The 144179-nt window shown below is 39.6% G+C and overlaps 6 protein-coding genes and 1 pseudogene across 11 annotated transcripts in view; 2 read left to right on the top strand and 5 right to left on the bottom strand.

Moving 5' to 3' along the window:
- Positions 1-20165, bottom strand: part of LOC132121643 (protein quaking-B-like) — a 42946-nt gene extending 22781 nt beyond the window's left edge. For 2 of the 5 annotated variants that reach the window (XM_059531254.1, XM_059531256.1), the window contains exons 1-3: positions 19810-20161; positions 19453-19660; positions 121-263 (exon numbers count right to left, since the gene is read on the bottom strand). In XM_059531254.1, coding sequence (XP_059387237.1) covers positions 121-263; positions 19453-19594 — 285 coding nt within the window. In that variant the 5' untranslated portion in view covers positions 19595-19660; positions 19810-20161. Of the gene's footprint in view, positions 1-120; positions 264-19452; positions 19661-19809 lie in introns of all 5 variants that reach the window. The other 3 variants (XM_059531255.1, XM_059531257.1, XM_059531253.1) reach the window with 3 other exon arrangements.
- Positions 20166-50279: 30114 nt separating this feature from the next.
- On the bottom strand, positions 50280-54023 carry LOC132121642 (peripherin-2-like). The gene is made up of 3 exons (XM_059531252.1): positions 53029-54023; positions 52028-52274; positions 50280-50762 (listed from the first exon to the last, which is right to left on the bottom strand). The coding sequence occupies exons 1-3, from the start codon at positions 53607-53609 to the stop codon at positions 50553-50555; spliced, it is 1038 nt and encodes a 345-aa protein (XP_059387235.1). The 5' UTR covers positions 53610-54023; the 3' UTR covers positions 50280-50552.
- A 1302-nt stretch (positions 54024-55325) lies between these two features.
- Positions 55326-56722, bottom strand: LOC132121641 (tubulin-specific chaperone C-like). The gene has a single exon (XM_059531251.1). It carries the CDS (start codon positions 56559-56561, stop codon positions 55503-55505), a length of 1059 nt encoding a protein of 352 aa, XP_059387234.1. The 5' UTR covers positions 56562-56722; the 3' UTR covers positions 55326-55502.
- Positions 56723-57633: 911 nt separating this feature from the next.
- Positions 57634-64656, top strand: LOC132121640 (BRD4-interacting chromatin-remodeling complex-associated protein-like). 2 transcript variants are annotated; one of them, XM_059531249.1, is made up of 11 exons: positions 57634-57917; positions 60420-60465; positions 60572-60620; positions 60702-60767; positions 61047-62414; positions 62528-62588; positions 62704-62788; positions 62897-63042; positions 63142-63236; positions 63358-63460; positions 63864-64656. In XM_059531249.1, exons 2-11 carry the CDS (start codon positions 60425-60427, stop codon positions 64322-64324), a joined length of 2475 nt encoding a protein of 824 aa, XP_059387232.1. In that variant the 5' UTR covers positions 57634-57917; positions 60420-60424; the 3' UTR covers positions 64325-64656. The 2 variants fall into 2 exon arrangements, with proteins under 2 accessions (XP_059387232.1, XP_059387233.1); XM_059531250.1 differs by lacking the exon at positions 57634-57917 and adding an exon at positions 57952-58180.
- Positions 64657-79636: 14980 nt separating this feature from the next.
- On the top strand, positions 79637-83013 carry LOC132121639 (protein FAM104A-like). The gene is made up of 4 exons (XM_059531247.1): positions 79637-79742; positions 80253-80375; positions 80849-80960; positions 81297-83013. Exons 2-4 carry the CDS (start codon positions 80344-80346, stop codon positions 81546-81548), a joined length of 396 nt encoding a protein of 131 aa, XP_059387230.1. The 5' UTR covers positions 79637-79742; positions 80253-80343; the 3' UTR covers positions 81549-83013.
- Positions 83014-84294: 1281 nt separating this feature from the next.
- LOC132120993 (AP-4 complex accessory subunit Tepsin-like) lies at positions 84295-88073 on the bottom strand (annotated as a pseudogene).
- A 6511-nt stretch (positions 88074-94584) lies between these two features.
- LOC132120992 (putative sodium-coupled neutral amino acid transporter 10) lies at positions 94585-120108 on the bottom strand. Its single transcript, XM_059530196.1, has 17 exons — positions 119883-120108; positions 119459-119576; positions 119116-119161; positions 118924-119017; positions 118174-118317; positions 115516-115640; positions 110809-110911; positions 109154-109336; positions 108045-108156; positions 106746-106852; positions 104880-105042; positions 103038-103211; positions 102484-102939; positions 102170-102250; positions 101392-101412; positions 97132-97409; positions 94585-96967 (listed from the first exon to the last, which is right to left on the bottom strand). Exons 1-17 carry the CDS (start codon positions 119970-119972, stop codon positions 95903-95905), a joined length of 3360 nt encoding a protein of 1119 aa, XP_059386179.1. The 5' UTR covers positions 119973-120108; the 3' UTR covers positions 94585-95902.
- Between the last annotated feature and the right edge of the window lie 24071 nt (positions 120109-144179).

Raw genomic sequence — 144179 nt, 5'->3', positions numbered from 1 at the left:
GCATCTGAATACATTTCGGAACACTTGATTGAAGTCTACACAATAATCTTAGTAACTGACCAACAAAGGACTTAACTCATGTGAATTTAATATTTTAAAAAGCGTTGAGTTAATACTTACATCTGGGTATTCTTTGACGGGCACATAGAGTTTCTCTTGGAGTTGAGCAATGGGCCCCTCAGCATCCGGGAGCTCGGAAGTCCTTTTATCTGTGCTGCCGTTCATAGTGTCATTGTACATGTCCTTCCGTACCCGTCCAATTTCTGTCAAACAGACACATTTAGAACTCAATTATATTAAGACACTCTGAATTAAGACTTGGATAGAGGTTATAAGCCAAACAGGCTTTAATGGATAGATTATCTAAATATTAACATTTTGCCACTATTTACTCACCCTCTTGTCATTCCAATCCTGTATGGCTTACTTTCAATTATGGATCACAAAAGAAGATATTTAGAAAAATATCTCTGTGTTTTAGTCCATAAACTGTTTGGTTGCAAACATCCTTCAAAATATGCTTGCAGGTTTGAAATGGCACAAGGGTGAGTAAATGATGACAGAATTTTTATGTTTGCTTAAACTATTGGGTTTAACATCTGATATTGGAAAACTTGTATCATGCCAATTTTTTTACTTTTCAAAAATTCTTCAAAAACAGTTCTCCACATGGATTTTTTTTTCCCCATACAAGTTGCTTAATTTTTCTTTGAGAACAAACACTTTCTGTTATAAATGGCTGGCTGAAGTATTGATTAATTTATACAACTATTTAATTCAAAAACAACTCCTAAAGGGCATGAAAGCCCGGCCAGCCATGGAGGAACTAGCACGCCATGATGTGCATTCACAAAGAGCGAATCAGACACCAGCCTTTTGAATGCTCGCCGGTCCAAAGAGGAATTCCAAAGAGACCAGCTTAAAAGACTGAAGCAATAATTACTATTTAACAAAAGCTCTTTAGAGGATATTGGTAAAAAGCGGCAGTATATTAGAATGGATTTACACTGATGTACAATATGGTTCAAAATGACAACATCAAAGCATGGCCCAGGCCTGCAGATTAAAATGACCTAAATATAACACTGAGCTGAGCTAGCCTTAGCCTGCCGGGCTCCCTTAGGATCCTCCCAGAGCACAGCAGAGAACCTCAACAAGATCTCATAAGCAATAACTCAACAGTACTCAACAGGTCCTCTGAACTTCACTGATAACACCACTCATATTGGATCACTCAGAACACCACATGATTGTTTCCATTGTCTCTCTTATGCCTTAAATTAGTGAACACAAGCATGTAAGAGCATTTACACTCAATTACATGCAATGCATGCTCTTGGCACGAGTCCATCTAACCATGTGTCCGATTCCTAAAACAGTGTTTTCTTATTTACAATGCTTTAAATGAATCCCAACTGGTTACATTAGGATTGGTTTTATCTGCCCATATGCTATCATTCTGAATAAAGTTGATCAAATGAACCCTCTGAGTAAAATCAGCCATGCGAGGTCCCACAATGAAGTATAAATCCGAACATCAGCTCAAATTGCTCAAAGCTGATTAATTTACACATTCTGGCACTTATACATGAAATTGGTATAATTGTTCAATTTACATTGAGTGCTGAAAGGAGATTAAACAGTCAGTCAGAAGTTTATACTGGGTTTTGTGTGACTCAAAGTGATCAAGGCTTAACATTCCAACAGTCTCAAAACTTTGGACTAAGCATGACCTATCCCATGAGTCACAAGGGCTGGGCGAAATATATAATATTCACAATGATTCTGCTGGCAATATTAAACAAGCAACACCGTGAATATCACAAGTTTCATGGTTTTTATTCTTCTGTTAAGTTAAAAAAGGATAGTTCACCCCAAAATATAAATTCTGCCAACATTTACTTACCCTTCCATTCATCTTCAGAACATTTTTTTTTTATATCTTACCAAATATGGCAAACCATGCCTGTTTGATGAACAAGAACAAAACTCATGAGTGTGAATAGTAGCAGTAGTTATTTATTTTTATTGCAATGTCAGAGTTAATGAGGGTGAATAAATAATGAGAAAATTTTCATTTTTGTGTGAATCATTCCTTTCAGACAGTGTCATTACATACCAACAATTTTGTCTGTGTGCTATTCACATAAATTATTACTATTATATTAATACAAATTATTCATTTCCATATTTGGTGCAAATAAAATGAATAATACTGATATTAAAGGCGCAATATGTAATTTTTCTGCTTTAAAAATAGCAGATATCACTATATCTATGTTATATATATTTTTTTGTTGTGTACTTACATTATCCCGACAGTTTCCACGAACTTTAAAATCCGGAGAAAATTATAGTTTAATTAGAAGACACGGCACGTTTCTTTATTTCCGTTTTGTCGCCCGTCTATGGCGTCATATAAACTTTGACCCCTCTAGTTTATCTAACTTCCTGCGGAACCGCCAAATACAAAGGTGAACAGAAGCAAAGACGAGACGAAGAAGAAAAAGTAGTAGCTAGCCTTTATCGAGACTATTATATTTTATATTTATATTCGTATTTATACCTCAATCAATAACTTAGTTATGGATCATGATTATGCTTTGCCTGCACGTTCTGTGAAGCGCAAACATACGGGTGAAATAAATGACCTGAGAAGGTTTTGGGACGAAGAAGAAACGAGACACGGATAAATATTGGAGTTGCATTTGAAACTACAGAGAGATGCTTGCATTCTAATAAACAGGTATGCATCCATTCAGCTAACTATATCTATCCGTATATTTTGTGAAACGATGATGTCTTGTGTAAAACGCAGACGGACTAGCCCTCATGTAGAGTATAATGTAAATCTAAATGTGTTCTATATCTAGCTGGATAAAGTAGCTTCAAATGCAGTTCACTATTTTGTTCGATATCATAGTATAAACGTAGCCTAATTATAATTATTAACGAAAGGCAACCGTGTTTTTGTTAACATATATTACTACTAGCTAGATGGAATATTGATTTGATAGGGGTCTGATAATTCATATATCTCGGCAAAATAGACTTATGTTTGACAGGTGCAATATTTGAAAATCGATAATTATTTATTTATTTTTTAAATTACATTTGTATCTGAATTTATGTCAACCTATAGACTTTCAAACATCAAAATGTCATGAATTAATATGTATTTGTGTACAAAATTACATATAAACATATTTTACTATTATATTTTGCCTGGAAACGCTTCCAACACGCGTGCGTGTCGCGTGAAAAATAGGCGTCAGTTCAATTTCTAGCATGCACACGTTTTCCGGCCGGCTCGAGCCGCGCCTGAGACACGCGTCTCACGCAGGCAGTCTGCAAGCTTTAACCTATTAACATGGGAGCCGAATTAAAAACTGACACGCCACGCAGCTGAGACGCCGGCCTCAGTTAAAATGAGTGAGGAATCGTACTCGGTTACTAAACGTAACCTCGGTTCTCTCTAGAAGAGCGAACGAGTACTGCGTCTTAGCTAAGACGCTACGGGAAAAGTCTCTTTTCACGAAATACTGAAGCAAAAAATTATCCTTAATTTTGTATTTTTGTAAAGCGCATTTGCAGCAGTACACAGCCATAGGCGAGACGGCTCGTTCGCTCATTGGCTTGTTCTGCGGCAACTGCACAGCCTATCGAGCGCGGGCTGATGCAACATCAGACCAATAAGGGCGCTTCGCGCCCTTCTTGCCACTTCCCGCCGAAACGGGTGTGGCCCAACCTATAAAAGGAGCTCGAAAAGGCCGACTCACCTGATTTATTTCATCGCCGAAGCGAACCAGAGTGAATCGTACGCACGGCAGAGAACGCAGTACTCGTTCGCTCTTCTAGAGAGAACCGAGGTTACGTTTAGTAACCGAGTACGTTCTCTTACGAGAGCTCTCTCGTACTGCGTCTTAGCTAAGACGCTACGGGAACCCGATGTAAAACGCCGTGCGCGCAGGGATCACACACCGATAAACCTGAAGCAACGCCCAGGATTTACAGTGCACAGTCACCTGAGGGACTCACAGAGAGTCCGGGACAGAAAAAAGGGGGGAAAACCCTCCGTCCCATATCTAGCAGCATCCGTAGATGCGGCAATATGACATCACACAGCCGAGGCAAGGCCTGACCAATGTGGCAATGCGGGTCTTACGCAATACTGCCCATATAACAGTCGGCAGCGCCTAGCGCTCATGAATTCAGAATTCCCCTCAGGGCCCTGATTCTTCTATACCGACAGCAGCCTTGCTTGCAAGGCGGGAACCTCCAGGTTATAGAACCTGATAAATGTAGACGGCGAGGCCCAACCCGCCGCCATACATATATCCTGCAAGGAGATCCCAGTAGACCACGCCCACGACGAGGCGACGCCTCTTGTGGAGTGTGCTCTGACGCCCAACGGGCACTGAAGGCCCCTGGAAGCGTAAGCTAACGCTATGGCGTCAACTATCCATCTGGATAGAGTCTGTCTCGAAACAGCCATTCCTTTGGAACGTCCACCGAACGAGACAAATAGCTGCTCCGTCTGCCGAGAGGCAGCAGAGCGAGACACATAAGCTCTTAAAACCCTGACAGGGCAAAGAAGACTCGAGTCTCCATCCTCCCCTGACACCGGCAGGGCAGACAGGGCAATAACCTGAGCCCGAAACGGTGTGTTGAGGGATTTCGGCACATAACCGTGCCTAGGTTTGAGTATGACCCTTGAGTCATTGGGCCCAAACTCCAAGCACGACTGGCTCACCGAGAGCGCGTGCAAATCACCCACACGCTTCACAGAAGCGAGAGCCAACAAGAATACTGTCTTGAACGACAGATGCTGAAGGCTAACCGATTGGATAGGCTCAAAAGGGGGACCCTTCAAGGCCTCCAAAACCGCCGCGAGGTCCCACATAGGGACTGACGGATGTCTGGGAGGATTCAGCCTCCTAGCTCCTCTGAGGAACCGGATGACTAAATCGTTCCTTCCTATTGACTGACCGGACGCCGTTTCAGAAAACGCCGCGATGGCCGCCACATAAACTTTGAGCGTGGATGGGGCTCTGCCCTTATCCAACAGCTCCTGTAGGAAGGAGAGGACCTCCGTCACCTCACAACTAAGGGGTGAATAACCTCGAGCTGTGCACCAGCTGGAGAACACCGACCACTTCGAGGCATACAGACGTCGTGTCGACGGAGCTCTAGCCTGAGTGATGGTATTTAGCACTCCCCCTGCGAGATCAGCGGGTAACCGTTGAGTGCCCATACATGGAGGGACCACAACTCCGGTCGAGGGTGCCAAATCGAGCCCCTGGCCTGCGAGAGGAGATCTCTCCTCAACGGTACCGGCCATGGGGCGACATCTGCTAATTGCATCAAATCTGGGAACCATGGATGGTTCTTCCAAAGAGGTGCCACAAGCAGTATTGAACATCTCGTTTCTCTCACCCGTTCTATCACCTGCGGAAGGAGGGAGACGGGAGGGAACGCATAAAGCGGGCAGCACGGCCATTTCCGTGACAGCGCGCTTTCGTTCTTGGAAAAGAATGTGGGGCAGTGAGCGTTTCCGTGGGACGCAAAGAGGTCCACCTCCGCCATGCCAAATCTCTCCCACAACAGCCGAACTGTTTGCGGGTGTAGAGACCATTCTCCCGTAGGGACATTGCCTCTGGACAGCCTGTCTGGACCCAGATTCTGCAGTCCAGGCACATGCACCGCTCTCAGCGAGCGCACGTTGCGTTGAGCCCAAATCAGGAGGCGTTCCGTCAGCCTGTACAGGTTTCGGGACCCGAGACCGCCCTGGCGATTTATGTAGGACACCACGGACATGTTGTCCGAACGGACTACGACGTGGTGATCCTTGATATGGGGACAAAAGCGCGTCAGCGCATTCTCCACTGCCAGCATTTCCAGGCAGTTGATATGATGGAGCTTTTCCCGTTCTGACCATAGGCCAAAGGACGGTCTGCCTTCGAGCAGCGCTCCCCATCCCGAAGTGGAGGCGTCCGTCGACACCATTTTCACACTCGGGGAAGTCCCCAGGCTTACACCTGATCGGTACCAGCCGTTCGCTGTCCAAGGTGCTAGAGCCGCAACACAGCTCTGATCGACCTTGAAATGCAGCCGGCCAGACGCCCACGCTCTGCGCGGCACTCGAGCCTTCAGCCAGAACTGCAGGGGGCGCATGCGGAGCAGGCCCAGCCGCAGAACCGGAGATGCTGAGGCCATGAAACCCAGCATCTTTTGACAGTGTTTGAGCGACACAGTCGCGCCACAGCGGAAAGAACTCGCTGCACGCTGAATGCCCATCGCGCGCTGTGGTGACAGCCGCGCCGTCATGGAACACGAGTTCAGAACTATACCCAGAAACAGGATCGTCTGACTGGGGTTCAGCGAACTCTTCACCCAATTGACACTGAGGCCGAGCTTCTCGAGGTGATCGAGTAAAACGGCTCTGTGGTCCATGAGCTCCGCTCATGATCGGGCCAGAACCAGCCAGTCGTCCAAATAATTCAGCACTCGTGTGCCTCTGAGTCTAAGAGGAGCGAGCGCTGCATCCATGCACCTCGTAAGCGTACGAGGAGCTACGGACAAGCCGAATGGCAGGACTGCAAACTGGTATGCCTGGCCCTCGAAGGCGAATCTCAAATATCGCCTGTGGTTTGACGCTATCTGTATTTGAAAATACGCGTCCTTCAGATCTATTGACATGAACCAGTCCCCTCTGCGAATCTGCGCGAGGAGCTTCCTGGTCGTGAACATTTTGAAACTGTGTTTCATCAATGCCTGTTCAGCTGTCTTAGATCCAGTATGGGCCGGAGACCCCCGTCTCTCTTGGGCACCAGAAAGTATCTGCTGTACAGCCCCCCCTCGCTTTGAGACACAGGCTCTACAGCCCCTTTGCTCAACAGTTTTGATATTTCGGCCCGAAGTATGTGTGCTACTTCTGTTTTGACCGTAGTTTCGACGCGCGCTGAAAAGCACGGTGGGCGTCGAGAAAACTGTAGCGAGTAGCCTCTCTTTATAATGCCTAGCACCCAATCTGAAACCCCTGGAAGCACTGACCATGCATCTGCATGAATGGCTAAGGGCTGGATGCGAAACGCGCTCTGTTGACTGGGCAACGGCGGCGCTCGAGTGTGCTGCGCATCTGAGGCGGGGAGCGCGCTGATCACAGCGGGCAGATCGCTCTTCCTCGACCCCGTTCCGGCGCTTAACCGACTGGAGGGAGGCTGAGCGGGTCCCGTGGGACTCGATATATCTGCGAGTAACCGTGGGCTGCCTGTGTGCACTTTTACCACTTTCAACTCGCTGTCTGCCTGTGCAGAATGTACGTGCACGGGTCTCATTTTTACAGAAGCCCCGCGCCGTATGTGACATAGTGTATGTGGGCACTGGGAAGTGGGCACGTTTACTATGCGGCGCGCTCGACCGATCTGTGTCGATCTTATGTGCGCTAGCCCTGTGTGCAGGGCTGTGCTTACATGTGGAGATGGGCACTGGGTAGTGGGCATCGTCACTGCATTTATAGCACCATCGGCCGTGGCCGGACGAGCATGCACGGGTTTCGTTTTTACAGAAACCACATGACGTGTGTGACATAGTAATTGTGGGCACTGAGGGGTGGGCACGTTTACTATGCAGTGTGCGCGACCGACTTGAGTCGACATTATGGGCGCAGGCCCTGTGTGCAGGGCTATGCTTACATGTGGAGATGGGCACTGAGGAGTGGGCATCGTCACTACATTTATAGCACCATCGGCCGTGGCCAGACGAACGTGCACGGGTTTCGTTTTTTACAGAAACCACATGACGCGTGTGACATAGTGATTGTGGGCACTGAGGAGTGGGCACGTCTACTATGTAGTGCGCGTGATCGACTTGAGTCGCTTTTATAGGCGCGAGCCCTGTGTGAAGGGCTGTGCTTATATGCGGAGATGGGCACTGAGCAGTGGGCATCGTCACTACATTTATAGCACCATCGGCCGTGGCCGGGACACCAGAAATTACACCTTTTTCGGGAAATATCTGGGTAGCCGTGATAACGGTTTTCGTGTGCAGGCAAGCGGGCAACCGTACAGGCTTGCGCATTGCAAACAACGCTGAAACAGTCACAATCTCTGGAAACTGAAACAGCGGCGCGCTTCGGTGACAGCCCGGCCGCAGCGGAACTCGTACACCGGCGCTTCGATGAAGCAGCCATCGTGTGTAGTGCCGACGCAGCGTCATGCAGCATGCGTAGATGGCTTTCCCAGGATGGCTTCGGGGCTCCCGGCCTCACCGTAATCCTCTGCCGCGGTTCCCGCGGCGCGGGGCGACGGCCAGTAGAGCGAGAACGGGGGTCTCGAGCTGCGTTGCTGAAGCTGTTGTGATAACGGCTTTTGTGTGCAGGCAAGCGGGCAACTGTGCAGGCTTGCGCATTGCAGAAAACGCTGAGACAGTCACAATTCCTGGAACTGAAACAGCGGCGCGCTTGGGTGAGAGCTCGGCCACAGCGGAACTCGTACACCTGCGCTTCGATGAAGCAGCCATCGTTAGTAGTGCCGACGCAGCGTCACACAGGAGGCTTTAGATGGCAACACCGCTTTTGCCGCCGTCCAGCAGAGGGCGGACAAAGGTGCGTCGCTATCGCCTGTTCCACCGGCGGAAGTGAGTGGTAGTTCCTGTTTTTAGCATCATCAGTGTGGAGAATGCTAGTGAGACAGACGAACGAGTTCGTGCTGAATATGGAGCGTTCCAAGCCTTCGCCACCTCTTCGTGAAGCTCAGGAAGAAATGAGGCGGGCTTTGAGAAGTACGCTCATCCGAAAGGGAAATACCATCCAGCCGGGAACGAGAGGGGGGGGCGCTGGTGCAAACCACTCGCGGCCGAGACACATCGCGGCCAACACGAGCATTCGCCCCGGCTCCTTCTCGATGTCAGCTCGTCTGCTGGGCTTCTGAGCAGAAGGCGCGAGATCCTCGGAGCTCGCCCAGCCATCACTGCCCGAAGCCAGCAGAGAGCGCGTGTCCTCTTCCCCCGACGCGGCCCTGAGATCGACTTCCTCGGACGACGCGCCGGCAAACAGCGGGCGCTGCCCACCGGGAAGCGATGCAGGGGGGGGCCGGTGAAGCAGGGCGAACCGGCGAGCTCGGTTGAGCTGAAGACGGTTCCGGAATCCGCTGGAAGCGATGCTTTTACGGCGCCTCAGCGCAGCGGAGAATGCAGGCTCAGAGAAAAAGGCCAGGCGAGTCCTCAGAGTCACCATGGCAACAGCTCGCAGTGGGGGCATCCGCCGTCAGCGAGCGAGCGCTGCATGATCTTCACCCAGGCAGGAGACACAGATGACGTACCGGTCTCCCTCGCTGAGTGGGGCTCTGACGAGCCGCAGGAAGGCATCTTAAAAAAGACGCGAGCTCTTTTACGAGTGTGTGTCGCAGGGCGAACACACACACACACATAAAGAACAGCTTGTATATAACAGGATTGAAAGGATATAGGCGCCGGATAGCGCAGCAGGAACGGCAATGGAAGGCGGCGATGCCAGCAGCTTCAGAATGGCTCGTCCTGCTGATGTGCTTTCTCAGACGGCGCTTGCTTCCTCCGTGATCCAGCGATGCGTGAGCTTCGCTGAAGAGATGAAAAATCAGGTGAGTCAGCCTTTTCGAGCTCCTTTTATAGGTTGGGCCACACCCGTTTCGGCGGGAAGTGGCAAGAAGGGCGCGAAGCGCCCTTATTGGTCTGATGTTGCATCAGCCCGCGCTCGATAGGCTGTGCAGTTGCCGCAGAACAAGCCAATGAGCGAACGAGCCGTCTCGCCTATGGCTGTGTACTGCTGCAAATGCGCTTTACAAAAATACAAAATTAAGGATAATTTTTTGCTTCAGTATTTCGTGAAAAGAGACTTTTCCCGTAGCGTCTTAGCTAAGACGCAGTACGAGAGAGCTCTCGTAAGAGAACTGGGGAGCGACAGAGCGCGTGTTCCAATGAACAACAACTCCCATGAGCCTACGCTCTTTCCCGACGTCATCAAAGTATGTCTCATGTTATTATTTTGATTGAGTGACCCCTGGTGGCCAGAAATTCCATACTGCACGTTTAAGTCAAGCTTCCTTGCATTCGTTTAGTAACAATATATTTAAAAACACTTCAATCAATGATTTTGGAACTGCTTGGAAACAATGAAATTTTTTTTGAAATGGGGAATCCTTAGTGAAAACCATTACAGAACAAATACATAAATAGTTTGAAAATTAAAAATTGAACTGTAAAATGAATACTACTTTCTGTTTTAACCATATATATTTTCCCTGAAGAACAGCTAAGGTGACATAAGCCATAATTTTCCACCCCCAGTATAGCTGTTATTAGCACAATCTTCAAGTGCACTAAAAACAAACATTACAGGCGACTGGTCAACACTCCATAACCACTACATGCACAGACAGTGAGATAGTCCTACTGCTGCTGTAGACCGTCATTTACACATGTGTGTGTATGTGTGTGTGTGTGTGTGTGTGTGTGTGTGTGTGTGTGTGTGTGTGTGTGTGAGAGACCGAGAGAGAAAGAGAGAGAGCACAAGATGACTCTGATTACTGTTTGTGTTTGTTTACTGTCATCTGAGTCGAGCTGTCCAATACTACAGTATGATACAGTACGTCTGGTATGGCAGCAGGTGAGCAATGGCTACATCACTGAGATATAAATATCACCCCCATAATGCTAGCACGCAGCTCTCCTGCACTTTAAACACAATGCTACAGATAACCTATTCAGTTGCTGTTATGCAGTTGCTGTTATTTACTAATGATACATATAATATATAATATAATAACTTATAATAACTTATAACTATATATAATATATAATAACTTCAAACAGGCAAATTTGGATGCAGTTTTTAGACTTTTTGAAACTTGAAATGGTTTAAAAGACAGAACTGGAAATCAGAGATATGTACGGGCAGAAAAACAAGTGTGATTTAGTGTGAGACACATTCCTTGGTCGTTTAGCGATCAAAAGTGTTGTTGCCTGTGAGAGCTGGATAAAGAAAAATTGGCTTCACAGTACTGTATGTGCCATTACATAAGGTACACACACAAATTCATATAAACGACAGAAGTGGAGACTATACATAAAACTATGCATATACATACAAAAACTATTATATATATATTATATATAGGTAAAAAACATTTAATGTATTTTATAATTTACTCATGCCCATATATATAATTATATATATATATATATATATATATAATTATATATATATATATATATATAATTATATATATATATATATATATATATATATATATATATATATATATATATATTTATCTACATATCTAAATCTCTCTCTCTCTCTCTCTCTCTCGCTCTATATTATATATATGTACCACTCCATAGTAAAGTGTACGTCATGCAGTGGAGAGTTTTAAGACTTTGGAATAGAAACAGATTATTTTAGTGAAGTTGACCATCTGTGGCAGTGTGGGAGAGATGAGAGACGCTGAGATGAACAGAGGAAATGCGATAAAGAAAGGTAAAAAAAAAAATAGAAAAGGTTGCAAGAGGGATGAAAGAGTAGACTGCATACAGTGAAACCATCTGGATACTCGTCGACTGCCAGGAAACTGTCCGACAACTCCTTCGTTTTCACACAGAGCAGACACCACAGTTACTGCAATTGTCAGGCTTTTAGTGACAGTGTAAACACAAATGTGAACATGCAAGAACAATAGTTCCCTTCGCTCTGACAATATATCTTCAAACTGACTGTGGTTTTCAACTGCAGACCAAATACTTGTGGTGAAAGCAGATCTATTTCAACTACAAGTACAGTCATTTTAACCAATAACCAATGACTTATGATATCTCTTACTATTTAATCATTACGCAGCTCTTCCCTTATACAGTACTTAAAAAAAAAACTTGATCAATACATTTTAAAAATGTTTATTTTTTTTAAATAAAAAATATAAGAAACACTGTATCTTTACTGTCACTTTTGATCAATTTAATGCATCTTTGAGGAGATTCATTCCTGACACAAAAGGTTTGAACCGTATTTTATGTCTTAAAACCATCAAAAACATGCAGTATAAAATTAGTCTACATGATTAATGAGCTATATTACAATTATACTGGAGCAATCCAATAGCTATGATGAACAGACTCAAATTTAAGTAATTTTTCACTGAAAATCATGCCTTTTGCCATAATTCTTAAAATAAACAGAATGGCAACTTCAATGTCAATGATGTTTGTTCATGTGATGTGGCGCAAGAACCAATATGTTTGATAATGGCATCCATCCTGACAAGATGCCCTAAAAGGTATCATATTTCACTTAAAAGCAACAGCGGAGGGCAGAAATTTCAGAGAATATAGACTAAACATTTGATCTGTTCATACAAATGACCAATATGGCTTCAAAATCTAAAATGTACATTTTTGAGTACAAGGAAAGCAGGATTTGGAACAACTTGAGGGTAAGGAAATTATTTTCAGATGAGCTACCCCTGTAAGGTTATACTGATTCTCCTGGCAATCAGAAAATATAAATGTGCTGCTTGTGCTTATCACTCTGATTGTGAAATCATCATCATCATGTGTTTGTGATGGTCAGCAGCACTGTTGAGATTAGATGATCACTGATTGCGTTTAGGCTGAGAGAGATTGTCTGTTGGTGGCAAGAAGACTACAGCAGGCAAACTGGCAGTTAAGGGTGAGATAAGTATTGAGTATTTACAGATGCAAGCAAAGCAGTCTGGGAAGAGCAGGAGACTGATGAGATCACAGACACGCTCAATAATCAACATTTATCTTATCAAAGAAAATGGCCAAAGGGGGACAAAGAAAAACAGACTCACAGAGACAACTGTTAAAAAAAAAACACCTCCACAAACACACAAGACACTGTCACTTCATAGCTCCAGGCACATCTGTCTTTCTCTGCCAAACAAAGCAGCTTCATTCAGAAAGGCCCCTGCGAAAAACTGAATTCAGGGAATCGGCACTGGTCAGATCTAAACATCATTAAAACAATCTTTTATTGTTTGAGATTGAAAGCCAGATGTGTTGAATCCCTGCAGGGAACAGAATCAGTTGAGGCCAATTATGAATGTTACTCCATAGAAAAACATTTGGTTTTGCAATCTTTAATCCAAAATGAAAAAGCTTGTGCTGACCTCCAAAATGACTTCCCTTTTCGCTGGACATCACTAAGCAATCCCAATTTTAAACAGACTGTCTGAGAGACCACTTTTCAGGATCCAAAGAATTCCTGAAGGATGAAATCATGTCCTGTCATACATTATTTCTGACTAAATATCATATTTCACATTTTTAGATATATTTTTTATATGTGTTCATTTTGTAATGACAAATTTTTAATTGAGAATATATAATAAAATATAAACTACCATTCAAAAGTTTGAGGTCCTTAGGATTTTTTTAATTGCTTATGCTCACCAAAGCTGCATTCAATTAATCATAAATTAAGTAAAAACAGTAATATTATAAAATATTACAATTTAGCAGCTCAATAACTGCTTTAAGATATATATATATATATATATATATATATATATATATATATATATATATTAGGGCTGACACTTTTGTGAAAAAATCATTTTCGATTTTTAAGACATAAGTGTTCATTGAATCGATTGTAAAATCGATTTTCCATGTCTATAAAAAAAAAAGACGTTTCCATTTTCAACGTCAAATAACGGACGAACGTAAAGAGAGCGCTGGAAACACACAAGTCAGCAATATTTCTTATTTATTGGCATGAAGTTTCGAAGAATAATAAACAGCAACAGGAGTGCAACATTCTCGAAAAAATATATATGCAGAGGGGACTGCTGCCATAACAAAAGAAAAACATCACTGCAGGCTTCAACCCGGCTGCATTTATGATTTAGGCAATTCAAAAATCTCCAAAATTATTTTAAATAATGATTCAATACATTTCAAACAACTGTTCAAAAAAATGAAACTTTAAATGGACTTGAGAACAGGCCATGTGTGTTTTTTTTTATTGAACGTAACCGACACTTAGTCTAGGCGGCACTAGGCAGGCATAATGAAATACGCATAAAGGCTAGGGCCGTTAAAAATTTATTGGACAGGAAAACAAGTCGATCAACATTTTTGGGGTCCAGAGCAGAGCATTTTTTATTCACTATATGTCCAGCTGTTGAGAAGACGCGCTCCGACCGCACTGATGTCCCAGGGACACTCAGGTACAGCTGTGCAAGGTGGGGGTATTACTGCCAATTTTCCACTACAAAAGCCGGTCGCTGTCAGCTTGCAATGGTCCTTTTCATAACTCAGAATCTCCTGTAACTAGATGCGCGAATGAGGCGAATTCGCATATACCATGCCGGGAGACCTCCAGACGCTCGTAGACGCGTCTTTACATTGACTTAACATTGAAATCATTCGCGCCAGACGATTTATTCGCGTTTGGTGTGAACGCAGCATAAGAGGTCGCTTTCGACGTCACTGGGTCTTATAGGCGCGTAAAATTGCTGGTATTTTCTGTCTAGCTTTTGCAAGGCATAGCTACTGCACTTTCGGAGTTCTTTATTTTCTTTTTCTGCTTGTTTGTGAGTTTTGTTACATCTATATTTTTTAATTGTTTAATTATTTTAAAATTAATAGTGTACATATTTGGTTAAAATCGATTCCCTATTTTCATTTTCAAAACTTTTTTTGGTTGGTCTGATCGATTGTGCAATCGATTTTCGAACTAAAAGTGACAGCCCTAATACAGTATATATATATCTAAATAATATTTATTTCCACAATGTCCAAGTGAACTTTCAGTTGCCATTACTCCAGTTTTTCAGTGTCACATGATCCTTCAGAATTGTTGGATCGATTTCCGATTTGGTGCTCAAGAAACATTTCTTACTACTCTGAAAACATTGCTTAATATTTTTGTGGAAACCATAATGCATTTTTTCAGGATTTGATAAAAAATTCAAATGAGCAGCCCCCTGATGGAGTATGACTCCCCAATGGAGCTTTCCATAGGGTTCATAGCCGGTTTCATTCACCTGTGTTCTTTCAGTGCATATTAATTTTGTGACATTTGTCCAGACTGCTCTTTGCAGGAATTGGAGGGAAGCTGTCTAGTCAGCATGCCCTCGACCCATACCCTGATCCCTTGGGCCTTTCTGCAGGCATTTCTTGCTCTGTCTGTGTCACAAGATTTGACTAAGGAAGTAATAATAGCTTAATGCAGTCAAAGACCATTGATGTCACATGCAGGGGCACTGCACAAGATCCCGGGCCCTATGCATAGGCAGTCCTAATGCAGTTTTTAAAACAGTTGTATTAAAAAGAACAAAAGAGCACATTTTGCAGCAATTTCACTAGTAAGTCCCGGTCCCCTGGGGCTCTGTAGTAGGGCTGTCAAAATTGCTCAAAATTGACGTTCGAATATTCCCTCTAAAAAATATACGAATTTTCAAACTATTCGAACATCTGGTTGCGCATGTTGTCAATGACGCGCATTACGTCAATAACAGGCAAAAACAATACAAAGAGACATAACTAATTGTATGTAGTCTATTTAAGTTTAAACATATATGACAACGTATTACCTAATACTACACAAAAACAAGGAAATCAACTAATGGCCAAGACTGCAGAGCTCGAGCTCTCTCACCCTCATGTTCTCTGCGCATAACGATTTAAATAAACAAACACATTTTTGTGCAAGCAATTTAAGGTCGCGACTGTTGTCCCAAATATAGCAGGCTTCATTCAGTGATTGAAACAAATATTATTCATATCAATTGAAGTTTTACAGCATATAGAACTGACACTGAATGCTCCGAGCGAGCTGTGCTGTGGTAAACATGGAACTTTTCCTTGACATGAAACGATAAATAATCAAACCTCGGATCCATTCATTGCTTGACAGAACTCCCCGAAGCGTGCCCCATCCGCGATACTGATCGGTCTCATGTCCTTACAAATGAACGAAATTATTTTATCCGTTATGGTCTCTTGTCGTGTTGCAGACAAAGAGCTTGTGGCAGGCGATGCAAAGTAATGTTAAGTGTCAAGACGTGACTGTTTAGCTGGAGTTCCACACATTATGCCATGCTCATTTGGGTGCACATTTTTGAGATGTGACCTCATGTTGCTAGTTGTCGAGTGGTATGGTAACTGTATCTTAAATAGCTTGCATACAACTTTATCTCGCGGGTCAACAATTTCACCTCATTTTCTCTGCTGCGGTCGAGTTGGGCTCTGCACTTGCTGGCATCTTCCATGAAGACGCGTCAACTTTCAGCAGTGATGCTGTGCCAGACAGTGCGACTCCTGTGACCTGTCCCTGAACCCTCAGGCGCGCTAGCGCGCCCACTCGCAAAGCAGACAACCACGCCTCTACTACCGCTGGCCTTTTTCCACATTTTTTTTATTCGAATATTAATTTTCACCTTCGAAATTCATTTTTTTAAACTATTCGAATACATATTCGAATTTAGAATATTCGTTGACAGCCCTACTCTGTAGTCACGTTTTATATCTAAATTAGATAAGGAAAAGCCAGTGTTTTAAAAGACAGGTTCAATAATGCTTCTGGATGCTATCTGTTCCTCAGAGCGAACACAAAATAAGTGTGAAGAAAAAGAGCAGAACTGAAAACATGCTGGAGGTTTACAAATCCAGAACCAATAGCACACCACAATGCAGAATATCAAATATGAGTTGTTAAATATTATGTGTAAAAGATTGGATTATTTTTGAAAACTACAAACTAAAAGCAAGCGCTATAAACAGTCAATTTTAAAAATGCAAAGAAAACAACTAGGAACTGTAGCACTGGCTTGTAAAAAAACACATTCCAAATTGAACACATTTGAAACTGCTGACACAAACAACGAGTGCTCTGCTATCCTACTAGTGCTCAAGCAAAATACCAAGCTTATTATATAGTAACCTCTTTACAATAACCTGACAGAACGGGGATCCTCATACAAGGAAAATATATGAGATAATAAAGCTATACAAAAGGCAGTGGGTAATTCGGAACCCCTCTCTAATAGTGAGAGGACATCTAGATCAAAAAAAATTCTACCCTTTTTTTTTTGCCAGTCAACATTTTAAGAGCTCCAATAAAGAGAACTCACTCAAATATGCTTGAATAAAGAGAACAAGCGAGACTAAATTAGCTCGGAACAGAGGAACTGAAAAACCCAAGCTTAGTGAGGTTATTTATGAAACATACTTCAATACGCCACAAGCTATTGGTGAGTTATAGTATGATGAATCTAGAGAGATTCAGTGTATCAACGAACCAGACAGACTGAATTTACTCTAATATGGATTGCAAAATACTGTGGATATAAATCTAACAGATCACCCTTCTCTTCATAAAAGTATTGCAGTGATAACCTTTATATTATTACACTGGATTATCAGCAATAAACTGGGAATGAAATAAGACAGGGCCATGGGCTGTACGATTAGAATGTGAAGGAGAAAGTGAGAAGTGATTCTGTTATCAGGTCCTCAGCTTCCCCTACATTCTCAGAGGAAAGCTGCTGGTTACATGCGATCTGCAGCATTCAAATAAGTTAAAAGTGCATCGACCCTGAGCAAACTTGCTTTATAATACCAATACAGATGACTTGTTACTGTAGTATATGTTAAAAATGGCCCTACCACTAAATTCACAAAATCAACAAGTAGGCTAGTCTCGATTACAGCAAGTTGCCCAAATCTGAGTATCATCCGAATGCACCATGGCTTGTAATGATGTCTTGTGATTGGATGCATCTGTGCAGATTTAATGAGTTTGCTCGAAAATAAAAGATGTTTCTAGATCAGGTAATTGATTTATTTGAGCAAACTAAAAACATTGTCATCTACTGTCATCATTATACCATGTAAAATCTTTATTATGCCTGTTAAACATCAAAACTTGAAAATGAAAGCGACGTGTAGCTAAGTAGGGTGTGCCATACTTGGAATTTGTGCTCTGCATTTAACCCATCCAATTGCACACACACAGACACACAGTAGTGAGTAGTGAACACACACACCATCAACACACTCCCGGAGCAAACATGATCATTATACCACATAAAAGGTTACATTTGTAAAACTTCTGAGATGATAAGCAAATTCTGTTCTTTTGTTCATGTTTTGTTTTTACATATTGTTCTAATTTACTTCCATATACTGACTCATATCTGTCATTCCTTTTGACTGCTTTCCTGGCTTCATATTTATAAATAACTAGATTAGTAAGCACACAGATTTTAATAAAGGATCATAAACCTTAAGCCTTGTTACAGTCTTAAAAGACTCAATGTTTACAACAAATCAGTGAGTGAATGATTCAAAGACTCACTTAGGGCTGCACAATTAATCTAAATTAAATCACAAAGGCGATAAATCACGATTAGGCAGAAATTGCGATTTTCATGTATATCTTTCAGTGAAGCACAGTTCTGTGATCAGTAGTAAATCTCCATTCAAAGGCCAGAGTTGGCTCTTGCGCAGAAACTCCAAATACGTCCCACAGAAGAACAAGAAATCCCTATAGAGGTTGCTGAATAAACAGAAGATTTAATTGCTTTCATTGATTCAACATGACTAATAAACACAAGACTACAACAATATATGGCTTATCTAAGTTCGTCTTTTTAAAAATTTTATTATAATAAAGTATATAATAATGCAGTGTTAATCGACATATCCTTTTATCACTGCTTAAAATACTATGAAATATGTTGTGTGCCTTATACTGTGTAAGAAACCACATCATCTCACAGACGGATTTATTTCAAACACTAGACTGACGCTATGAAGTGAGTCTGCCGTGAAAACATGTTATTAAATGTGGTATTTTCACGTGCTTTCAGATGGACTAGCATTTACTACACAGAGACATAGTTAAATGAGAAGCTACGCAAACAGCTTTCATAATCGCAGACCGATTTCTTAAATTTCATTATCGCATGATTATATCATCTGCATTATAAACGCGATTTTGTGTAGCTTGTCAGTGAACTACGGCTCTGTGTAGTAAATGCTGCTCCATCTGAAAATGTGTGCTGGAGATTTACTACTGATTACAGAAACGGCTTTACTGACAAGATGCATATGACAATTGCATTCGAACATGACAATCACATTCGATTAATCATGCAGCCCTAGACTCACTCATACTCACTCCCACTTGTCGCCACCAACTGGCGTAACAATGTAGGCTAGTATGCAAGAAAAGTTATTCTTGAAAAAAAAAATTTAGTGTTACTGGGTTGAAAAAATTTGTAAAAAATTATATTAAAAAAAGATATTATTTACAAAAACTTAAGAGCTTCTTTACCACACGTTTACAAAATAACAACACAGACATATTTAGGAAAAATCTGTAGGCATCCGCAGTTCCTACGAACATAAAACTAATTCATTTTTTTTTAAAATATATATTACTCTCACCTTCATCTAACAATCGTTCGAGATGGTTGAAAATACCACAGAAGTTTGGCAGGCTGCTCATCAGTTTCTTGTCGTTCATGAGCTGCATCAGATAATCAGGAGTCGGCTTAGGCTTCTCCTTCGTTTCCATTTCTCCAACCATGTTTAAAATATTATACCAAAAACCTAAAAAAAAATGCGTAAAACTTCGGAAAAACACGACAGCCCCCTATTAAAAAAAAAAAGCAAACGGAGGGGTTTAATAAGTTTTTCCCGTTTTATTCCAAACTACTGCCCCGATGTCGCTACTTTTCAAACACAATGATGAAACTTTGTATCACCCTTAAAAAAAGACAACTGATGACGCAATTAACGCACCGATTCTGCGCGAAAGTTCTTATTTGTTTGTAGAGTGTTTGCAGTCAAATAACTCCAAAAACTCCCGCATGCCCGCTGAGATTTCTGCGTCTGTCCTCTTCTACAGACAATAGTTTTATCGCCCCCAAACCTATCTTTATCCACGCTGTAAAAAACAGCTTCTTCCCCAGAACTTTCCACAGACCGTCGATGTCGTTCAGAGCACTTGAATAACGGTTTGAAAACGGGGCAATGGTCACTTGTTGGCTCTCGAGGGGTGGAAACTCCTTTAGTTGCGCCTGATGTTTCTGCGTCCAGAGCTGTTCTCTCCCAAAGCTGTCTGTCACATGATCATGATCAACCCTACACTGCTCAACATTGCCATCGTGCGAGGTCGCCAATGGGAGGAGGAACCTGCATAATTAGCTTTTCTTGCTCTCTGGATGCAGACCCTCTCCCACACAAACGTGTGCACATATACTTGAGAGAAGCTCATTGACGTAGCTGTTCTTATATTAAAGTCAATATTATTTGTACAGACTCTAAAAAAAACGAGCATATGCTAACATTTGACTCAAATCTTTATAGTTACGGAAATATAGCCAACTTCTGTGACAACTAGCCACTTTCTTACCCATACTGTATTTACATTTTCAGACTTTCAGTCATTTTAAAACAAATATACACACTCAATAACCCTGAAGCAATCATATGAGGGAAAAAAGAAAGTGGGTATTTTTCTGCATTCCAATGCTTTACTAAATATTTAAACATGGACTGTGTCACAGATGAGAATATCTTGGTCTTATAATCAAGTTTGATTAGGCCGGTGTCTTTGTTTCCACGTCCATGTCCAAACCCAACTTTTAAGCAAGTTTAATTTCTGAAAGTGGTAGCTAAAATTTGAGAAACAGGAGAGAGGGAATGAAAGGGCTTGGGGGAACAGGAAAAGTTTTCATCAATTCTTGTGACCCTCCTCCTTCCTCTATGAAGTGGGCAGCATTCTTATGCAGATGGACACATACTCTAGCTATTACTCTCACAACAGCTAAAGGCCAGAGTGAGAGGCCCTCTTGCAGGGAGCGGTTTGATGATGAAATGCTGACCTAGGATCGGATTTGTGCCATGTAACACTTTAAGCAACTATGGTATGTGCAAGGGGAAAACAGATCCAAAAACAGCAGAAAGAAAAAAGTTGTCTGCATTCATACTGTGTTCTGCCTCCTTACCTTAGTGTTCATACTGCCTTTGTAATTGTACTCTGTGAGTGAACGTGAGGGACAGCATGGTTTAGCATGCTAAAATTTGCACACACAGCAAAACATGTTTTCTTAATAAAATATTCAGTAAAAATATCCAACAACATTCAGTAAAGATTAATTTATTTGAGATAAAAATATATATAGAATATATAATAAATATTATATAAAATATTTCATATATTAAAATGTATTATTTTACACACACACACATATATATATATATATATATATATATATATATATATATATATATATATATATATATATATATATAAAATTGTTTCTTATTTTAAGCATCAAGCTAAGAATACAATTATATAACAGTATTTTCTGTCTTGTTTTAAGAATAAATCTAACACAATTTAGTGACTATGCTAAAAGTAGGAATATATATAAATTTAATTTATAATAATAATAATTAAGATTATTTAAAAAAAAACAAGACAGAAATTTGCTTTGTATAAAGTGTTGTTGTTGTTTTTTCACAAAGAGGATGTTGCTTCATGTAAAAAAAAAATGTAATGGACGATAAGATCTTTTACAAATAACATGGGTTGGGGCTAAAACATTTACTTTTATATTTACAAAACTCCAGGAACAAGTTATTCCTGACAGAGATATCTATATAGCCTAAAACTGATATCTCAGTGGTCAGAATATTCCTCCAGGATGCTGTGCGGCCCTTTCTCCCCTTATTTTTCACTGTGGGGAATCGGATGGATGCTAATTTGTCGGGCTTTGGAGATGAAAGTGATGATGGTATTAGCCTGGGCATCAAGGGATTGGAATGCAGGCTATTTAGCATGGGAGTCAGACAACCCCCAGGGCCTCCCATCACCACAGCACAACCGCTAAACAAAAAGAGAAGTAATTAACAGACTAGTGAGAGAACAGACCGTTTCATTAGTGCTCTTTCTTCTGATAGCGAGAGAGAAAATAGTTCACTAGACAAAGCCAGTAAGATGTATTGACAAAACAATATGTAAAAATCTCAGAGGAAAAACACACAATAGTCATTTGATTGACACCTCATTAAGATTGATTATAGGCTTGGAGCAAAACAAAGAAAATGTATTGAATTTTTTCCCACCCTTTTATTTATTTATTTATTTTGTGTTATACAGATGTGTTATGCTGATGTGCACATTACAGCTTTCCCCCCCCCCCATATCCTTTTTGAACAGAGAGCCTAATTTCCCCTAAGCAATAATTTACTGATGGCTGTAATCACTAAATACAACTGAAATGTGCAATTTCATCTCTGAATGGATGCCGTCACAACTAGAGTCAAAACAGCTGATACGAACATCACAATATTACACAACTCAACTCCAGTCCATCAATTAACATCTTTTGAAGTGAAAAACGATGTGCATGTAAGAAAGGTATCCATCGTTGAGGTGTTTTAACTTTAATAAATCACTTCTGGTTAAATGGTGTTTGATCAGCTGTTTCTCTCCTGATTCAGACAAAGATGGCTTTTTCACTAGAGAAAACAATATAATGCATAAAGGATATGTATTTTAGCTAAAAATGTTTTATGATTATTATTTTTTTGTTGTTGCAGCTTTTCACATTACAAGATATTAATTGATGGACTGAAGTCATGTGGATTACATGTGGATTATTGTGATATTTTAATTAGCAGTTTGAACTCTGATGGCACCCATTCAGTGCAGAAGATCCATTGGTGAGCAAGTGATGTAATGCTTCATTTCTCCAAATTAGTTTTAATGAAGAAACAGACTCATATAAAATTTTCATTTTTGGGTGAACCATCCCTTTAAGAGCACTGTAAGCTGACAAGAAAACCATTTGAAAACATTATTTTAGTCTTAAGACAAATGGCATTGTTGTTAAACACAGGGATCCTCTGCACCTGTTTTGCTTTCATGTGTAGACAGGCTGGCAGCTACTTGCCTCCAGTTGTGTGATAATGGTAAACAATGTTTGTTCACCGTTTGTTTGTTTGTTTGTAAAGAACTGTATATATTTGCATTTTTGCATGCTGGGAGAAATGTATGCTCATCTAACAATTATATAATTGTACATAAGCATTCAGTTTGTTTACCCTCTTTAAGAATGCTGTATATCTTCGAATGTACGTTGTGTATGACATGGAGAATGATGCACGTTTTGCCACTGGGTCTTTGTGAAGTACATGTAAGTAACAAAGGTTGGTTTTTAGTCTGTGAATACTGTGCAATCCACTGAGTGTATATATCAGTGGAAAACAGAGAATGAACATCCTTTGTTTATGATATTTCTTATGATTAGTGTCTGGAGACTACTAAGTGTCTCTCCCACATCGTGGCATACATACCAAAGCCAAGAAGGAGTTAAACAGGCAACTGTATATGCTTTCGCCTTGTGCATGCATGCAGTTCTGTCAACAGCCAAACAAGCTTTACATTCAGCATGAGGCTTGGGTCAGTTAAAAGGTCATTGTTCAGTTCATGCTTAGGCTTATGCATCTAACATTCCATTATAGACTATTGACACAAGTGTCCATGTAAAACAAAAGAATATGGTACAAGGACACATGGCTCAAGCCATAAAGATATTTATCAATCACTGTGAATTCATTGTGTTGTATTTATTATGTTTTAGATAGATTTTAGATAACTTACTGATATATAATTTTTGAATGATAGTGTATCAATATAATTTATGTAATTATTTAAAAATGTGCAATTAAAGAAAACTGTAAGTTCCCAAGGTAATTGTGTTTAAGTCACATTGGCAAGAAAGTGATTGGCAAAAATGAATGTGTAAATTTACACAGTATGTGACAAGTATTCTGTGAGCTGCTGCCTACATAAATAACACTGAATTTTTATCTTTTTATCCTTATTTAGACCAGGCGTCTCATTTCAGAAGGACAGCGACTGTGTCAAGCACATACAGTCTCTTAAATGTGTATTTGAGTCAAATGTTTCATGTTTTCTCTTAAAGACTTTTCATATCATCAAAATTGTTTCTGCATCAATTCATATGTGGCAAGGCTCTTCAGCAGATATTCTTAAAGGTCCCGTTTTTCGGGCTTTTTTGAAGCTTTGATTGTGTTTACAGTGTGCAATATAACATGTGTTCATGTTTCACGTGTAAAAAAACACAGTATTTTTCACACAATTGACTTATCTGTATACTGCGGTTTTTCACTGTCATAAAAACGGGCTGATGACTTCCTTGTTCTATAAAGTCCCTCCTTCAGAAATACGTAACGAGTTCTGATTGTGTCAGCGGTTCCTGTGTCGTGATTCAACAGCAGCTGAGCGCGCGCTGCCCTCCTGGAAATGGGATTGGGCTAGCTTTGAGAAGCAAGTGAGCAGGATTTGTTTTGAAAACCTGGCAATCCTGATCTGAACGCACGTGCTGGAGATGTACTAATAATCACAGGAGCGTTTTTTACTGACGAGATGCGCATGAAAATCACATTCGATTTTTTTGCACAGCCCTAACATCTATTCAACAATGCTAAACAGCGTTGCCCTTTGTGTAATAAGTTACAGAAACTGTTAAACGCACCAACTTAAATAATAAAATACACTTACCGGTTGTGGTCCATAAACAACGCCTTCTCCAGACAAAGAGGGAACTGCTCCATCTTTCAAGAATAATCTTTGGGCGAATCCAGCATTAAACTGATTGAGATTGAGGAAGCTGTCCTCAGCAAAATATGCTGCACACAGTTTTACATGTGGATTATCATTTTTGGGAACCGAGTTAAACATAAATTGTAACCATTGATCTCTAAGTACAGCGTCCCTGGGAAGGCCAAACAAAGGTGATTGGACTCCGAGATGAAAATAACAGCGTTTCGACATTACGACAAACACAAACGCAACTCTTCCTCTTCTCCGTTGGAGCGCAACAAGACCACGCCCCCTTTTTTATGTATTCATGTGGGCGGAGGTTAGTCAAAACACTGTTTTAGTGACGTCATTACTGCAGGAACTAGAGGGATGTAGTCCAAACGGGTCGTTTTTTGTAGGCGAATTCTGTTACTTTGAGCTTTAGAATTTTACAGATATTATTTATACTCTAACAACAACATTACACACTAACTAAAGTTTAAAACATGGGATCACGAAGAACGGGACCTTTAAGACCACCTCCAGTGAGGCAGCCCACCTTAGCTGTAGATTCAGCTGCCCATCACCTGTCACTCAAAAAAAAAAAAAAATGCTGGAGGCTCTAGTTATCTAGTTACCATGGTGTGCTCAATTTTTTGCTCCATTTGAAGAACAATTTAGAATTTTAGTCAGCTTGATATAAAAACAACTTTATTAAAGAAGGAAAAAGACCTTCAAAAAAATGATGACACTGATGTCTAGACTGGGGTTTACCCTTAAATTGTGTGGATGAATTCTTTCCTCAACCATGTCTACTGGAACATTATGAATGTGAGCAAGACCAAAGGAAATTTTGTTTGCTCTGTGCTCATTTTAAAGGAAAATATGCAGAATAATGTGACATCAAATTAAACATGATAAAATGTGTTAAACAGACATTTCTCGGCAGCTGAGATCATAATAAAATTAGCTATAAATAATTCTATATTCTATATATATATATGTGTGTGTGTGTGTGTGTGTGTGTGTGTCAAGGAAACACACTGGACAAAGTTTTCCAAAACAATCCAAAACACTTTATTAATGGAACTGAATAAAATCACAGGCAGAAGAGCAGAGGATGTAACTGGGAGATGAATGGTGAGTATCCACATACATGCATACACATACTCACACACCATTAAACAGAATTTTTGACAGCATTTTCAAACAAAAATGTTTGCACAATAAGTCACACTGGTAAAAAAGTAAATGACAAAAATGTTCTGTTCTGCATTCTGTGGCACATATTCCGTATGGGCCTAATCATGCTCATTAGCTGAAAGTGAATTTATGTAATTTTCTGATACATCATGTAACTCGGTTATATTTATTTTTCTTCATGCACGAATTACAAAACTATTATCATATGATGTTAGGAATGCATCAGTGTTTTAAAAACACTCAATAATACAGTGCCACAAAACTCTCTCTCTGGGTTATATAGCACCCTCCAAAACAGCTATTTTAGCACCATTCCTCCCCCAAATCACCCCTTTTCATTCTTTCTCTGGTTGTGTTCTATCTGCACAAAATCATTGGCATTCACTAATAAAGACCTCAGAGACATAATTCGGGAAACATAGCCCCGTTACAGAAATAGATTTATTGCTAATCCATTATGCATAGTGGGTAATGTAACATATCTGATGGGCTGCCTCACAGTGGGAGAAGAAAGAGGTTTTAAGTGCATCGAACATTAGGTTGGAAAACTGGAGAGCAGAGGAAGCCACAGGCATCATAACATGCTCCCCTGCAAGAAGATGGGTAGTCTTGGCCTCCAACCACACTTCCATTGCTGCCACTTCATATCTTCTTTTCCTCTCAATGAAATGGAAAGTTCGCTCAAGGCAAAGAGATGCCCTGAGGTGACTCTTGAAACCACATGCAGCCAATAAATGCTAATAGGCAAGGAATAGTGCTAGACTGTATGGAAATGGACATACTGGTTTGAGGCTGTGCAGTAATGATGCAATCGTTTCGCATTCATGTGTCTTTCCTTTTTTGTAAATTTATCTAAAAGGGACAATGTACATTTATCAACATTCAAATAAATGAGTTAGTCCGATGGCTAACTTTTATCTTGGCAGTGCCTTTGATGTTATTTGGCAGAAAATGAAAGGAAATAGCCCCCCAAAAAAATCAACAGAGATAAAAAGCATATACAGCTCAGTTAAATATAATTAAGCAATACTTATATAATACTAAGATAATAAAAGCATAATATGAATATAGTCTTATGGATGAGAAAAGGCACAACCCCAGCTTCACATAAATTTAAATGCCTCAAACAGGATGCTCTTTTATTTATACAACTCATATTACAGGTTCTCTGAAAAACTTAATTCTGGTTGGTCAATCACGGCAATCAGTGGTCAGAACTGCAACAGTTGGGTTCGGGAATTTTTAAAGATAACTTATAAACCCTTAAACGGAACATCGGATGCTTTTAGGCAACTGAAACCTCAATGACTCATGATGTTGACTGCAGTGTTTCATTTACATGAACTTTACAAGAGAGGACATCCATATAACAATTATGGTTGATTTATGGGTAACAGAGGGAGATAAATATGTTCTAGTTGACACCTTGGGCACCGGGCCTGGGGGGCAGTTGAGTGCTATAGATAGGTCTTTGTACAGCCCTTCACATCACCACCTTACCTCCGCTGCATGTCGCACATGCCCCAAAGTCCTGGTGCCCTTGTCACAAATCCAAATGAGAGACAGATGGCTGTTAATGGGGGGCTGGGAGGGTGTGACAGCAATGGCCGACCAAGATATGTGTCAGAGATAGGCATGATTACAGGAATCTATGACTTGTTTTTCCACTGGTTGATCCAAGCAGATATAACACCGATTCAGGGAGCGATAGAGTCATCCATAGTCTCTATTTAGACAGAGAAAGTCAAGAGAGTACATCTGCGATATCTCCGTCTTTCACTTTGATGACAGATACATGATCAACAGATGTGATTAGGTCACATATCCATTGCTGAGCTTGGTTAAGTTCCAAAATGCCAACCAGTGAGGGTTTGAAGGACAGAAAGTCTGTGGTTTATTGTTTTTAGAAGCTAAACAGAGGAGTGACTTCATAAATTGAGCTAGCAGCCTCTGTGATGACATCACCACAGCTGCCTACGGATTGATCCGTCACTTCAAATCATCCATCACACTGTACCAGATGAACAACATGAAATATTTTGAAAGACTTAAACAGGTCTTAAAAAATAAAGAAAGATCAAATAATCATGTATTCATCCTCATGTTTTTCCAAATCAGTATATATCCCACTAATGATGGTACACTTCATATATTCAAATCTTCTACTCTGGAACTCTGTTTGATAAAGAAAAGCTTGTGTAAATCTAAAACCCCACCAACTGTAACTGTGAGGCAAACATTTTAATACACAAAGAATGATAATATTGTTTCAAAAGTTTAGTTCTTTAACAGTGCATGAGCTAAAAGAGGCATAAGTTATTTGGTTTTGTAGATTTGTTCAGAGAGACTTTTAGCGACTAGAGCGAAATCTCTCAGTATGTAGCAACTGACTCTCAAGAGTTATAAAACAGACTTGGAGGGTTTGAAATGGATACAGTTCAGACTGTTTCCTACAGCGAACTACATTAAAAGCTAACATAGAAAATAAAAACCACATTTTATAGCTTCATTTGATACAGTTGTCATCTCTGTTGGCCTGCACAGTAAGTTCAAAATAGCATTTACTACAAAAAAGTAATAAATAACATTAATATTTGTTTACATAACACATTGGGGAATCATGTGAGACAAAATCATGAAGTAAATACAACAAAGAACTTGTACTGTCTAAGAGAATATTATTACAGTGTGTGGTAAAACATATATTGGAAGCCAATAAAATGAAATGTGTCATCTAACAGAATAAAGATCACATTGCTTTCACTCTATAGAAGGAAATGTGCTGTGTTTATCTTTACGCACCTGGAAATGTCTTCAAAGTTGTCCAGTTTAGGAACAAAAGAAACTGGATGAGCTCAATGCATTCTTGGCAAATACTATTTTCTCCCTCTCAGGAATGGGGTGTTGCATATTACACACACATGTTGAAGGAAATATCTCTAGGTTCCACTACGTCATTGCCATCTGCCGAAATCAGATTCTCTGCACTCTGATCTCACTCAGTTTACATGTAATGTCAGTGCACAAAAAAAGAAAGAGTATGAAGACTGCAGCACAGCCCAAGGCATAACATGGCCAGTTTCACCACATCCTAAAATGTTGGGTGGGGAAGTACTGTATGTTTACGATTGCCTCAACTGTACTTTATAATGAAAAACAGATGGTACAGTGTACTATACTACAATATAACTGCAAAATCAAGAGAAACAAGAGTAGACAGACAGTAAAAAGAAGTTTAGTAATTAAATCAGTCATATATAGTACTTTATAAATAGCCAAACATAAACAGCGACTCGTAAATTCTGTCTCAACATATATAAGCGCAGACATCTGACATACTGATATTACATTTGGGCCAGACACTAAAAGAGGAAGTGCTCACACAAGTAGGAGGAAATGGAAGAACTGGGAACTGTGTGTAGATAATGAGTAAGACATGATGGAACTCATGGGATTTGAAAGACTGATGCTCCATCTGAATTTGCTTTACTTCTGAGAGCAAGTTTTATTGAAAGATTAAAGACCGCTCTTCGCCTCTGTGACACGCATCCCAGAGGTCATTAATGTCTGATTCGCTGTGACTAAAAGAGTTCTTGAAAAGCCTTAAGTGTGGTTTTATAAGGAATTATTATCCGCAGAGTTGCTGGCATTTGTTTTGAGGACCGGGTCAGGGGATCCCGATGTGCGCAGATCATTATCCGGAAACCGCAACATGAAAACAGACAATAGAAAATAAATTTTGTGACAGATGCACCATTATTCTTAACCTTTGGTTTCTATATGCTAACATTCATACGTTTGGCCTAAGATTTATTTATTTATTTTTGAAAGGAAGAAATACTTTTATTCAGCAAGAATGCATTAAACTGATCATAAGTGACAGTAAAGACTTACTGTATGCATTGTTACAAATATTCTGTTTCAAATTAATTTAGCTATTCATCAAAGAATGCTACAAAAATGATCTAATTCAAATCCATTTAAAATAAACTTAAACTTAAACTTACTTTGCTGTTGTGCCACATACTTGGATAACTCTTCTCAATGAATACCTTGGATAACTCAAATTCTCAATGAATTATGGTTGGGCTGACACAATTAATGAGATAAAATCGGTATTACTCTTTGAAAATACCATTAACAAGTTATCAGATATTTTGAACACTCAGCAAGGTAAAACAAAGAATTGCATTTTCATTTCATCATCAGCGGTTAGTTGTCAACAACTCAGATGCAAAGCCCAACCTTTAGAAAGACACGAGTCATTGAACTCAGAATCTTCCAAAGAGCAAATGTCACAGCCCACTGCTGTAATTCAGACTTGGCTCATTTATGCTACACAGTGTTCTGTCAGTCCGTTATACTGAGAACCTATCGTTCCAGAGCTTGTTACTGGATACTGTGAATGCTCACACAGTCACACAAGCAGACTTCCTCATTGTGAAGTTCCCATGTATATTAAAACTCTGACCACAAATTGTGATCTGCCTTGAAAACAAACTGTTACGTGCCAACAACTGTTGCATGATTTTTAGCATTTTAAGAGGCATTCCATTCAAGCACACTGTGTTCAGATGGAATATGCCCAATTTTGTAAACAACTTCTGTGCTAAAACTTGAAAAGACATTGGAAAAAGGTTAAATGGGGCTTGATTTAATAAGCCAACTCAGCTTTCTTTTTATGGTAAATCAGTGCATGCCAAAGCCGTTCAGAATTCTTCAGTACTGACAAGCTAATGCTGCGCTAACATATTAAAGGAGTGGATGCCGAGTTGCCATATCCTTCATACTGATATTAATTATATTATTACATGATTTCATGTTTGACTATTAATCAAGTTATGGCAAGAGTGAAATGTGTAACCTTATGTGCGCTTTTGAGATATTAAAGAATCCTGTTCTACCCTGTATTTCTTTTCCTCAAAATTAATGTCCACATATTATGTGTGTGTATCCAACCGTAATGATAAGACACTCGCCAGTGCTAGAAAGCCTTGAATTTTAGATAAGTTCTCTGTGTATGTGTGTTAGTATCTGTACAGGGAGAAGCTCAGACAGTCCCAGGACAAACGATCAACTGCCAGTGTCCAGCGTATCAGATATACGTCTTTGGAGAGTTTATCAAGGTTTTGGAACCAATCAGAACTTTGTTGACTTATGTATTGATGCAATTAGTATCCTCTGTCAGGGTATAACAGTGGTTGATTTTGAGTTGTACGGGGGCGGCCTACGAACTCCGTCGAGAGTACTGAAGCTGACTTCTGCTGATGAAATTGCAAACTATTTTCTTCAAGTAAAATTATCATTATTAATTGAACTCATCTCTGACTCCTGGTCTTCATTGCGACATATCTGGTCCTTGGGTTTTAACTGTAAATTCCCCTACAGTTAATGGTGCAGGATGCGCGGGCAATCTTTCTTTGGTGACATCCCTGATCAATCATCAAACCAAGGTAGGAAAGATTTTATATTTAATATTATTGGTTAGTGACTGTCTGTAAGTGGAGGGGGTCGAGAGAAGGAGGAACGATAGACTCACTCAGACGTGAGGGGGTAGACACCAGCTCCGGGGTGGAGTAGGTAAATTGGTGTCACGGTACACCTGTAAATGAAGTAACCTTGTGAGTAAAAGGGGTACAAATGCACATCGGTAGGTCTTAGGATAAGATATATTTAAAGATGTGTACAGTTACAGGGGGTACAAGTTGGGTGGTGTTAGCGCAGTGGATAAGACGCATGCCTGTGGTGTGGGAGACCCGGGTTCGAATCCACTGTGAACCGCCAATGTGTCCCTGAGCAAGACACTTAACCCCTAGTTGCTCCAGAGGCGTGCGACCTCTGACATATATAGCAATTGTAAGTTGCTTTTAGCAATAAAAGCGTCAGCTAAATGAATAAATGTCGGTATGTAAGTGCACACCTATAGGTCTTAGAGAGAGACGTGAATTTTTAGAAATTTCACACGTGAAAGGTGTGCACAGTCCAGGGGGGGGACAAAAACGCATTCTTAACAGGCATGTGAACCCGTAAAGGGCAGTGCTGGGTCAAGCACCAAGGGACAAGGGACACGTAGGGCCGTAAATAGGCAGTGCTGGGTCAAGCACAGAGAGCCGAAAAGCACGAGAGGCCGTAAAGGGCAGTGCATTTACAGCCGGGTAAGCCAAAGTAGGGGTATGGGAAATCCCGAGAAGAATGTAAGACGCTAGACGGGGGTTCTAGTCGTAACTCGCTCTTCCAACTCTCGATCACCCACCATTACAGACGGGGGCGCCCCGAGCTTAGAAATAGGCCAGGTCAGTGGTAAGGGCATCCAGTACCACTTTCAGTATCCAAAATTAGTGTTTAAAAATAAATAAATAGTGATAATTCATATGTGCACCTATAAAAATATAGGGATACGTATATGCAAAGGGAAAGTATTGATTGATCTGGGATGCATCAGGAACAACCCCGGAAGATCTTAAATTTAGTTTTCATGACCCTGATTGGATTGGACCAGTATATGGAAATTCTGGAATATACTTTGCAGTTTGAAAGTGAAAGTGAAAGTGAAGTGACATTCAGCCAAGTATGGTGACCCATACTCAGAATTTGTGCTCTGCATTTAACCCATCCAAGGTGCACACACACAGAGCAGTGAACACACACACACACACTGTGAGCACACACCCAGAGCAGTGGGCAGCCATTTATGCTGCGGCGCCCGGGGAGCAGTTGGGGGTTCGATGCCTTGCTCAAGGACACCTAAGTCGTGGTATTGAAGGACTTCATCACGCAGAAGTCAAGTGCTGTTGGTAAGATCGCCGCCTCAAGTGATATGATAGAAATATGACTGACAAATTAGGTAACTTGCTCAGCCCTGATAGAAATAATGAAACAGAAGAAAGCAAATGCTGTAAACAGTTTGGCTCTGAAGCTCTGACTTTAAAAATATTCTCTGAATTCAATGAGGAATGGTCAGTCTGAGCTTTGATTCTGATTGTAATGTTAAAACAAAAACTTGATTGGCTTTAAACTTAGAAAGAACCAGAGAGATAAAAAATTTTTTTTTAAATATGTGTGCTGATTTGTTAAAAATTATCCAAGAAGTAATTGAGTGATGATTTAATCTGATTCTTTGTGCATAGGTTTAAATGACAAAGAATGATACCATAAGATCTGTTCTAGTTCCATAATTGTTGAAAGAAAAACTGTGTAGGCACACAAATTGGCAGTAGCATTTTGGAAAAACTTAGAAGCTTATGTTTTGCTTTAAAAGATAAGATTGCTTTGACTGCAATGAAGCAGTTGTTTTTATCTCATGCTGGCCCCACCATGACTCTGGCTTAAGCAGTAAAAATAACAGAGACATGTTCTGAGTGGAAAATTTGTAATTCCTATATTTACTAATGTTTGGCCAAAAGAGTAATTTTATTGTTGGATTGCAAAATTGTAGCCACGCAGCATCATAAAAAAAAAGAAGAGAAAAGAAAATTATTGTTTGCTTATGAGATAATAAAGTTGTAAACAAGTAACATAAACGGGGGTTTCAAAGTAACTTTGAAGACAGCATGCTAGCAAGACCCGAAGTAATATACCTGGGTCAGATAACCTCTGACAGATTTAAAACCAATGTTGAAATTCCGAAGCCAAGGCCAGAATTAAGTGAATGAATAAATACAAGTTGATGTAAAAGACAGGAATGACAATGACTGCAAAGAACTTTGAGAAACATTTGAGTTGCGAAAATAAAGTAAAAATACAAATATAAAGATGTTTATTTTTAAAATGCATGTAATTTCTGACAAGTTTTAAACTGGGCTAGAGTAAAATGATGAAAGTACGATGAAATTATGTTAAAAACGAATGAAAATGCATTGTTACGAGTCCTGAATCCCTCAGAGTTCTCTCTCTCATTCAAAGTAAGCTAAAAATATGGCATTATTTTTGAGTCAAAAGTTATGAGCGTGTAAGACATGCTCACGAGCACATTATGTTATTTCACACGCGCAAAAATGAACCTTCAGCTGGCATCATAAAAGTACTCGCACACAAATTCAACAACCAAGAGGTGTACAGGTAGCTGCGAGCGAGCGCCTGGCATACTCTCATTGTCACAGTGTCTGGGTTGTGTTCCATGGGTGTCCACTAGATGTCCTCTTTTCCCACGGTGTCTTTCACTTCATTAATCACATTCCTCACGTCCCTGCTTAATTATTGCACCCAGCTGTCACTAATTACCTATCATCACACCCTGTCAGTTTCCCATTAGCGTTTGTCTCTCCTTGTGTATATAACCCGGTCTGTCTTAGTATGTGTCACGGAGTCGTTGTTTATTCATGTCCGTCAGTTCATGCCCTTGCCTTGTCTTCTTGTTTAATTTATGTTTTGGATGGATGTTTCCTATTGACCCCTGCCTGGACTGTTTATGCTTTTTGGATTACCCCTTAATAAAAGACTTACTCGCAATTGGTTCTATCTCCGTGCCTCATTGGATCCCGGCCATGACAGAACGACTCCATCACAGTAAGAACCAGCGGTATGTCTGCCTATGTCTCATCCCCAGCCACAGAGCGGGAGAGAGACGGTTTTGAGGGAACTCGCCTGGTGGTTTTCCGGGGGACCAGGGGAGGACGCCGAGGAGGGAGTGGTCGAGAGGAGACTCGGCATCGCTCTCAACCATGGCCTCCCTTCGACCCGGGGCTCGTGTGGAATGGGTCAGAGCCACCATCTCACCATGGCGGACAGAGAGGAGAGAAGAAGTGCACGCCCGCCATGGTGGCGCCACTGCCCATGATGGCCGCCAGATCAGCGCCAAGAGGCAGGATGGACGCCAGCACAGCGCCACAGCACAAGGTGGTCACCAGTCCAGCGCCATGGTGCAAGATGGCCGCAGCTCAGCACCAACGCCCAAGATGGCCGCGGACTCATTCTTGGATTATTTCTCCACGCTGTCAAGGATCCTAGAGATCCCTAAGACTGTTCACGTCACAGCTGCTGAGCCAGCGCCACAACCCAAGATGGGCGCCAGCCCAGCGCCACAGCACCAGGTGGTCGCCAGCCCAGCACCACAACACAAGATGGCCGCTAACCCAGCGCCAATGCCAAAGATGGCCGCTCGTCCAGAGTCCTGGCCCAAGATGGCCGCCAATCCAGCGCCACCACACAAGATGGCCGCCAGCCCAGCACTACAGCACAAGATGGCCGCTAACCCAGCGCCGATGCCCAAGTTGGCCACCGGTCCAGAGCCACGGCCCAAGATGGCTGCCCTTCCAGAGTCATGGCCCAAGATGGCCACCAATCCAGCACCACAGCACAAGATGGCTGCCAGCCCAGTGCCACCGCACAAGATGGCCGCTAACCCAGTGCCGATGCCCAAGTTGGCCACCAGTCAAGAGCCACGGCCCAAGATGGCCGCCAATCCAGCGCCACAGCACAAGATGGCTGCCAGCCCAGCGCCACAGCACAAGATGGCTGCTAACCCAGCGCCAATGCCCAAGTTGGCCACCGGTCTAGCGCCACAGCACAAGAGGGTCGCCAGCACCGCACGACAGCACAAGATGGCCGCCTGTCCAGAGTCATGGCCCAAGGTGGCTGCTTGCCCAGCGCCGCTGCACGGGATTACCGTCTCAGCTGACCCTCCGGAGTCGAGTCAGGTTCCTGTTGACCCTCCAGAGTCGAGTCAGGTTCCAGTGGACTCTCCAGGGTCGAGTCAGGTTCCTGTTGACCCCCCAGAGCCGAGTCAGGTGCCCATTGACTTTCCAGAGTCAAGTCAGGTTCCGGTTGACCCTCCAGAGTCGAGTCAGGTGCTCATGGACCCTCCAGAGTCAGGGTTAGTCACCATCGACCTTCCAGAGTCAGGGCTAGTTCCTGTTGACCCTCCAGAGTCAAGTCAGGTGACCGTTGAATTTTCAGAGCCGAGTCAGGTGCCCATTGACTTTCCAGAGTCAAGTCAGGTTCCGGTTGACCCTCCAGAGTCGAGTCAGGTGCTCATGGACCCTCCAGAGTCAGGGTTAGTCACCATCGACCTTCCAGAGTCAGGGCTAGTTCCTGTTGACCCTCCAGAGTCAAGTCAGGTGACCGTTGAATTTTCAGAGTTGAGTGAGGTTCCGGTTGACCTTCCAGAGTCTAGTCAGGTGCTCGTGGACCCTCCAGAGTCAGGGTTAGTCACCATTGACCTTCGGTGACCCTCCAGAGTCAGGGCCAGTCACCGATGACCCTCCAGAGTCAGGGCCAGTCACCGATGACCCTCCAGAGTCAGGGCCAGTCACCGATGTCCCTCCAGAGTCAGGGCCAGTCACCGATGTCCCTCCAGAGTCAGGGCCAGTCACCGATGTCCCTCCAGAGTCAGGGCCAGTCACCGATGTCCCTCCAGAGTCAGGGCCAGTCACCGATGACCCTCCAGAGTCAGGCCCAGTCACCGATGACCCTCCAGAGTCAGGGCCAGTCACCGATGACCCTCCAGAGTCAGGGCCAGTCACCGATGACCGTCCAGAGTCAGGGCCAGTCACCGTTGACCGTCCAGAGTCAGGGCCAGTCACTGGTGAATTTCAAGGACTGAGTCAAGTCACCATAGATCTTCATGAACAAGTGCCAGTCACCAATGATCTTCGTGAGCAGAGTCAGGCCAGCACCGATCCTCTGGAGTCAGGTAGAAACATCAGGGGATTACCAGAGTTTCGTCGTCCCATTGGTCCGGCCGCACGTTTTCTAACATACATAAAATGTCTCTGCACGTAAATGCTGCGCAGATCATAGTTTAATCAATTACCATCGATGTATATATTTGTGAACGATGAAGCCTACGTTTTGTTAAGTAAGTTAACATTAATGTTACATATTTTTGAGCAACAAGTAACGTAACTAGCTAGCCTATTCGTTCTGTAGCTCCGCCTTAGCCAAGACTTGTGATGCTGATCGCCCGACACTCATTATAACTTTTAATCTTTAAAAACTGCATCTTAGACAATTAACGTTAGGCTAACTGAATCATAACATAATTGTTTTCACATGTAAAAGTACATGTGAAAACAATTATGTTATGATTCAGTTAGAAAATATGTAACGTTAATATTAATACGTTAATATCCACTGCGCGAGCAAAACAGCACTCCGCGAGCAGGATTCCACTGTACAAGCAGAGTTAACCTATGAGAGTATGCCAGGCGCTCGCTCGCAGCTACCTGTACACCTCTCGGTTGTTGAATTTGTGCGCGAGTACTTTTATCATGCCAGCTGAAGGTTCATTTTTGCGCGTGTAAAATAACATAATGTGCTCGTGAGCATGTCTTACACGCTCATAACTTTTGACTAAAAAATAACGCCATATAAAATGCCGTTATCTGAGCCTGTGTTTAAGTGATAAGCTATTTATAGTACATCACAGTGTTTCAGTCAAATCATAGGCACTAAGATGCTAAAGGACATGATAAAAAGAGTTCAGATTTAATGCATTAAGAGGGCAATTGGTAGTTAAATGTTCAACTGCCCAATGCATTTAAGAAATAAGAGATTATAAAAATAATGAATAACAATTTAGGAGCAATTGTTGAAGAGACATGAGGTCTTTAAAATCATAATACAGACCCTGAGCTATAGATGTAATAATTTTGAATAGTTAAACAGTTGTATTGCTATTTGTTCTATGACAAGTAACTTATCTGTCTTATTTTTAGTCTCCACCATCATACAGGGCCTGATGGCTGCAGCTACAGAAGCAACAGAAAATGACAATGAATGGACGGGTGTGAAAAATAAATTCACTGAGTAATCTCAGCATGATAGTTTTGAGGTATCCAATTAATTTTAGCGATTAAATATTAGTTTGATTAACCTTTTTCAATGTTTTAACACTAGTAGGTGCTGTCAATGGCTCTCATGGTTCTTGAGTGCACCTTTCCTAAGCTGCAGGAAATACTGGATTCTGGAAGAAGACTGTCGAGGATGTTGCAATGGGAAATAGTGGTTACCAGTGTGCATGAGGTTCTCAATGATGAGTAAAATCCTCTTCTGGCCAACAGGGGACAACCTAAGGCAGGGGTTCACCGCCACTGGGCACCTGCCCAGAAAGGAGGTGTTATATGTGAGATGGTAGTGGAGTTGAGCGGATGCTTGATAGGCCTAGAGCATCATTAAGAGGGGAACTGTAGGAAGTACAGCAATCTGCCTCAAAAATGTGAGCTCCTCCAGACCTGATCACCAGCAACCGCATTCCTTGATTACTTGTTGTGACAAGCGTCCACAACTTGATGCAGCTATGCCAGGGGATCAGACCCTGAGGAAAAGAGGCTTATTTATAAAGAGTTAATGGCAATGGGCTGTCAAGAACCATCTGAGACCATGTGATGACAGCCATTATTTTGAGACAAAATGTCTTATGTGGCTAAAATGATATTGAACTAATATGTCTATATCATAGTCTTTACTCATGCAGGTCATTAGGCATGGCATAAGATGATTACAAGATATGGTGGTGGCTAAAAATGAGGACTGCTTTTGCTGAATCAAGAGATGGTTTAGATAACAAAGGTTAAGGGAATTAAGCATGTAAGGTAAAAATAATTTTAAAGAAATGTTCCTAGCATTATGTATTTTAAACAGTCTAAACTGAGATTTGAGATATAGAAACTTTGACATTTTTTAACCTATTTGAATGATTAAGGGTTATATGTTGTAATGAATTTGATATTATAGTCTAAGTTTAAGTTTGGTGAAAACTGTCAAATAAATAAATAACTAATATTTTGCACAGTAAGAGAGAGAGAGAGGTTGGTGAGAGGATGGTGCTCTGCAGAGCAATGATTTTAAGACCAAAACAACCCAGCTGATTTTTCTCTAAATAAAAAGCATTAATGAACAGGCAAACTTTGATACTAGATAAGAGACTAGGAACAAACTAGGTAAAACGTACATAATTTATTTATTTTTTTTAAGTTTTAACACCGAAAGCAAACATTGAATATGAGATGTTAAATATTTATGTTAAGTATGTGCACGCATGAGGATGACTACTGTATATTTTGGAGGACAATTCTGTTTCTGCTTTGTGTATATTGAGTCACTAACCTCTTGAATGAGTGTTTTATCATTACAGATGTGTTAAGTGAAATTACTTTACAGAAGTTGATAATTCTGAGTGAAACTAATGAAAAGACAATGCCGAACATGGGGCGAGCTTTAAGTGGATTGTTTATCCAGCTCTGTCTGCTACTGGTAATAATGACTTGTTTTGTCTTTTATAATGCTGATTTAAATCACTCTCTGGGTTAATATGTTTAAGAGTGTTTATATGATTGGATTTGTGAAATTTAAGATTGCCGTCCAAAATGGGCTTAAAATCCATGCCTAAATTTAAATGAGGGTCTAAATTTTAACAAGTTAACACTTTGTTGTTTGAATGGTAAAGGTAAATATTTTAGAATTGACGGCAGAAAAACAGTGACAGATTGGCTAAGTCACTAACCAAATTATCCAGAGAGCACCCTCACATAAAGAAGTCTGGTGGGAAAACAAAGGAGTGAATCCTGTTTATGCAATATAGTGCAAAAGCAAAAGCAGGCGTAAGGCTTTGTGGGTCCTCAAGGTCTGAATGACGCAATAGTTTGGTTTATGTAGAACAGAGATAAGTTGAACAAAAACGTGTGGATCTCCTGGGATAGTCCCTTAATGGAGGAATATCATAACAAGAGGTTTGAATTAATTGAAATAGCACAGCAAAAAAATTATGTTTAAAGAACACAATTGTAATAGGCTCTATGGAGCTGCTTATGAACACCTGTCAAGTCAAATCAAATTAATATTGTGAACACTGACAGGGCTTTTTGATAATGTATACAGTTTCAATACAGATTTACAGAAACAGAGGATGTCTCTTTAATAAATATTTGGCCGTTTAGAACTAAGTAATAGTATTGTTCATTTAGTAATAGTATTGGGAAATCTGTCTGCTCTTTTTCAGTTTATAATAATTTTGAGTAAATAAATATCACTGCAAAATGACAAACATGAACGAAGGGTTTTTAAGACATTGATCAGGTAGCTGACCTGTAAGCATTTCTAACTGACAAAACAGGGAGAACTAAATTGACTTTATACGAGGTATTGAGGATTCGCTTCTGAATGTGTCGTTAATATAGTCTGAGTACAGTAATATGGTATGATAATTGACAAGATTTGCATAAAAAAATAAAATAAAATAAGTGATAATAATAATAAGGCAATGAGTATGATTAACAGTAATGTCATGGTATAAAAATACATGCATGACAATAAGTGGACAGGTTAGTTTTTTTTTTTTTTGAAGTTAGACACTTCGATACTTAAAATGTAATTTTGACCAAATGTTGTTAACAATGACAAGTTTAGGTTTATGGTTCATGTATGTTTAAACAGCATGTGAACTATGATGACTGCAAATGGATTCGTGGTGAAAGTAAAACTTAATAAAAGGGCTATTAAGTAATAAACTAGGAACTGCTCTAGGTTTTCAAGGAAATAATGATTATGATTATTTTTATTTTTATTTTTAAAGATGGCTCAATATTGATCTTACTTATTTTTGGTTTGTTTATTTTAGTGTTTTTAACACCAAGTTTGGAGTGAAAGGGTATAATAGATATTCAATCCCTCTAATTGCACCATTGATCGGGAAAATGATAGATTTTCATAAAATAAGGGTATCTTTACTGGGATTTAGGTTATAAGCAATGTCTGTATTTGGTATCTGTGAGGTGACTGAGGGTCTGACATATGTCAGGAATGCAATAACAGTGGTTTTTCATTTAGCCCGGCTTACAGAGAATAATATAAATACGTTTATTGTAATGAGTTTATTTTACGATATTACTAAAATTCATCATAGTTGTATAAGACATGCACAAGACAAATAAGGCAGATATCCTTCTAAAGGTAAAAAAAAAATGAATTGGTTATTGTGTATGCGGTTTTCTTTAATGATTTGTTAAATCTGGTTAATGAATATGCAAATTTAGTCTTAAGGCTGTTGGATAAATGTTTTGTTTTAGAGGGTAAGTGTGAAGTAGCTGTAGTAGGAAGAGAGGTATTTACAAAGGTACGTTGATGAAAGTATGGATGCAGGACACTTTTCCGGATAGAGGGACACACAGAATGATTCACTAGAAAAGACATTACTTTTTATGTGAAGAAAGACTAGTGCAAGTGCAGATATTGTGGGATTAAGTAAGTAGATTAATGTATATGGGAAGTAAGAATGTATATGGGAAGTATTTTGTACAAAATAATGTGTTTATTACTAGAAATGTCAGACAGTACCAGAAATGTTAAGTATATGTACCTGCTTAAGTTGACCAACAGCCTGCATTATTAGCATGCATCACAACTACACCTGACCTCATTTATTAGACCATATGGGTGGTATTGGACCCCACATTGATCTAAAACGGGGGACTGAAGGAGCGGATGCCGAGTTGCCATATCCTTCATACTGATATTAATTATATTATTACATGATTTCTTGTTTGACTATTAATCAAGTTATGGCAAGAGTGAAATGTGTAACCTTATGTGCGCTTATGAGATATTAAAGAATCCTGTTCTACCCTGTATTTCTTTTCCTCAAGATTAATGTCCACATATTATGTGTGTGTATCCAACCGTAATGAAAAGACACTCGCCAGTGCTAGAAAGCCTTGAATTTTAGATAAGTTCTCTGTGTATGTGTGTTAGTATCTGTACAGGGAGAAGCTCAGACAGTCCCAGGACAAACGATCAACTGCCAGTGTCCAGCGTATCAGATATACGTCTTTGGAGAGTTTATCTAGGTTTTGGAACCAGTCAGAATTTTGTTGACTTATGTATTGATGCAATTAGTATCCTCTGTCAGGGTATAACAGTGGTTGATTTTGAGTTGTACGGGGGCGGCCTACGAACTCTGTCGAGAGTACTGAAGCTGACTTCTGCTGATGAAATTGCAAACTATTTTCTTCAAATAAAATTATTATTATTAATTGAACTCATCTCTGACTCCTGGTCTTCATTGCGACATATCTGGTCCTTGGGTTTTAACTGTAAATTCCCCTACAATATATGTGCTGTGCCCATGTTTTTACATGAGTGTGTCCATGCACTGCGCTTCCTTTGTCCAGTCTAACTCAATGTGTCTCATTTAGTCCAAATGTGTACTTCTATTGTAGCCTCTAAGACAAATATGTAGCATCGTGAATGCTCGTGTAGTCCAACCTCCACCCCCAGTCCAGGCGACCCTGCACATAGCACTGGTTCACAAACAATCAAGTGTCCATTGACCAGTCAAGGACAACAGTGGTCTTATGTACTCGATAGGCGTTTGGATGTACAAGTAGGGTTAGTGTGGTGACATGGTTTGTCATCGCCAGCTGGTATGATGGGCATGTGAGGGCGAAGACAACCTATTGTTCTCGCACCACCAGAACAATCGCATATTTCAGCGGACCACACTGTCTTTGAAGGACAGTGCACCACCCCTGATAACCATGTGATACAGGAAAACTGACTACAATGCAGTTTGCTATCATCATTTTATGTTGGTTATTATTTTTACAATTTTATCTAATTATATATTTGTATTATAAATATTATAAACATTAAATATTTATATATTTAAGTATTTAAGGTTAATAAATATGCATTTCTATTTGGCATTAAATAAATCTACCACTTTTTAAGAAAATATCATTTTATTCCACAAGGACACATTAAATTGATCAAAAGTAAATACATTTATGATGTTAGATTTCTATTTTAAATAAATGCTATTCTTTTAAACTTGATTTTCATTTATGAATCCTGAATAAATAGTTTCCACAATTTTTTAAACATCTTTTCAACATGGATAATAAGAAATGTTTATTGAGCAACAAATACATTTTTTAGAATGATTTGTGAAGGATCATGTGACACTGAAGATTGGATGCTTTGTCATCAAAGACATTTAAAACATTTTGATACATATATAGAAATAGAAAACAGTTATTTTACACTTTATAAAGCATTACATACAGTCACAGTCCTTCCTCGACAACGTGCATCATACTAAACAGGCCAGTTTGGATCAATATTTTCTATTAATGCTCTATACTCTCCAGCTCAAGGCTTTTTATTTTTATTGTCTTCAGAATAAGCACACTTTCATTCCCCTTCCACATCAGCTCTCAAAATTCTCAAATGATCAAAAGGAAACTTGAGAAAATTGATTTTCAGATAATCGTATGTTGTTTCTGCTTGAGATTGTCCGTCAGAGATGAGTGTGACGGAGACTGTCATTGAGCGCTGTACAGTAACACACACAAAAACATATACACACACATACATCTAAACAGTCTTTACCAAAGAGATATTTTCCAGTAATGGAGAATATGGTCCTCTATATTTTATTTGCAGTTACATTTGCCTCTTACTGAATTTCACACTACACAATACCTTAAAACAGTGTTACTTTGCTATAAAGTTTCCAGGTTTCTTTTCTTTTTTTGTTCCTTGCTTGTTTTAATTGGATTTTTTATCTAATGGAGTTTTTTGAGCATCTGTAGAATGCATTAAATTACCACTTAATGAAAATTTCTGAATTGTCCATGTGAAGGTTGGAACTCTAGAAATAATTGCAAAGTTATTTGTAGAGTTAATTCATCAGTAAATTTACCCACAGGGCTGTCGCTTGAATTCATAAGGCAGTACCACCACTCTGATCGGCCTAATAATCAATAGCTTTTAACTACTAACACAAATTAATGTTTATTATGAAATCAGTTTAAATACAAGATGGCACAGGCTAACAGGTTCTGTGAGATAATTACATCATTACTCACGTGGTATAGCTGACTGATTTCTTTTCACGTCCGCAGATATTAAGTTTGCTGCTTAACATTCAAACTTGGCTAGTGTTTGCTGTAGCAGTTGCAATGCACTTCAGAAGCCCTTCACCTTCCCCAGCTCCACCTGCATAGATCTGCTATGGGGTGATGTCATGCATGTTAAAGGTTTTATTTCATATGTTATATATGCAGCAGCAGTATTTCTTACATGCTCACAGTAGCATGTGTGTGGTGTATTGGCATTAACAAGTCTCGGTACTTGCTCTGCCATAGCAGAGCTAAGACCAAATAAAATTAACATTGCAATGTATATTACCATGCTAAACTCTCTGAGAGTTGTCATGACAGAAATAAACTGTTTATTCAATTTTCTATGCATCACTGGGTGACTAAATAGCACACTGCAACTTGGCCTTGCATCAAACTAAATAAATTACTAAAATATTTAGTAATTCTTAATACTCTAACATGCTGATACAGACCCTAGACACTTTTTAACAGCCATATTGGATTATAAAACCATTTTGATATAAATAGTCTAACTTCTTTCTCCCAGGCCCTAGTGAAAAAGACAGACTGGCATGAAAGTGTTAAATAGATAATTCTGGGTTAAATACAATTCAATATTTTTTTATGTTTGCTTTACAGTATGTTTATTAGTTTAAATATATATATATATATATATATATATATATATATATATATATATATATATATATATATATATATATATATATATATATATATATATACTGATAGCAGACTGAACAATAGTTGTTTTAGTAAACAAATAATGAAGATTCACTTTGAATGTAAAAAATGAATGAATGAGAATTACTCAAAATTACTGTCTAGTCATAGACACTGAACTTCTTTTGAACCTAAAGTATTCCTTTAAGGATGAACTTTGAAAAGGAGAGATGTGATCAGATCGGTTTTTGGTAGCAAAAGTGAAAGTCTCCATCAACTTACCTTGAATATAGATTACCACTATTAAAACCTAATTATACCTTTAAGCTCTGCTGCCAGCTGCCCCTGCAAAACTGTGCAGAGAACAAAAAGACCCAACTTCTACTCACAATGATGCCTTACTTCAGCATAACTTGACACGATAATGGCTCCAAGGCTGAATCAAGACAACCCGAGCCCATAAGAGCCTTTCATCTTCACTGCAGGGCAGTCAGACTGAAAATACTAAAACCAAACTAGCCAGGAAAGTTGAAACAAAAAAAGTGGGTAAAGTCGCCTGTGGTAAAAACTATAAAGGCTACCACGGCCTCCTGACAGACCCCCAGTCATCAGAGCTAAGCTGGCGGCCTTGTTATAAATCACAAAATGAAGTCTTTCCCTACAGACTTTCACCATCTTTGCTGTTTAATCCTGATCTCAGAGGGGCAACAGCCAGCAGTATAAGTAAAGACAAAACAATCTCTTCACTTCAATGCATCCATCTATCTCTCCCTTTTTCGGTCCCCATAGTGTTTTTGTCATTCGCTGTCTCTTTGCAGGCATTTATCTCCGGGTCACGTAGAATGAGAGAAACCCTGGATTCAGGCCAAGCACAGAGCACAGAAGGGTGAGAGATACGTCTGGGGTCACGACTGTGTAAGTATTTGATCATTATGAGATTATTCTTCTTTTTATCCATGCTATACTGTTAAAATCGGATTATATGTGATAGATTTTTTTGTTGAGAAATTATTGGGGTTGCGTACAAAGTTCACATGGGTGTTGCTTGTCTGTATTCTGACAGAATAGAGTCTCTGTCAATATGTGTCACACCAGTAAATGCTGCCCCCATGAGGAAGATTATGTTAAGATATTCATTTAATTCTTTTCTAACAAGGTCCACTACTTTAAAAAATATATATATATATATAAATATATATATATATATATATATATATATATATATATACAAATAAGTACTTCGTAAAAATATGTTGCAAATCATGTACACTCACACTATATGAATACTCTGGTCATATAAAAGCCTAATAAAAACAAATTATTGTACATCAATCCGGTCACCTCACTGGAGCAAACATCTTGAGACAGCTTTGACATCCTGCTTCAACCTGGCATTAATGAGAAATACTGCTCGTCTGAGGACTATCCTAGTGTGGTTTTATCATGTTTACTTACAACTCAATATACCAAAAATATGATGATACTGGAACAAAATGAAATGTAAGGAACCTTTGATCTAAGTGATTTACAATTTTTTTATAAATATAAAATATCACTGCTAGAGGAGACACATCAATTGGTTAATTAGACATCTGTCTCAAAACCTAACAGTTACTGAACATTATATGTTACAACCAATGTCATCCAGCCCCAACTCCTGTTTGAAAAATGGCATGTCCACCATGATTTGCTGAATATTTCAGTTTTTTGAGGCAGTTATACTGTGCAGTGTTTTACTTAAAACCAGGATAGAAAATAAAGGTGCTACAATGATTTGACACTGATGTGACACTTACCATGGAATGTCCTCTCAGTTAGAATACTGCAAGCTTGCTCTGTTGGAGCAAATGAACACAAGTAAACACAAAGCACTGCCCTCTATTGGTGACAAGTGGGATAAATATACAAAAAAAAATCGTTTTGGGTTTGGTTCAGTAGTTAGTTACTTTACAATTTTTCAACAGCAACGCACTGCTAAATATCTAGTGCCTTTGCAAAATTAATCAAATTTTACCTTAATTGTAAGTTCTTGTTCATCAACGTTGAATGACAATGTTGTTCTTGCGGTCTGTCGATTCACGAACGATCTTGAGCTGAAAAACATTCAGGGCGACCAGTCCGATTCCTGAAGAAATGAATAAGGAATGCCGGTTCTTTTGACGGTTAGGTTAACTCTATTCACTCTCTGAACTTCAGGATGTCATTATTCTGATGCTCTGAATCGAAATGAAGTATGCTTTGTGTGTCCATGTCATTATTAGTCTGTGCATGCAAAGAATACTCTGAAAAGATATACAGTAGATGTACAGGCACTCACTCACACGGATCTCTGCATCATCCAAACAGACAGAGATCATGATCCCATTTAGCTAAATGTGTGGGCTGTCTCTGAGTCAGACACATTACTGATGAGGCTGTGAAGAACTAAAGACACCACGTGAGTCCTCTGCCTTAATAACTGTCTGTTAAGAGTGTGAGCCATTTTATGAATATGAGCGGAAAGTAGTCTTAAAAGAATAGTGTGCCCAAAAATTATAATTCTGTCATCATTTACTCACTGTCATATTGTTCCAAATGCATGTGCTGTTATTTTTACCATGTTATAGAAAAATATACATTTTTGTATAGGCAGTTCTTTTAGTTCATGGAGCCTGTTAAGATACAAATGGGACCTAAAATCCATGCTTATAGAATATATTGTAAGGTTTTAGAAGACTCAGAATATGGCCGCTTAGTAGGCTTATAAATATATAAAAAAAAAAATAATAATTTTTTTTTACTTATCCATTTAATGCCTCATTCATAATGCATAAAATATGCTACATTTGTCACCACTCACTGTCTGGGGTAAGTATATGAAGACATGGTCACTGAATAAATCTTTTTGGTGAGCTGATTCGAAAGTCACTGGGATGAATCCAACTCCTGACCACTAATGGCAAAACAAAAAATCTAATTTGTGATTAGTATTAATAACAGTTTTTCGTTTCTAGGTAAACTATTGGGCCTACTATAAAGCAGATTATAATGCAAACCATGCAGAGAAGTTGAAGCAGTTGAACTCTTGGAACATCGTGGCATAATGGTCTCTAAATATGAGAGAGTGTGTCTGTATGATTCTATGTAGGAGGAGCTCAGCTTGGCCTGAAGATGTTGGTAAAAGATGGATTGAGAGATGAGGCAATTTTCCAGCTGAGAGGAACAGAGGACCTCAAATCCCCAGAGAAAGAACAGACAATTCATCACAACACAGTCAAACAGGTTTTGTAGTGTTTGCAGAGACTTAATTTAGTCTGAGAAACAAATTAATCTTAGAGAGACCTAGTCAATACCTTGATAATGTTTATTGTACACCACTTCAATACATTAAGGAAACCCACCAACAGATGGCAGTGTTTATCTGAGACTTAAATCGATAGTTCAGGTTTAATGAAGTGTTTCTGCTGTTTGGCTTAGTTCTGTCACTGACCCCTACTGCTCGAGTCAAAGAAAGAGGATTTAAAAACAGGTCAATGTACAAATCCTTTGAGTTTATACTGTTTAAAGGTGTAGCGTGAGACTTCTGTGGTGACATTATACTAAAGTACAAAAAGTAATGCCAAATGAGTCATTATTGTGTTACAGATAAATAAATACATGTTTATGATCTGGTTGTTTTAACCTTTAAGCTGGGATAGGAGAAAATATTTTAATATCCAAAAATTACACATTTCAACTTTAGGAAAAATCGAAATAAGTAAAGTAAATGTTACAATTTCTATAAATCTGATAAAGCAACATAATTATAAGAAATAACATAATAACTATTTGCTGTGTATAATCAACTAAGGAAAAGATAATAGATATTTTATATTGCTTAACCTACTCATCTGAAAGCTGAAAGTCAATTGCCAATTATGTAATGAAGATGTATTATATAGATTCCCCTGACATGCACAGACTTGCACAAATGCACCTTCTCCTTTTCTCCAGTTTTTAAACTGCACACTGTTCTGCCAGTAAAACCTCATATAGTTGTTTTTCACTATTGTGTCTGCATTGTATATATGTCTCCTCCACTGCATTTGTTGTAACTGTATATAATGTGTAAATTAAGTAAAGTAAGTCTTCATCTGTCTGATCCTTCTTTGTTGAGCAGAATCCAAATGTGACCAGAACCGATTTTAACTTAGATTCAGTTCTCAAACAAACTTTGGAAATAGTGCTCCACATCACATGAAAATTTTTAAAAATAATTGCAAAACCTTAGTCATATTCATGAGGATGTCAGGTTTGATGTTACAGTTATACGATCTCTTTGTCAATATAAACCTGTGTATCACCACTTGCATAGCTTCCCTCCATTCCCAAAAATCCTGTGTCTCAAAAGGAAATTATGGGGGGAAAGAGAAGTGCACAGTTTGGTTTGACACATATTGTACCTGCTCAAGGACATTCTGTATCCTACACTGCTTGATAGTCTTCACCGGATATGAAGTAGCAGTCCAGGTCACCTGCCAAGAAGTTAAGCTGAGCACACTCTAAAGCAGCTTACTGTCTTTATCAGATCATCTGTGTTTATGTGCTTGTCGGCAAACCAAAATACCCAAAGAAAGTCTCCTTCTCTTTTTTCATATGTTTCGTGCCTAAAAGCATAACATTATGATTTTTAGTATGGATAACGTCTCAATTTTCAACAGTAAAAGCAGGCAGTTATGTGGCTTATCTATGAAAAGACCTCCTTGTTTTTACCATATCCTGTTAATGATTACTATGAGGTATTTAATATACATTACATTTAAATACAAATCAAAAATTGTCCATATGGTGAAACTCACCAGACCTACTATTCAGATCACTGCCATATGCCATGCAGGACAAACACCATGTGAATCCAATAGTCACGTAATTCTCTGCTGATCTTAGTGGATAAGGCAAATCTCCCTCTGAGCTCCCAGAATGCCCTGCTCTTTAAACTCAGCAAATGACAATAGAAATCAAATGACCTCACAATAGAAATGTTTTTACAATTAAACAAGTTTTATTTACAATAACAATTTCTACACACCAAACACTGTCCTAGAATAAAGTCAACTTTCCTTACAGGAAATTAAATTATATTTTTACAAAAAATTAACAATTCTATAATTCTACACTATTTACACAAAATGTGAATTCTTTTTGTAATATATTACAAAAAATGACAGATTTGAGCATAGAGTTTCAGTCTCTGGGCTGGGACGTTTCATGGAACAATTGTGTGGATGTAAAAGCACAGGAGCTCAGGGGGAATGCAGAAGTCACAGGTCAGGGTTTAGCTGCCAGTCTTTAGCTGTCTCCTCAACTCCAGGGGCTTTCCTCAAGCATCCCCTCACCCTGGACCTGATTATCCCTCTGTACCATAGCACACATTGGGGCCTCATTTGTTGCTAGTCTCCTAAACCTGCAAAATCAGCCTATTCTTTTAGTGCTCATGAAATCATGTGTTATCTGATGCTGAACACAGCAGTATACTCATCATCAGATGGGTCACAAAAATATAAAAAATTTTATACCCGTTCCCAAATAACAACCTCAGTATTATATATATAGCATTACTTTAAAATAAAACAAAACAAAGCATCTAACTTGTCCCCAAGACACCTGTCTAGCTTCTCATAGAATTTGAAAGGTGATTTAAAAACTGTTTTCTTTTCGTTTGTCACACCTGTCACATGACAAATAGTGATTTTTAATCCTAATAAATAGAAGTACTCACTGCACTGAGGCTAGTTCACATATTTATATCTTTCACACTTTTCCAAATCCCTGACTAGCCATTCTTGAATGTCATGGTGGAATGTCAACTCAAATATTAAATAAAACAAAATATGACTATAAAATTATTTAGAGTTTGTGTAGCAAAGTACAACGTCAGAGGGGAGAGCAAAGCTTGAAAAATTACATTATGTTTGTATTTATATTTTATATAAAACAAGTCAATCTTTACAAGTCAATCATTTGGATATTAATGTTTTTTTTTCTTTTTTAATTTCACCATAATATGGGTTTCTATTATACAAATTTAATTAAAGAAAAGTGTCTGACTGACAAAGGTTTGCATTTAGATTTTTTTCTTCACCAGTTCCTCATTAATTGGCTTTGTCTACACTTTGTGTATTTGTGTAGATATAGTTACAGTTTTACGCTGTGTCACACAGCTCTCTACCTCAGGTAGGAGTGGCCAAAGTTTGATGGGCGGGGTTTGCTCAGCTCACAGTGGTAACAGCCTCTTCATTTGCCCCCTCGTCCACTTGATTGCCTTTGCCCATGGCCTTCATTTTAGCCATGATGTCAGTGAAGGTCTCTTTGACAGTCTTCTCCAGGATCCAGCCCTCGCTCTCACTCTCAGGGTCTTCTGGGTTGACCAGCGTGGACAGAGAGGTGTTTACATATTGAAGTCCAATCATTACAGAAATCTAAAGCAAAACATGAAAGATATGAGTTAGATAGTATATTCTAACGAGGTGTAAATAAAACTTTTTTTGCGCATTGTGACACATTCTCATTCCAGTAATGTGTTTTTGTTAGTTAATATTTCTATTAATCTCAGTTCCCATGATGCTCATTACTGTAATTTTACTCTGACAGTACAAAAAAGTTATTATATATAATATAGATTTTTTTATGACAGTAATAATACAATATTTAATTGTTTTTTATTTAAATCACCATAAATTAAATTCAAATATTATATTACGGTATAAATATTATTATTATTATGTATAAATGATGTAACCCTCCACCACCACCACCATACACATATAAATCTCCAGTTGGTGATGTGAAATCATCTTTTCCCGAGAAAGCAAGATTAAGCCCCACCCCACAGATACAACCTTTGATCCCTGTGAATCTTCAATGTCACCACACCCTCTTCTAATCTCCACCACACCTAGTTCAAGGTCTTCTTGTTGCTACCACTTGTCATAAACCTGGCAGTTTTTGTTTTAATAAATGCTTTTTAATTATTTCCATCAATATAGAAATTTATATGCAAACACTGCAAAATGTTTTAAATGGCTAACTAAAAATGTTTAATGCATCGTCCAAATTAACTATTTTCATTAAATTATTTTTTTCTATTTATTATTTTTGTAATAAATATTAAGTAAAATATATATTATAGGAATTATTTACCAATTTTTTTTAAAAGTTAGATCAGTAAAAAAAAAGTTCCTTAAACTAACATCTGCTGGTTCCTGTTTCATCTAGTTTAATTTAACCCAGAAGGTAAATAAACATTTCAGTATTACTACATAGTCAAACAGTGTATTACATTTAATAATAACCAAGCAAGTTAGGTGTTTCCCATGAAAGTGCCATGTTAGGTGATTGTTTGAGGCGACGAGGCTCCTGTCCTGTCATGGTATAATGTCATACAAAGTTTAGCCACTACACCTCTAACCAGCCTTCACTTTTACACCCTTTTGGGATAGTCTTTTAAAAAGGACAAGGTTTAAACCACCGCTCAAATCTACAGCCAAAACAATGTGTAGCTTATTAGGTGCAGACAACAAAACATCTTGTATTGGCAATTTATCAGATTAAGTGTCTGAACTGAACAAAGCGTACTTTAAATACTGATCAGAGATCAGTTTGACCTTTATAGCACATTCCATTAAGATTAGAGGAAGTCTGATCCTGGATCAGCACATTACAATTCCCAAGCTAAACATCTTACTTGCAAGAGAGTGACAATCAGCACAAGTATCCCAATAATGTTCATCATTCCACCATAGTAGGACACTAGAGCGTCTCGACAGCCACGTTTCCAGATGTTTAGCTCTTCGGTGTAGTGCTCATAGCTGTAGTGAGCTGAGTTGTTGGTTATTTGCTGTTGGATGCAGGGCCGTGGAGAGCTAGGGTTGCAGCAGCTGAAGGGAACGCCATCCAATAGGTATCTTCCATCCACATTGCTGCTGATTCGGCTAAAGACAAAAAGTTTTGCATGACAGAAGTAAGACTCAAAATCTACAGTAAATTGAAAACAACATTTACAAGATTATCAAAAGCACTGTGAATGTTTCATTTGACATAAATCATAATTTCGAAGTAAAAGTAATTATATGGTCAAAAACATTTTAGTTTGAAAACTCTGAATGCGCAATAAAAATAAGCAACTTCCAAAGAATTATACCTCATAACTTTATTGTTATTTATTACCAAGTAAATACAATGTATATAAATGAATTAATTAATTTAAAATTCACTTTAGAAAACTTTTAATTGACTTTACATGTTAGGTGTTAAACATCAAAAGCCATTAAAAACCACTTTAATATTACAAGTGTTCGGCTAGTAACTTCAGTGTCTATTCCAAGCCAATCTACCAGGTATTCAACTGATTAAAAGGGACAGTAAGCTCTGAGGGCAAGAAAATGTTTTCCAAGAAGATTAGCGACAAAATCTAAACTGGCTAACATGCCTGATAACACTTACACTGCAAATTGACCCCTGTAAATCACCTATTGCCAACCCTCACTTTGAATTTGCTAAATGATTTCATAAAAAAGTAATTATAAAAACTTCAACAACAAGCTACTGCTTTTAAAAGTGCTAGGCTTCTTTATCTTAATGTTTAAACTATATCTGAAGGAAACTAATAGAAAAGAACTGAAAGGAAACAATGTTTACATTTAAAGGTGACATCATCCAACCATTCCGAAACAAAAAGACACTCACTCTTTGACTTCCTTAGAGCTGAAGTCCAGGTATCGGTTGCTCACCCACTGGATCTCGAACCAATCTTTATAGTTGTTGTTCCCACAGCAGCGGAACTCCATCTGCATGAGATCCAGAGTTCTCTTCATGTAGCAGCGTCCGGGTGTATCGGTGTCCTTGTAGTACTTCATTCCATTTTTCAGGCCCTCAGCAAGTGTGAACTCTAGAGGAATGCGCATGGCAAAACACATCATCGCTGTGACAATGAGGAGGAAGTTGAAGAACAAACAACAAATGAGAAAGGGCTTCAAAATGGACTTCCATTTCACAAACTTGGTGGAGTCGAGCGAGTCGTAGCAGATTTTGCCCCCACAGGCATTGAGACAACATGCCAAAAGTCCCACACCAATTAGAATGTTGGGTACAAAATGACTCTCATTGTTGTCCATAAGTTCACTTCTCTTGCGCAGTTCTATTTTAAAGAAAAGGCCCATGCTGAAGATTAGTACACCAGCCATAATGGAAAACCAGTACATGAGCCATAGCATCTGGGCCAGCTTTACCCGCTTCTTCAGGTCAAACTTTACCTTCATGAGAGCCATGTTGAATAACTAGTTAATGTCCTAAATAGAAGTACTTTAAAAAAAAAAAAAAAAAAAGTATTTTCAGAGTTTGGTGATCTCCAAAGAGAGCTGTGCAATGTAGCTTACAGAAGTTGAATGTTGAAAGTGCATTCAAGGCACAATGTGTAATCCATTCCAGTAAAACGAGAAACTGTTAGCTACTTCCATGATGATCTTTGCACCCATAATAGTCCAACTCAGCTTCTTCTAAAGGTAAACGCCAAGGTAATACATTATCCTTACAATCTTAAAAATGGATTTTCATCTCAATAATTAAAACAGCAGTGTCCTCAGGTACTAACGCAAATACTGGTGTCCCTCTATCTGTAAAAGGAGGACAAAAGCCAAGGATCCAAATGATTAAACACAAAGTTACTGTACGTCATCCTAAACCCAGCTAATCACCCTCATCCCATTTACAGAAATCCTTGGCCAGTAGATGAGCCCATCTGTAAGCTGCTACTGTGGTGTGTGATTGGCTTGATTGGTCACATGGTATGACTGACATGACAACTGAGACACCAAAAACCAGGAGGCAAAGATGTAAGACCAGTACACTTCCACTTCCAGGGTCTCTGAGATCGTGACAAACACAGCACTGTTTGAGAGGATCTCAACATTTTGTTACAAGTTAAAATATTAATGGAACTGATGATAGTCAAGAACCATGACACTACAATTTATCACCATTAGTTAATGCATCAGCTAACATGAACTAAGTATGAGGAATATAATTGTTAATGTTAGTTAATAAAACAATTATTCATGTTAGTTCATAGTGTATTAAAAGGTGCGAGATGATTTTAAGAATTTTTTAGAGGTTGAAATTAACATTAACTAAGATTAATAAATTCTAAGAAGTCTATAAGTATTGTTGGCAATGTATGCGTTAACTAATTTAGTCAAATGATACTTTGTTTCATTTTACTCACAAAAAATAATAGTCAGAACAATTACTAGCTTACAGAACTTCATATTCAGATAGTGATTGTACTTGTATCAAAGACTACAAAGGTTGCATTATGCACTATAATACAGTACCTGAATATAACAGGCCACTTCTTGAAATTAGTATTAACTGTTATCATTTTAAAATATTCAAATAAAAAACCCCATCTGTGTACATGTACAGTACAATATAATATTTTGCACATAATACACAAAAGAAGCACCAGCATTAAGATGAGTGTCTGTATAGCATGTTTCCACAAAGCATTCATGTTGAGAGATAAATAACAACTCCCAAATTTGTTTCCAGACCAAAATTTACATTTAAGTTAATCTATGAATAAAAGTCTGAACAATAGTAACAGAATAAAAATATTTTCCCCCAAAAAATGAAATTTTGTTACCATTCACTTTACCCTCAACGTCACTCCAAACCTGAATTACTTTTATCCTTCCTCGCAACATAAAAATATACACAAAGATATTTTGAAAAATGTTGGTAACCAAATAGTTGTATTATATTATATTCTTTAATTAAATTATATTTAATTAAAGAATTTCTTCTTTAATTTTCCACAGAAGAAAGTACGGTATGTCTGCAGGTTTAGAATGACACGAGGGTGAGGAAACAATTAATTTATATTTATTTTTTTGGGGGGTGAACTATCCCTTTATCCATAATTGTATTGTGATTTTAGTTATTAAATGCATAGACTTTGACAAGTGAATCAAAAATAAACACAAATGTAATCGAATCAGACTTTATTATTCTTTACAGCATTCAAATACTTGTATTCATCATTGTTAATTTTAATTTTAATAAATTATCAATTCATTTGTAAGTGAGGAATTCTAGAACATTTATTGTTTACAGCATCTCAGTTTTAGCGTCATATTGACTAGGCACACAATAATGTAATCAGATTATAACTGTAAGGATTCTTGTCCCACAACATCCCAACTACATATTCTCTCAGCCTCAGGAATGACAGTCCAGTTGGGTGAAGGTGTGCCAGCAGCAAGCCAATTGAAATCATCCACTTCTCTCCAATTATTTCTGTTTGGATCAAGTCCAGCTACTTTGAAATGATCCTCAATTCCTGGATAACTCCATGCAAATGGAGCAAACTGGACCCCATGACAGTCCTCTATAATTGCCCGGCTGGTCACATGCAGATATATCCGAGTGGCAGTGGTGTTATGGGTGCGCAGCTGCTGACAGGGGAATGATAAAGTGCTGTCAGTGCACTGGTCTACGAAAACAGAGCTGGAGACTGGCCCGCTGAGGATCTCGCAGCCGCGGACGTTCTTGATGTGCACAGTGCTCGGACAGCCATAAAGCCTGACTTTACAGTTAGTGAGATGAGATAACAGAACATCTCGTTGCTGGATCTCCTCAGCTTGCTTGATTAAGACTTGACTATCAGCATTAGAGAACCCACACTGATATACAGAGACGGCAGCATCCACCACTACAGTACCAGCCGCATCAGATTTATCTGATGTTTGTTGATCCGGTGTGGGCTGCTTACTTGCTCCGGTGTTCTTGGATCTAAAGGCGAATTTTTTTTTAGGCAACAGCTCATCTCTTTTCTCAGCAAGAGAGCTCTGGAGCTTCTGCAGGGATGCTTGCGCCTGTCTTATTTCATACTGCGTTAGAAACATCATGCTGTCATTGAAAAACTTCTGCAGCTGTTGGATTTTCAAAGTGGCCTCTTCCAGTGTGTTTTGGGATTTGTCGCGGTCATTATGGTTACAGCTATAGAGCATCTCCTCCACTGTTGTCTTCTCATCATTAAAGGTGGACGTGAAGAAATCGCTCTTTTCTTCTGTTACGGTCTGGCTCTCCTTGGCGTTTCTCCGGCGCTCTGCCTCCTCCAGCCTCGCTTGATCTCTTCGTAAAACGCGTTCGGGAACTTTGATAGCTGCATTTGATTCTCCGTCATCATTCCCCACATTAACGTCCACTCCCAGAGCTGCCATGATGCTTCTCAAAATAGGAGTGGTGAACGCGCATTGATCATGTGACGACACGTCTAAGTGTGCTTATCGACGATTGGATTAAGAATCAGTGCCGTTAGCAACGCGGCGTTCTATTGGAGCATTAAATGTTCACGTTCATAATAAACCGATGACTGTTTTCCCATACATAATTTAGACAGAGGAAAAATATTTATTACATTGACTTTGTTCAGAAACTGATGCTAAATTTTCTTCTGTCATATTTATATTTGATTAATAAATGATTTATCATTGATGTGATATTTATTATTTACATTTAAAAAACAACAGTTGATTTATTTAATTTACGTTTATGCATTTAGCAGACGCTTTTATCCAAAGCGACTTACAATGCATTCAGGCTAACATATTTTATATATAATTGCAATTGCAACACGACCTCATTACTGTAGAGAAAACGAAATTGTTAGTTTTTTATTTGTACAATTTGCCAACTGTATTATTATTATTAATATATCCCCTGCAATTTGTTGATTTGCTTTTGAAATTTTGTACATGGTCAATGTCTGCATTGTAAATAAAAATAAACCCAGCATATGTTCATTATTAGTTTTGAATTAGTAAAAAATAATAATAATAATAATTATATATATATATATATATATATATATATATATATATATATATATATATATATATATATATATATATATATATATATATATATATATATATATATATATATATGTATATATATATATATTTATATAAAATCGGTGTTTTCTAGTTTAGTAATTTGTCATGTTAGTTTTAGCACTTAAAATTATTATTCAAAGCCTAAAATATTACTTGTCCTTATTTTAATTCGTTTTGAAGTGATGAAAATGCTCGTCAATAAATTTTAGTCGATTTTATTTTTTGTTTTTCATTTAGTTTTCGTTACACTGAAACACTCGCCGGGGAAACAATCTCCTATATTTGACATTATCACATTCAGAAGGATCCAGTGATGTATTGTTTATTATTTTAGCTTCGGGTTCACACTTGTGGGCGACGTGTGATCTCGGGACACAGAGGTGTGGTCGTTCAGGATTCTCCGCCCCCTGTCGCTTGTTACAAACAATTTTTATTCACTTATTCATGTCAGGCATTTGAAGTGATTAATCAAAACAAAAGCTTTAACTTACATTTTACAGAAAACGCATTTTAAATAGCAAACCACGAGTTTAGGAAAACCCCTTTCTTTCTAGTCAAGAGCCCTATGGAGTGTAGTGCACTATGTAGTGCTGCTGCCTTCTGCTGGAGCCGCACTGCTCCAGCGGCCCGTGCAGAGATGGCGAGGAAACCCCGTGGACACGGCACTGCTTTTTCATGACGGTGAGTTTCCCCTTTGAGTGTATTATAATTTTGTGATAAAAATTTCAAGGAAAAAACACACACTTCCTCCCCTTCCTTCGGGGAGGGAAGAGCAAGCGTGGAGAGAGAAAAATCTATCTGAGACTGAGCGGCAAGGACAGTGAGGGAAAATATATATGAGTGGGAGAGGGAGAAAGAAGAAGAAGGAGGAGGAGGAGGAGGAGGGGGAGCAAATTAAAAGTTGCCAAATGGAGATATTGGGTTTCAAGAGGAGTGAGACGGGAGTAAGGGTTTGCCTCTTATTCAAGTCGTCTTTTGTGTGATGCAAATTCAAATAAATATTTATGCTTCGCCAACGATCTGTTCTCCGCTCGGTTTTTGCTCGACGAATTCAGTCGTTTCTTAATAGGTGGGGGGGGGGGGGGGGGGGGGCGTCCACAACGTCAAGAAGGCCATCAACAACCCGGAGCACGAAGAATGCTTAGGACTCGCGTGATGATCCGCTTTGACACCCCTTCTCAAAAACCTAAGACACCCTTGCAAGTGTTAGACGAGCCGTCCGATGCCGGATAACGTAACTGTTACGCGTTTCTTCGTGCCGCCCGTCCTGCGCGACCGCTCCCCGGCTGTCACATAAGCGAAAAGACGCCTCTAGAAGAGCATTTTCGAGCCGTGCGATTAAACCAGGCTCTCCAGCCTCGGTCTATTTATGGACAAAGTCCCTGTGTGTTTCTTGCTGTTACTTCCAGCGAGATTAAGGCGGGTTTTGTGCGTCCTGCCCTTGCGCCATGGAGAGCCTTTTTAGTCCTCCCTGTCGTCCTGTTTGACAAGTGAATCAGTAAAACGCGTCGCATTGCTTCAACAGAGCTTAACTGTGTATTTTGAGGGGTTGCTGGTTTCCTACGTGTCTGTTTTCCGCCCCTTTGACTTAACAGGCAAAGAGGATAGATAGGTTTTTTTTCTGCTAGAGAGGAAGACGAAAAATATTCATCTCCTCCCTCATGTGGCTTGCTAAATTGACTACATGCTTAAACGAATACAAATATACCTCTTATATTCAGTTCGTCGTTTAGTTTATAATAACCCGTCATTGCATGTATACGCACGAATAATAAATAAAACATTTTTTTATGTTCTTAATCCAAGATATGCAAAAGGGCCTGATTAATCTGTAATTTTTTCCCCCATTCAGATCGCACTACACGGATAGTGCAAGCTTAGTAATTAATTGCTTGTTATAAAATGTAAGCTTAGTGATTGCTTGTTATAAAATGTTAAAAGTTTGGAATGCAAATAGCATAAAATATTAATATTTGAGAAGCTATTCTTATAATCACTCGAATTTATTTATAACCTTCAGACTGCTCGAGTTTCGTTTTCGTTCTTGTGTGCATGCTGTGTAATTATGAAATAAAGAGCAACATTCGCAATTGTGAACTTCTGCAAGTTCACTAAGCTGTTTTTAATAACGTGTCGTTGTTTGTTTTGGAGAGAAAAAAATGCGTCCATCGAATGATGTTCAAACATGTAACCAATATGGGGAAAAAACACACATCGAATTTCATTCCCTCACTAGCCTTGACCATAAAATGTGTTATAAAACATTAACAGACGCTTGTTAAGTGTGAGTGAACAATCAAACCGGCCAAACATGTTTCACCCATCCCCCACAACGCGTCATTTCTACACATGCATATTCAAGTTGTTCACTTTCCTGTGGCTACTTTACAAAAATATGATCTGAAACTACAGTCGAGTAGCGTGTTACCACTGCACAAGTACTCTGCGTCTTAACGTCTTTTGTCTGTCGGCTGTGGCGCAGTTTCAATCACCACCAGACGCCATTTTAAAGTGTCTAGCTGCAGCAGAGAGCACAGCCATCCTCTCTGTCACACAGTTGTCTATGTATTTTTAAACATAGACATCATATTCGTGTTGAAATAAAACTGCAATGCATATTAGACAGTTGTACTGTTCAAACATCTCTGTTCATGTGTTTGGTGCAATGTCAAACAGTTATGACTGTTTAATACACAAGGATATAGTGTGATTTTTACATTATTTTTCTCTGAAAATAGAATGATGTCACAGGGTGCCACTTCTTAAACACTAGTTCAGCTTTTTTAGGTATTAATTAATTTGAGTTTGTCACATGTATGTGTATTGACATTGGTAACACAGAGTTATTACAAAAGCCATTGCCCATAGTTTGGCCTATTAATATATCTAATTAATTATTTTACATGAATTTAATATTATACATTAAGGCTTAACCTATGCTTGAATTTACAAACTATTCCTGAGAATGTTGATTGACAAACTGGGGTCAAGATTACAGGGATTTGATTTTGTTTTAGAACATTATACACGCTACATTTATTGGATCCTTCAGGTGTTTTCAGGAACAAGTTCGTATACAAATTATATTTCAGCATAGTCAAAGTTAGGGCTAAGTTTAAATGTAAGGAACCTGTATGTTGAGTCCATTGAAAAATCTCTAAATCTGTAATTACTGTGTTACAGGTGTAATGGATGATGAAGACGACCGCCGTCTTCTGGATTTTATAGGGTAAGCCGATTTTGATAATTTGATGATTATAGTTTAAAGAGCTACTGGCAGTTTTTAAACATCAAATGTAACAGATGTGTTTTCATGAACTGTTTTATCTCAACAGAGATGTGCAAGCGTTAAATGAGTATCTTCATGGTTCAAATAGTAAATCAGTAAGTATGCTTAGAATATATAATATTTGTGTTTTAAGATTGAAAGGTTATTGACAACTTTCAAATTTGACATTCAAACAGATTGGAGAAGATGATGTGACTAATGCAGCATTTGGGTCGGCCAGTTCATTCTTCACCAGTGACACAGTGAGTATAGTAAAGGAATGTCAGTTCACATGGTGGCTTTATTTCAAGTGACTCTGAGCAACTATTTTGGACATAAAGACCAGCTCCTATCTACTTGAATGGGAACTTATTTAAAAAAAAACATTTAAATAACATATATTAAATGCTAAACGAAAATCTGATATGAACTACCATGTAGATCTTGTTTCTTATGCTCAAATATTTATATTTTGCAAGCAACTTGGGTATCTAGAATGGGATTTAGAAAGACGTCTAAACAAAAACTGGTTTTCTACTCAGGGTGGCTCCAGTGAAGGACTCAAAGATGACCACAGTCATTTGGGAGAGTTTGGTGAGGCTGATGGAAGCAGTCTTTCGTTTATCGAGGATGACCTCGACAGTGAAACCTCACACGATGGGGTCGATCTTGGGGGCGAGGACCAACCCTTTGACATCCTTCAGAAGTCATTGCTGGAAGCAGATATTACAGAGCAGACATTGGCTCAAGAAGCGTTTTTGGACTCCCAGCCATCTCTCATTCCAACAGCTACCGCCTTCCCTCAGCAGCTGGTCTCTGGAGGGTTTGGGGGTGTCGCAGGTCCTGGTGTGGTGGCACCATTGTCACAACCTCAGGCTTTTATACAGCAGGTTCCCCAACTACCCATACCAAACGGCCCCGCTGGACACATCCAGGTAGTGGGATCCTTCAATGGCAGTGCCTCCTCCATGATGACTATCAACAGTTTGGAACAGTCTCAGATCCTGTTGAGGCCAAGTGGAAATGTGGTGACAAACAACAGCGGGCAAGGTACCATGTTCGCCCCTTCGGCAGCTGGCCAGGTGTCAATGTCCTTCAATAAAGGGACGATACCTCTACAGAATTTTATCATCCAGAGAGGCCCTATGCAACAGACATTGGTTAGACCCATTCAGCCTAAACCCTTACAGACAGGGGGACAAACCCTATACAATATCAGCAACATTGGGCTTCAACCCAACACCACCACTACTGCGAGTTTTGTCAGTAGCCCCTACACAGCCAGCGGCTCTCCTCAGTCTGCTCAACAGGTGAAAGTGGTCAATCCAGCCAGCAGCATTGTAATGCATTCACCTCTGGGGCAACAAGCTCAATCACAGTCCCAGTCCAATCTGCCTCAAGGGCAGTTTTTGGTACCCACTTCTATTTCCCTCACCTCTGGTACGACTGTTCACGGCTTCCAGGCTGTGAATGGGCAGGTGTTGCAAACAAACACTCAAGTGAGCGACCAGTCGTCAATGAGCACTACCACCTACTCCATCCTCACCAATCAGAACACAACAGTACAGCTTATCGCGGGGCAGAACTTTTCAGCTGGAGGGCAGCTAATAGTCAATCAAGGATTGGTTGCTGGAGGTCAAATAGATCAAGCTTCACCGACACCTGTTGTGCAGGTGTCTCAAAGGCCTGTTGCCACGGCCAAAGTTTGGACTGCCAACGCGTCGCCTAGCCCAACCCCTGTACAGACATCACAGGCTTCAGGCCACCTCACCATGGTCAGTTCTGGCATCCAAGGCCCACAGGTTTGTCAACAGTTATCTGTGACCCCAGGACAGCACCTCCTGATGCCCGTGGCCCAGAACTTTCCAGCTGCTTCTGGTGTTCAGGAGTTTCAAGTCTCTTTAAACCAGGTGAAAGATTTTTGGATCAACTGATCTACCTATACTTATTTATTGTGACTTTGCTTGCCTTTGCTTTTAATATGATTGCTTCATCACATTTGAATATTTCTTCAATTTAAAAGGACACCACAGCAGCAACACATAGAGGGCAAACACAATTAGTTAATCTTCTCGGTACCAAAGGTAAGACTCCTTTGAAACATATTTGTTTCTGTCAGTGACCAGTTTTAATTTATTTATGCATTCATAATCTTCTCTTGCATCACTAAAGTTTTTTCTTTATTTCATTAAATCTTAGCTATGAAAACACTCACTCCTATCAGTCAGGAATTGCCTCTCACACTGAAGCGACCTGCAACTCAACAGCTTACTCGAGGAGAAATGTGAGTGCCCAAATTGTACTCTGGAACCTGTTACAGTTGGTGTTTTCTGCACCAGTAGTTTCAACAAATAGTGAAATAATGATTGTAACACTGGCTCTTATTTTACAGGGTTCTCCAGCAGTTAAGACGAGATCACAGTGGAGTCATGTCTTCAGAGCGGACACCCTTCACTTCATTTAATGATGTCATGGACAGATTACTGCCCTATCATGTTTTCCAAGGCTCACCACCACGAGATGAAGATTTCACCAAAGGTGCATTTTCAACATTTCCTCACTATATTTAATAGTTAACCACAGATGAGTGTTGATTAAATATTACTTAGGTTCTGATGGCCATCTTTTACATTACAGTTGATGAGGAGTTTGAGGCAGTTGCTGTACAAGTGTTAAGCAGAACGCAGGTCATGGTGAACAAATACAGGCGCTTACTCATAGTGGAGGCAGAGGTAGGTGTAGAACACAGCACTTTAAATAATGTACAAAAGACCTCTTAGTATTATTAGTAGGTTATTACTCTAATATTATTCCCGTTAATGCAAAACTGATCACTCCTTACTGCTCTTTCAGAGGTCCAGCCCTTCATCAGAAATGGTGATGATTGACAGGACTTTTAATCAAGAGGAACGGGGCAACTTGACCCAAGACAAACGAATGATATTAGTGGATCCAGGTAAGAGATGAAGCCTGGTTGTATTTAGCCATTTTCACTGTCTGTCATTGCAAATAAAACCTAAGTTGAAACATTTCTCAGATATTGTGTTTAAAATCATGTTGACGTAAAGTAAATTCCCAGTGTTTCCAATTAATTTTATTTTGGTTTAATACAGTTGAATAGCATTTGCTAATAAAATGTGTTTTTGGAGTTTGGTACTCACTCAACTTTTATTTTTTATTTTTTTAAATATGTGTGCACATCAGTTTTGTTATGCAAAGTATCACATGCATAATTATATACAATTGCCAAAGCCCTATAGAGTATAGTTTAATAAATGCAACAAAAATGCAATGTTTAACAAATGTTTTGCACTTGAATGGTGGTATGTTTGTAATGTTTTGTTACATTGCTCTCTCAGATGGCTTTCTGGAAGACTTCTGCTGTGGCACTAAACTGAAGATCGAAAGTCCAGAAGTTTTGACCCCAGCCGCTCATGAGGGCAATCCCAACGTAATGGAGACATCGCCAAAGCATTCCATAAGTCACACCGGAAGAGATGGGCAGGGTATGAACAGCCACACAGAACCTGCTTATAGGACAGAACCTCAACAACCAGGAATAGAGGAACACAGAAGAACTCCCATCAAGTGCATACTGGATCTAAAAAAAAAGAAATCCAACAACCTAATCAGCAGCAACAGTCAACATGCACACTACCCTACATCTCCCATCCAATCACGGCATAGCTCCGCCCAAGGCTACCCTCCGAACCTGGTGCAGGGTCATGAACAGCAACATCCCTCAGATCATAGTCACGCTCCATTGGCTGACACTGACTCTGTGCTTGAGGCTGCCGTGAATAGCATCTTAGAATGTTAGACAGTGCCATATTTATGTTTGTTTGTTGTTCCATGTTAATCTCATTTCATTTCATGCCATGTGTGTGCAAGCTGAACTCCACGGCATGTGTGAATGGACGTACATTGGCATTATTGCGGGTTAAAATGCACACAAAGGCTCTGATGATGATGAGGAACAGGAAGGTGAATCTGGTGACGGTTATACTCTAATACTGTGCCTGTTGTCCTAGAGAAGTTTACATAAGAAAGCCTTTTTGACAATGCTTCACAGGATACACTTTTAATCACACACGCACATTAATATATGCACACACACACACACACACACACACACACACACACACACACACACACACACACACACAAACAATCAAGTAGTAAGTAAGTGTCATGTTTGAAATGACATGAGTAGACATTGATATTTGTAGTTTATCGGTCAATATCAGAAACTTTTAGTCTAATAGTCTGTCCACACTTAAGGTTGTATGGTTGTTTCAACACTTAAGTTGTATCATTGCAGTAGATTTTGACCAAGTGATGCACACGAACACACCTGCGCGTTTAATTGTTTTTGAGCATTGGTTGTGCTCTTCTTTTTTGTGGCTTACTTTTTTGTTGTACCTTACAGGTATGTGACCTCTCCACAGAGACAAAACTCACTTGTGTGGTTTTGTGCAGGGGAAAGTTAAGTCCTCAGATTGAGGGTACAATGTTACATTATGTTTATCTTTTTTTTTGTTTAATTCATTTTTTGTTTTAAATGATGCATTTTTTTTATTTTAAATTAAAATTAAATTAAATTTATGCATTTAGCAGACGCTTTTATCCAAAGCGACTTACAGTGCATTCAGGCTATCAATTTTTACCTATCATGTGTTCCCGGGGAATCGAACCCCCAACCTTGATAGCGCAATGCTCTACCACTTGAGCTACAGGAACACAATTTTATTTTATTTTATTTACATTTTATTTTTTTCCTGTAAAATCTGTGCTGCTCCCTACCTGGAGAAGTTAGTTTAAAGTTTTTAAGTTAGTGTCTCAAAGAACTTGCATGGGTGAATCTCATAAAAACCTGTCAGATTTCGACCCAAGATGAAAGAAAATAAATAATATTTAACAAAAAGAAATTAAAACCATTTTTAGGATTAGTAATATGTTTGTTTTTTGCATTGTGATAATTTTTTTCATGATTATTAAGCACATTTTACCTCTAATTTTTAGTGTTGTATTTACATTTGAATTTTAATTATTGTCATCAAATTCAAATTACAAAAAAAATTCATTTTTGTTTTTTAATAAAGTATGGTATGTATCTAAATAAGCGTGGACTAAAGTCAGTGCAACAATACTGTTATGTATAAGTTCATTATAATTTAAATCTATCTTTGTTTTTTTCTCACATTATCATACATTGCTACTTTAATTATAATGAAAATACATTAACTTGCATTAATGAAAACTGGTTGTTAATGTGTTTAACAGTCATGCAATAATGTCATAATACAACAAAATCTCAATGGTTCCCCAATAGGCTTTATTTCGCTGAGCAAATATAATTTCTTAAATCTTTCCTTTGATTTGAGATTTCTGTGAGATTCACCCACATAGATGTTGTCTGAAACTATTCATTCTCCATTGTGCGTTTATTCCCCTGCTGCTAAGGCTGTAGTCTTGGCGGTCAGTTTGCTGTTTCTGCCTCTGGTGGCAGCTCCTATTTGCACATGTGGCCATGACCTTGTACTTGACAGATAGCCATGCTCACAGCTCTTACAGCCGCTTTACAGATCTCTTCTCTCATATGAGTTATAAAGTGGTGAAAGCAGCAGTAGTATCAGGTTTGCATTCCCTATGAGTACCTAATGAGTTGCATTAGGAGATGGCTGTTAACTGAGATAATGTAGTTTGGTTGAAGGAGGACAGGCCCGCATTTCAACATCCAGTTTTGAGAAATAATTTCTGAAGAGGATACTGTTAGCATTTAGTTGTAACTTGTAGGATAGAACATATATTAACTGTGCCATTACAAGGCTTGTGAGATTCAATGATGGGAATAAGAACAAGATAATGTCAAAAACTGACCAGAGCAGAGAAACTGCAATGTATGGACATCTTCACAAGTCTGCGTTTCCATTAGCATCCATTCCAGAGCTGAAGGGAAGGTTGCTTTATTTCCATATATACATGTCATCCCATTGTTTTTGCATCATTAACACTAAACTCCACTGTCTTTCCCAGCAGTTCAACCAAAAATGACAAACAGACAAAAAAAAAGAAATATTCTTCTCTCTAATCTGAGCTCTAGCGGTCGCTATTAGAGAGAGTTCTGAAAGACCTTCACTTCGAAGGGCTTCGTTGCCTTAGGAGAGAGCGAGTGAAAACCAGTTTAAATAGTCTATCATGTGTTTTTACTGCTTTTTGTTGTGCGAGTGTGGCCTTCAGTTATCGTAATACCCCATGGTAAAAGTTGCTTTTATCGTTTTATTTTCTGCATCACCCAAAACTTGATTTGTAATGTTTGTATTACAAAAAAAGAAAAACATGAAACACAAAATATTTATACTTTTTGTAAAGAAAAAGAATGTAAAACAAAAAGTTATTTTTATTATGTTGGGTATGTGTTCACGTCATATACTGTATGTGGTCAGTTCATGATTTGTTGTTTTTGTGAGTGTTCATTACAACAGCAAAGATAAATATTAAATTCATTTTGAATAGAGCTAATATTTTGTGATGTCTTCATTTTTGATGATTTGTGAATATTTATCTATTTTTCATATAAGTTAGCAAATTAAAAGATGATCAGGTAAAGAAAAAAACTAAGAAAAACAGTGTTGAACAATATTGTGTAATTTATTAGATCTTAGTCCACTACTTGTGTACACAAAAACTGCAAACTTTATTTGCAAATACAGTAAATGAACATTTACAAATATAATATGATAAATTACTTCCAGATCATTCATAATAACTCGTATATAGAAACGTACTTGGTTACTAACGTAACCTCGGTTCCCTGAGATGAGGGAACGAGTACTGCGTAAGCTAGCTTACGCTATGGGAAAAGGTCCCCTTTTCTCGAGAATATGAAGCCAAAAATTATCCTTAATTTTTAAATCATGTAAAACGCAGTGCTGCAGCACAGCAGACCTAAGTGAAGCGGCTCGCGCGCTTATTGGCTGTGCTGTGGCAACTGCAGCAACCTATGGTGAGGCGGCGGAGAGGAACGAACCAATGGGAGCGCTTCGCGCCCATTGGACGTCAGAGCGCGCCAAAATAGGCGTGGCTGGAACTATATAAGCCACCGCTTCGCCATAGGGATCAGGTTTTAAATCGACTGAAGCGATCACCCGGTCCGAGCACATAGCACGGCAGGTTACGCAGTACTCGTTCCCTCATCTCAGGGAACCGAGGTTACGTTAGTAACCGAGTACGTTCCCTTTCGAGAGTACTCTCGTACTGCGTAAGCTAGCTTATGCTATGGGAACACAATGTAAAACGCCGTGCGTGCTCGGGAACTTCGACCTGTCACAGCCCGAGGCGAGAGCCCGGGGCTTTATAGCAGGAGAAATCCCAGTCCCAACAGCCAACCTTAGTGAGCTTTATATAGGGAACGAAAAAAGGGGGACGTGATAAGGCTTAGCACGTCTATATAGAAAGTACCCTGGCCTGCAGGGCAGGGACTTGCAGATTATAGAATCTAATAAATGTGGACGGAGAGGCCCAGCCTGCCGCCGCACAGATATCATCCAGTGGTATCCCGCAGGACCACGCCCATGGCGAGGCCATACCTCGGGTGGAATGGGCTCTGATGCCGAACGGGCAGTGAAGGCCTTTAGATTTGTAAGCCAGCGAGATAGTGTCTACTATCCATCGCGATAGGCTCTGCTTTGTGGTGGCGAGACCTCGGGTGCGCCCACCAAAGCATATGAAGAGCTGGTCCGACCTCCTGAATGAGGCGGAGCGTGCAATATAGGTTTTGAGAGCCCTGACGGGGCAGATGAAGCTCGCGTTGCTTTCGTCGCTTTGCGAGGAAAGGGCTGACAGCGAGATGACCTGTGCTCTGAACGGTGTTGAGAGCACCTTGGGGACATAACCGTGTCTTGGTCTGAGAATGACTCTGGAGTCATTAGGCCCAAACTCGAGACAGTCAGCGCTTACAGATAGCGCATGTAAATCCCCCACTCGCTTGACTGAGGCCAGAGCCAGTAGAAAAGCGGTTTTGAACGAAAGAAGCTTCATATCGACAGACTGAAGCGGTTCAAAAGGGGGGCCCTTTAAGGCCTCTAGGACCGTAGACAGGTCCCAGGAAGGGATTGAAGGGGGTCGGGGAGGGTTCATCCGACGAGCTCCCTTAAGGAAACGAATGACCAGTTCGTTTTTTCCCAGTGATAGGCCGGCCACCGGAGCATGAGAAGCTGCAATGGCTGCCACATACACTTTGAGCGTAGACGGGGATCTGCCCGCATCTAAACGCTCCTGTAGGAAGGAGAGTATCTCCGTCACGTCACATAAGTGAGGGTCTAGGTTCCGTGTCCCGCACCAGGTGGAGAACACTGACCATTTCTGCGCATAAAGGCGCCTGGTTGAGGGCACTCTGGCTTCCGTAATGGTCTTTAACACTCCCTCAGGGAGGTTCCCGGGTACCCGTTGAGGGGCCATACATGAAGGGCCCAAAGTTCGGGGTGGGGATGCCAGAGCGCGCCCTTCAGCTGCGTGAGGAGATCCTTCCGCAGCGGTATTGGCCATGGGGCTGTACTGGACAGCTGCATCAGCTCGGAGAACCAAGGTTGGGTCGTCCAGAGTGGGGCTACTAGCAGCATAGCACATCTGCTCTTCCTGACCCGATCGATGACCTGCGGTAGCATCGCGACCGGTGGGAAGGCATAAAGCGGGCGTCTGGGCCAATGGAGAGCCAGCGCGTCCCTGCTCTTTGAAAAATATATTGGGCAATGAGCGTTGTCTTCTGAGGCGAAGAGGTCGACCTCTGCCCTGCCGAAGATGCTCCACATCAACTGAACCGTTTGTGGGTGAAGAGACCACTCCCCAGGGGGAACATTCGCCCTGGAAAGCATGTCCGGGCCCCGGTTCAGGATGCCAGGTACATGCGCTGCCTTTAGCGAGCGCAGATTGTAATGTGCCCATGTCAGAAGACGTTCGGTCAGGGTGTGCAAGGTTTTTGACCTGACACCACCCTGGCGATTTATGTAGGCCACCACTGACATGCTGTCTGATCTGACCAGAACGTGGTGGCCCTTTAAAAATGGGAGGAAAGCTTTCAGGGATAGTTCGACCGCTATCATCTCCAGACAGTTTATGTGTAACAGTCGCTCCGGGCTCGACCAGAGGCCGGAGGCAGACCTGCCCTCGTACAGGGCGCCCCAACCGAGGTTGGATGCATCTGTGGAGACTACTTTCCATTTCGAGACAGCGCCCGTGCTTACGCCTAACTGATACCAGTTGGCTATTTTCCAAGAGTTTTTTCCAAGAATTTTCCACGTCTGAGATCTAGGATGGGTCTGAGACCGCCATCCTTTTTTGGTACGAGGAAGTAGCGGCTGTAAAAGCCTGACTCGCGCTGCGCAGGGGGGACAGTTTCTATCGCCCCTTTTGCAAGAAGGTTTATCAGTTCGGCGCGAAGGACGTATGTCATTTCGCTTTTCACTTTCGTTTCGACCACGGCGCGAAAGCGCGGCGGTCTGCGAGCGAACTGGAGCGAGTAACCTCGTTTTATTATATTCAAAACCCAATTTGATATGCCAGGGATGGCCTGCCATGCAGCGGCTCGTGCGGCTATGGGTTGAATGTGCTTCGGGCACTGGCCGCCTGTTATGAGGGGACCAGTAGCTCGAGTATGCTGTGCTTGGGACACTGTGGTGACAGCGCTTATTTGTAGGGTTGCGCACTGAGAAGTGGGCACGCGCGTTACATTTAGAGCACCTCCGGCGCGAGCGGGAAGGTGGGCATGAAAGGGGACCCGAGTGTGTTTTTGTGACTCTTGGGGGAGTGTGTATACATGTAGGGGTGCGTACTGTGTAGTGGGCACACTGCCTACAAAAAGCTCTTTTTGTGCTTTATTGAGGTCGCCGTGAAAACAGCGTTTGTGTGCAGGCGTGCGTGCATTGTAACAGGCTCGTTTACTGCCGTATAGACATCTCCAACCGCCTTTAGTGAGGGGATTGGAGGAAGTATGTGAGGTTTCTTGTGTGGTGGTCCGGCCGCAGCGGGACTTAACCACGGTCCTTTCAGCACGAAGGTCAGGAGGGCTTCGGAGGCTCGGGGTTCAGCACAATCCTGGGCCGAGGTCCCCGTCTCTCTGGCAGTTTGCGGCTCGTAGAGCGAGAGCGGTGCTGGGTTTTGGTCGCTGGGCGAGACTGTAAGTCTGGCTGCGATGGCTTCAAGGTCTGAGGGGGCGGCGCATTTCTACGGCGTCCCGCAGCAGAGCTAGAGCATTTCGGCAGGAAGTGTCTCATTGCTTGTGACGTCTTCTGAGCCTCAGTGAAGCGTTCAGCGAAACCCTTAACCGACTGGCCAAAGAGGCCGGAAGGCGAGATAGGAGAGTCAAGAAAGGCGGATTTGTCGGCGTCTTTCATCTCCGTGAGCGTGAGCCAGAGGTGTCGCTCTAAAACAGCGAGGCTTGCCATGCTTCGGTCGATCGCTTGTGCTGTGGTCTTTGTCGCACGCAGGGCTAGATCAGTAGCGCTGCGGAGATCTTTAAAGTCATAGGTATCTGGGGCAGACTCGTCCAGGTTACGGAGAAGTCTGGCCTGAAAAACCTGCAGCACAGCCATGGTGTGTAGAGCCGAAGCAGCTTGACCAGCGGAGGTGTATGCTTGGCCAGCGAGAGCTGAGGTGGTGCGGCACGGTTTGGATGGATGCACAGGCTTCGACCGCCATCCTACGGCTGAGGGCGGGCAGAGGTGTGCAGCAATTGCCTCCTCGAGAGGGGGGAGGCTCTCGTAACCATGGTCTCGGGCGCCGTCGACAGAGGAGAGCGCTGACGAGACAGAAGTTTTCAAGCGTGCGGAGAATGGGGCTTTCTTCCGGGAAGAAGGGGGCGTTTCTTTGCGGAGGGGCCGAAGGGCGCCCCTGCAAGAACCATTCGTCCAGCCTGCTTTTAGCGGGCTCGTCTGGAGGAGACCAGTCGAGCTGAAGGTCGCTGACAGCCCTTGTAAGCACGCGAGTAAGCTCCGCGTCGATATCAGCGCGTTGTCCGGTGCAGCTGGGGGCTGTAGAGGGGGGGGGGGTCCGCAATGGAGCCCGACCATTCCTCACTACTGGACGCGGCGAGAGAAAGGCTGTCGTGTCTGTCCTCTTCCGCCTCAGGCGCTCCGAAGGAGAAGGGGGCGCTGGTGAGCAGAGACTGGCGCTGCTCGTCCACGAAGAGGACAGGCGAAGGAGAGAGAGCGGACGAGGCACGCAGGGAGTGTTCCGGCGTGAGCTCGCGTGTAGCAGTGTGCTCAGGCATTCTCTGATCGCGGCGTTTCTTACGCGGCACTTGAGAGAGAAGAGGCGGAGCGGGTGGAGCATCGTGGCTGGTTTGAGCTAATCGAGCCCGCAGGGTCGATATAGCCATGTTGTCGCACTCAGGGCAGCCGCCCTTGGAGAGTGCGTTCTCAGCATGCTCGCGGCCCAGGCAGGAGACACAGAGGATGTGGCGGTCCTCGCTGGGCAGAGGGCCTCGGCAGGAAGCGCAGGCCCGAGGCATTTGAAACAACGCCTCGAATTTTGGAGAAAAAAGTGTGATGCAGCGGCAAACACACTAGCTTTATAAAGGATATAGTCACGCCGGATGGCGCAGCAGGAAGCGAGTGCTGAAGGCGGCGTCGAGATGAAGCACGAGCCGACGTCCTCAGATCTGCGTTGCAGTGCTATCCCGCTGAGAGGCTTTTCGACGGCGTGTAGAGGCTTCTCCGGAGAAGACAGCGAAGTGCAGGTGAGATCGCTGAAGGAGATGAAATCTGATCCCTATGGCGAAGCGGTGGCTTATATAGTTCCAGCCACGCCTATTTTGGCGCGCTCTGACGTCCAATGGGCGCGAAGCGCCCCCATTGGTTCGTTCCTCTCCACCGCCTCACCATAGGTTGCTGCAGTTGCCACAGCACAGACAATAAGCGCTTAGGTCTGCTGTGCTGCAGCACTGCGTTTTACATTATTTAAAAATTAAGGATAATTTTTGGCTTCATATTCTCGAGAAAAGGGGACCTTTTCCCATAGCGTAAGCTAGCTTACGCAGTACGAGAGTACTCTCGAAAGGGAACCTCATATTGCAGTGAACTACTAGTTGCTGGTGTTATAATATTGTCACATCTGTATAGGGGTGATATACCGCCCTCCACTCTTCACTAAGGATTTTATACTGCAATTCACTGAGTTCATTGGCAACATTGCCACAAACTATGATCGCTTCCTTTTGATGGGCGACTTCAATATTCATGTCTGCTGTCATTCTAACTCCCTGTCGCAGGAGTTTCTTGATTTAATAGATGCTTTTAACCTACTGCAGTGGGTCAAAAACTCTACCCACACTCAGGGCCACACACTTGACCTTGTGTTATCTTATGGGATTGATGTCACCGATATTGTTATCTCTGATTTTCCTCTCTCTGATCACAAGCCTATTTTATTCTCACTGTCTCTTCTGGAGCTCTCTCAACCCACTACTGATCCTGTTATGTCGCGGTTCTATTCTCCTCAGTTCAACACAAACTTCGACTTGTGCTTTACTGAGCTATGCTCTCACTGGCACTTGGACCAACCTTTATCTGATCTGGATGCAGATCAGCATCTTAGCCTTTTAAATTCTGCCCTGGCTTAAAGTAGCAAACGTGACTGCTCCTCTTAAGCCTCACAAACCCAAACCAAAATCAGATATGTGGCAAAATTCTGACACTCGTCTCCAAAGACAAATATGTAGAAAGGCCGAACGCAAATGGAAACGGGACAGGCTCAGTGTCTCCTTTCACATGTTCAAAGACTCACTTATAGCATACCAGAACGCTGTTAAATCAGCTAAAGCCGCATACTTCTCAAACTTAATTGAATCCAATCACTCTAACCCTAAGGTCTTGTTTTCTGTCATTCATTCTGTTTTAAACCCATCTGCTAAATTGTCTGTTGCCTCAGATGCTCTATGTGAAGACTTCCAGAGATTTTTTATTAACAAAATCACTACATTAATGACCAGTATCTGCCCTAAATTAATTCTCCCCCCTATTATGCCGCGTACCTCCTGTGTTTGGGAGGCTTTTGTTCCCATTAACCTCCAGACACTGAAGGATGTGAGCGCCAAGCTCAAACCTTCATTCTGCCCAAATGATATCATTCACCCGAGATTTTTAAAATTAATCACCAACACGGTGGGTCCAGGTATGGTATCCCTTATTAACAAGTGTCTAAGCACTGGCTCTGTTCCGGCCAATCTTAAAGTGGCTACGGTCACTCCTTTGCTCAAGAAGCCTTCACTGGATCCTTCTGTTTTAAAAAATTACCGGCCCATCTCTGTTCTACCTTTCATTTCCAAGTTATTAGAGAAAATCGTGTTGGATCAATTCCAACACTTTTTGTCAAATAACTGTATATATGAGGTCTTTCAGTCTGGGTTTAGGACCGCCCACAGCACTGAGTCCGCTCTCCTGCGAGTGCTAAATGACATTTATCTCTCCACTGACTGTGGAGACACTGTGGTTCTAGTTCTCCTAGATCTGTCGGCGGCTTTTGACACCGTTGACCATCCTACTCTGTTAGCTAGACTGGAGACGTGGGTGGGCATAAAAGGCTCTGTCCTGTCATGGTTCCAGTCTTACCTTACTGACAGAAAGTTTTTAGTAAAGATGGGAAACTTTTCCAGCTCCATGGCACCCCTGAGATGTGGTCTTCCACAGGGCTCTATTTTGGCTCCCTCTCTATTTTCTCTTTACATGCTACCGCTGGGCACAATTTTTAGGAAACACTGTGTATCTTTTCACTTTTATGCAGATGACACCCAAATTTACATTCCAATCAAGCGCAATAATCCTGCAGCATTAAACTCTCTTCATCTATGCTTAGAGGAGGTGAAGGCATGGCTAGCTCAAAATTTCCTATCCCTTAATGATGATAAGACCGAGGTCATTGTTTTCAGCCCGAGTGAAAGGTCCCAGTGCACATGCCCAGACTTGGGGAATCTATCTCCCTTTAAATCTACAGGAGTGCGGAACTTAGGTGTTCTTGTTGACCAGCCTTTAAAGTTTGATAAACACATCTCATCTGTAGTCAGTTCTGGTTTCTACCAACTTCGCTTACTTTCTAAAATCAAAGGCTTTCTCACTCCAATAACTCTGGAAATGGCAGTTCATGCTTTCATCACGTGTCGACTGGATTATTGCAACTCATATATTGCGGTATATCAGATTCTCAAATCTCCCGTCTTCAGTTAGTCCAAAATGCTGCGGCCAGACTCATCCATAATTGTCGCAAATATGATCATATCTCTCCCATCCTCAGATCTTTACATTGGTTACCAGTCCGGCAGAGAATAGATTTCAAAATTCTTCTCTTTGTCTTCAAATCTTTACACAACCTAGCACCGGTTTATCTCTCTGAACTTATTCATCCGTACATTCCGTCCAGAAGTCTCAGATCCCACGACCAGGCGCTGCTGGTAGTCCCTCGTGTCAGACTTAAGCGTAGAGGGGAGCGTGCTTTTGCGGTGGCAGGGCCCCGTCTGTGGAACACCATGCCTCTAGAGATCAGAACGGCTCCCAACCTCTCTGTTTTTAAGTCTCTGGTCAAAACTTATCTATTCTCGTTAGCATATTGATTACTTATCTTAGACTGTTCTTATTATTTTACATTTGCTTCTTGATTTTATAATTAATCTTAGCTTAGTTGTTCTCTATGTGCTTATGTCTGTTTTTGCTGCTTTTATTTTTATATGCTTGTTCTGTAAAGCACTTTGGTCTGTCTAGCGGCTGTTTAAATGTGCTATATAAATAAATGAACTTGAACTTGAACTATTAATTATTAGTGGTGCTTGCCAGAGGCAAGGCATCACTATTACTATTCGCCTTGACAAAACTTTGGCGCGCTACTCCTCCCGCATTTTTTGTCACAGACCCATGAATGAGATGTCAAAACGTGCGGCTTATTGAGGAGAGGTGTGCTATGACTTTTCTAAGCAATCTGACATACGATATTCGTACAGCGGACGAAGAAAATGTGTAAAAATATCCCATAGACTTAACATTGGAAAAATTATCTGACCTTATTTCTTTGGATCAGAAAGACATAGAGGCTTGGGAGTGGGCTCATTTGACTCGGCCTATCAAGCAGTCCATATGTAGTGACCTAACAACTTAATATCCATGCCCTAGCAACCACTTTTAGCACCCTAGCAACTGTTTAGCTACATTTAAAAGCTATATATCAGCAAAATAACAATACAGAAACACTGACTCTGGCTTTTTGGATTCAGGCTGGCCAATAGTCTTTAAATAACACCCCATAAACTATATAGCCACACCATAGCAACCATATAGAGCACCCTAGCAACCATATAGCAATATAAAGTACTTATATCATGGCTCCACATCATCACACAGGCATCATGGGTGGCTACAGGGCGCCGAGTTTTGCCACTGCAAGCACCACTCACATTTTCTTCAGGAAATGTACATTCTAGTTTAATCTTATTGTGCTGTGATGGCCATGAACACAAAGCTGCTGCTTCTCCAAAGTGTGCTACAATGAAGAAGTCCATCAAACGTTCTTAATGGTACTTTCTCCAGCGTTCTTTCTCTATAAAACAGCATATTTGAGACAAGACATTTGATTTATGGGTGTCAACAATTATGGGACTCACTGAGATATGGGTAGTTCTATATGTAACACAGGACAGTATCCAGTCAACAGCATGGATATCCCACCGATTCCTCCTTTACGAACATCAATATACTTCCTTTAGTACCACTGCCATCCTGATCACATACAACCATAAAATCAAAAACACTACACCAAGTGCTATGTTATGTTGTATTATGATCATTAAGGAACAAACCTAGCTTAATCATGCAAACTCTGGGTGACACAGGGTGTCCGATATCTCCAAGTTTCTTCTGCACTACAGACACTGCATGAACAAAAGCATATTTTGTAGTTTAAACAAACTCTTTTTGTTTAGGATTGGTATGAGAAACTTGTACATGTCATGAAAACTGATGCGGAAGCACAATGAGGATGTGGAAATTAAATTAAATTACATGAAAGAATTAATAAAAAAAATTGGAATAAGGAGAGGAACTGTTTCACATATACTATTTTTAATACCTCCAGTGGACCAAAGCCTTTTCCAGCCAAGCTGATAAAAGTGTAGCTCATTTACTTTCAGCCTAATAATCAGACACCGAAGACTATGCTTAATAATTCTATGGTACCCAAATGTAAACCTATGATAATGAATTGTTGTTTACAATAGCTGTTGTATATATGCAATTAGCTGTCTAATAATCTCACCAAAAAAATAGACCGTCTTTCATGTTCTCATAATGATAGAATGAAAACTAGCTTGCCAATCTTGTAAAGAAATAAAACTTTCAGAAGCAGTACACAATTTTTTTTAATTGGTCAGAACCCATTACTCTATGTAATTTTCAGGATTTCATGGTTTGTTTGTGTTATGCAACTTTATCTTTAGCATCCATAGCACACTTACCCAAATGTCATCTTAAAAAAATGAAAGCAATTTTTGTGTGATACTTTTGATATGTGTTAAAAAGTGACAAATAAAGGCAGTACAGTACTTGTGTAATGTTTTGTAATGTTCAATTTGATCTTAACAGAAAGTGCTTGTGGGAAGTGCACTGTTGCTATGGCCACCGAACTCAACTTTTTTTTGAGTGTATTTAGACTCTTGACTGCAAATTTTTGCAGGTGAAATGGTCATTTCAATGGGAATCCACACTCCTGAGAATTTTGCGTGACGGTGATGATTTTCCAAAGCACATTTCGCAACATGTTCAATGTGGTCAAGCGGATTTGGTACATTGACCAACAGAAAACTGCTTAGCTTGAAAATGAGTTTGTGTGAGCTGTGCTTTATACATTGTGATGATGAAACATTTGAAAGAGTTTACTATTAATGAAATGCTGAAATGCGCAAAAAGTAAACTCTCAGAGCAACATGAAAAATGTTGTGAGACGGCAGATGCTGAAAACATCAGGGGCGTCATGTGCTTAAGTATGTGTAGTAGATGAAAGACCATGCAGACTTGATGTTTCAATAGCAGTCTTTTAGTGGTTAAAGGGGTGGTTGATTGTGATTTCACCTTTTAACCTTGGTGTGTAATGTTGCTGTTTGAGCAAAACCAAAATGCATACGGTCTTTTAAAATTCTGGCAGTTTAATGCCTACAAAAACGGCTGGTAAGAGACTACAACGATCTTCTTTATTGGTCCCCAAATAAGAATCTTTAGATGTTTCCATAGACAGATAAAGCACAAACATATAATACCTTTTGTCATACAAACTGTCATTGATGTGGTCCCACACAGAAGTCTTGGATAAAAAGAAAATATGAGCTTTATGCTTTTTGCACTTGATGATAACAATCTTTGTTCTGACAGTTCAGTCTTTCAAGCTCCTCCAAGAAGTTAACTTTGAGTTTTGGTTTTTCATGTTGCACACTTTCACTCAGATGGGAGACTAGAGATTTTCAGAATTGCTAGAACAAATTCAGGGGTTTTGATTTTACTCTTATGGATGGACACGTGCTCTGATAATGGAGCCAGCTTTTAGTTTCTTTTTGTCTTTAGTACCTTTTCCATTACTTTGAGATGCTCCCTGTTTTGGTTTTTTGGAGATCCCACAATAGCTTTTATCTACTTCGCTGTTGGATAATAAAGTAGAGTTGCTTGACTTCTATGAGACTGGCACTAACAGCTGTAAACTCCCAAGTTCCTTCTTTCTTTTAGTAAGCCATTTGCTTTTAGGTTTCTCTGTGTTCAGAGCCTTAGCTGATGGGACTTTGACCTCAGTAGTTGTGTGAAGACCGTCTGCATTGTGAATATTATCTATTCTTCTTCCTTTAGAGGTTAGTGTCTCATCAAATATGACTTTATTTATTTCTGCTTTTGCTGTTTTTTTTATTTTATTTTTTGGAATAAAAATTCTGGAAAAAGTCTGGAATTGGCTGCTTGAATGCTTTTCTTTGGCTGTACAACTGGTGCCATTTTACAGTGACGGAGGTGGGTTTTCAGCCTCTCGAAGGGCTTCCCACAATGTGGACAGTCTTCTAAATGGTGGGATCAAAGAATTGTCAGGACTGGACCAAAAGGGTTCAAATCAAGGCTGCTTGGAGAAAGTAACCACTTGATTATTTTCCCACGTATCTCACAGAAGAGACAACTTAAAGATCTTATGAATTTGCTTTATGAGCAATTTTCTGTTGTGTGGTGTAATACCTTTATCTGTTAAATACATAGACTGTATAAAAACAGGTTAAATAGCTATAGTTTTGAAATATCTGTATACTACTTTTAGTAGTACACTAGGTGGCCTTGAATCTCCAATTTAGATTTTAAGGAATAGTACAAACAAAAAATAAACCATGAGATACCAAAATGGACAAATCATCTATCAGATACCTAGATTTGATACTTACCATATTTCATAATTTTACTGCCATCTTGAAAGAGGTAAATATCTCCTCTGTGTCTTTTAAAGACATTATTAAACTCTGAATTGGGAACGTTTCTAAAGCGTACATGGGTAAAATTAGATGGAATTCTACAATGAATTATATTAATTTAATATTAGTATTACATGTATTATTATTCCATTGAAGTCTTACAATCAAATTAATTTTTAGAGTTCCTTAAATAGGCTACATACATAAATACACGAATTATATATACGAATTACACACACACACACACACACACACACACACACACACACACACACACACACACACACACACACACACACAGCCTATATATATATAACCATTCCTTGAAAATGAAAAATAGGAATAACGTTATATTAACATGGTCTATTTCCAAAATGTCAAAATTTGGGCTAATACTCCGGAATAATACAGAGGTTTGAGGATAATTTCCCCAATGGCTAATTTGCTTTGCGAGGTGAACTACAAATTGACGTCATTGCTGAATAAAATATTAAAGAGGATAAAACTAATACTAATAAATGATTTACCAAAATCCAGATCTCCGTAGATGTTTTATTTAATGTAGAAAATTCCAAAATAAGAATTAATTTCAAATTAAAACGTAACGATTCGTACGTCACGCATGTTACGTCATTATGACAGCAACAGATGGAGGACTGAGTGAGTGAGTGAGTGAGAAAGAGAGAGAGAGAGAGAGAGAGAGAGAGAGAGAGAGAGAAATGGATACATTATAACTTCAGAAAATGACAGAACTCAAGAACCATCCGTGAGAGAGGTAGAGTACACCACATCCCTTTCGTCTCTTCACAAACTATTTATTCCGTTCAAATTCCTTCGTTTGTTCTCTCGTAGGAACAGTTCATCGCTAGGAGGAAGTAAAGTGAACTACACATAGCATTGTGCTATCTGTCTTTGCGTGACATTCTGAACGCACTGTTTTTGAAACATTATTACCGATTTGTATCAATGGACCTATGTAAATGAGCTATTTTGAGTGAAAATAATTGTAATTAACATCAGACGTTTACATTTAAATTATATAGATAAGGTGTTTCCCGCCCGTTCTTTGTCAACCCTATGGAGATCATTTTTCTAGTATGAATATAATAGCTCAGTTTATCTCACGAATGGATCATAATGCATATAAGATGATCATATAAGCTTATATTGGCAGGCCTGAATTATTAGATATTAATATTCATGTCTTCTGTACACCTGCACTGCAATGTAAACGTGTCTGCAGCTTCTCACTGTGAATTACATTTGTCATTTCGCTCATCATTAGGGAAGAATCTTGACAGAACCCTTCATTTTGCTGAAAGGGAAGCCGGTGGTCTCTGACAGAGAGTTGCTGTGTGCCCTTATTTGACTGCCAAATGCACAGATACGACATGTTGACAGAAAGCAGGTAACATCATTTGCTTCTAATTGTGTTTCCATGCATGTTTCATGATGCATTTATGTAACACACATGCCCTGCAGACATCCATGATGCTGCTGTTGACAGTGTATGCAGGTTTAGTGTAGTACTTGGTGTGTGCTGGTTATTTTTAGATGTTCTTTTAGAAGGCTGATCCTCTAGACTAGCAACTATATCGGCTAAATGAGTCTGTGCTGTTATCCAGCATCAAGCTTTGACAGCTCTTGAGCCGATGACATTTTTATTCTTAAATCCGAGTCATAATCCTGCAGTGGACATATTGATGACTAATGGTTGCAATCAATTCTGCACTGCCCCACTGCTTAAGGAATGGTGATACTTAATACTTAGAAAGATATGTGTCTAGAATGTTCTGAAGCAGCTCAAAAAGACCTGGTTGTTTAGTAATAATTATTCTATGCATGTTGAACATAGTCAAATGCGATGATCTCTGTCAACAGAAAACGCAGACACAGCTGTGATGCTGAGGAGCTTCAGGTCTTGCCCCAGGCAAAGAGGTCTGGAGGTTATCCCTTTCTCCCTGAGGTTGGCCGTGATGTCTGGGACTCTGAGGTAAGAAGGCACAAGAAGTTGGCCAGGAACCTTCTTTCGTTCAAGAACCGTCAAATGAGACTGTTGACGTTCATTTTAGAATATATTTCATAAAGGTACACACTAGAGAAAGTACTGAAGTATAGAGTTAAAGCCAGAATTATGAGATGTAAAAATCACAATTACCAGTATATAACATGCAATTGTGAGATATAGATTTGCAGTTGCAAGAAAAAAGTTAGATTTGTGAGATTGAAAAAAGTTGTAGTTGCCTGTTTTTTTATTCCATTGCAGAAACGAGCCAAGTTTCTTCTACCACCCCTCTATTCTTATTCTCAATTCCTTGTCACCCAACAGTCTTCCAGCAGTGACAGCAGTGGGATCAGCAGTCCGGAGCGGATGGCAGGAGCCAGTTCCAACATCCAGAACACTGACCAAAGAGGACTCCATGTATCCCAGGCTCCCTGCAGCCCCATTGCCCCCACCATCTCAGCAGAAGAGCCGGCCATCTCCTTGAGCCACAACATCTCATATGATCACATCAACCGTATCTTAAGGGAAGCCCACTTCAATAGCCTGCAAACTCATGGTCAACAAGGACAGACGTAACTCTTCCAGCACCCACTGGCATTAAGGAACAATGCACAGGGGACCTTTTAGAGGGACATTATTGGCCATTTGAAGGCCTAGCACAAATATAGGCCCTCTAAATGCTTTTGTCTTCTTTCTTATAGCACTTTTTCATGTTCATAGTGTTTATGTGGGGCTCTACTTGATTTGTTGACCATGAACTTCACATAGGTGCATTTAAAAGAAATATCTTGAAAATTGTTGCAAGATTTTGTAAGCTTGACAGTCACACATGGTGCTACTGCAGTTCTGGGTCATGTTTTATTCAGACACATGCATTTGGCCAATTCTGATACTCTTTGTCCAGTGTAGAAAAGGAAAAGAAATCAAACAATTTCCTGTATTTAAGAGCTGTCTAGAAACCATGTGATTATAATGCAGCCCTGCTTTGGAGCCATTCCAGATTATTATTCTGATTAATAATGCAGTTAACGTGTTAACAGAAGATTCTGGTTTGGTTCTGACTGGAATTTAGACTCTTTCAGGAAGTTTTTGGGGCTTGATGATTGCTTACATATCCAAAACTCAGGTCTAGAGGATTTCTCTCTGCGTGCCATGAAGGTTCAGGCTTTATTATGGAACTTGGTGCCAGATCCTTAGAATTTTTATATCACATAGTCTCTCTTTTCCTTTACCTTAGAAAAAAAAAAAGAATGAAAAAAAAAAAACAGATATTAGCACTTGTAGAGAGACTATTCTGAAAATGCATGCTGGACTCAGGTCTATTAATGTACATAATGAAGCACTCTTTGTCTAGGTGTAAACCAATGAGAATCATTGTACGAATCCAGTGACTGCAAATTGAAATCCATGTCTGATATTCGCACAAGAATTTCCTGGTTTCTTTTTGCAATAACCAGAGCTGGAAATAAACTAGTTTAGATCAGTCACTGCGCTCCCTGTAATACGAGGACTCGTCTTCTGTGGGCAGACCAGGATGACCTAAAATTAGCTTGCACCTAACTTAGCACTCTACAGTATCACGTCACCGCAAGATACTAAATATTTTACCTTAAAAAATATCAATACAACCCATTTATGCCTGTGTTTGACCAATATACATGATTCTTTTCAAAATGGAAAACTAAACAGGAATGTAGTGCTCCTAAATATAGTATAGGTCAGTCCATGTTAGACATACATACTCAACAAAATTTTGAAGCTTAGTCCAAACAGATTGTATGAGGACAGTTACATCATTTCAAGCAGGTGATCTAATTGTGTACGAGATACTGATGTACTTTAAACTACTCTGTGCACAATACTGTACATCCCAGGCACTATGCTTTGTTAGCTTCTGATGATGGAAATCGTCCCTGCAGTCACCACTGTTTTGTATGTAGGACTGTATTATAATGTATAGCTAGCATATATACAATCTTTGAAATCATTGTTATTTTATTAAATGTTCTGCTGATGTAAATAAAAATAATGCTTTTTTAAATATATGTATTCAGTTTTTTCTGTTTCAGGCTCTGCCTTTTAATTTTAAATACTGCAACACTTTCACACAAAACAGTTCTTTATATATTTGCACATAGGGTAGACATTGATTTGGCAGGATGTTTTCTGATTAAACTCAATATGGGTGTTAATGTTTGTTCTTATTTTATAAATACACACAGGAAGACATAAGTGCTTTAGGTAAGAGGAAAGATTGTAGTGCAAGAAGTAGCAACCGTTGCAGTAACACCACAAAGAAAAGCATCCTGAGTGGTTTCTCAAATGTATCTCTGTGAATTCAGAATAATCTGAGATGCACCATTACTGATGATCAAGACTTGACTTATTCCCAGTCTGAACTCTTAATGTGAACCACTAGCAGCATTTAGACAGTAAGTAACAAGTATGTTGCAGTTGCAACTGAAGGTGGATGTTGCCTCCATAAATACTGTGACCACATTTACATGAAAAATTATTTCTGGTCAACTAGAACATTCCTGTATACATGTAGTCAGTATATAAGCTTAGACTTGCATGTTTTTCCACTATTCTTTATTACTGGAGATTTTAGTCATTGAATAATATGAATAATACATAAAACATGAATAATAGTGACAACAATTCAGAACACAATGACGTGCAAAATGAATGCTACCTTCAAAAGTTTGGGGTTGGTAAGTTTTTTTCTTTTTAAAAGTCCCTTATGCTCACCAAGGCTTCATTTATTTAAAGAAAAATATAGCAAAAAACAACAATACTGAAATATTTGTACAATTTAAAATAACTTTTCTATTCTAATATTTTAAAATGTAATTTATTTCTGTGATGGCAAAGTTTAATTTTCTGCATCCAGGCTTCAGAAATCATTCTTATATTTATTATTATTAGTGTTGAAAACAGTTGTGCTGCTTAATATTTTTGTGTAAACCATTAAACATTTTTTAAGATACTTGGATGAATAGACGGTTTAAAAGAACTACATTTATTTGAAATAGAAATGTAATTACTGTTCCTTTTGATAAATTTAATGCATCCTTGCTGATTAAGGATTTTGCAAAAAAAATAATTAATACATAAAATCCTACTTATCCCAAACTTTTCAATGTAGTGCAGGTCATGACATTTTAATGTTAGTCAAAAAAAATTCAGTCTCCTATTTTCTCCAGCATTTAATGCACAGATATAAACAAACAGTTGATGTTTCAAATAAGTTGTTTATGTGATTCAAAATTATGATTAATGCAAGCATAAGTCATAATATTGCTTTAATCAGATACTCAGGTTAATGAAGACTAACATTTTATTGCATGTAAACATGGTCACTTGCAGCAATTATTATATCATTATTAGAATAGAATGAACTTATTTTCTCCCAAATCAGCACATAACCATAAATTAATGTTGGCATCAGAAACTGAGGAAGGAGAAGGCAGACACTTGCTCACTAGATGTGTGTGAGCCTGCAGTTCTCTCAAAGCTTTTCTCAATTGATTAGTCTGTGTCTGTAGTGGCTTCTACGCTTATCTGGGCATCTGACTCGACAGGAACTGGCTCAACCAAACATACAGGTTTGCTTCTGTTGACTAACTCCATTGCACTGAATTGTGACAGTCTAGGTGGTTCTGAGATCTTAGAGGTTTCCGTGTTCCTGTGCTCCCCTTTTTCTTTTTCTCTTTTCATATGAGACCCAGGTGTAGTGCTGTTACCCTGTAGGTGTTGTGTAGATGGGGTCTCCTCTGATGGGATAACTAGCGTTGTCTCCTAGTTGTCCCGGAACAAAGGGTACGTTTATAGTTCCAGAGGGCTGATCTGAAAGCGAAGAGCTGGCAGAGGTTGGACATCCGACACGGTCACATTTGGAATTTGTGACACAACAAAGCAAGGCCTCAAACTGCCTTAAGAGCCAATTAAACAAAAACAATCTGTTAGTCCGACATAATAACAAAGTTAACACCACTACACTGAACAAAAATTGGTATAGAAACAGTTTTTCCTAGCAGTGTTTGCAAAGAAATCGCTAATGAATTTCACAATTAGTCACACATCGGAATGGATTTAAAAGTAACATTTAAAAGTAGAAAGTATGAAAATAGAATTTTCCTGTACAACATAGTTCAATAATCTATGTTGACCTTTGTTGCCTTGTTGGCGACAGGGCCTGCGGTTTGTTCTCTAAGTTGTGTGAAGTGTTTAAGTGTGATATTGTAAATATGGTCTAGAGACAGGAAATCTAAAGAAATCAGGCAGGCCAGAGCACACAACGCCCTCTAGAGGAAGGATATATGTTATCAGTATAAATTGCTCATACAAGTCAAGTAAAAAATTAAGGATTTGTTTATTTGAAATCACTTTCTGAGTCTAAGTGGTAACAGAATAGGAGACTTTACCATCTGGAAGATTTGTGTGTGGTCCTGGAGTTTGCGAGACACAAGTTCAATGACCACATCACAGTTGAGGGTGGAACATTTGAAAGAAAATAGAGGATTAAGACATAAACAATTTTAGCAATGACATTGCATGCACTGACATTACAACCCATGTGTGTACTGTACATCCGTATGTGGCTACACTGATGCCGAAATCATGCACATGTCTCATAATGAATCATGTACTCTTTGATGAAGTGCTGGCTCTCCTCTCTGGACAGGAAGACTTTGGAACCGCTGGTCAGTCTGTTTATAAGTGCCGTCTCTTGATTCAAATGAACACAAATATAACAAAATAACAATGTCAATCTCACACAAACTAAAATATATATAAAACATTTTTGTTGTTGTTGTGAAAATTAAGCTTATTTTAAAATCTCATTCTTCATTACAAAATATTTGTGGTTTTAAAGAAATTGTTTATTCAAAAAGGACAGTAAGACATTTTTGTTACAAAACATCGTATTTCAAATAAACACTATTCTTTTGAATTCTAAAAAAGTTGTAAATATCAAACAGCACAACCATTTTCAACAATTATATATATATATATATATATATATATATATATATATATATATATATATATATATATATATATATTTTTTTTTTTTTTTTTTTTTTCAACAATTATATAATAAATCAGCATAATTTATGCTGATTTATTATTTTTTTAATAAATAATATTTTTTATTGAAATAGAGTTATAAACTACTGATTAGCAGTAATGATAATTTGAGGGTCACTGAGAGCGAGAAATGCAAAAAAAAAAACTCAAACTTCAATATGATAAAGAGAGTTTATGCTTAATTTTACTCATAATTTAATGGCCCTCAAAATAAGCCGCCTTAATATAAAAATATAACGTAACATAATTAATATAACATGCAAAAAAATTACATTATTTCTTATATATTATATTTCTTGCGATTTTGTTGCAAATTATTGAAAGCGTGTATATTAATTACACAGATGGGGAGCACGCCAGCATGGCGCAATAAAAATATTAACGACATAGCTGGTTTCATGGTGTCTTTGCATGCTATCACATTATCAGCTCGACAAATTCAAGCAGTCGATTTCACATTGCTTTAAATGCAATTTTTAACTATCACATTCCTATTTACAATCATTCTGGTAGCACGTGAAGGCAGCATCAGTGAAAATAGGCTTTAGCAACATTAGCCTTACAGAGTGCCAAGAAGTTCTTTTGGAAAACAAAATATGACACGTTAATTTGGCTACTTTGTCTGAAGCTGATGTTTGCGCACGAAGCGTTGCCAAACTTTGCACAATTTCCAGTGCTGAACTGACCCCCGTTTGTGAGCCAGTCCAGTGTAAAATGATTAGTACAAACATTATAGGCCTTTTCTGGGTTTTTTTTTCAGGACATTTCCTTCTAAAATTAATCAATCTCCAGCAGTTACAGCAAGAAAACATTAAATGGCAGACTGCTGCTTTTCACTCAGGGCGATGTCTATGCTAATAGGGCAGAAATGGTTACAAATGGGCGGGACTTCCCCTAGTATGATGTCATTATAGGGAGAAATCTGGAACCACTTGTTTGGAGAGACTGTTTGTGATTTATTGGGATTATAAAAAAAATTAGTGGGTGGATTTTTATCATTATAGGCAGGTTGTTTTCACACACTGCGGCCACACAACTGTGGTTCAAACACCTTATAAAAGTGATTTTTGCATAATAGGTCACTTTAGCTATGCAATGTCCTGGCGTTAATGACCTCAAACACTTGAGAAAGCAATGTGTCCTAACCTCCATCAAGGACAAAAGCCCTGTAGCAGTCTGTCCCTTACCGCTCTGATAGGTCACCGCTTTCCGGACTCACCCCAGAGTGGCTGTCCGAGCTGCCCGACTTACTGCTTCCTCTTAATGAGGTCTGGCCGGCTTCTGCCATCTCCTGGGATGAGTTGTGGGAGGAACTGTGCCCACTGTCCGTTTCCTCCCAGCCTCCACCAGTCTGCCCTGGGCATCTGTGAGATCCTGAGAATAGAAGAATTGGTCATTTCTTTGACATTCTTAACATACACTTGACCTGCTTTTATATTCAGTGCATGGCTCACATCTGTTGCCGTGAGATTGGATGCTGTAGGCACATGCTGGCTCTGCTATCTCCACAGTAGCAGAGGGCACCACCACAGCGTGGTAGTGGTTGTCATGGACATGAATGCCAGGATACTCTGTTGGAGGAAGGACAGCACTGGCAACAACTTCGGCAGCTTTCTAAATCTTGTCTAAAAGAGTCCCTCCACCTGAACGAGTGAGGCAAACATTGCGTGAAATGTTAAATGTGAGCCAAAATCATGACAATAAAAAGGACCAAAGACTTAAACTACTTCAGTCTGTGTGTATTGAATTTATTTAATACACGAGTTCCACAATTTGAGTTGAATTACTGAAATAAATGTACTTTTCCACGACATTATAATTTGTTGAGATGCACCTGTATAGTACAATGCTATTATCTGAATCCACTCACAAAATCAGCACCATGGAACAATGATAGTAATACCATGGTATGTTTGTATATTATTGCCCTGAATGTAACATTAAAATAGTACCAGCATTACCATAGACCATAGGTACTCCTGTGATGGTACATGTCAAAAAGACCATGGTATATTTTCAAAACACCAAGACCGTACCATGGTACCAATGTCTGTAACCAAATACATCATATGTCCATTTATCTATTTAACCACTGCTAAAGCCATATATCCAACAAACAATGTGAAAAAGATGCGTCAAAGATGACGCTATTTTCCCATTTCCTCTGATATGTACTTTTGGTAGGAAAACCAACCGTTCCAGTAATGAACCCATGGTGAAGAAATGTGTCTATTTGCATGTCTATTTGCCATTGCTCACAGGGCGGGTGACAGTGCAGGTCATGTCTGCCCAAGAATGTCTTCACAAACCACACGGATATGGCAAGCCGTTTTAGCATTTAAAACCTTTTTTTTACTATCCAAAAATATAATTTCGGATAGTCACAATTGTAATTCCAGATATCTATATTGCAATTATGACTCGTCGTAATTGGAATTAAGATATCTAAAATGTGATTATGACTAGTCATAATACACATTCCAGATATCTACAATGCTATTACGACTAGTCATGAAAAATATTTTCAGATATCTTCAATTGAGTTTTGACTTGTCGTAATTCCAATTCAAGATATCTTTAAATATGATTTGCCTAGTCAAAATACAATTTAAGATATCTTTAATTAAAATTTTTTAAAGATATCCAAAATACATTTGTAGATATCTGCAATTCATTTATGACTAGTCAAATTACAGTTGCAGATATCTTTAATTGGAATTTTGACTAGGCAAATCATATTTAAAGATATCTTGAATTGGAATTATGACTAGTCAAAACTCATTTAAAGATATCTGCAATTTAATTATGGATATCCCAATCAGATTTGTGACTAGGAAGAACTAGATTTAGAGATATCTGCATTTAGCTTTGTTACTAGGCGTAATTGCAATGTAGATATCTGGAATTAACAATTTGACTAGTCAAAATACGTTTATAGATATCTACAATGTGCATGCAAATACACCTTTGCTGAGCCCAACCTTAAACATTTTATTTAACCAATCCTAGCTTGGAAACTGTTGTCATCTGCAATTTTGTCAAAGAGTTGTATAATAAAAGTCCTGCGTCTTTGGGTGATTTTAAACTGTTTTATACAGAAGTAATTCAAAAGTATGGAAATACAAATGTAGCTGGAGCATGTGTAAAAGTGGTAGGCTATAGAGAGAGGACTTAAATAGGCTTTTGTCCTGTTTTATATTGTAATGTTGAGATGTGTGTGCTGTGGATTACATTTTGTTAGTCTTTATTTACAAATGAACACATGCATTATCGCAAGCCGTTTTAGCATTTAATACTTTTTTTTTGACTATCCATAAATATAATTTCGGATAGTCACAGTTGTAATTCGGATAGTCATAATTATAATTCGACTAGTCACAATGATAATTAGAGATATCTGCAATTATAATTGCACTAGTAAGAAATCGGATTAGAGATATCTCTAAATACTTTATGACTAGTCAAAACTCCATTTAAGATATCTTCAAATACTTTATAGATATCTTCAATAGATGTGTCATACATCCACAAATGTAATTAGAGATATCTCTAATTAAACTTCGACTAGTAACAATTATAGTTTGAGATATCTGAATTACAATTCCTACTAGTCGAATTGCTGTTGTGTGACATCAGAATAAATTTACTCAGCTCCTCCCTGCCTACTCTACGAACTGCTAACAACATAATAAAAGTCTGCTTTTGTTGTCATGGAGAGAAAAGCTACTGGATGAAGTGCTTCATGGATTATTGAATATATCTGGATGCAGCCTTGTGTGGTAAAAGGTCTCCATCGTTTTAATTGAATCATGTTGAAAAATAGACCAAATGCAGTGTAATGTTCAATAAAGGCAGAAAATCACAAACTGCTCGTCTGAATCTATCTATTATATATTTAGACAATGAAAAACAATGGTTTTTATTTATTTTTTTAAAGAAAGGTAGGACTAATTTGCAGATTTTCTTACCATTCATTCTGACTTTTTTTAATCAGGATTGTGATATATAGACGATAAGAGATATACATTTTATAACTGTGAAATAAAAAGTTGCTTTTTTCTTTATTAATTAATTAATTAATTTCTTTATTTAGTGGTGGAAACCAACGAGCACAGCTTTTAACCACTACACCACTACAGTTGACTTTAATCCAACATCGTTTATCAGTCTTAACTGATATCATATGTTGGTGGACGACAGTGTAAGTAGTTTCTGACAACAAGTCAGGCTTGCACTTAATATAAATAGATACTGATTCTTTTAACATTATATCAAATGTTTCAACGGCTGACATGAGGCTTATGCATGTGTTAATTTGTAAATAAAGGCTAACAAAATGTAATCCACAGCACACACTTCTCAACATTACGATATAAAACAGGACAAAAGCCTATTTAAGTCCTCTCTCTATTGCCTACCACTTTTACACATGCTCCAGCTACATTTGTATTTCCATACTTTTGAATTACTTCTGTATAAAACAGTTTAAAATCACCCAAAGACGCAGGACTTTTATTATACAACTCTTTGACAAAATTGCAGATGACAACAGTTTCCAAGCTAGGATTGGTTAAATAAAATGTTTAAGGTTGGGCTCAGCAAAGGTGTATTTGCATGCACATTGTAGATATCTATAAACATATTTTGACTAGTCAAATTGTTAATTCCAGATATCTACATTGCAATTACGCCTAGTAACAAAGCTAAATGCAGATATCTCTAAATCTAGTTCTTCCTAGTCACAAATCTGATTGGGATATCCATAATTAGAATGAGCTTTATTGCCAGGTATGTTCACACATACGAGGAATTTGTTTTCGTGACAGAGCTCCGCAGTGCAACATAACAGCGACAGAACAAAAAACACAATAAGGAATAAAAAATACAAAAAAATACAAATAGGTGGGTAAGGATTGACAATATACAAATTGACAATGTATGGCAGGTATATTAAAAAGAGCATTTATGTATGTACATGTATATTATGTGGAAAAATTGTAACTGTACGCTAAGTATGTGTGTTGGATAAATAAGTGTATGTGTATATAAATATAAATATAAGTAGTATAGTGTGTTCCATGTATGTACATGTATATTATGTGCAAAAGATTTACGTGTACGCTAAGTATGTGTGTTGGATAAAAAGTGTAGTGTATATAAATATAAATAGTGTAGTGTGTCCCACAGTTATTATCAGCTGTTCATAAGATGGATTGCCTGAGGGAAGAAACTGTTCCTGTGTCTGGTCGTTCTGGTGCTCAGTGCTCTGTAGCGTCGACCAGATGGCAACAGTTCAAAGAGGGAGTGTGCTGGATGTGAGGGGTCCAGAGTGATTTTAACAGCCCTTTTGCTCACTCTGGATAAGTACAGTTCTTGAATAGATGGGAGGGTTGTACCGATAATTCGCTCAGCATTATTCGCTCAGCATTCGCTCGCTCAGATTAAATTGCAGATATCTTTAAATGAGTTTTGACCATTCATTATTCCAATTCAAGATATCTTTAAATATGATTTGCCTAGTCAAAATTCCAATTAAAGATATCTGCAACTGTAATTTGACTAGTCATAAATGAATTGCAGATATCTACAAATGTATTTTGGATATCTTTAAAAATTTTGAATTAAAGATATCTTAAATTGTATTTTGACTAGGCAAATCATATTGAATTGGAATTACGACTAGTCAAAACTCAATTGAAGATATCTCTAATTGAATTATCACTAGTCAAATTGTAATTTGAGATATCTCTAATTAGAATTTTGACTAGGCAAATCATATTTAAAGATATCTTGAATTGGAATTATGACTAGTCAAAACTCAATTGAAGATATCTGAAAATATTTTTCAATGGAAGTCAATGGAAGGTTATGACTAGTCATAATCACATTGTAGATATCTTAATTCCAATTACGACGAGTCATAATTGCAATATAGATATCTGGAATTACAATTGTGACTATCCGAAATCATATTTTTGGATAGTCAAAAAAAGTTTTAAATGCTAAAACGGCTTGCCATACATGCATAAGCCTCATGTCAGCCGTTGCAACATTTGATATAATGTTAAAAGAATCAGTATCTATTTATATTAAGTGCAAGCCTGACTTGTTGTCAGAGACTACTTACACTGTCGTCCACCAACATATGATATCAGTTAAGACTGATAAACGATGTTGGATTAACGTCAACTGTAGTGGTGTAGTGGTTAAAAGCTGTGCTCTTTGGTACATTCAACCCGTGTTCGCATCCGTTTTTTGCCAAACATTTTTTCTACTTTTTCAAAATCTCATATCGTATTGGAAAGGCATTTATTTTCAATAAAAATTAATGAAATAATTAAAAAGTTGAAAATAAATATTGGTTAAGGTAGGTGTAGGGAGGGCTTTTTTTGTCCCAGTAAGGTGGCATCCATTAAAAATGTTTAATTAAAATAATCATTTACACTCACTACGCTATTATTGCGTACTGTTTTATATAATGTAGCTACTACAATACTGAGATGCAGATAATTGCCACTATTTGAAATAAGTAGTATAAATAGCAGAAAATCTAGCTATTTTAACAGTGTAAATATAATCTACAGTTCTTTGCACTTAGTGTAAATATCATCTATCGCTAAGAAAATATGCAATTTACACCTAGTGCAAATAGCCGCTGCCTAAAAGAATACATTGGCGCTCATCACTCAAGACAGCAGAATATCGTCATCATGGATCTCTTGCTATAATACAATACAATCCTCCCACCTTGTGGGCTATTTATGGAAGCTCGTTTCCACCACTAAATAAAGAAATTAATTAATTAATTAATAAAAAAAAGCAACTTTTTATTTCACAGTTATAAAATGTATATCTCTTATCGTCTATATATCACAATCCTGATAAAAAAGTCAGAATGAATGGTAAGAAAATCTGCAAATTAGGCCTACCTTTCTTTAAAAAAATAAATAAAAACCATTGTTTTTCATTGTCTAAATATATAATAGATAAATTCAGACGAGCAGTTTGTGATTTTCTGCCTTTATTGAACATTACACTGCATTTGGTCTATTTTTCAACATGATTCAATTAAAACGATGGAGACCTTTTACCACACAAGGCTGCATCCAGATATATTCATTAATCCATGAAGCACTTCATCCAGTAGCTTTTCTCTCCATGACAACAAAAGCAGACTTTTATTATGTTGTTAGCAGTTCGTAGAGTAGGCAGGGAGGAGCTGAGTAAATTTATTCTGAAGTCACACAACAGCAATTCGACTAGGAGGAATTGCAATTCATATATCTCAAACTATAATTGTTACTAGTCGAAATTTAATTAGAGATATCTCTAAAACGGCTTGCGATACGTCCTTGAATGGCGATCGCAGATCAGCACTCGAGTCAGATTCCAAATTTGGACTTGCTCCTGAAATCTAGGATGGTGGTTTTAGGGTTTTTTGTTTCCAATCAAACAAAAGCTGGGTGAAACATGAAAGACCAGCTGATTAATGTGTATCCGTGGGGTGTATGTCACTGGCACCACAAAAGATTATGGGCTCTTAGTCATCTCGTATGGAATGTAAAGCCGTGCCACTGTTAAATCCACCCTTCCTGCACAAGCTGCACCCTCATTAGCCACATGTTAATTGATAGAAGGGCTATAAAGGCAGCCACTAATGAGTGGGGATCAACAAACAATTCAACCAGCCAATTAGAGGAACGAAGAACAGCAGTATAAAAATGTCTAGCAAAGCAATAACCTGTATTTCTATAAGAAAAGACATCCTACAGGTTATGCTTCAGCTTTGTTTGTGGCCTTCCTTCATATGGGCTTCATTCACACTTTTTCGGTGCACTACAAGGTGTTAATTGAAAAAGAATGGGCTTGTGGAAACAGTTGTGTTTGGTCCAAATTGGCTATAAAATCTAATGGTTTGGGGGAACTTGTCTTGACATTAAAAGGTTTATGCAGACGATCAGTTCTGTGCACAATGAGCTTTACATTACACAATGTCTTTATTATACAGAATTTAATACATGTCAACCAGTGAGTTTTAAATGTTTTAAACATTTCTATTTAATTGAGAGACTAAATAGGATATTTGTACTTTCAAAAATTAGTCATAGTCCAAGATTATTCAAGTGAACAGAAAAAAAAGATTGAAATGTTTTTAAAAAATAAATCGAAAACATTTCTCACCATTTATATAGTGAGATTATAATTTTTTAACCTAAAACCCTGAATTTGAAGAAAAAATGATAATTGACATACAATTAAATGTAAATGTAAAACAAAAAATGAAAGGGAGAAATATGATGTAAGCGACACACATAATATTTCACAAAGAGCTGCTGTTACATAATTTATCACAATTAAAGAACAAAATAAAATAGTTTGGGTAAAAGAGTCATGAACCTCTGAAATCTGCTAAGATGCAACTCTTTTAAGAGATCTACACATCATCTGGTAACTAAACACCTGTATATGGATAACTGAGCAGTGTCACTGACAAGTAAGAGAGACAGGATTCCATGAAACTCATACCTCTATAGATTTATTTTCTTTTTTAAATAAGAAAAAGATCTCCAAAAGCGAGATCAGGAAATTCATCAAGAGAATAGTCAGTAACAAGTTTAACCAGCAAGGTATAGAAAATGCAGACAAAAAGTTTCAATCCACACACACTGTGGATGTAACGGACTTCACATACACACCACTGCAGAACAGAAAACCCATAAGGCACTGACCAGAATCAAATTTCAAAAGAATCAAAGGCAAAAATATGGAATGTTCAAGAGAAAAGCAATGCAACCCTGAAAAGAAACCCACTGCACAGTGCAAACAAGGAATTGACAGTGAGAAACAGTCATGTTAAATCCACACTAAATCCGGAATATATGCTCCAATTTAAGATCAACCTCAAAAGATGAGGGTTGAGTACTTTCACAAAGTGATAAAACTGAGTCACAGACAATTTAAACACACTGAAACAACCAAAAGAAGCCTAAATTATTTAGAAAACATACATTATTCAAATATTTCATTCACTTATAGCTGGTCTGACTAACTACTCGTTCTAACAGTTAACTATATGAAAGAAAAATCTGATCCTGAAGACACACCCTCACACACACACACGCACACATACAGAGTGATCGTAGTTACAGAGAACTATTTAAGCAACCAGACGGACCATTGAACATGATGGCCAAGGTAACATAAACTCCATTTTCAATATACAGAATAGCAGACTGAAAACATTAAGGTACAGTAAATGGTCCATAGTTCCTAAAGAAGAAAACAAAGCTCCTAGAAGAAAATAAAATATACATTTTTTAAAAATCGCATCTCATGTTAATTTGGCTTTTAGTTTCATTCACAGAAGATAAAACTTCAAAAAGGAAATATGCAATCGTGACATTACACTTTAGAACTTGCCATACAATTTACCATAGCAGCCACAAGGGGGTATACTTGTGCTGTTTTTCTATGCGACAGTACAAAACACAATATTCTGAAATGCCCTGTGTGCCCATCAAGGTCCGTTTTTAATGTGATGCCTGCTCAGTTTATTACACCAGACATTTCCTTTATTGCACCAGATTCAGCAAAATCTCACACAAAACAATAATGGAAGCTCATTAGGGTCTACGGATTCAGTGTTCCCGACGGACAACTAAAGGATCAAATCAAAGTGCCAACTGTCATCATGAACCCAAAAGGAATGTTATGTCTTAGGTAAAGGCATCAACTTTTCAAATGAGGAGGAAAGAGATTCTTCTCACTGCCAAATCACCTAAGTATTTGAGAGGTCCACTGAGAGGTCCACTGGGTTCCAGAAGACCAACCTACTTCTAGTCTTCATTCTCCTGACTCTGAGACGTCTGTTTAAGCTGGCGTGTGTGAATCAGAGGTCCCGCCAGGAGCTGCCCCTTTGGGTCAGCATGTAAATCTAAACCTCCTATGTCCCGCAGAAGATCCAGGTCAGCGTCTCCTCCGCCCTCAGGGTCCACGGCTCTGCGTCTCCTCTTAAGTTCCAGCCCTCCATCCTCTCTGTTCCTCTTTTCCTCTTTCTTCTCCTCTTCTGGTGGAATTATATTCTCCTTCAAGTCCCTGCCTCCTTTTTGCTTAGGCATTTGCAGGACTTCTACTTTGGGTGCATTATCATCCTTCTTTGCATTAATGACCTGCTGTAGTTTTTCTAGTTGTTCTTCCTGCACGAGTATTCTTTTCTCTTTCTCTGCACGCTCCATGATCTCTTTCTCAGTCTTCTCTCGTTCCTGTTTCAAACTCTCATCCTCGAGACTACCCTTGCCTGGCTGCACATGTCGGGCATCAATGACCCGCTGCAGCTGGTCTAGCCGCTCCTTCTGCTCCAACAATCTTTTCTCCTTCTCGGCCCGCTCCATGATCTCTTTATCCATCTTCTCTCTTTCAAGTTTTGATCTCTCTGCTTCAAGCCTTTCCTTCTCTAGCTGTTCCTTTTGCTGCCGCACCCGTTCTAGCTCCTGCTCACGTGCCAGTTCCTCTCGTCTTTCTCGTTCCTTCCGCTCCTTTTCGACACGCGCCTGTACCTCTTTCTCAATCCTTTCATTCTCCAGCTTTTCTTTCTCTATTCTCTCCTTCTCTGCCTCCAGTTGGGCCAATTTCTGCCTCACTCTCTCCTCCTCTTCTGCAAGAGAGCCAGGATCGATTTTGGGCAGTTCTGGTTCTCGAGAATGCAGAGGAACACCTCGGGCACCAACCTCTGGAGGTAATGCTCCATCGTGTCCTGCTTCATTTTTCAGCTCCTCCTCCTTGGGCATTTTAACCAATTCAAGGGCATTGTTGCGAAGACCACCTGCGACATGAGTCTCTTTTGCTTCTGGGACTTCAGGTACTGCGTCAGCTGCAGCTACATTCTCCACTTCACCTACACCCCCCCCCAAAAAAAGACATGATGTATTTGATTACTGCACTGCATGCAAGATCACTTCAGCAGAAAGCACCAACACTGGAAACACTAAAGGTTAATTGAAACATTTTATTTTTCACCACTTGACCAGAAAAACGTTCATCTTTTATGTCTAGACAAATTGTCTACGCTTGCTGACTCACCTGCTGCTACCTTTGGCTCAGCTTCTCCTTCCTTTACTTGATGGACCTCCTCATTCACATCTAACTGTTTTTCCTCATGGTCCACATGTCTTTTCTGCTGTTCTGCTGCCTTTGGTTCTTCTTCTACCTCCTTAATTTGGTGGATCTCCTTGTGTTGCTCCTCAATCACAGCCAGTAGTTTTTCTTGTTGGTCCAGAAGCCTTTTCTGCTGTTCCTGCTGCTCCTTAATTACCTGGAGCAGCACAGCATGGTCCAACTGGCCCTCTGAGGATCAGCCAAGCAGAAAAGAAAAAGAGAAGTTACAATGAATATATTGTAGGATGCATACAAGAGTGTAATTAACTGTGGTGAATCATACTTGTCAGTCTGAAGAAAATATTAGTGGTGCATATCCATAAAAATCTACAACCATGATGTTGTAGTTGGCCTGACACCTTTCTCACTATTTGTTAAGTTATGTTCAGTAGTGCTGTTCTGAGTTCCACAGGTTAACACTGGTAAGTATTTTAGGTGGTTTCTAGGATGTTTCTATGCACTAGTAGGGCATCGCTAAGTGTTTACTAAGAGATTGCTATGTTGTTTTGAGAAATGTGTAATACATTGCTCGGAAGTTGCTAGATAGTTGCTGAAGTGTTTCTATCCAGTTAGTAGGGAATTTCTATGTGGTTTCTAGTCAATATGACACCCTAACAACATCAACATGGGATTCTACCAAATAAATCACTTTGATCATCAAACAAGAGAAAGACTAGAGATGCCAATTAATACGAGATGGCTGTTCAGTTATGTTTCCAGAGCTATTGTATAGTACACAAACTAGAATATTGGTCAATGTATCATTGACACAGTTAACAGACTACTGGTTATTAACAGCTATAAGTATGGAAGGCTGTTTCAGCATAAAAACGTTCCAGCGTTACTCGTCGTAATTATATTTTTACTAGTAACAATTCCAATTAGAGAGCTCTACAATTCATTTATTACTAGTCATGTGACTCCATTGACCATTGATTTTTAATTATAGAGCTCTGTAATTCAATTGTTACTAGTAACAATTACAATTATAGAGCTCTCTAATTGAATTCTTACTAGTAACAATTACAATTATAGAGCTCTCTAATTGAATTCTTACTAGTAACAAATACAATTATAGAGCTCTCTAATTGAATTCTTACTAGTAACAATTTAATTACAGAGCTCTTCAATTGATTTATTACTAGTAAAAATACACATTAAAGATATGTGTAATTGCAGAGCTCTATAATTGAATTACAGAGCTCTCTAATCGTAATTGTTACTAGTAACAATTGAATTACAGAGCTCTCTAATCATAATTGTTACTAGTAACAATCCAATTAGAGAGCTCTGTAATTCAATTATAGAGCTCTATAATCAAATTGTTACTAGTAACAATTCAATTGTAGAGCACTCTAATCGCAGTTCTTACTAGTAATAATTAAATAATAGAGCTCTCTAATTCAATTGTTACTAGTAACAATCCAATTAGAGAGCTCTATAATTAAATTACAGAGCTCTCTAATTGAATTGTTACTAGTAAGAATTAAGTTACAGAGCTCCATAATTCAGTTCTTACTAGTAACAATTAGAATTAGAGAGCTCTGTAATTGCAATCTTACTAGTACAAATTGAATTACAGAGCTCTACAATAGCAATTCTTACTAGTAACAATTGCATTACAGAGCTCTGTATTCGGCGACATATCATTATGCTAATCGTGCCTTATGCATATTCAACTGGGGTATATAAACAGGCAGGCGGGAAACTTTGGCGCCCCCAGCCGACATGGACGAAGTACACGGTGGAGAGGCAGGGCAAGCAGTCTGCAATATCTGCGATTTGTAGCCAAAACATTTCAATTCAAACACAATACCATTTTAAAATCCCCAGGATGTCTCCTAATAAAATAAAAAGAGAAAATGCAGATAACACATTCATAAAAGAAATTATAGACATATTAGTGCTCTTAGTGCAAGTTGTTTAAAAACAATCTGGTGCTTCCTAATGTGGGACACTGAAAAGTCTATGATAAAAGTCCAAAATCTATGATAATGATGATAGTAATAGTAATGATAATAATAATAATGATATTGATAATAATAATGATCATAATAATAAAAGTTCTGAAAAGGCCAAAGTAAAGGCCAAAATCTATGATAATGATGATAGTAATAATAATGATAATGAAAATCGTCTAGTAATTCTCTTGGTTATGGATGGATTGATTGATAATTGAACATCACACACACACACACACACACACACACATACTAATGAGACGCGAGCACACACTCGCGTCTCATTGAGTGATGCCTGTCTGTGAGGCGGCCAATGCGTGTGAGAAGAATAGGGAATGGCCACTGTAAGTGGCTAAAATGTGTGGAGGGGGAGGGGCCTAGAGATAATCGAGCGCGCGTAAACATCTGTGGGAAGGAAACGGAGACAAATATCATCACAACCTGATATGTGCGTGCGTCTGAGCTATGAGCACCATTTTCGAGAAGACTGGCTGAAGGAATTCAGCTGGTTGAGGTACTTTAAACAGTCGAACAACTACATGAATTGCGATTATTGCAGCAGCTACCCCAGAACTGCGGGGAACACAGTGTTTGCAGATAGTGCAGGCTTTTCGCAGTCAAATCACAACACACTGATTAAACATTACCTCAGCCAAAAACATTAAATGATTATTCAAAATGCAACTCTATTGTCTGTTGCTTTTAAAAAATGAACGACTGTAAGTCAGAGCGCAGATGAGGCAGAGATAATATTACCCCTAATGTTTACATATATTTAAGTATTGTTTGTAACTGTGAAATGACCGAAAGGTTACTAAGCACTTTGTTACTAAGCACTTTTTTTTATTCTGAATGTATGGTATTTTGTTTACTATTTGTACTGTCATGACAGCGATGGTGCTGTCAGTTTACCTTGTTGTTGCATCTTCAAAAGTGCAGAATAAAATGTAACACTGAATTTGAAACAGCACATTGTAAATTCTTCATCTATTATTAAAGTATTTATTAGTAATACAGTGGAAATTAGTAGATTTGGTTAGCATGTTGATTTACGGTGTGCGCCCCTAAATTTTCTGGTTGTGCCCCTAAAAGTTTCTGTTGGGGGCCACTGTGCTCCTAGTGAAAAAATTTAGTCTGGAGCCCTGAACACATGCAACCACAACAGGCATAAGCTTATTTGAAGCAAAATATAAAATCTTGCAACCTGGAGAAAAAAAAAAAAATGAAAAAAAATTAGGCTAGATTTAACCTCGAGTCACAATTTATAAAAAAAGTTTAAGACTATTTGGCCTAATGTTTTCTATTTTACTAAACAACAAACACAATCATTCTATTATTGCATAACAATACTAAACACTGTAAATATTTAAAATTAATTTATACTCCTTAATATCAAGTTTGTCAAAAGGCTTTCATCTCAGGCATCATCTTAATTTTTCTTTAATGTGAACATGATTAATATTTTTGTAAAATATTTCAGGATACTTTAGAACCATGCTACAGGGCTTTTATTTTGAAACTCACTTTTGTAGGCGGGAAATCTGCAATCTGTTTTGCATCTCATGAATAGGAGTTTCTACTAGTAATAATACAATTATAGAGCTCTGTAATTAGAATTGTTACTAGTAAGAATTGAATTAAAGAGCTCTCTAATTCAGTTTTTACTAGTAACAATTACAATTAGAGAGCTCTATAATTCAGTTTTTACTAGTAACAATTGAATTAGAGAGCTCTCTAGTGGAATTGTAGAGCTCTGCAATTGTATTATTACTAGTAACAATTGAATTACAGAGCTCTGTAATTGAATTCTTACTAGTAATAAATGAATTGTAGAGCTCTCTAATTGGAATTGTTACTAGTAAAAACTGAATTATAGAGCTCTTTAATTCAGTTTTTACTAGTAAGAATACAATTGCAGAGCTCTATAATTCAATTAGAGAGCTCTACAATCATAATTGTTACTAGTAAAAATTGAATTATAGAGCTCTATAATTGTAATTGTTACTAGTACCAATTAAATTATAGAGCTCTTTAATTTAATTGTTACTAGTAAAAATATAATTAAGACGAGTAACGCTGGAACATTTTTATGCTGAAACGGCCTCCCATACTATAAGGGTTGAAGTGTGGGAGAGAATGACTGTTAAAAATAACAGCAAAGAAGACAGAGTGGAGTGAGAACAGCAGACAAAAGACACATCATCTCGTACCTGCAACAATCTTTTTAATCACTGTAGGAGGCAGGAGTCCGTGGCACAACAGAATGGCGGAGGAAGATAAGAAATCGAGAAACAAAAGAGAGAAAGACAGCAGACAAAGGGCAAGTGCCTTAATAAAAAAAACAAACCAGGTGAAAGAGAAAGAGATTTAAGATTTGGTGCATCTTTGCAGTATATCTGAGTGCAGCAATGCAATGTGACATTTCAGATGTTGGCCAGTTTGCTGAAAAAAAGTAAAACAAGCGTTTGGGGGAAAAAAGCAAGTTGTACAGTGCAAAAGACACTTTTAACTTTTTGCTAAAAGTTTTTAAAAGGTATACTGTAGGATATGTTTTATCATTACAAAACAGATCTGTCATTGGTGCTAATTGGTCAATACTGTGTTCTAGTCATGCAAAAATAAACAATATAATAAAAGTTATGACAGTTATGACAAGAAAATTGAATTGTATTGCTTGATTACCTATTACCAGTATTGTTCTGGTTAACTAAAACTATTAAAACTAATTTTCGGCATTTTGAAATAAAGCTGAAATAAAATAAAATATTAATGTTACATTAAGGAATGTTGTCTTGGCAATTAACAAAAATTTAAGATGAATTGAAACTGTAATAAAAATAAAGCTGAATAGAAAAGTTCAACTTAAACTAAAATTTAAACGAAAACTGAAAATATCAAAATAAAGTCAGTTCAAAACCGTCAAGCCAGGAGTGATGAAGTAGAACAGAACCAGGCAAAGAGAAGCAAAGATCGCATCAGTGAGCTCACCTTCCATCTTGTCCCCATCTGCATCCTTGTCCACCCCTCCATCCTTTTCATCTGGAACTTTCTGTTCCTTGTGCTCTTTCACTGGAGGAAGCAGTCAGTCATTGAATGAACAAATCATTACAGAGTGGAAAAGGTCACACGCTTGGAACTTATGATGTGCCATGTCATATCAACAGATTATGAATAAAAACAAAAGGTCAAAGATGATGTATACAAGCTACTTAAGAGTTTATCAGTCATGTACAATAAACATTTTCTTAAGATCTGAGTGGTTGCCAGAGTTGCTAAGCAGATGCTTTTGTGTTATCACTTACATTTTTCACCCTGGAGTTCAGGGGCTTTGTCCATCTCCTCTGGCTTCTTCTCTTGGGGTGCTTCATTCTCATTATGCTGTTCCTTCACTTCAGGCACTTCTGGTTCTTTATCCACCACCAAGGGCTCAACCTTCTTCAGATCCTCTGGATTTTTTGCCTTGTCCAACACTTCATTAACTGCATGCTGGTCCTGATCGACAGCCCTTTTCGCCATATCTTCTTTTTCTTTTGACTCCTCCTCTTTTACAGCTTCTGCCTCTTGTGCTTGCCCCGCCCCCTGCTCAGCAAGAAGCTCCTCCTCCTCGCCTGCAGGCAGTTTCTTTTCCTCCTCCACAACTACAGGTTGTTTATTTTCGTCCTCCAGTTCCTGCTGGTTTTTGATCTCTTCTATCTGAACTCTGTCATGAGGGTTGGGCGGCTCATGGCGATGGGCTTCCCCTTCTGGGACCGCAACACCTGTAGAAGAGAAGCCAGATCTCAAGAACTGCTCACATGCTCTCATCCATCACAAAACCATCTAAATTACACAGCTTTACCTGCATTACCTGCATTACCTGCTTCAGGGCGGTCCAGCTGAACCTTATTATCCTTATTGTTTTGCTCAGCCACTTCCACAGGTACTTTAATTTGAGGGGGCTCTGCTGCTGCCTTCTCTGCTGGCTGTTCAACCTCAATTGGTGGCCTATCTGGCTTCTCTCCTGGATCAGGTTCCAGTCTATTCTCTTGCACTAGAAACACACAGATTAAACATGTCAGTCACAATATACAATAATAAAATAATAATGTTAAGTCACTGTGCCTGGTGATAAAAATGTCAAATTTATCCCACACCTATGCTTCTCAACCCATGGGTACAGACAAACCAGAATCAAGCAAAATTATGTTAACAACACTGCACAGGTCTTCATTATGGCAGTGTAAAGATAACATTTAAAATCAACATGAAACGGCATACACAAGCTATTTTACTTTTATGATCTGATATTTTTGAGAGAAACAAGAATGGAAGGCAGATCTTGATTTTTCTTTTCTTTTTTTTTTTATCAGAAAATGTCTGAACTGTTAAAAGTAAGCATTTTATACCAGAAAACATCACTTCAGCTAGTTGGGTGGTGTCTCTAAAATATCAGTACAGAGTTTGGACACATCGTTCTCCTTTTTTAACATTTTAGAATTATAAAAAGTGTGACACTTGGCTGCTTTTTTATTTTTCTTATACAGTCCAACTTGTCAATTTTAATAGTTAGCTACAGTATGTAGAAATATATAGCTTTATATATAAATATTAGCTATAGTTGGCATTACTATAACCACAAGTGAAGAAATAATTATTGGAGAATGAAATTACCTACTTAAGTATTTAAAATAAAAATACTGTCTCTAAAAATAAAAACAAATACCAGTAGAGGGCAGCAAAGTATGAAAGACCAACAGGATAAGCGTTGGACCATATAAGCGATTTCTAATAGGGGTATGAGATGGATGCTCAGTACTACTTTCCATATAACCTTGCCACTTGTCCTGTTCAAACTAGCCTTTGAATATTTACAATGTCCACACCTTCCTTTAACCTGAGCCTGTAATGTACTACCATAACAGATAATCTACTGCACGACAGCATTTATGCATACGCAGAAAGAAGTTATACATTGCCAATGAGAAAGGATAACAGTTTTGATAAACGTTATCTATGAAAGCAAGAAAGAAACGGGGTTGAAAAGAAAGAAAGAGTGTAAAGAAAGGGGGTTGGGTGCACTTACAATCCTGAAAAGCAAAGCATGCATGTGTGTCCTCAGCTGTAAATGCACACCTCTACATGCCCGCGGGCCCCATGTTCCACTCACTTGAGCCCCATGTTTTCACACAGCTGCCCTCAAAAGCACGCCGTAAACAGGAAACAGGTGTGGAAGTGGGTGTCCGCTCAATGATAAATGCCAGTGTCAGTCAGCAGGAGGGAGTGAGAGGGAGAGGAAGGAGAAGTGGCAGAACAGAAAAGGAAAGGTAATGGTGGATAAAGTTGTTGGGACGATCCTGCTATCTACCTTTTATGAGCCTCTGTCCTGTATCAGCCTGTGTTGGAGGGAACACTGAGTTTCTGGCCTCTTCCAAATTTGGACACCCTTCGATCACCCTTTCCCCTTATCAGAGCCATAACGGGAAAAAGCCACCGCCCGTTTCACTGCTGCTCTGGGCCAGCGAGTGTTAAGGTTTGAAGGAGCGTCATTCAGGTCACTGATTCAAGAGAGGCCTCCTACTGGAGCTCATCATTTGCGCTTCTTCACGGTTCTTTCTCTTTTTGTCATTCATTTCACCTTGTCCCTTTCAGAATTTACTTTTCTATTTTGTGTCATGTCAACTGATAACTTTCTCCTCATAAATATAAAACATAGATTTACCTTGTACTTCAGGCAGTTCAGGGGCAATGAGGATGGGAGGCTTGTTCTCAGTTTTTGCAGGGACGTCAAGAGGGGGGTTTAATTTCTGTGGCTCGTTGGAGGAAATGGACACCATGGTGAAGGTACTGATGAGCAGGATGCCGAGACCAACCCACAGAACCAGCTTTAAAAAAGAAATGAAAGGAGAAAATAAAGAGAAAAGAAAGTTAGTGCTCTATGTTTGGTCCTCTAACCCAAAAAAACTTCAAAGTGGTGCAACTCCATAGATAATAATGAACAACAAAAGTCTCATGCACATGTTGCTATATGTAAAAAAAAAAAAAGCTGGAAATTATCACAATGTCAGCCAGTTAAATGCAATATTTAACAGATATTTATTAACGTATAAACTGATAATTTGACAGTTTTATGATGTTTATTAAAACTAGAGGTGGTAATTGTTTGAAATCACACTTTTCAATTCCTGGGGTCAGGACTGTCCACATTAAATCCAATTCTGATTCTCTCTTTTAAACATTTACCATTCACAAATGTTTATGCAACAAACAAAAATGTGCCCAAAACACACAGTTATTAAGAATATTCAATATTTCAAAGAGCTGCTGTTACATAATTTATTAATTTATCCCAATTAAGAACAAAATAAAATGGTTTGGGTCAAAGAGTCATCAACCTCCGAAATCTGCTAACATGTAACTCTTTTAAGAGATCTACACATCATCTGGTATGTTTTTCCTCCTTTGCTCACAGATACTCCACTGCTCATGCAGTGAAGCGTGCGCTCTTTAAACTGTCCCAGTGTTACAATACTCTCACAGTTGACTTTCACCTTTTTGTTTGAAAAACAAATCTATGATTTGATTCAAATCAGTAAACAATAGAATCAATTTCTCCCCATCCCCTCATTAAACTATTTCAAAATTCCTATAGAAATTCAATATGCAAAGGTGGCAAGGGTGTCGCTGGCATCCAATCTACAATAATGTCCTACAGTCACATCAATGGTGCCCCAAGCGCTGATAAAAATCTATTAAAGCAGGCCTCTCCCAGTTCCTCTGCCGCTGATCTGAGGTTATTCTTAGTGGAATGGTGGACCTGGACATGTCAGGCTGCTTGGCATGAGACAAGGCAGAGTGGCATCATCCGCTCATGCCAACACAAACATCTGCTATGCTCAATTTTACAAAAAGCTCTTATGGAATGGTCCTTGCCCAAATATCAGGAACGCCATCCATTTGGGTGGACTCCAGAGTTTGGGAAGTAACCCTGTGGGCAGAGACTCATAGGCATGGAAATGTGGCAAAGTTGGCACTAAAGAACAATGAACATAAGTATGTTGGCTGCTCGCAAACCACACAACATAAAAGTGATGAGGATGACATCAGCATGTGGTTACACATCATCTAAGATGAGACCTCAGTTGCTGTCACTCTCTAGTGAAAAAGTAAAGGCATCTGTAATTTGGGCAGGAGACGGAGGGGCACAGCCTGAGGCAAACTCCATTACAAAGAGAGAGGAGCAGCTGCATTTTCTCCCTGACACACAATTCCAGTGCATTCTTCTTCTTTCAGATCACATCAGATATCAAACAGACAAAATGTATGCACTCTCTTTATAGATTCTTTGCCCTTTTTGCTTTAAAGAACTACACTTCCATTCAAAACTTTGGGGTCAGTAAGATTCGTTTCTTACAAAAATTCTCTTATGCTTACCAAGGCTGCATTTATTTAAAGAAAACATTAAAATTATTAAAATAATATTACTAAAATAATAATAATAAAATATATATATATAAATATATATAAATATATATATATATATGTTTGTATGTAGGTGAGTAAAACATTGCTGGCCGGTGTGCTGTACCTGTGCAGTCCAGGCATTCTTCATGATCTTCTTGTAGATGAGAGCTGGACAGATGAAGCAGATCAGACTGCCCATGGTGGCTCCAGTCAGACCCAGGATGGTCTCCACTATGGCACACACACAAACATACTTATTTGCTATGTTACAAAACCAAAATAATGGTAAGGCTAATGAGCTAAATTACTTGGAAGAACAGACTGGTGTCAGAATTATGCAATTACGAATTATAATCATTCACTTCCAATTAATGCTAACAAATTCTTCTTGCAATCATTGGTCATAACACTTTTAAAATGTAATTTATTCTTGATAAATTACATGGAATTTCTAGCAGCCATTACCCCAGTCTTCAGTGTCACATGATTCTTCAGAAATCATTCTGAAATGCTGATTTGGTACTCAAGAAAAATCTCCTATGAAAAATCTCCTGAACTAACTTGATAACATGAACAGGTAAACTGATCTTATTTGTTTTTACTAGGCCTATATTTAAACTTAACTTGACACTCACTGTAAGTCACATGTAAAACACCATTTGAACAGTTTTAAAAATCACTGTGACACTGCAGCCTTAGGTGGCTATTTGCTTTAATATACAAAAAATAAAACAAGTAAGTGTACAAATCTATTCCAGCTTGCGCTATATTCAGACACAGCATTAGGAGGCAGTTCAAACCGGAAACAATTGCATAGGCAATCTACACCATCTCATCCCCTGAATCACCACATCCATCCTTCATCAGTCTTTCTCCCCAGACCGCTCCATCAAACGCTCCCCCTCATCCTTCTATCTGCCTCCTACCATCCTTCCTCCACGCTGCCCTTGTGTTGCAAGGGTGGGCAGTGGGCCCAGGGGGTGTTTTTCATCCTGAGAGCAGCCATATTGTTTTACTCAAATTTATGCCCTGCAGTGTCTGCTTCCCTATGGTTGGATTTGTGGCCGTGAGGACACAGGCCAGCGGAGTCGTCATGGAGGACAGAGCTACGCCTTTCCCCCATTCAATCGTCTCTGCGAGTCTCACCTTCCCTTCTCTATTAGTCTAATTGGGCCCACTGAGCCAAACGGAGCCCAAGCCAGCGACAGCCAATCTCCATGAAAATGAATAAAACATGGCCCACCCCACCATTACCTAAAACACACCTTTATCATCCTGTTCCACTGATAATGAATGGAAGATATAGAGAGGAAGGATAAGGAGTGACTGTAGGAGAGATATTTTAAAAGGAGAGATGAAGTGGGGTGTGACGTCATGGGGCTATTAGGAACCGAGTAAAACATATGTGCACACACAGACTTACCATTAGGAATCAGGATGCCGCCCAACATGGTGCCAAAAACAATGCAAAGAGTGATGCTCTTGAAGCGGAGGGGTGGCATGTACCCACCTGCAGCAAAGGTGCCATCCTTTTGCTGAAAAACAGAGACAAACAGAGCACTTTCACAAACTTGTTACTAGATTCCAGGCACACATGTTGCTCTCCAAGCCTCTGTTATGGCTGAACAAGTGAAATGCATGTAAGGATATTGGGTTTGGCATGTAAGCTTTATAAACCTCCCTCCGCTCTGTTGTCAAAATGCCAGATTTAACGACAGCATAAAACCCTTTGGCCGACCGCAAATCTAGCCATGATTCGAGCTGATTCAGCGTGGCAGCATTGGTGAGACAGCGAGCCAATGTCTTGGCTGGTTTATGGAGGAGATCTGGACCTTTTCTCATCAATCCAGCCCTTTTTATTTCCTCCTGAATCTCTCAGTGACCCAGCAGTCTGCTGTCCATTGAAGCTGGATCATGGGTGTCTGAGCGGTGGAAGGAGACTTTGGGACTCAAGGGATTTATACTGAGGAACAGAGCAGGCAAATGCATGCTGACTGAGACCAGACTTGGTCCTGACATCAGTCCTGTGTAAATATGTTAGGCTCAATGAAGTCTTTATTGAGTCCATTAAATTTAGCAAAATACTTCTGCAGCTGGTGCAGTTTATGTGCACCAGGTAGGAGACACCTGAGTTTGTCCAGACAATGTCCAAATGGTGCCAAATAAATGATTTTATACATGGACAAATAATTATGGTATGTTTAAAAAACAGGTATATTTTGTGAGTTAAATTGGTGGACAAACTGGGATGCTGTTGTTGATATGTACAACCAGTTCCAACCAGACACAGTACACATCACAGGGACTTTTGACAGTCCGGTCACAATTCTACTTCATAATAGATCAATCGAACTCTACACTGTACAGGAACTCAAACGTAAATGTTACATGCAGATTAGTGAAAAATGGTGTAGAAAAATGTATGTGTATACACACACACACACACACATATATATATATATATATATACAAAATAGATTGTTATATATGAAAATATATTGCTGTCTCTGTATTTTAGGAAGGAGGTGTTACCTGCTGCTCGAAGAGCATGGTGTTGATAGCCTGTCTGCAGGGCAGGATCATCATGGGAAAGCCCACAGCCACAGACATCATGAAGCCCACACGGATCATTTCCGTTACCAGGTTTGATGGAAAGTTCATCAGTACGTTCCCGGCAATGTTATCTGTGAAGCTCACATAACCAAAGAAGCCCACCTGGATGAATACAGCACAAAGTATAGTTAAGCATCTTATGAAGGACTCATAATTCAATTAAAGCCTAAATTTCAGATAAGAAATACATTTATCCTTTTCGGAGCACAAAAATAAATTTTTATGTTCAATAAAAAAATAATCAAAACATTTTTTTTGGCACTTCAGCACAGTCCCTGTTTAAATATATTCACTTCAATTTTTTATTAAAAAAGCTGGATCATAACTTTAATGTTTGTTTGGATGCAAACAAGGGGGAAAAATCTGCTACATTTACTTTCCACTTCAGTATGTGTTACGACTGAGCAATCAGATAATTTCATACTGAGTCACTTGATCCAGCTTGAAATGAACAGGACTAATACTACTTATGGCATCATACAGAAGCAACCCAACAGAAATCTATGTCTCTTTGATGACCTCTCAACACCTCCTGATTGAAATGATATTGTTTTTACGTGATGAAAAACAGCAAGCTGCTTTTCAAAGGTCTTTAAACCTTTAAATTGGACCCCTGAAGGCCCTCTCTACAGAGAAACAAAGCAGTGCCTTCCCTCTCAGACCTTACTGGCCTTGATCTATCCACAGAGGAAAAGGTTCCCTTCAGTAGCAACACCAGACAGAAGTCCTTGAGCCCGCCACAAAACTCCCTCTCTATTCTATGCTACAAATCCTCCCCTGATTCAATTCAGCTTTTGTTCAAAGAGAAAAAAGCAAAAAGATGATGAAATATAAAGTAGAATAGAAAGAACACTCCAAAAAAAAAAAAAATCTCGAGCAATATTATCTCTCAAGGTAACGTTTATACTCCAGCTTTCAGAGAAGAGAATGGGGACTGGAAACATTCTGATGATGTCTTAATTCACATTCCACACAACGTGGCCCTGAAAATATTTATGAAGGAATAAAAGAGAAACAGCATTAGATGTTGATGGAGCGTGTCGGTGCACGTGGGTCACATAAGAGTGTGCCAGTCAGTCTGACCCCATTGCTTGAGTTCTGTCTGTTCCTCTGAGCTCCGAAAGAGAACCGGGAGGACATTCCAGGGTATCAGTGTGCTCCCACCACACACAACAGGGGAAGGACAATCGGATATGGATCTAAGAGAGAGAACGTGAGCAGACAACAACTCTACCATCCTTGAATCATCAGTTCTTTACCGTGTATGAGGCACATGCTCCCAGGAGACAATAAGGACAGAGCAGCTGCAAGTGTTATACGTTTTTCTACTCACTACAGTGTGTATATATTAGAAAAAAAATTATACTATGAATAAAAAGTTTATGGTCGATTTTGGATGCTCACCATGCTTTTATGCTCACCAAGGCTGCATTTTGGACTAAATAATTAAGTATTTAACTAGTCACTTCAGTTGAAAAGGTAAAAACACTAAAATAAATTGAATAGTTATTGTATCAGCCTCAACAAGCTGCTGATAATCAGTAAGCAGTTGATGAACGGTCTCACACACTTACTGTGATGTAGAAGGTCGTGACCACGTTGAGCGAGGAGGTGAATATTGTGCTCATCCTCTTCACAGAGGGCTCATCCAGGCTGTCGTAAGTGGGCAATACTTGCCTGTGGAAGAAAAAGCTTTTTATATACATCAAGTTCAAGATGCATACATTAAAGTAGGTCAATAAAATTTTTAATTATGACATACTGTCGATTAGTACAGCTGAAAAATGTTTTTTGCAAAACCCAAAGCATTCTATCCAAGTATCACAATTCTAAAGGACACATTATTACAACAGATGTACAATTTGTGCAATGTCAGATTTATAGTAACATTATGACAAAATATAACATTATGTGAAATCACATAAATGCTTATGTATTGGTTAACTCAAACTGACCAGTCACAGTATAATCATTATTTAGCATTAGGACATACTGAACTGTGCGTTTGAGCTCTAGGGACATAAACATGCAAGAGAGCAAGAGAAGCAGGAATTTAATATAGAAAGGCCATCACTCATTTCAGACATACAAAAGACAAAATGGAGGGAGGGTGGGAAGGAGGGAGAGTCGAACTGGATGAAACGAGCACTGATAAAGGGTTCAGTATCACTGAGAAACAAAAAAAACAGCTACAAAAAGAGCAGAAAAAAAAAATCGATGTATGTCATCAGGACAACCAATAAAACCAGACGCCAGCAAAACATTAAATGGGGAATTTACAATGGCTATATATTAGCGACAAGTGCTAGTCAGACTTTAGCATGTTATAAAATTTCCTGGCAGTGTGGGCTTTTGTTCGGGCTCTCCTGCTCTCAGCTCTTGCAGACACAGTCGGAGCCCATTCCTGCTTTTATTAGGATATACAGTACCACGTTCTGGGCTTTTTAAGCCAATGCCTGATCTCAGACCAAAGGCCAGTCTGTCTCATAGCTGGAACTCACTCGCAATAAAACCAGAGCAGTGGGAAAGAGAGAGAGAGACGTCTATGTAGACTTCTACATTTTATGTGTATTTATTTTTTTCATTTTTCACTTATTTATTAAAACACAGCAACACCACAGTTTTTATATTGCTGAAGCATTCATTTTCCATTCAAACTCAGTCTGATGTTTGAAAATCTCCCACTGACTACCATTACAAAGTTTGGGGTCAGTACATTTTTTAAGAGACAAATTAATACTTTTATTCAGCAAGGATGCATTAAATTGACCAGAAGTAACAGACATTTATAATGTTACAAAACATTTAAATGCCATTTTTTATTTTCTATTCATCAGAGAATAAAAACTATATCATGGTTTCCACAAAAACATGTATAAGCTGTACAATCGTTTTCAACATTGATAGTGATAAGAAATGTTTCTGAAAATGCAGCTTTTTCATAATAAATTACACTTAAAATATAGAAAATTAGAAAACAGTTAAATTGTAATAATATTTTACAATAGTATTTTGAGCAAATATTTTTGATTCAAAAATATTTAAAGAGTCTTACCGATGCCAAACTTTTGAATGTTAACACACGTTTGCCATTTAAAATGTAATGGACGCATTCTAACATTTATTTGTATACTGTATTGCACAAATCTCTACAATTGTCTCCAGGATTCGGCTTAAAAAATGCTCATTTTGTTTGTCCAAGGAAACACTTATTTGCTGACACCATTTGCCACCCAACTGTTGATTCTCATACACAACTAGCAGAAAACAAGTCATTGTTGAGGCGCCATTTACCTAGAACCAAAGCGATGGTATTTCCCTCACAAACTACAAATCCGTTTTATAATTTCCTTCGGTTTAAGTTTTAGTCTTTCAAGTCCTTCCAAAAGCTTTTTGACAATACCTTTCATGTTGTCAGCCACGACATGGATGAAAAACAGAATTCCGATATACTACAACTAGAATTGCATTGATATACAAAATTCAGTGTCATAAGATGGAGAGAAATGACACCAGAAAAGCCATTCCTGATGAATAGAGAAAAAAAAAAGCTATTCCTGATGAAATTACAATGTGTGTGGAGGGGGAGGATCAGGGATGGTACAGTCCCACTCCAATTTCTCTACACCTCTACCAAGTGTTGACACAATAATTATTTTGTAATACTGCTAAAATGATCCCTTCATAACACCTAAAGCTGTGAACCAGTGACTTGATGCTGTTTAAGCTACCATGACATTTTTACGAAAGGAATAACACCATTATGGTGTTTACACATTGCAGTGGAATTTACAGTGGACCCAGAATGCAATGAACAGTATCTGTTCTCTTAGTCAAAAGAACAACCAGGTCAACTTCTAACTAAAGATTAAATTTGGCATTGAATAGAGTTTGCACTAAATGTACTAAAGTAATAAATGTAAATGGATGGGTAAAATGTAGGCGCTGACAGGAACTGTTTGTGGTCGGATTGGAGGTCATGTCGCACCGTCTCACTCTTCTAATGATTGGATGTAAGTGGCATTGTATGTCAATGCCGACCAAGAAGGCACAGCCAAATATCACTCATCACCCTTCATAGAAAGTGTGTGTGTGTGTGTGTGTGTGTGTGTGTGTGTGTGTGTGCGTGTGTGTGTGTGTAAAGGGGGAGTCACAGTAAGTTTCAAGAGCCACATTACCTCATCCACACCAGAATCCAACACTGACACCTCCTCCACCCCAACACCCTCACTCTCCAACACACACACATTTATGCTGGCATCTGCACACTCAGACACCTCAATTCTATTCACTTAATTAATAAATCTATTCACTATTAACACATTAATATCCAGACAGACACAAACAAAAGCACCAAGTTAAGGATAAAAAAGGGAACCTTCTATGTACATTTAACTGAGAGAATCGTGTGGATAAAAGCGTTTGTTTTTGTCACAAATTGATGTTTTTGTCTAAGAATATTTTACTAATATTTAAAACAATTTGAAATATTTCTTAATAAAATTAGCATATTAAAATGGCTAAAGGACAGAGTGACACTGGAAGATTGGATTCGTGGCTGCTGAAAATGTAGCTTTGTTGTCACAGGAATAAAGAAAAATAAAAATGTGAACGAATATGAAAATATTTAGTTTTCTCCATATTATGTTACTTTTATACTGTATTTTTGATCAAATAATTGTAGCTTTGACATAAAGACTTGTGTCAAAATTATTTAAAAATATTACCAACCCCAACACTTTGAAAGGTTGTGTATATATATATATATATATATATATATATATATATACACACATACACACGTATGTATGTATAAACATTTATTTGAAGGAATGTGAGAATATGTTTATATGAAAACACTTAATTTCCCTGGATGTACTTAGTTTAACTGTTTACAAAAAACAACAACATCAATTTGATAGATAATATTCAGTTCAACGAAGTAAAACTACAATAACCATATGCGTACTGTAAAGATTTTATGTATTGTGATGTGGCTATATTAAAACTACAGCGGAAATTATTTGCACAAAATTAAACTTAAAAAAGAAAAGAGAAGAGCTGAAGGAACTGGAAGTGGAAGATCATTGGACATTGATGAATGGTTTAATGTTGTGAAAGATAAGAAACAGAAAGAAGCGAGTCAATGACTCTCCCTGGCCAAATTTGAGATTATGTAACCAGGCAAACACTGAGATTACCAAACTCCCTGCATGGTTGGTATATTTGATCTAGCGAAAAGCAAAGGAAAGAAACATGAAATTAGGTCAAGATGGAGAAAAAGAATGTGATCTTTATCAAAGTGAATAAACACTGGACAAATGTCTCCCAGCAGTATCAAAGACCTGAAACAATGTTAACTATGAACTCAACATATCACAGCTTGAACATAATACAAATAAAGACTAGGTCAGTGCACAGTGGTTGAATTCATCAGGGGAAGATCCGGTCATGGTGAGCTCTTCACGGATGAACTATAATAAGGTGCAAAAACTCATCATTCCTTGTTTATGAATCATTAATGCTTGTATCGGAATGCACTGATATTTCAACTATGCAGATCTGACAAGCTGCCAACTGATCAAATAGATCAAGACGCCCTTGTGGGTCAGTCTAAGAGAATCCAAGCTATCCGAACAAATTAAAAAGGCAAAGAGGCTTTTCATGGTTGGGTAAAGTTCACTCATAAAAGAACCTCATTTTGTCATTATTCACTCACCTGTCATTCCAAACCTGTATGACCTTTCTACCAAAATGCTTTAACATGGCAAGTTTTAAATATGCACATGTGCAAAAGAGATTGTAAACTATGGCAGAAGACAGTGAATAAAAACTTAAATGTTGGTCTTTACCTTCTTAAATGAAAGTATATCATACAGGTTTGGAATGAAATGACTGTAATTAAATGATCACAGATTTTTCACTTTTGGGTCAACTTCACATTTAAGTAACAGAGTTAGTGTTAAGAATAGGATTTAAAAAAAAAAGTATACACAGAAGACAAAAAGTTAGACATTCCACGCAGGTTAGTGCCACACTCAACTAGATAAAGAATACAGTTACAGCATAAGCTGAGCAACTTCAAAATGTATCAGTCTACCAACAAGGGTCCATTTTCTCCGGGCAAACACACTTGTATTAGGTGCATTGGCTCTTGAATTCAAGGAATGCCATGATGTCATTTTGCACCAGGAAAATGGAGCCCTACATTAAGCCTAACTGGCCTTATTCAGGCGTCAGAAAGGAGGAGGGAGGCGGTGCAAGGATTCCGGAGTACTTACGACTGACAGGCAAATGCCATGCCACAGATAGGGATGCAGCGAAAGACGCCCTCCCACCGAACGTAAATGACGTTGTTCAGCCACTGGCCAGTGAGGAGGCCGTGTTTGAAGGAGGAGAGCACCATCTGTGGTGGAGGGGAGAGCGGGAGTATTACAGATCATCCCATAGGGACAGGGCAGAGGGAGAAGACGGACGACGAGAAGGGAAGTGATGATGCTGTGACAAGACCCTTAGACTGACAATGAAGAGTACACGGAGAACCTGCAATCTTTTTTTTTTAGGGATAGTTCACCCTAAAATCTTAATTCTGTCATCTTTTACTCACCTTAATGTTTATATTCCAAACCTGTATGCCTTTATTTTGGCATAGAACACAAAATTTAACATTATGGACAAAGTGCTGGACACTCTTTTCAGATACTTGAGAAAAAAAAAATTAAATAAATAGAGAGACACTGATTTCAAAGTATCATAAAAATGATCCATATGATTATTTTCCAAACCTTCTCAAACTACACTATCATACAAAATTTTTGAGTCAGCAAGATATTCTCATAAGTTGTCTCTCATGCTCACAAAGGCTGCATTTATTTGATCAAAAACACTAAAAAATATTTTGGGAATAATGTTATAATAATTTGAAATAACTGTTTTCTATATGAAATGACTTTACTGTCACTTTTGATCAATTTAATGCATGCCTGCTAAATAAAAGAAAAAAAAACTGGCCCCAAACTTTTGATGTGTACTATAAATGATAAATTCACTTTTGAGTGAACTACTCCTTCAAGGAGATAAACAAAGAAAATAATTTGTCAACTAAAGGAGCAAAAACAAATCATACTGATCAGCTTCCACACATATTTTTCAATGCCAGTTCATCTCTACAGGACATCGAAACTTTGCAGCTGCATGTGAAAAAATATTAAAGGGTAAAATATGACTGCTGCACATGTTTGCAGCTTGCCACTTTTCCTTCAAAATCTACAGCGACAGACCGTGTAACCATCAGAAACACCACCAATCCCAACCCTATCAGATCTGCTTACCCAGTCGTAGGGATTCCAGCTGGAGTATATCAGAGCACGCTGGGTATTACCAAAGTCGAGACAACGCTGATGACACAACATATATATATATTCTGCCACCAAGACACAAACTCACACACTCTCACTCACACAAAAATACCCTGAACCAGATGGCACCGACAAACAGAGCTTTGGATTGAATGAAGGTGGACAGAGGAAGGGGATTTTGGGTAATGTAGTTGAATCCATGGCAGTGGTATGATCCGTTCTCTGGGGCGGATTACTTACGGGTGGCAGCAGAAGGTGGTGGCGATAATTGGCAGACACTGTATGACACCCTTGAAGCGCCACAGATGTACTTGCTCCACCCAGGAGCCACTGATTATTCCGTAACGCAGAGAGGACAACACTATCTATAGGCCGCCAAGTCAGAGCATCAGATGGTTGGTTGGAAGTCAGCATCAGGAAAGGGGTCGGGGCAGCGGTTTAGATGGGGGCAGAGGGAAAACATAATTAGATGGTAGAATGCTAGACTAAGAAATGGGTTGGGGGAAAAAATATCCAATTGAGCTGGATAAAAGGTATACAAACTGCATGTTGTGCACTCAGTGCAATGCACTAAAAAACTTAAATTAAATTCAAGTCTTCAATGTAAATGTCTCTGGAAATATTAGATATTCAGATATTCAGTCACTAAATCTGGACTACTAGTAGAAATACTTCTATTGTATTATTGATTGATTGACTGACTGATTGATTGATTGCAATTTTATTACAAAATTGCGTTATCAGCATAACAGTTTCAGTGAAAACTTCACAAGTTTATGTAAAATCTGAGTTCTCCAGATTTTAGAATGTTCCAGAGAGTCTTGTGCTGCAATGGAACACTTGACTGTATGGAGTTTACATTATTAGTATCTTAAGTTCACAAATTTCATAAGTGACGTAGAAATACTGCAGAACCTAAAATATGTCTTAATCATTCTTTTATTTACATTTTTAAAACGTAAAAAAATAAATAAAATAAAATTCAATATGGGCTCAGCATTCTGAACCCATTGAATATAACCTGAACAAAAAAATATTTTAAAGACTTAATTTTAAGTCTGAACTTTACTTAAAAGCTCTGTGTTTTGAAATGTTTTGTAATGGTTCTCTTCAGTTCTTTAAGAACTTGCACTTCACTTTTACAGATTTAGAACAAGAAACATTGAACAATCTGCATTCATGGTGATGCACATTGTATTCACAAAATGAACAGCCAATCACCACATTACACTCTTCAAAAGGAACAAAAAATTGGCAAATTTCATTAAAAAAAAGGATGGAATTCCATACATACTTAATACACTGCATCAATGAAGTGACTTGAAGAGAAAAACATGACCTTAAAGCAACCATAACAGCTGTAATCTGAAGTGTTTGAAATTCATGTTGAAGTGCATTAATACACTTTACCAAACTTTTTAATGTCATTTAATATACTCTGATATATACAAAAAATACAATTACATCATCATACCAATGGTATAGTGAATATGTGTATATATAAAAAAAAATTGCCTACACCTGAATGAGAGTGTGCTGATGCAGTTAGAGTTTGGAACTGTGGAAAGGGGAACGACTCACCGTGAACATGAAGAGTGTGTAGAACATAAGTGCCATGGCTGAAAATGACTGGATTGATGACATCATGTTCCTTTGCAAGCTGAGTGGCAGCACAATGAACAGCGACACTGCAATCAGTAACAAGATACGGAAGCTACGCGTCACCTGAAGGAGCAAAAGAAAAAGCAGTTGGTGGATAATATATCTATCTGTCTACATGTGTGTATATATATATTTTTCCTGTACAGTAATATATGACTAATATTTTCTCTGTTGTACTTATTGCATAACTATATATATATATATATATATATATATATGGAGTATATATATATATATATATATATGGAGTATATATATATATATATATATATATATATATATATATATATATGGAGTATATATATATATATATATATATATTACTGTACAGGAAAAATTGGCAAACTGTTTATTTATTTGTCACTTGGCCAGTATCTTTATTTTTATTTAATTTACCATCAGCATTGTGACAAGTCATGTTTTTGAGATTGGTCTTGTTAAACAAAAATATATCTCATCTTGCATTAGTGACAAAATGAGCTATGTTGTTTGACAGAATTATACAGCAAAAAAAAGATACTGGCCTTTGATTTTATCATTTCAGAATGTTTGTGATCAAGGTCAGTTATGGGAACTGCTTATCATCTATCAATTTGGAAGAAATGTTAGATTAACAAAAGGGTTTAACATAATTTTAGTCACATGAAAACCTAAAAGCTTGTTTTTTACCTCCAGCCCAAGCAGCTGAGCAAAGAAGTTGGACCCCAGATCTGCGATGACGACATAGAAAGCAATACATGTCCCCAACATCAGGCCAATCATGCTGAAAACAGAGAGAAGATATAAGTAGATAATACAAGGAATAAGAGCTTATCTCATTACTTATTTCATTGAAGTTGAATCTCCATAAAGTCGTCTTACCTTAATTCCACAAGTGCCTTGCCTGGTTTTCCATAAGCATGAAAAGCTGGGAAGGAAGAGAGAAAGAAAAAGGCTTCTTGCTAAATTGTCTTGTAAAATTATTGTTTTTTTATTATTATTATTTTACCACTTCCACAAAAAGGGTTGTACATTTTCCTCTTGATTAGAATTGTCTGTCTTATGAGAAAAATACAGATGTTGCAATCTGGTCACCTAATTTAATTAACAATATAATTAATTAATTATTTCACTGTAATCCACACTGAGGATGCTTTAACCATTATCATAATGATGGAAACTGATTAAACCTCTTAGTGTGTCTGTTGTTTTCAGTCACTCTCACCTAGTCCAGCGTAAGTCCTGCGTTTGGTGTTACTAGCCGAGTGGACTAGAAACATGCAGGACTGGTGGGTCATCCACGAACAGAAGAACAACAACAATGTGCCCAACATGATTCCACACTGCAGAGAGGATGGGAAAAGAAAATAGCTCTAAAATTAATAGTTAAATACACATGTCCTATATGTTTATATTCCAGCAAAGTTACATGCTTTTACTGATTCTTGTAAAAAACAGAGTGGATAAACTAAAATGGAAGCTTATCAATTTCTGAATCACTTCATTCACTCAGTTAATAGATTATTAATCAGAAAAGTCATGTGTAAACAACTCCAAGTCCGTATGGCAGATTTCAACATATAGAATCCTGCTAAAAGCATACAAAACAACACAGCACACATTCCCATAAGCTCTAACCATGCATTTACCTGTTTGAAGCAGAAGGGCATCGTCAAGACACTCACACCCACAATGCTGTTTACAACGTTCATGATCAGACCCCAATTTGACACAGTCATTTTGGCTCTTTGACAGCTGAGATCTCTCAAATATCCAGATGGGTGTGTGTGGTGCTTCCACACTGGCCTAAGGTTTAATTGAGATAAGTGGGTTGATGTAGCTGTCCTTCAACTGGTTTTATGATGCTCTGTGGAGACACAGAGGAAAACAAAAACATCAGCATCACACTCAATCTAGAGCCCTATGAAATCTGCTTTATTTTTTCCTAACTTCCATTTTCTTTTTTTCAAAATTCTTTTTTTTATTTTTCTGGATTCAGTTTTTTCAGTTTTAATTTTTCTCAACTCCCTTTTAATAGTTAAATTAAATTGCATTAATCAAAAAGTATGTCTAATTAATTAAAATCATGAAACATTCATTTTCACATCAATTTATTAAAAGTTTAACAAAAATTACATGCTTAAGGCCCAGTGAAATGTTTAATGTTTTTCTCACCATATTTTTTTATTGTTACACAATTCTCTGTTTTAGCATGTCTAATTATATAAATCCATAAAACAACTTAATTTATGTAATGACCTACTTTTGATTAATTCATTTCAAATTTAACAAATTCCTTGACATTCCACATTAAACTAGGGCTGCACAATTAATCAAATTTCTAATCCTGATTACAATTATGGATGCCACAATTACATAATCGTTCGAAGTGGCAATTAATCGTACTAAGTCCACTTATGTCATTCTGCATGATTAAGATGCATTTTTTCTTTCTTCATGTTATCTTAAGGGTTTTCCCATTATTTTAATTTTAGTTTTAGTATTTAATACCATTTATATTTTTACTTTTTTATAATTTAAAGAAGAAACCAATCGGATGTACATTCGAGCCTTAATACTATAGAAAAGCACTTAAAGTGTTTCCAGCTTGTTTATTTTCAAAAATACAGAATGGAGTTGCATCAACAATGGTATAAACATAATTCAATGTAAATTGTGATAATCGTAATTAATAATCGCAATTACAATTTCAAGGGAATAATCGACAATTACAATTTTTGGCATAATCATGCAGCCATACGTTAAACTGAATTCTTTTTTGGCTAAACATTTTATTGGTGTAAAGGTGAGTAGCCTATATTTATTTTGTACAGTACATTATTTGCAACTGCTTTTTATCACTTAATTAGAAGCACCAGAAATTAAAGCGTGTCCCATCAGGTAATGAAAAGTTGGACACACACTTGTGGTCTTCATCCTCACTTGAACACTTGGACCAAATACAGGAAATACGTCATATAAGTAGTCAAGTGATGGGTATCCGCAAGTGTGGGTATTTGGACAAGGCATGGAGCGACCTCCGCAGCAGACTTCTACCTGACAATCAAAGCAGCATTACATCAAGAAAGTGAGGATTCAGAGGAAGACTGCAAGGATTTAGGGTGTCATTTGGGACAGGGCCTTTATGACTGGATTTTGTCCACGTTTTCCGTATCGCGGAAATCATAGGGCCCTACACTCAACCCTACTTGACTTGAGAGACTATATAATGAACACAAAATGTTATACTAGTAAACTATATACCAGACAGTAGATACAATATACAAAATATGCTAGATTTTGATTGATGTAGAAAATTTCATTTTATGTTAAATGGAAATCAGATCATTACAGAATGAGATCTGGAACAAATTGAACACATTTATCTATTTTTTATGTTCAACTAACCTGATTCCCTTAAAAAATGTAAACGACAGATAATTGCTGCACTGATTGCAAACTTTCAGTGTAGCTGTCAAATGTGTTTTAGGCTTTCCTGCCATATGGCAACAGTTGTGAGGTCTTTTGCGTACTTTTACACAATTCACAGAACAAACTGATTTGTGGGAAGATTTTTAGAGGTCCTCAATTTAAAATAAAACCAGAAACGGCAGCTTGTGTGGACATGCAGCAGACACAGACAATATGGTGTGTTTGCTTTTATTTTTGAAACACTGTTGAAAACAAAAATTTCATTTATAAGAGTAATACCAGTGTGCATGTGACAGCATATATGACTGTGAATTTAATACAGTTTACACACATACACACCAGAAGTCATCATTATTGTATACGTTACTGCTTTTAAATTTGCTACCATGCTATTCAATAAAAAATTTATCATTTCTCATAAGTAAACATTGTCCGTGTAAACATTTCCCATAGAGTTTAAAAATGTTTGTTTACGTACCACGTCCACACTTTTTCCCATCAGTCATTCATTTCTAAGCGACCATAGGTTTTAAAACGATTATAAATAAACATAATGATATATTTGTGCCGTCTGTATAAAGTTACAAGAGATTCAACAAATATATAGAGAGAAAATCTGCAAAAAGGTCCTTGCTTTTCAATCTGTAACCAGGAAGTGTGCGCAGCGCTGCCAGTGTGGCGTTACCAAAGACACTAGCACGCCCTGCTGCCTCCAGAGGCCAGGAGTGGAATTACACGCTGCTTACAGCCTGTCAGGGTTAGTCAAGTTTACTTTTCTTTGACATATATAGTTGAAATTGGAAGGTTGTTCGTTTTGTTTTCAAAGTAACTAACAGCTGCAGTGTCTTATGTGTCACGCGATGCTTTACTTTGACACACGGTGTAGAATTTATGCATGCAGAGATCATATCAATGGCTCAGTCTGTCAACAGCACCCACACAGACGAAACACGGTGTTGCTTCATTTGGACAGAGATTTGAGCAGGAAAGAGAAACAGGAACAAGGGAGGTTGATCTGCAACAGGAGCCACATGGAATCTGGGCAACAGAGGCTTCTGTTCTGGTGTGGTGTGTTTGGAGGAGAGAGGTTGGGATCAGCATGCCCCAATAAGGCATGCGCTCTCCTGGGAGGGGATTGTTGTTTTAGGGGGGCTGGTTTTAGGAAGGAGACAGGAAAAGTCTGGCTATTGTGTACCACTGGCCTTCGAACCTAACTGACAAGTCAGCCCATTGGCCAGAGGGTCTTGTCACTTCACACCTAATCCCTGAAGATTGGAATTAGGTCCGAGCAGCAGAAGGGGAGACAGTGGACAGATTTCTAGGCAGATTTGGTGGGGGAAGGGTGAGGGTGCTGTAGCCAGGAAGAAATTAGACACAGGCACCCGATTGAACCGCTGACCTCCAGGGGAAACCCCTGGTCAGCGCGAGGTCATGGGAGCACAAAGCTGGGCGATGAACTGCGAGAGGTCAAGCATGCATGCAGCTGAAAGAGAGTCTTTGTGAGCTCAGGCATGCACAAAATTTCCCATCAGCCACCAAAGTCACAGGCTCCTAAGGAAGCCAAGGAAGGGGATGAAACCTGGCGAAGGAGAGTTGCAGCACTTGTGTGTGTGTGACTGACCTCAGAAAAGGACACACACAGACTGCGGCAGTAATCACATTTAATTACACATCAACCAGCCTTTGTGAATGAGGTTTTTAATGCAAACTCTCCCTACACACACAAAGACTGACATGTGCTGCTAAACATTGCCTACCTTTGTCCTCCTAAAATCTATTAAAGCCCTCTGTATTAACAATCAGCATCACTAAAGGCTGCAGATAATGGCCATTATGTTGATAACTGTGAATTAAAGGAACAAAAGATGTTTTTTGTGCAATGCCTCAGTCTACCATTCATCCAAAGGTTGGACCTATTTATAACGGGAGCCTGGTTGAAACTATAAGGGCTGAATTCAGTAAAAGAACCGAATACCTGATCCTGTGCCAATAATCTGTCTACACTCAGTCGCTAATCGATTACTTAAGTATTCTAAACAGTCCTTTCGGCGTTTGTTCATTCCAGTGTTGCCTGTTTTAATGTGATTTACTAAATCAAATAATTTGCTTATTAGATGATCATTTTCATTTTTCAAATGAATTTTCTTATAGGCATAGATAGATAGATCATAGATAGATTTCAGTTCTAAATTTTGCATAACCCTGGTGACAAAATCAATTAATTATAACTGACCAAAAAAAAAACATATATAATGTTGTAACATATATAATGTTTATATATGTTTATATATATGTTTATATATGTTTATATATTTATAATAATATATAAATATATAACATATATTATACATATATATAACATATATATAAACATAATATATAAAAATATATGTTTATATATTTTTAAACAAATGCCAAAGATTCAAGATTGAGGGTAAAAGTTTAAGAATACATCATTAAAGAATTAATTTTAATTGTACACTATTTAAAATATCAGGCAAAAACATCCCAGTGTAAACATGGAGGTTATAGCCCTGCTTTAGGAAGAACATTTGGGAGATGACTCAGAATATTAACAGGTGCTTGAAAACAGTGTTCATAGTTTCATGGATATTTCTTGGTAAATAAGCAGAACACAGCTTCGGACACATCTTCACGTCACTGCGTGGGGGTCAGCAACGGTATCGGAAGTTTTTCCCGCAGTAACACATGCGCAGGCATAGCGCAGCTCCTTGGCATGTGCATGTGGACAGTAAAAGTGTCAGAATGACATTTACACCATTGGAATGACTAAATCTCTCTACGTTACAGATACTGCTATTATGGCTTTGGATGACTCTCTCTCTCTCACACACACACACACACACACACACACACACACACACAAAATGCCACTTGTGAAGGGAAAAGCTGTGCAGTGAGTATTTACTTGGCCTGACAGATATAATTTCAGTTTTCACACAGCTTAAAGATAGATAGGGGGTAATTAAAGTGAGAATGTTTTCCTTTCAGATTAGTTGTCCTGTCCATTTATCAGATGTCTGACCACATGTGTACAGACGCTGGATGCCTGTGAAGCACTCACTGAAAGTCAGTCTTTCAGAAAGAGCGCCAAATTGTCTTTCCCCATTAAAAGCTGCTCTCCACCCAAACATGGCAAGCATCTCGGCTTGACAGGCTGCTATTTTATAAGCCACAAACATTCCTTTGCCTCTTTCCTTGCGTCTTTTGTGTACCCAACCCCCATGGCTGCCAACTACTGTAGCGTCTGTTAGTACATCTCAATCAGGACTTCAAGTTGAATTGGGCTTAACTAACCCCACTTAAACAGCCATGAAATAGCAGAGAGAAAAACTCACCATAAATCTTTACAAACAGAAAAAAAACCCTCAAGACTCGTAAAAAAGGACGGTGACAAGAGTTGCGCTGATGGGCTGATGTATGTAGCCTCTCCTCTCAAAGTTACACACAGCCATCCTCATACAAGCCCGCCATATATTAGCCACGGGGTTGGAGGGTCCGGTCAATGGCGGGGTCTGTTACATGCGGCCCGCACAGAAAAGGCTCCTGTGTCAGCTCCCACAGAGTACCTCCAATTAAAATCCTTTTTTTGTGACATGGTTATGTGCGAATGCTGACACTTGACTGATTTTTTGATATACAGTCTTGGTAGAGTGTCTGCATGGAGAAAGAAGGCACCTCATTCCCGTGTCGTGGTGGGGAGTGACTGAGCGGTTTTGGGTTCCTGAAAAACTAACGGATCATTTAGGGCTTGCTTGATGAAAGTGTATTCTAAATATAATATATAATGCCATAAATGCTTTGATTGAACCTCAATTTACACAATCAATGACCACCGCATGCTTCTGGAAATCATTCTGTATCACTTTTGGGCCTCTCAATAATTCTTTGATAAATTTGCGTTGGCTGTTTCTCACTAATTATATCCCTCGTGGTAAAAAGAGAGGAGACAGTGGCAGCTCAGTGCCTTAAAAGAGAAAAGCATAGATCACAAATCATTTTAAGTGGCTCCTCCCACTTCAGCCCCACCCACTGAAACATGCATTTAACTTGCCAACATGACAGTGTTCTGGGTAGGGATATGCTGGTATGAAATTTTCCTGTTGCAATTAATTTCTCATACTTTTATCACGGTATTATCACAGTATTGAAATATTGGTCATAATACAGTATAACAGGTTAAATAACGTTTTTCTTATAACAAAAATAACTGATTTAAAGGTACAATCTGTCAAATAAATCCAAAAACATATCAAAAAACCACTAGGCTAGTGTTATATATTTTGTCCAGCTGATTACTAACAATATCTCTAATGTTTTCAACTACTTGTAAATCATGAGAAAATTCCCATTCTAAACAGTGACACGGGGCAGTGCAGTCGCCTGTCAATGACATTAGTTACCCTTTGTTACCACCTTTACTGACGAAGAAACCACATGACAACAGTGTCGTGGACAAATGCGGAAGTAGTGTCTAGTGTCCAGCAAACCACTAGCTTGCTTCAAGCAGTGCCTTATTTACTTCTTGCATGTTTTATGGTGGATCGTGTTACTTATTTATGGAACATAATTACTGTTTATCGTCTGCCGCTGGTTCTGTTGACAAGGACAGCTCCCGTAAACGTAAGCGTACAGGCCAACCAAACGACCCAAGAAGAGTTTGGGACAAGAGAGAAAGCGAGGATCAATATCGGTGTTGTATTTTCTAGATGGAGAGAGCTTCAACTACAACTACAAACTACAAACTTCAACTAGAAAGAGATGCCGATCTCGCTTGTGTTTTACTCGGCAGGTGAGTTGATGGGATTTGTTGTCTTCTAACACAAAAATTGGGCATACACGCCAAACGCGGGGCATCGCGTCTCTAGACCCACGTGAGGACACGTCTGATCCATAGTCTGATCGCGTCTTAGCATTGACTTTGTATGTAATCTGCTCGCGCAAATCGTTGAACTCCCGTTTACTATGTATGCCCAATTATTGTGTTAGAAGACAACAAATCCCATCAATCCACGCTCCTTCTTAGCGTCGTCAAACCACGTGATTGTTATTGTTTTGGTAGTGCGCCCTCTAGCGTCAGGTCCCACAACCTGTACCTTTAAATACAATAAAGCAATACAGAAAAAAATATATATTAAAAGTTTTACACAGATTCAAGTGCAAATTTGATGATTAATTTTTTTCTCTCTTATATAAAATATTTGTGTAATAAAATTAGATTCATAAAACAAACTCTTTAACCCCATGGAAAAAGTCTGAGTGCTTCTTATGGCCAGTCCATTCCTTCTTACATCACATCCATGTCATCTTTCTCTTTTTGTCCGGAAGCTTCTGTATGGATGCTAGAATTCAATGTCTCTCTGCTTTCTATCATAGTTTTTTATTTTTGATCATTTTGTCAGATCTAATAGGCATGCCATGTACACGCACTAACACACATATAATTCAGAAGGAGCACAGCAGCTAAAGTGAGCAGGAATCAAAGAGACATTGGGGATTTTTAATGGCTCCAAATGGCCATACAGTGGTGACAGTGTAGAATCAACATCCATCCATTATCTCTGCATCCGCTTCTAACTCAGCCTTCACAAACACATGCTTGGGAATGCACGCACACACACACACACACACACACAAGCAAATACAAACAGGTACATGCTCATCCAGAGAAAGTGTGTCACACTTGCTCCAGGCTTTCTGGAATCTCAGGCCCCCTCCTCACTCTCTCGCTCTCTCACTTTTTATTGCCCCATTTCCTCCTCCTCCTCCCTCGATCCGTGGTGCAGAAATGTGTGAGGATCACCACAGAGCAGCTGCTGGCAAGAGCTGCAGGTTCAGGCCAAAGAGAAACACATTATCCTGTTCTAAACAGGAAATATCTTCTTAAATAGCCATAAGTAAAGGCTTCACTTCACAGTTGGGCCTGGAAACACACAATTTTTTTTATTTCATGTCGAAAGCCAGCATATGTAAACATAATCACACATAACTCTAAACAGTTATTAGTTCACAGTCTGCCTTTTATATATCCTCAGAGAACATTTGTGACCTGGAAATGGTGTGAAGCTCATCTATATTGGTGAATTATGTGCATGTACAGTGGTCCCAAAAAGTATTTAGACACTTTTAAACTTCTGAAATGTCATTAGATAGCTGATGCTAGTAAAACAAAGTAATGCTAGATCCTAGACCTTTTTATATTTATAGAATAATATATTTTATATGTTATATATTATGTTATATTATATTAATAATTAATAAAGAATATAAAAATAGTAATAGTACCTTATAGAGAGAGAGAATGTTGTGATATATTTATATTTGTATAATAATTAATATGTATATATTGATATAAATGTATAGAAATATTTTTTAAGTATGTATTATATTATAATGCAATATTATACCAGACAGATCCTCACAAATGTTTTGTTTTTTTAAATGTATGCTCATATTTTTCAGCTAGTAGCCACAGTGACCTTTAGGCAGTGTGTTGTACATATGAGGATAATATATTAATAAAAAACAACAACAACAAAACAAACAAACAAACAAACAAACAAACAAAAAAAACAATATAGGCTGGGAAGTTCCAATATGAAGATTGAAAGATCCAGTTATGACATTTTATTTATACATTACGAGGTCAAAAAAACTTTCACAATAAGATCTATAACATTTTCAATCTAGATAAAGGGAATTTTCAGTTCATGCTGACTTAAAATAAACTCCATTTGGTTAGATATTTTTTCATATAATGCAATTATATTTTTCATGCATTTTTAAGTATAGCTTAAGTGTCCAAATGTGCTTGTATATTTTCCATATGCCACTTGTGAGTTGTAATTGACCCTGGTTTTGCGTTCTCCTGCCCATGACGGAGCGGCCTGCACACAGACAGTGGCTATCCACATGAAAGCCTTCACTGTCCCTACAATCTCGCCTTTGTTCTTACACTGGTCTGATCAAGGGCAGTCTTTGTGAGCTCCCTGTGCCCTGTCTGCGTGCACTTTCAAGGGTATATTTCTCTTCCATGTCTACTCCTTTGCTTTCTTCTCTCTCTGAAATTTAGCTCTGTAATTCTTGCTATTTTCCAGGTAAATGAAAAAAGAGGCCCACGCGATTGATGTGTTTGACAGTTGCAGGGGACGCGGTGGTGTGGACAGAGGAAAATGTTTGAGGAATAAAGCTGTGTCTTCCCTCTGTCATTACATCATCCTCCCCATTTGTTTTCTTTTTCAAGTGTCTTGAAACAACAGTGTGGCTCTTTATTTTCTGTAATGGTGCTGCTTATTTGCTGTGAGGCATTGACTTTACGCCAAAGTCACATTTTCCTTTGAATTCTGAGCTGTAAACTGCATTAAAGGAGGGATGTGATGGGGGTCATTCCTGCAGTGAGTGTAAATATTTGGGCACAGAGCACATAGCAGGTGGCACTTTGTGTTCACGAGTGAGGAGTGGCATTGCCTTTGGACACAGAGCGATAAAAAACTTTTCCCTCTGTGCTCTGGTGCAGGAACTAACCCTTTACCCAGAAGCCCACAGATAGGCTGCAAGGGGAATAACTAGCACTCTGGGTCTCATTGCGGTGACTCAATATTCTGATCAGTTCTGTTGCCTGTATTTGAAGATGCTACAACCAAGTGGTCTGGTCAGGCAGAATGAAATTAGATTTTTACATTTAAACTCGCCAACATGACAGTGTTCTGGGTGGCTGCTAGGGCATTTCTGTGTGGTTGCTAGGGTGGCCTTGGAGGGTGTTAAGGCATATCTACATGTTTCCCAGCAGGGCTGAAATTATTATTTGGCAGAGAAAAAATGGAAGAATAGTCATTTTTGATCTCATATGTCATAATGTAAAGGCCTGCAATAACGTGGTTTGTCCAGTGTGGCGCTGCATGTAGCAGAAGACTATATTCAGCCCTCCCGGCTGCAATCCAACAGCAGCCAAACCAGTAGAGTGAGCAAACAAAGCCAAACCAGAGTGAGTGTAGAAAGGCCTCAATATACTAACTTTTCCATTCTTCAGTAAGGTATAATAAAAATAAGTTTCTCATATGCAAGCGATTTATTGTTAGCGAACTTCCCAACACTGTTGAAGGTGAGAGTTTAGATGAATGTGTAAATATAAGTTGCATGCTTTAGTCTCAATAACAGAGTAAACACACAGAAGAAATTACAGTGGTGAGAAAACAGCAGTTAAGAAAGCATCAGATCATAGGGCTGAGGATATGTTTGCACCAGCTCTGCAAATGGCGCTCCAGTAAAGTCATGTCACATTTATTTATATAATACTTTATGCTGTAGATTGCTTGAAAGCAAGCAGCATTACAAAAGAAAAAAAAAAGAAAACGTGTCAGTGTCACTTTCAGTTATAATTAAAACTTGATTTTATGCTATAAAGCAGCTCTTAATGTATATAAATGTGTAGAATATGTAGAATTCAATATTTTAACAAATTGCAAAAGTTTAATAATCAGACAAAGCCTACTGATTAATCAGTGGAATAATCAACTATTAGTTGATTAATCATTCCGATAACTGTTATGTTATTCATTAATCAAAATAATTGTCTGTTGCTGTAGACCTTGTTCAGAGAAAAAAGTGTGCATGGATCTTTATAATTATGTGTTTGAACATTGGTTTTTGTGTTGAAGAGTAATTAGCCAATGAAGTGAAATCACTCATTGTAGCATTAACAGAAGTTATCATAAGCATTGTAATAATATTCGAAGAGGATGTCATAACAAATTTTGGTAGACCTGGAAGACCTGGAGCTGTTCATTAATAAATTCAAAAGACCTTACCTTCATGCTGTGAAAATTACAAACTTGAAGACAGAAGACAACGAGCACGGTGTTGAAAAGGGGCAGGGCTAAATAAAGTCTGTATGATTGCTAGAATGTTCTGGGTGGTTGAAATAAGATTTCTGTGTGGTTGCTAATGGGTTCTGGGTGGTTACTAGGGCATTTCTATGCAGTTTCTTAAGGGTTCCTGGTGGTTGCAAGAGCATTTCTGTTTGGTTCCTAAGATGTTCTAGATCAGGGATCTCCAACCCTGATCCTGGAGAGCTACTTTCCTGGAGATTTTAGCTCCAACCCCAATCAAACACACACTGAACCAACTAATCAAGGTGTTCAGGGTTACTTGATTACATGCAGGTGTAATGGAGCACGGTTGGAGCTGAAGTATGCAGGATGGTAGCTCACCAGGAACAGGGTCGTAGAACCCAGATGGTTTCTAGGGTATTTCCAGAGGATATGGGAATGTTCCGTCCATTTTATCATCTTTTTTTTTAAGTAATAACACTCTCCTCAACAAGCCACACAGTTTGAATTACTCATGTCCGTAACACAAACTGTGTGGGACGTTTTTTTAAATGTCTGTTTTGAGAAGCTTTTTTTATTTGAAACACACACCAAGTAATTAGTTATGCCAAAGGGGTTAGAGGTTTAGTATGAGCGATAGTAGTAGTGCTATCGAGCACAGGCTGATGCAACATCAGACCAATAAGGGCGCTTTGCGCCCTTCTTGCCACTTCCCACCGAAACCGGTGTGGCCCAACCTATAAAAGGAGCTCGAAAAGGCTGACTCACCTCATTTTTCATCTTTTCAGCGGAGCTCACGCATCGCTGGATCACAGAGGAAGCAAGCGCCGTCTGAGAAAGCATATCAGCGGGACGAGCCATTCTGAAGCTGCTGTTCCCGCCTTCCACTGCCGTTCCTGCTGCGCTATCCGTCGCCTATATCCTTTATATCCTTTGTATCCATATATATCCTGTGTGTGTTCGCCCTGCGACGCACACTCACAAAAAGAGCTGCATCTTTTTAAAGATGCCCTCGTGCGGCTCGTGCAGAGCCCCGCTCAGCGAAGGAGATCGTCATGTCATCTGCGTCTCCTGTCTGGGTGAGGACCATGCAGCGCTCGCGCTCGCTGACGGCGGCTGCCCTCATTGCGAGCTACTGCCTATGGTGACTCTGAAGACTCGCCTGGCGTCCTTCTCGAAGCCTGCATCATCCGCTGCGCCGCAGCGCCGTAAGAAGCGCCGCTCGCAGCGCCTACCAGAACCACCTCCAGCTCGGCCGAGCTCGCCGGTTCCCTCCGCTTCGCCGGCCTCCCCTGCATCGCTTCCCGATGTTCAGCGTCCGCTGTTTGCCGACGCGTCATCCGAGGAAGTGGATCTCAGGCCCGCGTCGGAGAAAGAGGACACGTGCTCTCTGCTTGCTTCGGGCAGTGAGGGTTGGGCGAGCTCCGTGGATCTCGCGCCCTCTGCTCAGAGGCCCAGCAGACGAGGGGATATCGATAAGGAGCTGATGCGAGTACTCGCTCTGGCCGCGGCGAGCCTCGGCCTCGAGTGGTCTGCACCAGCGCCCCCTTCACGTTCCCGGCTGGATGGTAGCTATCTTCTGGATGAGCGTTCTTCTTCAAGCTCAAAGCACGCCCCCTTTCTTCCTGAGCTTCACGAAGAAGTGGCGAAAGCTTGGAACGCTCCATTTTCGGCGAGAATCCGTTCATCTGTTTCGCCAGCATTCTCCACACTGGACGGTGCTAAGAACAGAGGCTACCTGTCACTTCCGCCGTTGGAACAGGCTATAGCAGCGCACTTTTGCCCGCCCTCTGCTGGACGGCGGACTAAGGCGGCGTTGCCATCCAAAGCTGCAGATTTTCCAGGGCGATCTCCTCCGCAAGCTGGATGAAATGGACCTGAAGCGATCTGTCTCGCGGATCTGAGGAGTGCTTCGGATCTCTCCCTCCGCGCTACTAAGTCCGCTGCACAGGCCATGGGACTTTTGTGGCTGACGCTTTCTGACATCAAGGAGTCTGAGCGCGCTGCGTTCCTTGACGCGCGGCTAACTCCTGCTGGCCTCTTCGGATCATCCGTCAACCAGTTTGTGTAGAGATTCGCCAAGGACCAGAAAGCTTCGCAGGCATTCAAGCACTTCTTGCCGAAGCGCTCCGGTTCTGCAGCTAGCCGCTCTAGACCGGCCCCACAGAGCTCTCAGTCACGCCCACCGCCTCCTACTGTGTCATCGTGACAGCGTCAGCAATGCAGCTCGGGACCCCGTTCTCGCTCTTCAAGCGGTGTTCGAGTTCCGCTGCGGCCGAGCTCTCACCCAAGCGCGCCGCTGTTGCAGTTCCAAGAGTTGTGACTGCCTCAGTGTCTTCTGCAATGCGCAAGCCTGCACGAGTGCCCGCTTGCCTGCACACAAAAGCCGTTATCACGGCTACCCAGATGTTTCACGAAAAGAGTGTTTTTTCTGGTGTTCCGGTCACGGCCGATGGTGCTATAAATGTAGTGACGATGCCCACTCCTCAGTGCCCATCTCCACATGTAAGCACAGCCCTGCACACAGGGCCTGCGCCCATAAATACGACTCAAGTCGATCGCGCACACTGCATAGTACGCGTGCCCACCCCTCAGTGCCCACAATTACTATGTCACATGCGTCATGTGGTTTCTGTAAAAACGAAACCCGTGCACGCTCGTCCGGCCACGGCCGATGGTGCTATAAATGCAGTGACGATGCCCACTCCTCAGTGCCCATCTCCACATGTAAGCACAGCCCTGCACACAGGGCTCGCGCACATAAGATCAACACAGATCGGTCGAGCGCACCGCATAGTAAACGTGCCCACTTCCCAGTGCCCACATACACTATGTCACATACGGCGCGGGGCTTCTGTAAAAACGAGGCCCGTGCACGTACACTCTGCACAGGCAGACAGCGAGTTGAAAGTGGTAAATGTGCACACATGCAGCCCACAGTTACTCGCAGACATATCGAGTCCCACGGGACCTGCTCAGCCTTCCCCCAGTCGGTTAAGCGCCGGGACGGGGTCGAGGAGGAGCGATCTGCCCGCTGTGATCAGCGCGCTCCCCGCCTCAAATGCGCAGCACACCCGAGCGCCGCCGTTGCCCAGTCAACAGAGCGCGCTTCGCATCCAGCCCTTAGCCATTCATGCAGATGCATGGTCAGCGCTTCCAGGGGTTTCGGATTGGGTGCTAGGCATTATAAAGAGAGGCTACTCGCTAAAGTTTTCTCGACGCCCTCCGCGCTTTTCAGCGCGCATCGAAACTACGGTCAAAACAGAAGTAGCACACATACTTCGGGCCGAAATATCAAAACTGTTGAGCAAAGGGGCTGTAGAGCCTGTGTCTCAAGCTCAAAGCGAGGGGGGGCTGTACAGCAGATACTTTCTGGTGCCCAAGAGAGACGGGGGTCTCAGGCCCATACTGGATCTAAGACAGCTGAACAAGGCATTGATGAAACGCAGTTTCAAAATGCTTACGACCAGGAAGCTCCTCGCGCAGATTCGCAGAGGGGACTGGTTCATGTCAATAGATCTGAAGGACGCATATTTTCAAATACAGATAGCGTCAAACCACAGGCGATATTTGAGATTCGCCTTCGAGGGCCAGGCATACCAGTTTACAGTCCTGCCGTTCGGCTTGTCCGTGGCTCCTCGTACGTTTACGAGGTGCATGGATGCAGCGCTCGCTCCTCTCAGACTCAGAGGCATGCGAGTGCTGAATTATTTGGATGACTGGCTGGTTCTGGCCCGATCACGAGCGGAGCTCGTGGACCACAGGGCCGTTTTACTCGATCACCTCGAGAAGCTCGCCTCAACTCAGTCACCTCGCTCAAACACTGTCAAAGGATGCTGGGCCTCATGGCTTCAGCATCTCCGGCTCTGCAGCTGGGCCTGCTCCACATGCACCCCCTGCAGTTCTGGCTGAAGGCGCGGGTGCCGCGCAGAGCGTGGGCGTCTGGCCGGCTGCATTTCAAGGTCAATCAGAGCTGTGTTACAGCTCTGGCACCTTGGACAGCGAACGGCTGGTACCGATCAGGTGTAAGCCTGGGGACTTCCCCGAATGTGAAGATGGTGTCGACGGACGCCTCCACTTCGGGATGGGGAGCGCTGCTCGAGGGCAGACCGTCCTTTGGCCTATGGTCAGAATGGGAAAAGCTCCATCATATCAACTGTCTGGAAATGCTGGCAGTGGAGAACGCGCTGATGCGCTTTTGTCCCCAAATCAAGGATCACCACGTCTTAGTCCATTCGGACAACATGTCTGTGGTGTCCTACATAAATCGCCAGGGCGGTCTCGGGTCTTGAAACCTGTGCAGGCTGACGGAACGCCTCCTGGTTTGGGCTCAGCGCAACATGCGTTCGCTGAGGGCAGTGCATGTGCCTGGGCTACAGAATCTGGGTCCAGACAGGCTGTCCAGAGGCAATGTTCCTACGGGCGAATGGTCTCTACACCCGCAAACAGTCCGGCTGTTGTGGGAGAGATTTGGCAGGGCGGAGGTGAACCTCTTCGCGTCCCACGAAAACGCTCACTGCCCCGCGTTCTTTTCCAAGAACGAAAGCGTGCTGTCACGGAAATGGCCGTGCTGCCCGCTTTATGCTTTCCCTCCCTTCTCTCTCCTTCCGCAGGTGATAGAACGGGTGAGAGAAACGAGATGTTCATTACTGCTTATAGCACCTCTTTGGAAGAACCAACCATGGTTCCCAGATTTGATGCAGTTAGCAGATGTCGCCCCGTGGCCAGTACCGTTGAGGAGGGACCTCCTCTCGCAGGCCAGGGGCTCGATTTGGCACCCTCAACCGGAGTTGTGGTCCCTCCATGTGTGGGCGCTCAACGGTTACCATCTGATCTCGCAGTGGGAGTGCTAAATACCATCACTCAGGCTAGAGCTCCGTCGACACGACATCTGTATGCCTCGAAGTGGTCGGTGTTCTCCAGCTGGTGCACAGCTCGAGGTTATTCACCCCTTAATTGTGAGGTGATGGAGGTTCTCTCCTTCCTGCAGGAGCTGTTGGATAAGGGCAGAGCCCCATCCACGCTCAAAGTTTATGTGGTGGCCATCGCGGCGTTTTCTGAAACGGCGCTCGGTCAGTCAATAGGAAGGAATGATTTGGTCATCCGGTTCCTCAGAGGAGCTAGGAGGCTGAATACTCCCAGACCTCCGTCAGTCCCTATGTGGGACCTCGCGGCGGTTTTGGAGGCCATGAAGGGTCCCCCTTTTGAGCCTATCCAATCGGTTAGCCTTCAGCATCTGTCGTTCAAGACAGTATTCTTGTTGGCTCTCGCTTCGGTGAAGCGTGTGGGTGATTTGCACGCACTCTCGTTGAGCCAGTCGTGCTTGGAGTTTGGGCCTAATGACTCAAGGGTCATACTCAAACCTAGGCACGGTTATGTGCCGAAATCCCTCAACACACCGTTTTGGGCTCAGGTTATTGCCCTGTCTGCCCTGCCGGTGTCAGGAGAGGATAGAGACTCGAGTCTTCTTTGCCCTGTCAGGGTTTTAAGAGCTTATGTGTCTCGCTCTGCTGCCTTTCGGCAGACGGAGCAGCTGTTTGTCTTGTTCGGTGGACTTTCCAAGGGAATGGCTGTTTCGAGACAGACTCTATTCTGATGAATAGTTGACGCCATAGCGTTAGCTTACGCTTCCAGGGGCCTTCAGTGCCCATTGGGCGTCAGAGCACACTCCACAAGAGGCGTCGCCTCGTCGTGGGCGTGGTCTACTGGGATCTCCTTGCAGGATATATGTATGGCGGCAGGTTGGGCCTCGCCGTCTACATTTATCAGGTTCTATAACCTGGAGGTTCCCGCCTTGCAAGCAAGGCTGCTGTCGGTATAGTCGAATCAGGGCCCTGAGGGGAATTCTGAGTTCACGAGCGCTATGCGCTGCCGACTGTTACAACCCGAATTCCGGAAAAGTTGGGACGTTTTTTAAATTTTAATAAAATGAAAACTAAAAGACTTTCAAATCACATGAGCCAATATTTTATTCACAATAGAACATAGATAACATAGCAAATGTTTAAACTGAGAAAGTTTACAATTTTATGCACAAAATGAGCTCATTTCAATTTTGATTTCTGCTACAGGTCTCAAAATAGTTGGGACGGGGCATGTTTACCATGGTGTAGCATCTCCTTTTCTTTTCAAAACAGTTTGAAGACGTCTGGGCATTGAGGCTATGAGTTGCTGGAGTTTTGCTGTTGGAATTTGGTCCCATTCTTGCCTTATATAGATTTCCAGCTGCTGAAGAGTTCGTGGTCGTCTTTGACGTATTTTTCGTTTAATGAATGCGCCAAATGTTCTCTATAGGTGAAAGATCTGGACTGCAGGCAGGCCAGGTTAGCACCCGGACTCTTCTACGACGAAGCCATGCTGTTGTTATAGCTGCAGTATGTGGTTTTGCATTGTCCTGCTGAAATAAACAAGGCCTTCCCTGAAATAGACGTTGTTTGGAGGGAAGCATATGTTGCTCTAAAACCTTTATATACCTTTCAGCATTCACAGAGCCTTCCAAAACATGCAAGCTGCCCATACCGTATGCACTTATGCACCCCCATACCATCAGAGATGCTGGCTTTTGAACTGAACGCTGATAACATGCTGGAAGGTCTCCCTCATCTTTAGCCCGGAGGACACGGCGTCCGTGATTTCCAACAAGAATGTCAAATTTGGACTCGTCTGACCATAAAACACTATTCCACTTTGAAATAGTCCATTTTAAATGAGCCTTGGCCCACAGGACACGACGGCGCTTCTGGACCATGTTCACATATGGCTTCCTTTTTGCATGATAGAGCTTTAGTTGGCATCTGCTGATGGCACAGCGGATTGTGTTTACCGACAGTGGTTTCTGAAAGTATTCCTGGGCCCATTTAGTAATGTCATTGACACAATCATGCCGATGAGTGATGCAGTGTCGTCTGAGAGCCCGAAGACCACGGGCATCCAATAAAGGTCTCCGGCCTTGTCCCTTACACACAGAGATTTCTCCAGTTTCTCTGAATCTTTTGATGATGTTATGCAATGTAGATGATGAGATTTGCAAAGCCTTTGCAATTTGACGTTGAGGAACATTGTTTTTAAAGTTTTCCACAATTTTTTTACGCAGTCTTTCACAGATTGGAGAGCCTCTGCCCATCTTTACTTCTGAGAGACTCTGCTTCTCTAAGACAAAGATTTTATAGCTTATCATGTTACAGACCTGATATCAATTAACTTAATTAATCACTAGATGTTCTCCCAGCTGAATCTTTTCAAAACTGCTTGCTTTTTTAGCCATTCGTTGCCCCCGTGCCAACTTTTTTGAGACTTGTAGCAGGCATTAAATTTTAAATGAACTAATTAAGTGGATAAAAGTGTAAAATTTCTCAGTTTAAACATTTGCTATGTTATCTATGTTCTATTGTGAATAAAATATTGGCTCATGTGATTTGAAATTCCTTTAGTTTTCATTTTATTAAAATTTAAAAAACGTCCCAACTTTTCCGGAATTCGGGTTGTATATGGGCAGTATTGCGTAAGACCCGCATTGCCACATTGGTCAGGCCTTGCCTCGGCTGTGTGATGTCATATTGCCGCATCTACGGATGCTGCTAGATATGGGACGGAGGGCTTTCCCCCCTTTCTGTCCTGGACTCTCTGTGAGTCCCTCAGGTGACTGTGCACTGTAAATCCTGGGCGTGGCTTCAGGTTTATTGGTGTGATCCCTGCGGGCACGGCATTTTACGTTGGGTTCCCGTAGCGTCTTAGCTAAGACGCAGTACGAGAGAGCTCTCGTAAGAGAACGTACTCGGTTACTAAACGTAACCTCGGTTCTCTCTAGAAGAGCGAACGAGTACTGCGTTCTCTGCCGTGCGTATGATTCACTCTGGTTCGCTTCGGCGATGAAATAAATCAGGTGAGTCAGCCTTTTCGAGCTCCTTTTATAGGTTGGGCCACACCCATTTCGGCGGGAAGTGGCAAGAAGGGCGCGAAGCGCCCTTATTGGTCTGATGTTGCATCAGCCTGCGCTCGATAGGCTGTGCAGTTGCCGCAGAACAAGCCAATGAGCGAACGAGCCGTCTCGCCTATGGCTGTGTACTGCTGCAAATGCACTTTACAAAAATACAAAATTAAGGATAATTTTTTGCTTCAGTATTTCGTGAAAAGAGACTTTTCCCGTAGCGTCTTAGCTAAGACGCAGTACTCGTTCGCTCTTCTAGAGAGAACCGAGGTTACGTTTAGTAACCGAGTACGTTATGTATTGTGTACGCTCCTGTTCAAAAGAGTATTATAAGTGAAATAATCACTTATTAAGTGATCGGTTTTGTTAAAATGTTGATGAGTATGCACAAGTATGTGATCCTGCCTGTTAAAGCTGTTTTTCCTGCATGAATTGATGAGTTTAACCGAGTGAATGTAGTATCAAGTCATGTTGTTTGTTGTGAAAGTTGGCCTGTGAAGCGTGTCTGCTGATCTCTTTTTATCTTATGTTCAGCTGTTGACAGGAGAATGCTGATCAAATATGCACTACATTGAATGCAACAAATGATTACTGTATTTTTCAACTCATGCAGATAAAGAACCTCTGAACCAGCCATTGGACTCCAGTTTTTATTTATTACACAACACAACGCAGAGTCGTAGTCGAGTCGTGGTAACAGAGACACGCAGGTCGAACCGGCTACACTAGCAAATAGATTAAAAGGTTTTTATGGAAGCCAGCAAGCATGTAGTGAACATTTGTGCTCTGAACATCCCAAAATTGATTCCATCACACCCTAAAGCAAAGTTGTACATAACCACTTCCATAGCCTATATCTGGACTAAAAGAAAATCAGACCTCGGATTGTCCACGGGGACTATTTAGTGCAGTTGGAGCCTATTCTGTCAGTAACTATGATTATCAGCTTGCTGAGGTCATGCTACAGAATGAAGAGTGGCGTTTGGGGTGTCAGAGGTGGGGTGCATATGCCCACAAGGTATATGGACCTGCACTTCTGCAACATGTGGGTGTACTTATATGCAACCTTAAAAGAGTCGCCCCAGCCCTTCCTACCAGGGTTCTAATCATAGTCTCCACGTCCTCAAGCTACACGATGTGGTCAGCAGACATTCTGGCTGCAGCCGAGAAACTTCAGCTGCCCGCATAATTTTCTCCTTTTTTAACTAAATCTCACCAGTGACCCCGGCTTGGCCTCGCGCTCACCCTGGCCTCCGCACACGTCTAGTACCCGATCAAAACAACGTTAAGTTCTCACTTGCTCAGAGACTCCAGTTCAACACAGACTTCCAGAGTTCAGCCAATCATTTTGTATCAAGGTAATAAATCTGAATTGTTATTGTTCAGCCTACTATTTGCAAGGACACGTCTGTGTGTCAGAGCGGCGCTGCATGCGCAAGCCACAGGTTGCACATTTGGTTTTAATTGTGGCCATTTCAGTCCAGGCCAAATGAAAAGCACATGGAAACCCCTCCACCTGCCTTGAGTCAGCTACTGACAGAAACACAGCAAATCACACTGACAAGAGGAAGGGAGGCACTGAAAGAGAGAGAGAAAAAACAATAGTGAATTGATTGAGGGAGTGTAGTGAATAATTAATGATGGATCTGAAAAGAAAATAATCTTTAAAAGGTAACAGAGAGCAATTAAGGCTTCAAGACTAATATAGTGCAAGAGGACAAGTTTGTGCAGGTAGGGGGCGCTGTATGGTCTGGGTTTTTCATGGGCCCCAAAGCATCCTTGTGTGCAGTTTGGAAATATGCCTACGCCTGGCTGCCTTGATAAGAAACACATGCAATTCGGACAAAGAGACTCCTCTTGTATGATTCCCTCTGCTGAGGTGAGAACATAAGCAAGCCGATTCATATTAAAGAAACCAGTGTCAAAATATTTAAAAACCCACCCAACCTGGGCTGAACCAATTTAAACAGAAAAAAGACCCTTGCCTTCTGAGATACCAGCCTAGATGCTTGACAAAAAAGACTCTTTGATCTGGCAACAGAAGTAAGTGATGAAAACTGTTTTATGGAGAGATAAAACAGTAAAGTGATTACAAAGAGTGAGAAAAAAGTTCATATTTCCATTAGCTTCTTTATCAGAAATGCGTTTAAATGACCTTGATGTGCAGTTCAAATCATGCATTGCATTTTATGTAGACAGGTGGAGAATGATTACTGCGTTTCATACTTTGAACCTTTACTGTTTAAAGGTCACTGGCATTTTTCTCTCCATGCATAATGCATGCTTTTTTCATACGAAGAACATTGTGTGTTGTGTTACCATTTACAGAGGCAGACAGTTATCGTGTTAGGCTAAAGTGTTTTTACTAATAAAAATAGTGTGTCGGAAAAATTTCAAGTTTCATTCATGCTGGGTTTGACTATCTGTATGGACAAGCTACCTTTTATAACCCTTGAATTTGAAAAGTTCTTGGAAACTTTTTGGAAATTGGAATGCACATACTTTTTCCAAGCCTGTCACATAAAGTGTATTCTGCACACTGACATACAACATGCTTTAGGGCTACAAATACCTCAATTTTTCTTTTTTCTTTCCAAGACAGGCTTGTAAACACAGTTTTCCACGTAAACCCATTTCCGCATCAGAAAATTATATTTATGTATTTTATTACCTTGACAGAGTACAGTAATTGTAACTTTATTGCTCACAATTGCATTTTTATTTCTTATAATTTATATTTTATATCTCACAGTTATGACTTTGTATTTCATAATTTCAGCTCTATTTCTCATGACCGTAACTGCTGCAAATCTGACTATTTTTTTAAATGTGAGTTTACATCTCACAATTGCAACTTTATATATCATAATTGCAACTTAAAATGTTACTATATTCCACAGTAGTGAAATTGTGATTTTTAACTGCAGCTTAATTGTAATTTTGACTGTTTTAAAACGTGAACTTACATTTAACATTTGTGACTTTATTGTACTTTAACTCATAGAACAAAATTTTATATCTTAAAATTATAACTGTAAAAATTGTAAATTAGTTTTTTGTAATTGTGACTTTATATCTCAAAAAAAAATGTGACTATATTCCACAATTGTGAAATTGTGATTTCTCATAACTTCAGCGTAATTTTAATTGCAACTATTTTTGAAAGTGACTTTACTCTCAGCTTTATTTCTCATAACTGCAACAATATCAAAACTGTGATTTTGACTTTGCATCTCACAATAACTAACTCAAAAAAAAAATTTATTTAAAAATTGTAAATGTAGACTTTAACAATGTAGATTCATTTATTGTAACTGTGACTTAATATCTCAAAATGTGACTATATCTCACAACTGTTAAATTTTTATTTCTAATATATAACTGCAGATTTATATTTATTTCTTATTGTGTGGAAACAGGGAAACCCAGTAGTGAACAATCTAATCTAATCTATGCAATCACTTTGTGCAATCACAGAGTGTCTTATTTAACTATATTAAAATTGAAGTAGTTTCTGCATTTTTTTCTGGCTACAATTTGTGTAATCTTGAACTCAGCTTAATTGGGGGGCACAAGGAGAGCTTGCATTGCATCCGGGTCCGGCTGTGTATATGACTGATCCCTGTGATCCTCTCATCAGTGTGAGGTGGAGCATCCCGAACCAATCAGCAGCCATCTAGCGCTCATCTCCCATCTCATTTAGAGTCATTTAACTCCATGCCTAAAACTTCTCTGCACTGTACACAAACCCTCCTGCTCCCTTCAGCTCTTCAGAGGTCACAGCCAGCCTACCAAACAAGTTTCAAATGTTCATGTTATTTATGATTAGGTATCAATTCACTCTACAAATCCCTTGCAGATGTTTTTGTCACTGCAACCCTCTTCCACATGCATAGGCTTGTATATACGCCCGTGTGTGTGTGTTAGAGAGAGTCTTGTATGAATTATACATACAGCAGGTGTTACTGTTTACCACTAAGCCTTGAGCCTGGGTTATACATCACAGGCGTGGTAGTGTCATCTCAGTTCAGGCACGGACGAAAATACATTTACAGTCTGATCCCCTCCAAAAAAGAAAAACAACATGAACTGCTAAAGTTTACTGAACAAATTAACAAAAAGAATGGTTGAATGAGAAATCTAACTAATAAATCAATATTGTATTTCACTTTATTTTATTTATATGTTATGTTATATTATTTGTCCTTTTTCAAAAAAAATTCCAATTCCTTATTATGCAGGCAAATAGGACACAAATCAATCCAAATTACTTTGCATCTGTGGTTTTAACCTGCACTATACTTTTACACCAGTAGGTGGGCTCGCCACTGTGTCTTTTTTTAATGTTTATATATATATATATATATATATATATATATATATATATATATATATATATATATATATATATATATATATATATATATAATTTAAAATTATATTTTACAAAATAGTTTTAGATCTTAGATATTTTTTTCAAGTGAACATGGAATCAAACCTTCCTTTTTCTCGTTTTTCACCTCCTCCTGCCTTCATTCTAAAAACATGCACATTCATATATCCAATGATGGATCTTGATGGATAAAATCAATTCCTGCACTACATTTGCTTAATAGAAGTAGGTTTAATATGTGAAAGTGAATTTTCAGAAGAGCGACTGAATGTTGCAGGCCTCACCGTTCGGCTCGTTATACAGTTTCCCTGTGGCCTCCTCTAGAACATCTCTCTTACTGAAACTTACCCTTTCAGATCTCATCAGTCATAGGTTACCCCTGCTGACAGGTCTGCCTTGAGATTGACGCACACATCTTTAAACACACATACACTGCCTTATTCCTTCTCTCCTGTAAGGCATTCACAGTCAAGCAAACGTGGACGCACCACACACATACAAACGGTGTCCTTTGGGGTCCTCCACACGCCAGGCCTTTGCAGTTCTGAGAGGCTGAGATGGGACTTAATTCTCAAAGGACATTAGGAAGACAGCACACATGACCTTCCGCAACCCCTTTTTCCCTCTACCTCAACATCTGGTTTGGTTATCCTTATCCCTGTCGGTGATCCCACTCATACACACACTATCTCAACAAAACACACATGCACACACATGTGCGCTACCTCTTGCCCTCCGTCCATTAATCGTATCAGCCATATCATGCCCTCTGCTTTAGCTGTGATTGGTAAAGTAAACCCAAGACGTGAAAATGATGTATGAGCTGCTCTACTACGGAAACGACAGTCGAGCAGAACCTCAACCTCAGCTGGACCCTGCTGTGCCGACACCACTCTTCTCCCAGAAACCCTTTTCTTCCAATAGTCAAGACACACCTGTCCTCCTTATATGTCACAATGGTTTACAGGCAGGAGTTTTTCAGCCTTTTATTAGAAGCATCTGAGCTGAAGCCTTTTTAGAGATATGACCTGCGGAAGGCCATTATTGCTTCCAAAAACAGCATCTAATGTAGTTAATTTTTTTTTTTTAATTTAAGGTCCATTATGATAAATGCTGCACCGTTTTGGTTGCACAGTAGAAAAAAATCTCAAGATGATGTATTTTGTCATTTTTCAGTAATGCAGTGGATTGTAATGATTCGGTGGAATAAGAGCATTCTGCTGTCATTGTGAATAATAAAAACATCAACTAACTGTTGTCTCAAAAACAATGTGGGGTTCATTTTCTGCCATCTTGTCGTCAACAATAACACTGCTATTTCTCAGCCTAAACACACCACACGGTG

Source organism: Carassius carassius, chromosome 39 (genome assembly GCF_963082965.1).
Source record: "Carassius carassius chromosome 39, fCarCar2.1, whole genome shotgun sequence".
NCBI classification, from domain to species: Eukaryota; Metazoa; Chordata; class Actinopteri; order Cypriniformes; family Cyprinidae; genus Carassius; species Carassius carassius.
Note: the sequence above shows the minus strand (reverse complement) of the source record. Positions and strands in the feature narration are given on the sequence as shown.

Coding starts and splice junctions, on each gene's coding strand:
- LOC132121642 (XM_059531252.1), bottom strand. CDS start 53,609: ATGGCTCTCATGAAGGTAAAGTTTGACCTGAAGAAGCGGGTAAAGCTG. Junction 52,275..53,028: donor AGCTCTAAGGAAGTCAAAGA/GTGAGTGTCTTT, acceptor TTTTGTCTTTAG/CCGAATCAGCAGCAATGTGG. Junction 50,763..52,027: donor TGATTGTCACTCTCTTGCAA/GTAAGATGTTTA, acceptor GTTTTGCTTTAG/ATTTCTGTAATGATTGGACT.
- LOC132121641 (XM_059531251.1), bottom strand. CDS start 56,561: ATGGCAGCTCTGGGAGTGGACGTTAATGTGGGGAATGATGACGGAGAA.
- LOC132121640 (XM_059531249.1), top strand. CDS start 60,425: ATGGATGATGAAGACGACCGCCGTCTTCTGGATTTTATAGG. Junction 60,768..61,046: donor CATTCTTCACCAGTGACACA/GTGAGTATAGTA, acceptor TTTTCTACTCAG/GGTGGCTCCAGTGAAGGACT. Junction 63,043..63,141: donor AGATGAAGATTTCACCAAAG/GTGCATTTTCAA, acceptor TTTACATTACAG/TTGATGAGGAGTTTGAGGCA.
- LOC132121639 (XM_059531247.1), top strand. CDS start 80,344: ATGCACAGATACGACATGTTGACAGAAAGCAG. Junction 80,376..80,848: donor GACATGTTGACAGAAAGCAG/GTAACATCATTT, acceptor CTCTGTCAACAG/AAAACGCAGACACAGCTGTG. Junction 80,961..81,296: donor GTGATGTCTGGGACTCTGAG/GTAAGAAGGCAC, acceptor GTCACCCAACAG/TCTTCCAGCAGTGACAGCAG.
- LOC132120992 (XM_059530196.1), bottom strand. CDS start 119,972: ATGACTGTGTCAAATTGGGGTCTGATCATGAACGTTGTAAACAGCATT. Junction 105,043..106,745: donor AGAATGCCTGGACTGCACAG/GTACAGCACACC, acceptor TCTTTTTTAAAG/CTGGTTCTGTGGGTTGGTCT. Junction 101,413..102,169: donor AGATGGGGACAAGATGGAAG/GTGAGCTCACTG, acceptor TGCCTCCTACAG/TGATTAAAAAGATTGTTGCA.